Source organism: Pristis pectinata, chromosome 3 (assembly GCF_009764475.1).
Source record: "Pristis pectinata isolate sPriPec2 chromosome 3, sPriPec2.1.pri, whole genome shotgun sequence".
Taxonomy (NCBI): domain Eukaryota; kingdom Metazoa; phylum Chordata; class Chondrichthyes; order Rhinopristiformes; family Pristidae; genus Pristis; species Pristis pectinata.
This window is the reverse complement of record NC_067407.1, coordinates 141,848,358-141,992,536: the sequence shown is the minus strand read 5'-3', so window position 1 is coordinate 141,992,536 and position 144,179 is coordinate 141,848,358. Positions and strand designations below refer to the sequence as shown.

The window sequence follows — 144,179 nt, the reverse complement described above, 5'->3', positions numbered from 1 at the left end:
GCTCCGTGCAGTGCTGAGGGAATAGCCCACATTCAGGGAACCATGTGTGGAAATACGTGTCTGTGTGCTCCTCTCTGTGGGTCCATGTGTGTGCGCATGTGAGTGGCTGCATCTCTGTGTATGCACACTCAAACCGTGAAGGGAACTTGGCTACAGATAAGCCTGAAATCTTTCCTTCACGTGGTGTCTTCCCTCACTAATCCTCTCCGTAAACTCCTCCAAACCCACTGGAAGGGTAAGTGACCTGGCACAAAGCACCTGGTGCACGGGGCAGCAGTGAGCCCTGCCCTCCCATACACTTCCGAGTCCTGGACTACCTACAGCTGGCACCTCAAGTCTCCAGAAAAAATGCCATGAACAGTCTCCACAAAATCCTCCAAATTCACTGGGAAAAAATATCAGCAAGCCTCTGTCAGTGCCCACTCCCAGACCAACATTCCCATTGCCAAGGTTATACCCAGCACTCTGTAAAAAAAAAACTTACCCCTGACATCCCCCTTATACCTTCAATCACCTTAAAATTATGTCCCCTCGTGTTAGCCATTGTCACCCTGGGAAAAAGTCTGACTATCCACTCGATCTATGCCTCTTATCATCTTGTACACCTCTATCAAGTCATCTCTCATCCTTCTTCTCTCCAAAGAGAAAAGCCCTAGCTCATTCAACCCATCCTCATAAGACATGCACTCCAATACAGGCAACATCCTGGTAAATCTCCTCTGCACCCTCTCTAAAGCTTCCACATCCTTTCTATAATGAGGTGACCAGAACTGAACACAATACTCCAGGTGTGATTTAAACAGAGTTCTACAGAGCTGCAACATCACCTCACGGCTCTTGAACTCAATACCCTGACTAATGAAGGCCAACACTCCATACGCTGTAGCGACTCACCGCACCAACATCGAACCGGCTCCCGACGTCATCGGAGGCCCCAATCCAAGATAGCGCGGGGCCCTCCTTCTTCCCCAGCATTGGACTGGGAACGCCCGCATGCAGGAAGGTCAGGTGACCGGTGCGTGACGTCAGCGCGGGAACTGTAGTGCGGGAAGTTTTCGGCTATTAAAGGCGCACTGCGCCCCGGGTCGGCATTCGACCTCTGATTTCAAAACCAGCGACTCTGTGTCTTCATTTCGTGGTGTGTAGCTAGCCACTACAATGCCTTCTTAACAACCCTATCGACCTGCGTGGCAACCTTGAGGGATCTATGGACATGGATCCCAAGATCCCTCTGTTCCTCCACACTGCTAAGAGTCCTGCCATTAACCTTGTATTCTGCCTTCGAATTTGATCTCCTGAAGTGTATCACTTCACACTTATCTGGGTTGAATTCCATCTGCCACTTCTCAGCCCAGCTCTGCATTCTATCAATGTCCTGTTGAGTTTAGTTCAGCACTGTGTTCAGCACAGACATGGTGTGCCAAATGGCCTGTTCTTGTGCTGTACTGTTCCACATTCCCTGAATGTCAGAGCAAAAGAAAGAGACGAGGATTTGTGGAAACATGTAACGTCTGAATTACCTCCCATCCACACTTAAAGATTGGTTTAGATAGGTTAGTATTGGTATTGGTTTATTATTGTCACTTGTACCGAGGTACAGTGAAAAACTTGTCTTAAAAACTGATCGTACAGGTCAATTCATCACACAGTGCAGTTACACTGAGTAATATGTGGGAAACAGGTAATACATGATTGAACTGATGGGGGGGGGGGGGGGGGGGGGTGGGGGTCAGAGCTGGTGGAACCAATTCTGGAATTGGGGAATAGAAATTCCAATACACTCCTGGCTTAGGATCCTTTTGCATCTTGCTGTAATCGTAACATTAGTTGTGCTTGTAGTGGAAGTTATTTTAGTTTACTGCCATAAGCAGAGAGCTTTGGTGACTGCAGCCCCATGCCTCTCCTGTGTTGTACGATTTATTACCCGTGTGGAACCTTCATTATGGTAATCCCGCTGTTTAAACATCTATGGTATAATCGATTTGCAGGGTTTTATTTTCTTTTTGTTGTTATAACGTACTAATGAGGAATCAAGGGATGGAGTGTAAGGAGAGAATTAAATTTTACAGAAGTGATATTTGATTCCTCCTTGGTGTGTGCAGCGTGTAACACAACACAGGGTCAGCTCACAATGTGGGAATATTTTGAGAACCGACCAGAGTCCTGGCACACAGCCTTGGGAGCAGATAACGGTGAAACACATGGTTTTCTGCAAAACCTGATGTCTCTGTCTCTGGGTTATGTGCCTAGGCCCAAGGTCACAAGAGAAAATACCATGTACAATGGAAAGGTACTCGGGTAGAGGTTTTGAAGGTATTAAAAAAAGGGGTGCTACTCTATGCAAAACTGGAATCTCGCTTTAGGCTGGAGTAGTGACCAGTGCAAAGAGATAGGTCGATGCGGGAGAGCCAGAAAGAAAAAAAAACAGTAGAGGAGGCTGTCGGACACCTGGGGTTCCCTCTGGCGTTGGATTAGATCGGTTCATTGATCGATTGGTTGATAAGTATTCTGTATTTCAGTGAAGTGAGTAGTCTTTCTATAACCCCAATAAAGTCATTTTATTATAACTTTCAACAGTGCCTCCGTTGTTTGCAAATACCTCGCTGCTGAATCAGGAAAGGACAAGGAACGAATTTTAAAATATCTTCGTTGCACTCCCCCGGTGCCAGTGCTCCCTGGGGGGGCGGGGGTCAGCCCCCACCCCGCCGGCACTCCCACCTGTGAGATGGCGATGCTGTCATCGATCTGGGACAGAGCCTCCAGCCGCACTTTCTCCTGTCTCAGCTCCGTCCACTTCTGCTCCAGCTCCTTCCTGACTCGCTCGGCCCGGTTCAGCTCGGCCTGCCGCTCCCGCTCGATGAGCCCCACCACCTCCCTCTGCGCCGCCTCCACTGCGCCGATCAACTCGCTGAACTTGGCCAAGGTGTCGCCCTTCACCCGCTGGGTGGACTCCTGTAAGGAGAGGCACCGTCAACGTGCGCTGCCGTGGACGAGCCCAAGGTCCACACTGGGCCGGGCAGGACAGACCTGCGGAGATCTCCAGCAGTTTCAGGCGACGGCCTTTCCCTGGTTGCTGGGAGGTCTGGGACTCGGTGTTCCCCAGGGTCACTCCTCCGCCCACACTTCCCCCGGCACCATCACTCTCCCCTCCCTCCACAACCCCAACGCAGGCAATACCCGTATTACGGCAGTTCGAGTAACAGAAATTCGCCCTTAGCAAATTCACAAATCACCACCAAAAAACTCGAGGCAGGGAATAAAAATTCGCTTTCACGGAATTTGCGTGTCATTTTTATTTAAGCTCGCAGATGATGTGACTTCACGTTACGGAAAAATGGTGATACAGTTTTTTTAAATTTTACTTACAGTATGGTAACAGGCCCTTCCGGCCCAACGAGTCTGCACCGCCTATTTTAAACCCAAATTAACCTACCCGTACGTCTTTGGAATGTGGGAAGAAACCGGAGCACCCGGAGGAAACCCACGCAGACACGGGGAGAACGTACAAACTCCTTACAGACAGCGATGGGAATCGAACCCAGATTGCTGGTGCTGTAATAGCGTCGCTCTAACTGCCACGCTGCCATGCTGTGCATGCTAGGAAGACAACATCCCCTTCCCATAACACATGCCGTTTATCGCTCTCCACCACCCCCCATCCTCAACCACCCCAAACTTTCCAACTCCCCTCATGAACACAAGAGAACGCTGGAAACACTCGGCAGGTCGGGCAGCGTCTGCGCAGAGAGGAACAGTTACCGTCTTCAGCCAGAGACCCTCCCATGACAGAGACTCCAGCAGCACCTTCTCCTGATCTGGCTCAGCTCAGGCACCTATTCCCACCCGACAAACCTCACCACCTCCGAATCTTCGGCCTGAAGCATTAACTCTGTATGTTTCTCTCTTTCCCCTCAGACGCTGTCTGACCCACTGAGCATTTCCAGCTTTTGTCTCTATTTCTGGTAGTTTTGGATTTTTATTACTATTTCCCACCCCCTCACCACCATTGTCAGTCACTCACCCTCTCTCATCACCAGTAGGTTCATCATCTCCCCAGTCACCACTACCCCTCCAACTGACTGCTGACTTGCTTCTGGTTAGTATCACTCAACCAGTGACCAGTCAGTTACCCCCAGCCAGGTTTAATTCCACCTGGTCATCAACGAACATACCTCCCATACGGTAAGATGGACTCTTAACCTCACAATCTACCTCATCATGGCTCTTGCACCTTATTGTCTGCCTGCACTGCACTGTCCAAGTGACTGTAACATTTTATCCTGCACTCCATTACTGTTTTCCTTCTGGAGCACTACGATGTATTTATGCATGAAATAATTTGTCTGGATGGCTTGCAAACTAAAGCTTCTCAGTGGTGATCCGTCTCTGGGGCGAGCTGCCGGAGGTGGTGGTTGAGGCAGGTACATTAACATTTCAAAGGTACTTGGACAGGTCCATGGATTGGAAAGGCGTGGAGGGATATGGGCCAAACGCAGGCAAACGGGACCAGCTTAGATGGGAATCTTGGTCAGCATGGACCAGTTGGGCCGAAGGGCCCGTTTCCATGCCACCAGACAACAATAAACCAATTACCAATCAGTTTCACTCCTCTCAGTTACACTTACATCTGACACTCACTCCACGGTCAGTGTTGTATGCTCGTAACCGATTACTCCCACTCACTATCATCTCACTCCCTGGGATGGGTCAGTTTACCGTGGCTAGCTTTGCTCCTTCTGTGGGACCAGTTGAAGAAGTTACTGATGGCGGTTGCACCAGACACTCACCTTAATGCAGTCGATGTTTTGAATCCACTTTCCAATCTCATTGGCTGTGCTTTGTAAATGTTCCTCCAGTTCCCTCTTCCGTTGCATGATCAGCTTCTGCACAGAATTAAGAGTGAGCACCGTCTGCACACCAGCTGACCACATCCCCATTCAACCATGCTCCACGCATTAAAACCAAGTCACACCGCACCAGTAAAAAATCTTCCCAACCGCGCCCCCCCCCCCCGCACATACGGGAAGGTATCTCACTCCTTCCTGCTGAGATGTTCTGCCCGAGTTGAAGCCAAGTTACCTTTGTTTTTGAAATGATCACGCGAGGTACTACATCTATTTGAAAGGGTCTGATTACCAGTGCACGCACAACAATAACTTGCATTTATACTGTGGTCACAGGATTAGATGTACAATTCTTCACAAACCTCTCAGGGTTGAGCTTAACTATTGCCCAAACCAAAAATTACTTCCTTGAAAAATAACTGCTACTAATCTTTACCTAGATCTCACACCCATACCTCATCTCTGATCCTGACCCAAATTCTAACAGCTCTCCAATCCCAATACTGTGCTGTACGTGAACTGACCACCACCCCAACCCAACCTTTCAATGGTGCCCCCACCTTAAAATACAAGTCGCTCCACACCTTTCTGCTAGTTTTCCAGTGCTCAGCCTCATCCCCTCTCTGCTTGGAGGTCTTCTCCCATACTACAGCCCACCCACTCAGCACCCGCCCTACTCCAGCCCTGCTCCCTCAGGACTCTCCCCACCCCCCCCCACCAAAACTCCAGGCTCTGTCTCCGAGCCCCTCACCTGTCTGGGTCCCTACCTGACTCCCTCCTTACTAATCCCAACCATTTCCCTCCAGAGCACCCCCACCAGACCTAGACCCTGCTCATTCCCACATCTGACAACTCATCTATAAACCACCCCTACCCCCCCACAACTGGGATCTGCAGCCCCCTCTCACCTTCGCAGACCCTGCCTACACCCATTCCCAGGATTACTCCTTGCCCCAGGGACAGCCCTTCTCTTCCATCCCCTCCCCACACGGGGGCACCCCAGACACCCTCGACCTCAGACCCCACACCCCGAGGCCCTGTCATCACCCCGGGACACACCCCAGACCCTCCACCCTTACACCCCCACCCCCTCAGACCTCACACCCCGAGGCCCTGTCACCACCCCAGGACACACCCCAGACCCTCCACCCTTACACCCCCACAGACCCCACACCGTGAGACTTTCTCACACCCAAGGACACACAAACCCCAGACCCTCTCCCTCCACCCTTACACCCCCACCCCCTGAGACCCCACACCACCCCGGGACACACAGACCCCAGACCCTCCTCCTTACACCCCCCACCCCCTCAGACCCCATACCCTGAGACCCTCTCACCACCCTGGGACTCGCACCCCCCAGACTCCCCCCCCCCACACCCCTCCCGCTCAGAACCCCCAGAGATGCTCCCCCCAATCCCCACTATTTACACCCTCTGCTCTCCCCCCAACACCCTCAGACCCTCCCCCTCCTCAGACCCTCCTCTCTCCAGCCTCACAGCCCCTCTCCCTTCAGACCGCAGACCCTCCCCTCACCTGTCTGCGGGCCGCCTCCTCCTCCACCGTGCTGACCTGGTGGTCGCGGTGGTCGCGCAGGGCGCACACCCAGCACAGGCAGCGGCGCTCGGTGCGGCAGTAGCTCTCCAGCGGCTTGCCGTGGGCGGGGCAGCGGCGCAGCCCCAGGTCGCGGAGCGGCGGCGCCAGGCGGTGGTGGCGGAAAGCCGGGCTCTGGCGGTGCGGCTGCAGGTGGCCCCGGCAGTAGGAGGCCAGGCACTGCAGGCAGGAGCGCTCGGCCTTCAGCGGCTGCTGGCGGGGGCACGAGTCGCAGGGCACGTCCCCGGGCCCGGCGGCGGCGGCCGGCGGCGAGCCCTGCGCCAGGCCGCGCACGATCTGCGCCAGCAGCGTGCTGGTGCCGAGCCACGGCCGCGGCTCGAAGCTGCGCCGGCAGCTCGGGCAGCTGCAGCCGCCGGCGCCGCGCTGCTGCACCTCCCAGTGGCGGCCGATGCACGGCCGGCAGAAGCTGTGGCCGCACGGCAGCGTCACCGGCTCGCTCAGCAGCTCCAGGCAGATGGGGCAGGTCAGGCTGTCCCGGGCCAGCGACACGGTGGCCGTGGCCATCACTGCCTCCCTGCTCCGAGCCCAGCGGCAGGCGAAAGTGAAAGCGGGGCGGGCGGCTCACAGCTTCTCCCCTCCCCCACCCTTATCTCCTCCCCCCCTCCCCCCCCCCACCCTTATCTCCTCCCCCCCTCCCCCCCCACCCTTATCTCCTCCCCCTCCCCACCCCTCATCTCCTCCCCCACCCCTCCTCCCACATCTCCTCCCCCCTCCCCTCCCCCACATCACCTCCCCCCCCACATCTCCCTCCCCTCCCCCACATCTCCCCCTCCCCTCCCCCACATCTCCTCCCCCTCCCCTCCTCCCACATCTCCCCCTCCCCTCCCCCTCATCTCCTCCCCCTCCCCTCCCCCACATCTCCTCCCCCTCCCCCACATCTCCTCCCCCTCCCTCCTCCCACATCTCCTCCCCCCTCCCCCACCTCTCCTCCCCCCTCCCCCACATCTCCTCCCCCTCCCCTCCTCCCACATCTCCTCCTCCCCTCCCCCACATCTCCCCCCTCCCTCCCCCCCCACATCTCCCCCCTCCCTCCCTCCCCCCCCCACATCTCCCCCCTCCCTCCCTCCCCCCCCCACATCTCCCCCCCACCTCTCCCCCCCTCGCCCCACATCTCCTCCCCTCCCCCCACATCTCCTCCCCCCTCCCCACATCTCCTCCCCCCTCCCCTCCCCCCACATCTCCTCCCCCCTCCCCTCCCCCCACATCTCCTCCCCCTCCCCTCCCCCCACATCTCCTCCTCCCCTCCCCCACATCTCCTCCCCCTCCCCTCCCCCCACATCTCTTCCCCCTCCCCTCCCCCCACATCTCCTCCCCCTCCCCTCCCCCCACATCTCCTCCCCCTCCCCTCCCCCCACATCTCCTCCCCCTCCCTCCCCCCACATCTCCTCCCCCTCCCCTCCCCCCACATCTCCTCCCCCTCCCTCCCCCCACATCTCCTCCCCCTCCCTCCCCCCACATCTCCTCCCCCTCCCTCCCCCCACATCTCCTCCCCCTCCCTCCCCCCACATCTCCTCCTCCCCCCCCACATCTCCTCCCCCCTCCCCTCCCCCCACATCTCCTCCTCCCCTCCCCCCACATCTCCTCCTCCCCTCCCCCCACATCTCCTCCTCCCCTCCCCTCCCCCCACATCTCCTCCCCCCTCCCCTCCCCAGCTTATTTTTGTCATGGACCCGCGCTGGGTGGAACGGCCACGACAACCGGCGCTTAGCAGCGGAGACTTAATTTAACAGAAAATATACAAAACTTCCCCACCCCATCTCCTCCCCTCACTCCCTCCCTACCCCCATCTCCTCCCCTCCTTCCCTCCCCACCCCCTTCCGTCCCTCCATCATCTCTTCCCTCCCTCCTCCCTCCATCCACCCCATCTCCTCCCCCCTCCCTCTACCGTCCCTCCATCTCCTCCCCTCCCTCCCTCCATCCACCCCATCTCCTCCCCACCCATCTCCCTCCTCACCCCCATCTCCTCCCCCTCCCTCCCTACCCCCATCTCCTCCCCTCCTTCCCTCCACACCCCCTTCCGTCCCTCCATCATCTCCTCCCACCCTCCTCCTCCCCTCCCTCCCCATCTCCTCCCCTCCCTCCCCCCCCCACTCGCTGCCCTCCCACATCTACCAACCCCGTCAATTCGCAGCACTCCCATCACCCCCACCCACCCACTGCACCTCACCCTCCCCCACCTCCCGTCACACTCAATTACAATGCTAACCTCTCCCCCCACCTCCTCCCCCCCCATGCATCTGCGCTCACTGCAGCCCCAAACAACCCCCCCCCCTCCCTCCCTCCCTCCCTCCCTCCCTCCCTCCCTCCCTGCACCCCCCCCCCCCCCCCCTCACTCACACACTCCTCTCCCTGCATCTATCCCGTTCACTGCTCCCCGCCGGGTTACTCGTGCGGATGTGGTCACCAGTTCTTGCTCCTCGTTTACTGGGCCATTGAATCAACCAAATTTCAGACACCCCGTGTATCGGCCCAGACACGTCAACTTCCGCCGCTGCAGAGCATCGGTGATCGGGCGATTGATTTGTATAAGGACTTTATCACTGTGGGGCTGATGTGTGTGATTTCAGATTACCGGTGTGTTTACATTTGAACCCCAGGGTGGGAATGTCCGGTAGTTTAACCACTTTACCACCGCAGTAGTTGGGGGTTGCAGGGCGAGCAATCAGATGACCATCTGACAGTCATCTGGATGTGCCAGATGTGTGCACTTCGCCCAGCTGGGAGCCGAGGTGACCGCCCGCTCTCTCCAGCTCCCGTCCAAGTGTAACGCGCGCAGGCAGTTTCAACCGGTTGCGGCTGAGATCTCACCTCAAAAGAGCTGAGTGTTCAAAATCCAGAAGGCTGTTCACCCTCCGCCGCCGACTAAACGTTCATTGCACAGGTCTCTGTTCGGAGCGGACGCGGATTCTCGCTGCGTTTCGTCACGGTGTACTTCAGGATTATGCGCTGTGGTTCTGTGAACGTCTGAAGCTGGCGGCCGCTCATGGGACAAAATAAAATTATAAGGGGCCGTCCAGTGGCGTCTGAAGTTCTGGCGGCAGCAGCTGAAATGGAAAATGAAAGAACTGAGATGTGTTGTGGGAACGTTTAAGAGAAGGAACGAGTTCTGATGGTTCAACAGCTGTCCATGAGTTTATTGGAACTGCTGTCTAAACACCTTGTTGTCACCTTGCACCTTGCTGCACTGCACTTCCTCTGTAGCTGTGACACTTTACTCTGTACTGTTATTGTTTTTACCTGTACTACATCAATGCACTCTGTACTAACTCAGTGTAACTGCACTGTGTAATGAATTGACCTGTACGATCAGATGCAAGACAAGTTTTTCACTGGACCTCGGTACAAGTGACAATAATAAACCAATCCCAATACCAATCCACTCTGTACTTTTTCCAGTGCAACCACAAGTCTACCGTAATATTTGTGATCAGAACTGTTCAAAATATTCAAGTTGTGACCCACCTAAGTGTTGAACTAATTCTAGATTAGTCTCTCTGTTCTTACATGATGTGCCATGTTTAATCAAAGAAAGCATGTTGCTATGTCTTTTTACCCACCTCGTGATAGTTCTTTAACCTTTACAGATCTGTGGATATACATTCCAAACTGCCTCTGTCACTCCACATCTGACTTGGTAATTGTATGTCTCTGCACTGTGTTGCTGCCGCAGAACAACACATTTCATGACATACAAGTCAGTGATAATAAACCTGATTCTGATTTTGATTCTTGTTATAATCTCTGAATGCATCACCTCCCACTTTTCTGAGCTGCATTTTTGCCATCTGATGTCTATGGTTTCCTGCATAACAGGAAGACTGGAGGGTGGCTAACGTTGTGCCTTTATTTGAGAAGGGCTGCAAGGACGAGCCAGGGAACGACAGAGAGGTGATGAGAAAGTTGCTGGAGGGGATTCTGAGAGACAGCATCTATCTGCATTTGGAAAGGCAGGGACTGATTAGGGATGGTCAGCATGGCTTTGTGCATGAAAAATTGTGCATTGTGCACTTTCTCTGTAGCTGTGACACTTTACTCTGTACTGTTATTGTTTTTACCCGTACTACCTCAATGCACTCTGTACTAACCCAATGTAACTGCACTGTGTAATGAATTGACTTGTATGATTGGTATGCAAGACAAGTTTTTCACTGTACCTTGGTACAAGTGACAATAATGAACCAATACCAATACATGTGAAATGTCCCATGAATTTAATCACATTTTTGAGGAGGTGACCAAGAAGATGGATGGGGGGGGGGGGGTGTAGATGCTGGACTTTAGCAAGGCTGGGACTGTCTTCCCTGGAGCAAAGGAGGCTGAGGGATGAACTTGTGAAGTTTCATAAAATCATGAGGAGCATAGATAAGGTGAATGGTTGTGATCTTTTTCCCAGGGTCAAGGAGTCTAAAACTAGAGGGCATAGGTTTAAGGTGAAAGGGGCTAGATTTAAAGAGGATTTGAGGGGCAAGTTTTTACAGAGGGTGGTGGGTATTGTTACGGACTCAGTGAATGTCCCTTTAAGATAGAGAGTGTGTGTGTATTTGTGTGTGTGGCGTGCTTACATCAATAGAAGATAAAGGACATAATGACGTTGTAGAAGAAGAGAGAGAGAAGGGAGAGAGACACCAGCCTGCTAGTTTTCTCTATCGATGGATGAGAAACTATAACTGTGTCTGCCACTGAAATCCATGTATGGAAGTTGGAAGTAATCCGGTGGAGTTCACTTTGTTGCTGACCTGTAGAAGGAAACAGGTATTTGTGTGGACGACCACGATTTGGATGCTGTTCGGGGTGATGAAGTCACTACCGAGTAAACACTGAAGTGTCGTTTGGGTTCCATCGTGGAACATTTGGATTTCGTAATCATTCTCCCTATGTTTCTCTACGTCTACGTCTTCAGACAACGGTGGTTGTTGAAGAAGCCCTTGCTCATGTTTCACCTTATGGCTTGCGGAACTGAACTTTAAGAACCATTCTTGAACTTGGAGTTTGGGACTTTGTCACACACACACACAAAGAGTTTAGTTTTGGGGTTAACGTTCAAGGTTTAACATTTTTGAATTCTAACATACTAACATTTTTACTTTTATTTTACATATTATCATAAGTAGTGATTAATAAAATAGTTTTTAACACTGAATCATGCTCAGTGTGTTTCTTTTGTTGCTGGTTCGTGACAGTATATGGAGCGAGCTGCCAGAGGAAGTGGCAGAGGCAGATATACTTACAATGTTTAAAAGACGCTTGGACAAGTACATGGCTAGCAAAGGTTTAGAGGGACATGGGTCAAATGCGGGTAAATGGGATTGGCTCGGGAACACACATTGGTCAGCATGGATGAGTTGGGCCAAAGGGCCTGTTCCTGTGTTGCATGACTCCATGACTCTCTCATCCTGGTAGGTTTCTGCTGGACTTTACAAAGACCAGCACCTAATCTTCTGTCTGGGCTCAGTATCGAATTGTCCAGCTTTAGGTAACTAACTCTTTAGTGTCACCCTCTGTAGCACAGAAACAGGTCCTTTGGCCCATCTAGTCCATGCCGACCTGATCTACTGCCCAGTCCCATCCACCTGCACCCGGATCATATCCCTCCAAACCCCTCCCATCCATGTACCTACCCAAAATTAAATCCCTCTTAAATGTTACAATTGAACCCCCATCCACCACTTCCACTGGCAGCTTGTTCCACACTCACACCACCCTCTGAGTGAAGAAGTTTCCCCTCAGATATCCCTTAAATATTTCACCTTTCACCATAAACTTATGCCCTCTAGGTCTAGTCTCACCCAACCTTGGGGGAAAAAGCCTGCATGCATTCACCCTATCTATCTTGTATAATTTTGTATACCTCCATAAGTTATCCCCTCATTCTCCTGCACTCCAGGGAATAAAGTCCTAACCATTTCCACCTTTCCCTATAACTCAGGTGCTCAAGTCCCAGCAACATCCTTGTAAATTTTCTCTGCACTTTTTCAAGCTTATTGATATCTTTCCTGTAGGTAGGTGACCAGAACTGCACACAATGCTCCAAATTCAGCCTCACCAACATCTGGTACAATTTCAACATAACTTCCCAACTCCTAACCTCAATGCCCTGACTTATGAAGGCCAAAGTGCCTGAAACCCTCTTTACAACCCTATCTACCTGTGATGCCACTTTCAAGGAACTATGGATCTGTATTCCCAGGTCCCTCTGTTCTACCGCACACCTCAGAACCCTACCATTCACTGTGTAAGTCTTACCCTGGTTTATCCTCCCAAAGTACATCACCTCACACTTGTCTGCATTAAATTCCATCTGCCATTTCTCAGCCCATGTTCCTAGCTGGTCCAGATCACGCTGCAAGCTTTGATAGTCTTCCTCGCTGTCCACTACGCCCCCAATCTTGGTGTCATCTGCAAATTTGCTGATCCAGTTTACCACATCATCATCTAAATCATTAATATAGATGATAAACAACAACAGATCCAGCACTGATCCCTGCGGCACACCACAGGTCTACAGCGGATGCCATCTCCCTGGCCCTACACTCAGCTCTGGAGCATCTGGACAGTAAAGGCACCTACGTTGGACTATTGTTTATTGACTACGTATCTGCCTTCAATACAATAATCACAAGCAAGCTTGTCACCAAACTCTGAGACCTAGGACTCAACACCTCCCCCTGTAACTGGATCCTTGACTTTCTAACAAACAGACCACAATCAGTGAGGATAGGCAGCAATACCTCCGGCACGATTATTCTCAACACTGGTGCCCCACAAGGCTGCATCTTCAGCCCTCTACTCTACTCCCTATACACTCACGACTGTGTGGCCAGATTCTGCTCTAACTCCATCTACAAGTTTGCAGATGATACCACCGTTGTAGGCCGTATCTCAAACAGCGATGAGTCGGAGTACAGGAAGGAGATAGAGAGCTTAGTGGAATGGTGTCATGACAACAACCTTTCCCTCAGTGTCAACAAAACAAAGAGCTGGTCATTGACTTCAGGAAAGGGGGCGGTGTACATGCACCTGTTTACATCAATGGTGCTGAGGTCAAGAGGGTTGAGAGCTTCAAGTTCCTGGGTGTGAACATCACCAGTAGCCTGTCCTGGTCAAATCACGTAGATGCCACAACCAAGAAAGCTCACCAGTGCCTCTACTTCCTCAGAAGACTAAAGAAATTTGGTTTGTCCCCTTTGACTCTCACCAACTTTTACCAAAGCATCATAGAAAGCATCCTATCTGGATGTATCATGGCTTGGTACAGTAACTGCTTTGTCCAAGATCGCAAGAAGCTGCAGAGAGTTGTGGACACAGCCCAGCGCATCACGGACACCAGTCTCCCCTCCTTGGACTCTGTCTTTACCTCTCGTTGTCTTGGTGAAGCAGCCAGCATAATCAAAGACCCCACCCACCCGGGACATTCTCTCTTCTCTGCTCTTCCATTGGGTAGGAGATACAGGAGCCTGAGGGCACGTACCACCAGACTTAAGGACAGCTTCTACCCCACTGTGATAAGATGATTGAACGGTTCCCTTATACAATGAGATGGACTATGACCTCACGATCTACCTTGTTGTGACCTTGCACCTTACTGCACTGCACTTTCTCTGTAGCTGTGACACTTTACTCTGTACTGTTATTGTTTTTACCTGTACTACATCAATGCACTCTGTACTAACCCAATGTAACTGCACTGTGTAATGAATTGACCTGTACGATCGGTTTGTAAGACAAGTTTTTCACTGTACCTCAGTACAAGTGTCAATAATAAACCAATACCAATACCAATACCACTAGTCACAGGCCTCCAGTTTGAGAGACAACCATCTACTACCACTCTCTGGCTTCTCCCGCTACGCCAACGTTGAATCCAATTGGCTACTTCATCCTGAATGCCAAGCGACTTCACCTTCTAGAGCAGCCTCCCATGTGGGACCTTGTCAAAGGCCTTGCTAAAGTCCATGTAGACAACGTCCACCGCCTTTCCCTCATTGACCCACATCCACCGCCTTTCCCTCACTGACCCACACCCACCGCCTTTCCCTCACTGACCCACACCCACCGCCTTTCCCTCACTGACCCACACCCACCGCCTTTCCCTCACTGACCCACACCCACCGCCTTTCCCTCACTGACCCACGTCCGCCGCCTTTCCCGCATTGACCCATGTCCACTGCCTTTCTTTCTGTCTGAATAAGAACCAGCCATTTCTTCCGCCATCCTTTCTTCCCTTTTTTTTTCTATATGCTGGGTTTAGTAGGCCAGACTACTCCAATCAACCTTCACCAGCTCCTGTCTCATACCGTCATAATTTGCCTTGCCCGAGTTTAGAACCTGAACCTGTGGACCAGTTCTGTCCATTTCCATTACTATCTTAAAACAAATAGAACTATGGTCACTGGTCCCAAAGTGCTCCCCTAGTGTCACCTCAGTCACTTGCCCTCCCGCCGTTACCCGAGTAGGTTGAGCTTTGCCCTCTCCCTAGTAGGGCCCTCTACATATTGCCCAAGGAAACTTTCCTGAATGCACTCAACAAATTCCACCCCCTCTAAGCCCTCAACAGTCTGGCAGTCCCTGTCTACGTCAGGAAAGTTAAAATTCCCTACTATGACAACCCTATTGCTTTCATAACTCTGCACAATCTCCCTGCATATTTGTTCCTCTAATTCCCGTTGACTTTTAGGGGGCCTATAGTACAATCCCAACGAGGTGATCATCCCCTTCTTATTTCTCAGCACCACTCATGATCCTTCAATAATTTAATCTCTGACTACTGCTGTGACGCTCCCCTTAATCAAAACTGCAACTCCCCCTCCTCTCTTTTCACCACCTCTATCCCGCCTAAAGCACCTGTACCCTGGAGCATTAAGCTGCCAGTCCTGTCCCTCCCTGAGCCACATTTCCATAATGACTATAATGTCCCAGTCCCACGTCGCTATCCAAGCCCGAAATTCATCTGCCTTACCTGTCAGACCTTTGCAGTGAAATAAGTGTAATTTAATCCAACAGGCTTTCCTCGCTCCTGGCCATTCTCCTGCCTGTCATTCCTATTCAACTTGCTGTCACTGACTTTTGCATCATTTTCCAGTCTCTTGTTTGCCTCCCTGATGCTGGGGATAAGACAAGATATCTTTATTAGTCACACGTGCATCAAAACACACAGTGAAATGCATCTTTTGCGTTCAGTGTTCTGGGGGCAGCCCGCAAGTGTCGCCACACTTCCAGCACCAACATAGCATGTCCACAACTTCCTAACCTATACGTCTTTGGAATGTGGGAGGAAACCGGAGCACCCGGAGGAAACCCACGCAGTCACGGGGAGATCATACAAACTCCTTACAGGCAGCGGCCGGAATCGAACCCAGGTCACTGGCGCTGTAAGCGTTACGCTAACCGCTACACTACCGTGCCTGCCCATCTCAACTCCCCCCCCCCCCCCGCCAATCCAGTTTAAACCCACCCTAGTCGCACTAGCAAATCTGCCTGCAGGGTGTGGCCCAAGTGGACCCAAAAGGTTGGTGCCCTGGTCGACCATGGAGGGTGAACCAGGACCAGGGATGGACAGAGCGAAGGTGCAACTAAGCAAGGAATAAGCAACAGCAATCAGGGTGATTGGAATGTGAAAAGGGTGCTGACGGCAGGGTGCAACACAAATTGATGCAGGTAAGTGTGATTAGTGTAGAAAGGTTCAAGGGCTGCATAGACATGGTGGGCCGAAGGGCCTGTTTCTGTGCTGTATCATGCTATAACATTTCACTTCATCAGAGAAATTCCCTTTGTTCCAGCCATTGCCCTCCCCATCTTCTCTCCTGCTAAGACCAACGTTTCTCTCTCCCAGTTCTGATGAAGGGTTCTGGACCTGAAATACTAACTGGTTTCTCTGTCCACAGATGCCGCCTGACCTGCTGAGTTGTTGCAGGATTTTCTGGACTCATATTGGGACAGGAGATGGTACTTGAAGCTGAATCAAGTGCATCATGTGGGAGTATTTATGGAGGTATAGTGCAGGGAGCATTCTTGTACGCGAGGGAATGCATTTCCAAGGTGCCTTTCAGACAAACACTTCATATTTAAAAATGGGTATAGTTATTGTTGTAACACAACAGTCAATGTGTGTACAGCAAGCTCCCTTGGACAGGGATATGTCAGTGAGCAGTCATCTGTCTGTACTGGTGCTGGTTCCTTGGCTAGGAAATGAGAATGAGAAAGTACTGTCGTACTTTCACAGTGATACAACCCCTTATAGTCTGTTCAAGGCACAACTGGACAAAAATGTACGCCAGAGACACAAGAGACTGCAGATGCTGGAATCCGGAGCAACACACAATCTGCTGAAGGAACTCAGCGGGTCGAGCAGCATCTGTGGGGGGAAAGGAATTGCCGATGTTTCGGGTCGAAGCCCTGCATCAGGACTGAGAGTGGAGAAGTTCCAAGAATTCCTTTCCTCCCACAGACGCAGCTCGACCCGCTGAGTTCCTCCAGAAGATTGTTTGTTGCTCCAAAAACTTATGCCAGGTTAGAATCAAAACACTGCTGGTACTGGAAATCTTAAATAAAAACAGACAACACATTCCGCAGGTCAGGCTGTGCCTGTGGAAAGGAAACAGAATTGATATATAAGGACCCTTCATCAGAACATTATACTTTGTATACTCTGATGAAAGACTTCAAGCTGAAACCAACATTTTCTGTTTTTATTTCAGGTTTTAATTGTTCACAAGTACAGGTTGAGACTCGAGAACTGGCAAAAAAAAACAAAACAGAATTATGATGCAACTAAAACTATCCTTCAGTACTCTGCACAACCTCAGTCCAAAACACCTCCCTGATGCTGGGGCCAAGGGCCAATCACAACAATTGCTTTATGTACATAATCAGATGCAGAAATAATTTAATTTGATTTTTCTCACACTTAATATTCATCAGTTTTTTTTCTGATTCACATGTTTATATATCGAATTATCATTTTCAAAGAAAATAACACAAGGGCATTAAGAAGCTTTCTTAAAACTCAAATAGAAACAGAAAACGTGGAAACTCTCAGCAGGTCAGGAAGCATCTGCGGGAAGAGGAACAGTCAATGCTTCAGGTCGAAGACCCTTCATCAGATCAGAACTAAAACTCAACCTTCAGTAGTTTATTTCAAGACACAACAGATGATTGTTGAAGATGAAAGTGGTGTCACAGGTAGACAGGGTGGTGAAGAAGGCTCTTGGCATGCTGGCCTTCATTGGTCAAGGCACTGAGTATAGGGGTTGGGATGTTATGTTGCAAGTGTACAAGAAGTTGCTGAGGCTGTATTTGGAGTATTGTGTTCAATTTTGGTCACCCTACTCAATGAAAGATGCCATTAAGCTGAAAGAGTGCAGAAAAACTTCACGAGAATGTTGCCAGGGCTTGAGTGACTGAGTTATAGGGAGAGGTTGGGCAGGCTCGGACATTATTCCTTGGAGTGTAGGAGACTGAGGAGTGATCTTATAGAGGTGTATAATATCATGAGGGACATAGGGTGAACACGCACAGTCTTTTTCCCAGGGTTGGGGAATCAAGAGGGCATAGATTTAAGGTGAGAGGGGAGAGATTTAATAGGAACCTGAGGGGCAACTATTTTCACCCAGAGCGTGGTACATTTATGGAACGAGCTGCCAGAGGAAGTGGTAGAGGTGGGTACAATAACAACATTGAAAAGACATTTGGACAGGCACATGGATAGGAAAGGTTTAGAGGGATATGGGACAAACACTGGCAAATGGGACTGGCTTAGGTGGAAATCTTAGTCAGCATGAATGAATTGGCTGAAGGGCCTGTTTCCATGATGTCTGACTCTATGACTTTATAAGTGAGAGCAGGTGTCTGGTAAAAGCAGCCACAACAGCAGATTATAGTGCAAGGCTTGGAGCAGTGTCAAATCCTGGATTAATGGCATGCCAACACTAGAGCAAGACCTCTTCACAATCTTCTTGGTTCTGGCTTGGACCAACTCCAGGTTAAGACTTTGCAAACAGCCACATAGTTTCACCAGATCCTGACCATATGGTTATGTTGGCTTGGCCACCCCAGACATTCTCTCTTCTCCCCCTCCCATGGGGCAGAAGATATAAATGCCTGAAAGTACGTACCACCAGGCTCAAGGACAACTTCTATCCCACTGTTCTAAGACTATTGAACAGTCACCTAGTACAATAAAATGGACTCTTGACCTCACAATCTACCTCGTTATGACCTTGCACTTTATTGCCTGTCTGCACTGCACTTTCTCTGTGGCTGTGACACTTTATTCTGCATTCTGTTATTGTCTTCCCTTGTACTACCTCAATGTTGTCATGAAATGATCTGTAGGGATGGCAGGCAAACCGAAGTTTTTCACTGTACCTCGGTATAGGTGACAATAATAAACCAATTTACCAAACTGAAAATAGTTCTTGTTAGTTTGCACTTTCTACCCCTGACTTGCCACAGAAAAGCAGTTGCTGTTCAATGACTGAGGATGAGACCTTAAGGGAGCTTCAAGATTAACATTGGACTATACCTCTTAAAAATGTGTCAAAAACAGCAGAGGTGTCTCCTCGTTTGAAGTCCAAGCAGGTTCCCGCTGCAGAATTGGACGTTGGCAGAAGTGACCCAGAACCCAGTGTGTGACTGGGGCGTGGAGACAAGCCGAGGTTCCTCCCAAACCACTTCCAAAGTTCCACCTACACGGAGCCGGAGACTAATTTAAAGCACTGCAGGCATGGGAAATCCGAAATTAACACGGAAGTGCTGAGCGGATCAGACGGCATCTGAAGCACAGTTAACAGTTCTGGTGAGTGGCAGTCTGCTGAAAGGTCAGGCCTGAACCGCCAGCAGTGTTTCTCTTGCCACAGATGCTGTCTGACTTGTCGAGTATTTCCGATATTTTCTGCTTTATGTCGGAGATTTTGCAATGATCTCAACACACCGTCTGTGGTAATGCTGAAGATTTCTTCAACTGGAAGATCCACGTTTGCAACACTTGGTCCTCCCTGTGTGACCAATGGGATGATGTGACCGTCCCATCATTACTCCGGGACCGGGGCTGGGACAGTGTTAACACGGGGGTGGGGGTTAATTCAACATTCTGTGAGCACCCACAGGACAAGGTGTCACGCAGTATGGGGGGGGGGGGCTGAATTGTTTCACTGTGTCGGACATTAAGCTCAGCACCATTGCAACTGTACAGAGCACAGGATACTGCCTAACGCATCTGGAGAGACAATCACGTTCAACCGAAATAAACCAGCACTGACGCATCGACACGTCACCGGACAAGCTGCAGTCCACAGCAATAACCCATTGAAGATGCCGAGAAACTCCGGATTCGCTCAAGCAACAGCAGCAACACCAGAGGGGGCTGCAGAGCTGGGTTCCCAGGGCTCGGCAGCCGACACAATCTCTGCTCCCTTTCAACCTGCTCCCGGGAGAGGACGGCGAGGGAGAGACGCCGGTGTAAAGAATCCTTGTTCCTCAGTGAGGGAAGTACAGCAGTGTTCCCCTAGCCTACACTGAGTCGCATCGAGTGAAACACAAAATGCTGCAATAAAGTGGGTCAAGAGAAAGGGAATTGTTGGGGAAGGGAATTGTCGACCGTGTGGAAATCGCTGCTCCTGTAACCCTACAGTAAGACAGACATAGAACAGTACAGCACAGGAACAGGCTCTTCGACCCACCATGTCTGTGCCGACCATGACGCCAAATTAAACTAATTCCATCTGCCTGCACATGGTCCGTATCCCTCCACTCCCTGCCTGTTCATGTGTCTGTCTAAATGCCCCTTAAACGCCTCTATTGTATCTGCCTCCACCACCACCCCTGGCAGACCGCTCCAGGCACCCACCGCTCTCTGTGTAAAAAAACTTTCCTCGCACATTTCCTTTAAACTTTCTCACTTTAAAGATCCGCCCTCTAGTATTTGACATTTATACTCTGGGAAAATGACTCTGACTTTGCGTCCTATCTGTGCCTCTTATAATTTTATAAACCTCTATCAGGTCTCCCTTCAGGCGCCAGTGCTGCAGAGAAAACACTCCAAATTTGTCCAACCTTATTGATAATAATCTCTAAACCAGGCAGCATCCTGGTAAAATGAGATAAAATATCTTTATTAGTCACATGTACATCGAAACACACAGTGAAATGCATCTTTTGCGTAGTGTTCTGGGGCAGCCCGCAAGTGTTGCCACGCTGCCGGCACCAACATAGCACACTCACAACTTCCTAACCCGTACGTCTTTGGAATGTGGGAGGAAACCGGAGCACCTGGAGGAAACCCACGCAGACACGGGGAGAACGTACAAACTCCTTACAGAAGTGAACCTGGTGAACCTCCTCTGCACCCTCTGCAAGGCCTCTACATCCTTCCTGTAATGGGGCGACCAGAACTACACACTATACTCCAAACACCAGTGTATGGGAATCCCTGCAGGAGGAACTCGGTGGGTCAGGCGGGATCTGTGGAGGGAGAGGGATGAGTGACATTTGGGGTCAAGACCCTGCATCAGGACTGAGCTTGTAAAGGAGAGATAGGCGGTATGAAGAGGTGAGGGGGGAGGGCTGAGGCAGGGGCTGGCAGGTGATAGGTAGAACCAGGTGAGGAGGGAGCTGATGGACAGATGGACCCAGATGGGAGAAAGGACAGGAAGGGGTGCAGTTGGGAGACGGTGGCGGGTGGGTGACAGTAGAATCAGATATATAGAGAAAAAAGGGCTGATTTAGGCAGATGGGGGGAGGTGGAGACAGAGGCTGGAAGGTGATGTGGAGACACAAGAGGCTGCAGATGCTGGATCTGATTAGTAAGGTGATGAGTGGAACCAGATGAGGGAGGGGTGATGGGCAGATGGAGCCAGCAGGGGGAGGGAGATTGGAGACCCAGAAGGTAAAGTCTGTGGGTGATTGGTGTATGTGGGAATCCCTGCCAAGAGACAAACACAGAAGTGTACGCAAAGACGGCAATTCAGTAAGGTTACCTACAATAAATGAGAAATTTTAAGTTTGCAGACGACACAAAGGTTGGTGGTGTTGTGGATTGCCAAATGATAAAGCAGGATACAGATCAGGTTGCAGATGTGGGTGGAAATGGAGAAATGCAGGTGGAGTTTAATCTGGGCAAGTGTGAGGTGCTGCACTTTGGGAAATCCAACATAAAGGGAGAGTACACAGTTAATGGCAGGGCCCTTAACAGTGTTGATCTTGGGGTCCAGGTAGATGACTCCCTCAAAGAGGCTGCACATATTGATAGGGTGGTAAAGAAGGTGTATGGCATGCTTGCCTTCATTATAGAAGGCATTGAATTCAAGACCCAGGAAGTTATGTTACAGCTTTATAAAACTCTGGTTAGGCCACAATGAGTCATACAGCAGGGAAACAGGCCCTTCAGTCCAACTCGTCCCTGCTGACCATGTTGCCTAGCAGACTTGTCCCATCTGCTTGCGTTTGGCCCAGAGAGTATTGCATTCAATTCTGGTCACCTCATTATATAAGGATGTGGAGGTTTTGGAGAGGGTGCAAAGGAGGTTTACCAGGATGCTGCCTAGTTTGGAGAACATGTACTATCAGGAGAAGTTGTTCAAGCTGGGGCTGTTTTCTACAGAGCAGCGGAGGCTGAGGGGATATTTGATAGAAGTTTATAAAATTTTGTGAGGCACAGCTGGTATCTTTTCCCCAGGATTGAAATGTCTTGTACTAGACTGCATGCATTTAAAGGTGAGAGGGGGTAAATAGAAAGGAGATGTGCGAGGCAAGTTTTTTTTGCAGAGAGTGGCGAGAGTGGTGGTGGAGACAGGTAGCATAGGAGGATTTAGGAGAGAGAGATTCATGAATATACAGAGAAGGGAGGGATATGGTCAATGTGTGGGGAAGAGGGATTTGATTAATTGGGAGTCATTGGTTTAATTAGTTTGGTGCAACATCGTGGCCAAAGGGCCCATCCTGTGCTGTACTGTTCTATGTTCTTGTTCCTCACAGATGGACTTTCTGCACAATTACTTTGTCATTTTAGAGTACACACTGCAACCTGGAAAAGATCACAGTCCTATCTTTAATTTCATGATTTGCATGCTAAGACAGAGCTGTGTAATCAGTCAAAATCTAATAAACTGAAAATTTGTAAATTCTGGATCTGGATTTGAGGGAACAATTCAACGGAAGATGTTAATTAAATGGGAAAATACAAACCCAACAGCTCTGCGTGGCAGCAGAGGGGGAGTGCATGAAGGAATGTCAGGAAAGTCTCCAAAAACAGCATCAGATCCCAGATGGACAAAACTAACTGGATCTTGGGATAGAACACAAAATCCAAAAGATGGCAAGCACTAATGGATGGTTTTATACATACCCAGTACAATATTAAGACATGGTTGAACTGGAGGCCGGGCAACATCTGCTACTGTGAAGTCTTCGACCATTAACACAGTGATGGGATCCTCTCCATTTGCCTGGTTGAGTGAAGCTTCAACACCACCCAGAGTTTGACATCATCCTGGTCGAAGCAACTTGCCCGATTGATACCCCATCTACCACCCCAGGTCTGCAGCTGGTGTATTTCAACTACAAAATGTCCTCCTCAATTCTTCTCACCTTCCAAAACATGGGCTCTACCACTGAATGGAAGACGGCAGCAGGCACACAGGAACACCACTCCCAGGTCACTGCACCCTGACTTGCAAGTATTTTATTACTCCTTCATCATTCTTGGAGCTGGATCTGGATCCTCTGTCCAAAAGAACATTCACCACAAGGTGTGGACAGTTCAAGGCGTTGGCTCCTCACTATCTTGTCAAGGGCAACAAGTGTCAGTGTTCCAGCAATGCTCACACCCCGAGATAAATACATTGGAAGAAAATGACTAAGCTTTAAGATAATAGATAAACCTAGGATCATTTATGCCTAAGGTTCTGGGGTAGGGGAAACATTAGTTTAACATAATAATGTTAACTCGATATATTTGAGTGGTAAACCACACAGGGGAAAATGACCTTGATCCTCAGAGACAGGACATGTACACACCGTTCAATGTGTTGATGGATCGAGCAGTGAATGCACAGAGACGTCTGTGTAGCAATCAGCAGAGGAGCTGTGTGGATCTGCAGGCTGCTCAGGTTTTAATTACTTGCTCTGACTACACATCACCACCTGCATTCTAATGATCCTCACAACAAAATAAAGTCTAATGCCAGCCAAATTACTTATAAGAGCATACTGTGGGCTACAGACAAGCAGGAGAAAAGGAGAAGAAATTAAGGTAGTGATTGGAAATGAAAGGTGGGTTAGGAATATTTTACTTTATCCAGCAGGTCACCTCATAAATGTCTTAAGAGAAATAGCAAGGTCAAGACTAACATGGAACATACAGGTTAAATAACTCTATCACTACAGATAGAGGAAAATGGTGATTAGGAATGGAAACGATATGAAGCATGAACACTACTTAATATAGCACCTTGCATATCCATGGTAGTGTAGAGGGCAGGCACAGTAGTGTAGAGGGCAGGCAGGCACGGTAGTGTAGCGGATAGTGTAACACTTTACAGCACCAACGACTCGGGTTCAATTCCGGCCGCTGTCTGTAAGGAGTTTGTACGTTCTCCCCGTGCCTGCGTGGGTTTCCTCCGGGTGCTCCGGTTTCCTCACACATTCCAAAGATGTATGGGTTAGGAAGTTGTGGGCATGCTATGTTGGCGCCGGAAGCGTGGCAACACTTGCGGGCTGCCCCCAGAACACTCTGCGCAAAAGATGCATTTCACTGTGTGTTTCATGGTACATGTGACTAATAAAGAAATTTTATATCCTAAGCATGTGTCACATGGCTCAGTGCATTATGAAATCTAATGAACTGCAGTGGTATGGTCACAATGGTATGGTCCCCACAATCACTAATACAATAGCACTTCACAACACATAACCATCAATCTTGTTTCAATGGTGAGGAACATATATTATCCAGGGCTCTGAGGAAAACTCTTTGCTCCTCTCTGAAACAGGGCAATGGGGTGATTATTTGAAATCATCCATTTCACAGGGCATGAAGTATGGCATCTTTGGCACTGAAGTTTCAATCTTCATCAATTAAAAGAAAGGCAAAGTATTTTTTGAATAGTGAAGGACTGAAAGGTGTTGAAATTCCGAGGGACTTGGGTGTCCTTGTACATGAAATCACTGAAAGTTAACATGCAGTACAGTAAGCAATTATGGAGGGCAATGGCGTGATGGCCTTCATTGCACGAAGATTAGAGCACCACAGTGGAGGGGTCTTGCTGGAACGATATGAGAGCCTGGGTGAAGCCACACTTGGAATATTTTGCACAGGTCTTACCCGAGGATGTACTCGAGATAGAGGACATGCTCTGGAGTTCCAACAGATTGATTTGTGAGATGGTGGGTTTGTCATGAGGAGAGGTTAAGCAGACTGAGTCTAGAGTTTAAAATGTACAAAAAGGCCTCAAAATAAAGGCAGGACAGAGATAAAAGGCAGGTGAATCTTTTGAATTTTCTTGCCAAGAGGGTGGAGCACCAGCTGTTCAGTACACTTAAGACAGAGGGTCTGGACCAGGAAAGTGGCACTGAGGTAAAAAGACCAGCTGCAATGTTGTTGAATGGACTAGTCCCGCTTCTGTTTCCTATTTTCTTATGTTCTGATGTCTCCCCTCCACTTCACCCCATTTACTTAACCCTTTCTCAGACAGACACCCTTGTATGTGGGGCTACACTGACTGAACCCTTCTCTAAGTCGACTCCAATGCAACTACCATAAAAAGGACCAAGTCTGTTCTGTTCCAGCTGAGGTCTCACCAATGGAGACACAAGAGACTGCCAATTCTGGAATCTGGAACAACAGACAAATAAACAGCTCCAGCTTTTTGTGTCTCACTAACACCCTCTACAGTTGTGACAGAGCATACCTGTTGTTCTTCAACCTTTGTGAATAATGGTCAATATTTGATTCCTGCTTATTGATCATACAGTGTATGATGTTCTAGGTATTACTGAAGGATCTAAAAAGGTGGCGAGGAGGAAATGCTTTAATATACAGGTCACAACAGTGTTTGTCCAAAACAAAAGTCATGACATTAACTAGGCCCCATGGCCTGAGATATCAGAGCCTGCAACCACCTGTTCTGGATCACCCTTTCCATCTCCTCTCTACTTCCTCCTGTGATCCCCACCTTCAACGGCAGACAGTCTTCAGCCACTTCAATTCACTCCACGTCATATCAGGATCCAGCTGGGACCACTGGATACAGAAAAGGCTACAGGACCAGACAACATCCCCACTGTAGTATTGAGCACCTGCACTCCAGAGCTGGCTGTGACTCCAGCCAATTTGTTTCTGTTGCATCCTTTATTGAGAGCCAGCCCCGGATAGTTTTAGTGTTTTACAAGAAGATTGTAAAATGTTAAAGAATCCTGTTTTAGGAGGTTAATTTTAATTTGTTTATAGGACCACATGTTTTGGAAGTTTATTTAAATTCAGTTAGAAGGCGAGGTGTTAATGCGGAGAGCAACGCAATTGGCTTGGGGCAGAGCCTTTCAGTGTTCAGAATGAAATGGGTCATTTTCCACTAAGATCAGCTTGGGTCAGGGCAAGAGCCACGTGCACCCAGTTATTAGACATTTAAAATGAGGAGCTTTGTTAAATTTAGATTCTTTTTGGATGAAGGATGGTTAGTAAGCTCCTGGAATTTTAATGTTCTAATTGCCAAAGAGCTTGGTTCAAAGACCAATAAACAGGACTTGAATAAATGCCAGGGGGCTGAGTTTATTGGGAGATCTAGGATTCTGAAGGAGTGTCCTGCTCCAGATAATGAGACTGATACCTGACAATAAGGAAGATAGCCCAGGTATGTCCTGTTCACATAAAGCTGGACAGATCCAATCCGGCTAATCAATGCCCAAGGTGTCTACTCTTTGAACGTGATGGAAGATGCTATTGACAGAGTTGAGAGTGACACTTATTGACCTGCTCACCAATGCCCAGTCTGAGGTTTGCTAGCAGTTCCTGGCTCCAGACCTTGCCAGAGCCTTGGTCCAACCCTGGACTAATAAGCTGAATTTAAGAGAGGAGGTGAGAATGACTGTCCTTAACACCAAGGCAATGTATGACTAGGTGTGCCATCAAGGAGCCCCGGTAAGACGAGATCAGTGGACATCAAAGGGAGAACACTAATGGTTTGATCCATACTTCACATAAGGGAAGATGGTTGTGTTATCGGAATTCAACCATCCCAGCCCCAGGAGTTCCACAGGGCAGTGTCCTGGGCCAAACTATCTTCAGCTCCTTCATCAATAACCTTCCTTCCATTGTAAGAAATGGGGATGTTCACTGCTGACTGCACACGGTGCAATCTCATTTACAACTCCTCAGCAAATGAAGCAGCCCCATTGCCTGAATGCAGCAAGTCCTGGACGATGGTCAGGGGCTACTTCAAGGCAAGTAACATTCATGCTACACAATGCCAGGCAAAGACATGGCTAATCACATATCCTTAAAATTCAACGATATTGCAATTGCTGAAGCCTCCACCATCAAATCTTAGGAGTCACTAACTCAACTGAACCAGCCACAGAAATACAGTGGCTACAAGAGGTCAGAGGCTGGGTATCCTGCAGTAAGCGACTCACTCCTAATACCCCATGCCCTTTCCATATCAGGAGTGTGAAGGAATGCTTACCACTTACCGAGATGAGTGCACCTCCAACAACTCCCAGGAAATTCAACACCATCCAGGACAAAGCTTGATTGGCACTCCAACCACTGCCCCAAATATTCATTCCCTCCACTACTCGTGCAGTGGGTACAGTGTGAACCATCTCCAAAATGCATTACACACCTCTTGCTTAGGCTACTCACTCAGTACCTCCCAAACCTGCTACCACCACCAAAGGCAGCAGGTCCAGGTGAACACCTTCACCTGCAGGTTCCCCTCCAAGTCACACACCACCCTGACTGGGAAATATACTGGTGGTCCTTCACTGATGCTGGGTCTAAATCCTGGAACTTCACCCCCAACAGTACCATGGGAACACCTCAGTGATGGTAACAGGTCACCATTATTTCGTGCTGCCATCCCTGTTCCGCTGTAAGTGGCAACTCCTGGATTATCTGGAGGTCAAATGGAAGGAGAAAGTGTACAGTTAATGGTCGACCCCTTCATAACAGTGAGGTACAGAAGGATCTTGAGCTCCAGGACTATGGTTCACTGAAAGAGGCTATGCAAGTGGATAAGATGGTAAAGAAGACGTGTGGTATGTTTGCCTTCATTGGCAGGGATGCTGAGTACAAGAGTAAGGAAATCATGCTGCAGCTGTATAAAACTTTAGTCAGACTGCACTTTGAAGTATTGTGTGCAGTTCTGGTCGCCCCATTACAGGAAGGATGTGGAGACTGCGGACAGGGTGCAGAAGAGTTTTATCAGGATGCTGCCTGGATTAGAGGGCATGAGCTATAAGGACAAACTTGTGTTGTTCTCCCTAGAGTGTCGGAGGCTGAGGGGAGACTTGATAGAGATTTTTAAAATTATGAGAGGCATAGATAGGGTAGAGAGTCAGAATCTTTTCCCCAGGGTGGAAATGTCAAACACCAGAGGACGTGCGTTTAAGGTTAGAGGGTGGAAGTTTAAAGGTGACGAGAGGGGCAAGGTTTTTACGCAGAGAGTGGTCAGTGCCTGGAATGGGTCACCGGGGTAGCAATGGAAGCAGGCAGTCTGGAGTTTAAGAGGCTTTTAGACAGACACATGAATATGAAGGGAATGAAGGGATAGAGATGATACACAGGAGGAGGACATTTAGTATAAATTGGCATCAAGATCAGCACAACATCATGGGCCGAATGGCCTGTTCAGTGCTGTACTGTTCTGTGTTCTATCCTAGCAGGCAAGCTCCGGATGGCATTTAACTTGAAAGAAGAGGCAGTAACTTCCTGGAATTAAATAACAAAACCACTACAGGAAATTGGAGAGAGGTGTGTGTGATTGATACAATCATTCACTGCAAGTTTCCAATGAGACAGCCAATCAGTTCCTGGAATGCATCAAATAGAGCTACCTAGAATTCAATGCTAAATTTAATGTTTTTTAAGTGCTTTTTAGAAAAATTGTGTGATTCATATTTTCAGAGGGACACTGGCGAATTGATGAAGATTCTCGATAATTCTGAGAGTTCAATCTTTAAAGAAAGGACCTCATTTTCAAAGGTCTGGACAGAACATGAAGGTACACAGTTTTCAGATAAAGCAGCTCAACCAGAAACTCAATCATATAACTTCCAGAGAAAGCTGCCCTACTATGTAAGTTTGACTGAACGAGGAAAAAAATTGCTGCACATTGCTGGCATGGTAGTATATGTCAGAAATTTATCTCCTCATTTATCGGCAGGATTTACATTCTCGATAACCTAAGACTCCATTCAAATGACATCACAAGAGAGACTGCAGATGCTGGAAACTTGGAGTAGCACACAAAATGCTGGGGAATTCAGCAGATCAGGCAGCACTTACGGAGGGAGATGGACGATCGATCTTAGATTGACAATCTTAGGTGCTGCCTGACCTGCTGAGTTCCTCCAGCATTTTGGGTGTTGCTCCAAATGATGTCGACAGGAGAAGAACAACAGGATTAATCTGCAATGAGATTTTCAACCTCCTTCGTCTGAAAAACAACAGTTTACATTTACTCACAGAATAACCAGGCTTTCCCCTGAAACAGTGTTGATTGAAGAGCGAGCACTGAGATGGCATTCTTGAAATTGCTTGATCCCAAATACATTCTCAAATGGGGATCACTCTCTCCCATCTTCCAACCCACCACACAACCCCTCCCTGTCACTGCAGCATCCACTCGTTCTGTGGCAATACTGCCCAGAAGCTGGAAGACTTGCTTGTATTGTGGTATGTTGGCTGCAGTGATCGCACCCTCTGTGGCACATACTGAGAACAGTGAGAGCTTGTAACACAAGAATACAATAAATCGTGCTGAATCCAACAAATGATTTCAGCCTGGAATCACACGAACCATGCAGTTGAAGATCTCGATCTTTCAGAAACAGTGTGTGGCCACTATGGTGTTTTAGTGATTAAAAAAAAGACTGGAGCAACTTCTTTAGATTACTGTACAACCGGGTATGAAGACATGGATAAGAAAATTCATGATCCTCCACGGCTACTGCTTCCAAACTATTGAGAAGGAAGGATTAAAAAAAACCTGCTAGATGAACTGGGAAGAAATATGTCCTTTGTTTGAGGAGCCATTTAGTAAAACGACTACCAGGAAAGGAGAGAGGTGACAGGGAACAGCATCTTTGTGCAGGGTTGCTGCAATGTGCCATCTTTTTGGGTGGGGAAATGCTTTGGAGATTATTACACCTTCCTGAGTAACGTTGGTTGAAATGAGGAAGCCCAAGGGATTCAGCAGGAAATGAGAATAGTTTTGGATTAGTTAAGCATAGAGTGGCTTCTTTCTGTGCAAAAACCTGAAGGATTACATTCCTACAGCACAATTGCCGAAGATAATCTAAAACTTGGAGAGTGAAGCACACAGGTCTTGGGGCAATAGGAAATTGAAATGTCTAGGATCAAAGTCTGGGCCTCTGTCCTTAAGATTGGCAGCATAATCTGGGGTGAAGAGAATTTCCTCTCCTATGTCATTGCATTAAAGCTCTCTTCCCCTCTCATGAGATAGAACAAGTTGGACTGGAGATCTCTCAGAACAGTAACAAAACGCTAAGGCATCCGGTCCCCAATCAGCATGTTAGTTCTAAAGCAGAAAGTTTCCAGTTGGCATGTCACATTTTGTGAGCCGCAGAATCTGCCACTGTAGAGTGAGTTTGGTCTGAGAGTTCACCATTAGGTAGGTTCTGTATCTAAGCTCTTCCACAGAGCTGAGACCACATCGAGATGTGCAAATTAAGTTCACTAAATAACCAGCAATGGATCCTGTGCAGAGCAGCTCTCGGGAAGGCAGCACGCCAGCTCAATTGGCTCTGATGTTACAAAGGGGAAGGAGAACGAGTCCTTGTGTAGAGAGTGGAGCCAAGTCTTTTCACCCCCCTCAAATCCATCCTGTCTGCACCAGAGGCATCCCTTAAACCAGAGTCTTCAGTGATGTAGACTGTCACACAGGGGGAACCTGTCAACAAGAGAAGGGGTTAATACTCACTTGCTTCATGAACGCATAACACAGATGAGTAGGCAGAGTCTTGTTGTGGGAATCAGGATAAGGATAATGTATGGCCAGAGGTGTAAGGGTTCACCTTTATTCAAACTCCCTCACAAGAGGTTTAATGAATTAAAATGAGATTCCTTATGGAGGGAATCCACAGAAACAACCAAGAGCTGTAGAATTAGGAATGAAAATACTGTGTGGATCAGGCTAGAGTGGACTCAGTTCCACTCACACTCCCTCTGCCAGAACTCCTGAGTAGCCAGAGGGTGACTGCTCAGGAATAGAACTCATTAAATACCTTTTGGGGAACTACATTCAGTTCTGGCCAACTCAGCAAGGATATACCAAGTTTGGAGATAGTCCTGGTGCACTAAAAGTGCACTAGGCTACAGCAGGGTTTAAGTTATGGGGATAGACTACACAGTCCTTCCTTACATTCCCTGCCATTTAGAAAACTGTGGTTAAAAGGTTTTCCAAAGGATGGACAGAAAAAACACCAATTCTTCTGAGCCTAGAGGGTACGACTTCGGAGTCAGGGCTGATGTCAGGAACCACAGAGTCATAATGTTATACAGCACGAAACAGGCCCTTTGGCTCGGCTGGTCCAGGATGACCAAGATGCCTCATCCAAGCTAGTGCCACTTACCAGCGTTTGGCCCATATCCCTCTAAACCTTTCCAATCCATGTAACTGTCCAACTGTCTTTTAAAAGTTGTGATTGTACCTGCCTCAGCCACTTCCTCTGGCAGCTCATTCCACATAGATAACACCCTTTGTGTAAAAAAAAAGTTGCCCCTCAAATTCCTATTAAATCTCTCCCCTCTTTTTTTTTGTAAACTTTATTTATAATAAAAAATATATACAAAGGAAGAAAACAGTGCAAAATACAAAACCTTAACATTCATGATTGTTACCTTCTGTGGTGTAAAACTTAAAGAGGAAAAAGCATAACCAAACACAGCACTACTGCCGCTGATGTGGCCCCCTGAGGTTATACCCCTTTCATTGTTCGAGGGGCTTCCCCACCCAACTCTGTGGTAGCGGAAAGAGCCTGGAAGGTGCCAGTCGGCAGCATTCCCTTACGGACATCTCACTGTGCTGGAAGACCAACAAGTTTTGGGCAGACCAGATGGCATCTTTCACTGAGTTGATGACCTTCCAGCAGCACTTGATGTCTGCCTTGGTGTATGCCCCTGGGAACAGCCCATAGATCTGAGAGTCCTCTGTCATACATCTGCTGGGTATGAACTGAAACGTGGACCCTTGCATCCGTCTCCACACCCTCTTTGCAAATCCACGGTCTGTAAAGAGGTGCATGACCGTTTCCTGCCCCCACCCCCACCCCGACCCCCCCCACCCACAGCATTCCCAAGGGCAGCCTGCATTGGGGGTGATGTGTCATATGTAGAGGTAGGCCTGAGTGCGAGGGCACCACTTGCTGCCAACCAAGTGAGGTCTTGGTGTTAGTTGGACAGATCTGATAATGAGGCATTCTGCCAGATGGTTTGGACTGTTTGCTCCAGGAACAAACCCACAGAATCCATAGTGTCCTTATCCAATAGTGTCTGCAGTACTTTCCACACTGACCACTGTCTGATGCACATGGTCAAAGGTGTTCACTTGGAAGAACTCTTCCACACAGGACAGGTGGTGCAGCAGCATCCAGCTGACTGGGACATTGGGCGGTAGAGGGACCAGGCCCATCCTCCGTAACCCCAGGGACAGGTAGAACCTCAGCACGTAGTGACACTTGGTGCCCACGTACTTTGGGTCCACACACTGACTGATACAGCCACAGACGAAGGTGGTCTTCAGGATGAGGGCGACAGTGGGTTCACTTTGCCTCCATTCTCAGGGGACGTGCATTGTGACTCATTGGACTCGCTCCATCTTGGACCCCCAGATAAACTGGAAGGTGTCCCGGGTGATTGCCGAGGCACAGGAGAAAGGAACAGGCCACACCTGTGCCAGGTAAAGCATCCCTGAGAGCACATCCCACCTGATGACCAAGTTCCTCCCAGTTATTGACGGAGAACGCTGTTTCCATAAACCTTCCCAATCTGCTCCAGCCAATTCTTGTTACATGCCTCAGCCCATCCGATCCAAACCCCAGCACCTTCAGGTAGTCGGACTCAACAGTGAAGGGGACACTGGATCGGTCGGCCAGTTACCGAAGAGCATGGCCTCACTCTTCCTGCGGTTGACTTTGGCCCCTGAATTGGTCACAGGTGCTGATCAATCTGCGAACTGACCGTGGGTCCGAGCAGAAGATGGTGACGTCATCCATGCACAGGGAGATTTTAACTTGTGTGCCTCCACTGACTGGCAACGTCACCCCTCTTATGCTCTTGTCCTTCCTGATGGATTCGGCAAAGAGCTCAATGCAGCACACAAGACGGTGCGTGTGGATAACCCTGCCTGACTCCAGACTTGATGGGGAAGTTATCTGTCTCCCTCCCTAGATTTGGACTACACTACAGATATCTGTAAACAGCAGTTGGATCCAATTTCTGACTCCCTCCCCAAAACCCATTTTGGAGAGCACATCCAACATGTACATGTGCGATATCCTGTCGAAGGCCTTCTCCTGGTCCAAGATGACCAGGCAGGTGTCCACCCTTCTGTCCTGCACAGAGGTGTTAGTATCTCTGAGCAGCGCAAGGCTGTCAGAGATTTTCCTGCCAGGCACAGCAGAGGTTTGGTCTGGGTGGATCGCCTGTCTCAGAGCAGACTTGACCTGGTTGGTGATGGCCTTGGACAGGATCTTATAGTCCACATTCAATAGTGAAATGGGTCTCCAATTCCTGATGTCCTCTTTCTCTCCCTTCTGCTTGTTGATGAGCGCAATGATGCCCTTCCTCATGGAGTCGACATTCTGCAGCCAGAAGCATAGTGTTGTACACTTTCAACAGGTCCGGGCCCATCCAGTCCCACAGAGCCGAGTACAACTCTGCCGGTAAGCCGTCACTTCCGAGAGGTTTACTCATATCAAGGAAACGGATGGAGTCAGTCAGCTCCTCCAGGAACAGTGGTGATCCAGGCTCTCCTGCTTACTGTCGTTTAGCACCTCCATGATAAAGGACAGGAAATTTTGGGAGGCTGTGCTGTCTGTGGTCATACTAACATACAGACTGGCATAAAAGGATCTGCAGATCCTCAGTATGTCCATCTGTGAGGATGTTACTGAGCCATCCTCTTCCTTAAGACAGTGGATCACAGAGCTCCCCCTGTGAACCTTTCAGAAGAAGCGTGAGCACATCTCATCCTGGTCCACAAAGTGGACCCTGGATCTGAAGATGATATTCGAGGATTCAGAGGCAAAGAATACAGCTTGCTGGCTCTTCACCTCTCGGAATTCCTCTCTCACATCCACCCCCCTCGAATGCAGAAGGAGAAGTTGCTGCAAGTCTGTCTGGAGTTGGCGCAGTTCCCTCTGACTCTGTCTAGCTTTCTGAACACCTTTGAGGATGAAAAACCTTTTGTTCTCCTTGGTTGCTTCCCACTGGTGAATCGGGAAGTCAAAGAGGGACTTCATAGTTCTCCAACCTGTGTAATCCCTCTTTAGTTCCTCAGTGTTCTGTGGGGTCAGCAGCTTGACATTCAACTTCCACGTCCCCATGCCTGCCTTCAGTTCCTCCTGTAGGAGGCAGTAGTCAGAGAAGAACACTGGCGCGACATCGGTGGATCTGACCGTGACTGCCTTCGACGTGAAGAGGAAGTCTGTCTGGGACCACACTGAGCTGTCCATTCTGGTCCAAGTGTATTGTGGCTGTGCTCTGTCTGCAGGGGTGCTGAAGGTGTCGCACAACTTTGCATCTTTAACTGTTTCCATCAGGAGTCTGGAGCTGCTGTCCAGTCTCCTGTCGGCACTGCCATATGTCCAGCTGCATCAATGATGCAGTTGAAGTCACCAGCCAGAACGACTGGCAGGGACTTTGCCAGCAGTGGCGGGAGCTGCTTGAGGGCAGCCAGCCGCTCGCTCAGCATGGGCGAGGCGTAAACATTAATTAACCGGAGCGGATTGTTACAGTACTTTACGTCAGCCACAAGGAGCCACCCCCACACCACCACCTTGAATTATTAAATCTCTCCTCTCTCATCTTAAACCTATGCCCTCTAGTTTTTGATCTAAACGAACGACAGAATGGGGGTGAGGTGCGAATGTTTCAAAGAGTAATTCATGAGGAATTTAATATTCACTGCACACATACCTTGCTCATCTCGTTACCAGCTCCAGTAAATTGCAACAGTTAAGATGACAGAGCAGATAATAGTCCCCGCCACACCCGCTGCGATATGCCAAGGTGATCCTGGAACTGGGAGGGGTGGGGAAAGAGTGTAATAATATTACATGACTATGAAGCACAGAAGTTGTTGAGCACTGCAGCAGTTAAACCATTTGTAAACAACAGATGCACTCACATTAAAACCAGGCCGGAACTGGGGAGCTGCCTTGGACAGAGTCACACTCCTGGGTTGACTACCACTGTTGCCATGGCAATAGGTGCAGGCCCTTCAATTGGTGGTCCAATACCAGAGGAAAGCTCTTGACATTAGCCAAGTGACTGTCAGCCACTCTCAAATTCCACCTCAGTCAAGTAGGCATAGCAATACAGAGTCTGCCGAGTTCAAGTTCCCAACCATCAACAATCAGGAGGGTGCCAATGGCTAGAGCAACTGGACCAGCCACATAAATACTGCGGCTACAAGAGAAGCTCAGACGCTCGTGTGAGCAACTCACCTCCTGATGTCCTTCCATCAGCTCCAAGGCACAACTCAGGAGAGTGATGGAATCTTCTCCATTTGTCAGTGGTCAGTGCAGCTCCCAACAAGTCTCTAGAAATTCCACACCATGCAGGACAGGACAGTTTGCTTGATTGTCACCCCATCAACCACCCTGAACATTCATTCCATTCACCAGCAGTACACTGTGGCTGCAGTGTGTAATATCTACAGAGCGCACCGCAGATATTCGCCCAGGCAACTCCCAGACCCATGACCTCTACCACCAGGGAGGACAAGGGCAGCAGGTGCATGGGAGCACCCATTGCAGCTCCCCTTTCAAGTTGCATACAGACCCAACTTGGCGATATATCACTGGTCCTTGATTGTCACTGGGTATAAATTCTGGAACCCCCTCCCCAACAGCACTGCGGGAGCACCATCACCAGAAGGACTGTGCAAGGTGGCAGCTCAGCATCACCTTCTCAAGGGCAGTGAGGGATGGGCAATAAATGCTGGCCTTACCAGCGATGTGGAAATTAATATGTTAAAAAATTGCCCCAGTCAGAAAGATTAGTTTCAATACAAGTGTCTCTGTCAGTCCTGGCAATTTCTTTGTACAAAACTGAAGCAGTTGCCCGGTTAACAGCAGATGCACCCAACGCAACAGCCTCCTGGTGGCATTACTGAAAAAAAAAGGCAACTTTATTTATTCACTCTTTTCAAGCAGATCCTGTGTTACTTTCCTCTTCACACTCTCACTGCACTTTAGTCAATACTGGTTTATGCACAGCAGTATGCGAATAGGGTGGCTGAAGCTGCCTCCTCAAAGTTATACAGCACAGAACAGGTAACAATCTGCTGCAGGTCAAGCAGTCTCTGTGGGAGGAAAGGGATTGTTGACACAATCCTGATACAGGATTTTGACCCAAAATGTCAACAATCCCTTTTATATAGCACGGAAACAGGCCCTTTAACCCAACTCATGCATGCCAACCAAGTTGTCTACTTGAGAAAGTCCCATTTGCCCGCGTTTGGCCCTTATCCCTCTAAACCTTTCCTATCGGTGTACCTGTCCAAATGTCTTTCAACCATTGTAATTGTACCTGCCTCTACTACTTCCTCTGGCAGCTCGTTCCACACACCCACCACCCTCTGTGTGAAAGTTTTGCCCCTCAGATCCCTTTTGGAAAGCTGCCAATGTTAAGTTACTTTCTTGCACAGTCAGAAGCTGTTATTTCAGTTTCTAATGCTCATCTTAAAGCATTTACAATTATGCTGCCCATAACTTGCTCCAAGAGCTCTGTCCATCCCCACTGTGTTTGCTGAGCTGCACATTTGGGCAAACCTCAGTTTGGAAATTTTCATCCTTTCCTTCGGATCTCCACTGTTGGATTAGCGTCCAGATTGTTGCTTTCCTTTGTTTTTCTTGTTGTTTTATCTTGTAGTTTTAGCTTTCTTTATGCTTGGTTATGATTGTATAATCACCTGTTTGTCTGTAAACTTTTAGTTCTTATCTTATCTTAGTACCACCAGGCTCAAGGACAGCTTCTATCCCGCTGTTGTAAGACTATTGAACAGTTTTTGGCACGGTAGTGTACCAGTTAGTGTAACGCTATTGCAGCGCCAGCGACCTGGGTTCAATTCCTGCTGCTGTCTGTAAGGAGTTTGTACGTTCTCCCCGTGTCTGCGTAGGTTTCCTCCAGGTGCTCCGGTTTCCTCCCACATTGCAAAGACGTACGGGTTAGGAAGTTGTGGGCATGCTATGTTGGTGCCGGAAGTGTGGCGACACTTGCGGGCTGCCCCCAGAACACTCTACACAAACATGCATTTCACTGTGTGTTTCCATGTACATGTGACTAATAGAGATACCTTATCTTATTTTAGTACGATAAGAAGGACTCTTGACCTCACAATCTACCTCGTTATGACCTTGCACCTTATTGTCTGCCTGCACTGCACTTCCTCTGTAACTGTGACACTTTATTCTGCATTCTGTATTGTTTTACCTTGAACTACCTCAGTGCACTGTGTAATGAATTGATCTGCGTGATCGGTATGCAAGACAAGTTTTTCACTGGACCTCGGTACATGTGACAATAATAAAGTAATTTATGATATTTATTTCTTTATATTGGCTCTATACTTGCGTTGTTTCTTTGTCTGCAAAACTGAAGTGTAACTCAGACGGCACCTTTTTGCAGGCTGTTATCAGATTCCCTTCTTTAATCAGTTCAGACCGGTTTGCAGTATAAAGTGAGAGCATTAGGCCAAGTTCTTTGTTACTTCGTTTTATTTGCCTCGCCTGCTGGTACAAGCTGACACTGTCTGACCTATACTTTGATGAACATCTAATAAAGTGGCTGTAACCATAAGATTTGCACCTCATTCTCGACTTCTGAAGAACATTCTAGACAACATCATCTCCAGATCCAACACCACCCTCTAACTTCCTCCAGCCTTTTCACCTGGTGATCTGCGCTTGTCCAACTCTGGAGCTGTGCACTTCTCCAGTTTCTTTTGCCAACCAGCAATCCAGATCTCAATCTCTTCCCCAGGGTAAGGGAGTCTAAAACTAGAGGGTACAGGTTTAAGGTGAGAGAGGAAAGATTTTAAAGCAGATCTGAGGGGCAAGTTTTTCCACACAGAGGGTGGCAGGGATAATGGAAGGAGCTACCAGAGGAGGTGATACAGGTGGGTACAGTTACAACGATGAAGAGACATTTGGACAGGCACATGGATAAGAAAGAAAAAAACTGCTTCAGGAATTGAACAGGTCAGGCAGTATCTGTGGAGGCAGAGGGATGGCGAGGTTTCAGGTCAAGACTTTCAGTGGTCCTGATGCAGGGTCTTGACCCGAAACGTCGACCATCCTTCTGCCTACACAGATGCTGCCTGACTTGCTGAGTTCCTCCAGCAGTTTGTTTTTTGCTCTGGATTACAGCTTCTGCAGTCGCTTGTGTCTCTATGGATACAAACCGTTTAGAAGGATATGGGCTAAATGCAGGCAAATGAGATTAGCGTAGGTATGCATCTTGGTCAGAATGGATGAGCTGGGCCGAAGGGCCTGTTTCCGTGTGGTATCACTCTGTGAAACACTAATCTGCTCCCTAAACTTTTGCACTTCTGCCATCTCAAGACTCTAGGCGAAACTTCTGCTCTCTTCTTACTGACTTCCTGAATGAGACACTCCTGTGAAGCTGTCCACAGAAATTACTCCAACTCTTCCTCAATGCTCTCATGCTCTCCTCAATGAAGTTTGGCTGTCAGCTGCTGCTCCTAATACGTCTCTTCTCCCCATCCTCTGCCAACGCAGTCTGAAGCTACAACCGAACAAAAGCCTGGAGTAAATTCTCTGCCTGACTACACAGTCCCTCCTCTCCTTTTCCCTGCTGAATCATTCCCAAACAAACTCAGTAACAAATTGCAGGGGTGAGACGGAGCCCTTGAGAAGGTGTGGGGGTTAGCTGCCTTCTTGAACCGCAGCAGTCCTTCTGGTGAAGGTGCTCCCGCAGTTCAGGATGATGTGACTTGGAGGGGAACCTGAGATGAGAGGAAAGTAAACATTACACCTTGCCAATGGTAAAAATATGCTTGTTCCTGTCTTTAAGTCCACATCCATGCCCCTCCAATAGGAGGCTATTCAGCTCCTCGAGTTTGCTCTGCCTCTCAGAAACCTCAACTAATCCTGCATCCCAGCTAGTATAATACACACAAAATGCTGGAGGAACTCAGGAGGTCAGGCAGCAAATATGGAGGGGAATAAACAGTCAACGTTTCATGTCAAGACCCTTCACCAGTCTTGATGAAGTTTCTTGACCTGAAACGTCAACTGTTTATTTCCCTCCATGGATGCTGCCTGACCTGAGTTCCTCCAGCATTTTGTGTGTATTGCTCCAGTTTCCAGCATCTGCAGAACCTCTTGTGTCCCAGCTAGTTTAGGCCCCTTTGGATCCCTTGGTCTTTGCATCTTAGCCTCAGATTTCCCTGCAGAGAACTCCATCACTAAACCATCTGTCCACTTACTTATCCCTTCATATCCCATGGCAACGTATTTGTCTACCTGCACTGCACTTTCTCTGTAACTGTAACACTATTCTGCATTCTATTTCCCCTTGTACTACCTCGATGTGCTAATGTATGGAATGATCTGTCTGGATGGCACACAAACAAAAGCTTTTCACTGTATTTCAGTACATATGACAATAATAAACCAATTACCTGCACCCATCTGCACCACTCCAGAGGAAGTGGTTGAGACAGGTACCTTAACAACATTTAAAAGACACTTGGACAGGTACAAGAGTGAAAAGGTTTAAGATAAGATATCCTTGTTAGTCACATGTACATCGAAACACACAGTGAAATGCATCTTTTGCGTAGAGTGTTCTGGGGTCAGCTTGCAAGTGTCGCCACGCTTCCGGCACCAACATAGCATGCCCACTTCCTAACGCGTAATACTTTGGAATGTGGGAGGAAACGAGCACGCGGAGAAAACCCACGCAGACACAGGGAGAACATACAAACTCCTTACAGACAGTAGCTGGAATTGAACCAGGGTCGCTGGCGCCGTAATAGCGTTGCGCTAACCACTACTTTTTTTTAGAGGGAGATGGGCCAAACCCGAGCAATTGTGACTAGCTTAGATGGGAATCTTGGTCGTCATGGACCAGTTGGGCTGAAGGGCCTGTTTTTATGGAGGGCTGTATGAGTCTATTCACAATGTCTCTGAACTAATCAGCAAGCAGACAGAATGTACCAGCTCCTGCTCCTGGGCGTGTGTACCTGAGCATTAAACAGGAGGCTCCTCTTTCACTCATAATGATGGTACTTTGAAGCGACCTTCACTGAACTGGCTGAAGCTGCAGAAGGAGGCATAGCACAGAAAGCAGACACTTCTCGGTTACACCATTTCAGGTGGCGTTAAAGACCTTGCTTCCATACTCACACAGAACAACAAACACAAAGGACACCGTCTCGTTCAAATGCCGGTCCCTCATGGTGCACGTGTAATTGCTGATGGGCCTCTGGCCCAGGCTGAGCACGCTCCGCATGTGAATGCTGCCATCTGTGCTGTGCAGGTTCTCCGTGTGGGCATACTCGGTCAGCTGCATTCCCAGCCCATTTTCCCAGGTCACTGTAGGCTCTGGGAACCACCCAGATGATTCACAGACCAGCACAGAGAGGCCCTGGTTGGTGACGTGGGAGCGGATGACTGGCTGTTCACCAATGGCTGGAATAGAAGAGAAAACATCTGTAACAGAACCTGCACCGAGAGACTCCAGTCTGACCACTCTGGGTATGCAGTAACACCAGCACTGCGAGTAGGACCCTGAAGGTCAGTTCCCATTTTCACCTGGGATACCTGAAAGAGGGCAAGCACCACCTGGAACCCTTTTAATACTCCACTGTGTATACAGGCTAGCACACAGCACAGTGGTGCAGCTCGTAGAGCTGCTACCTCACAGCACCAGTGATCCAGGTTCAATCCTGACCTCTGGTGCTGTCTGTGTGGAGTTTGCACGTTCTCCCTGTGACTGTGTGGGTTTCCCTTGGGCGCTGTGGTCTCCTCCCATTTCCCAAAGACAGCAGATTGAAGGATAATTGCTCCTGGTGTGTGGTCGAGGGAATTGATGGGAACTTGAGGAGAAAAGGTTGCAGGGGAATGGGGTTGTCCTGTGAACCGGCACAGACTTGATGGGCTGAATGAGCTCCTTCTAATATGGTGAGGAAATATGGAATGACGTCCAGCATCACAGGACAAGTACTGGAGATGACCTGTTATAATCCAAACCCGACCTCTGAGGCAACAAAGAATGCTTGGACAGTGAAGTGGACACATCGTTATGGGATGTATCCAGAGCCCTCACGGATAGAGACGATGTCTTCAACCACCCATTTTTCAGAATTTATTGCCCTCAAGAAGGTGGTGTGAGCAACAACTTAATGATGTGACTGAACCACTTCGGAGGGAGGTTAGGAGCCACTAACACTGGGGTCACACGTATTCCCAACCCTGGCAACCTCCTCCCCTGCAGCACGCGAGTGTGGTGAGTAGTACAATGGAGACAATTTCTTAAAGCTATTTTGGATTACTTAATTAACTAAATTTAGAAGACACAGCTACCTCAAACTCATGTCCCTGGATTACTTGACCTGCTCTGGATTGTTCTAGCATACCCAACACACTAATAAGCCCTTGCTGGCTAAACAACAGCATTATATCATGCAATGAGTATAAATTTCATTCTGGAAGTTTGGAACCTTAAATTACAGCATTTGGGGGTGGGAGTTTCAGCATAATGAGAGGTTACTGAGTCAAACTGCTTGTTACAGGAGATATTCACAGCCTCCATTTATACGCATTTAAAGGGCTGGTGCCGAGAAGGTTCCCTGGAATGGCTCGTGTGGTGAGGGGCTCCTGTGGCAAAATTAGACTGGAGTTGTTCTTGGAGTAAAGGCTGGAAGGAGATTCAACAGAAGTGCACAAGATCATTTCTAGATTACGCTTGGTAAATCAGGTTAGTCAGACGTAACATTTCCCTTAATAAATCCACGTTGATAGTCCCTGATTAATCTGTGCCTTTCCGAATGAAAGTTTATCCTGTCCTTCAGAATCAACTGCAATAAATTCCTCACCACTGGAGTCAATTGTCTTGTAATTAGGGTTAGGGACGTTTGGCAGGGAAGACAGCTGAGGTGCATAAAGTTATGAAGGATGCAGGTAGTCTAAATAGGACCTGCTGCCAAAAAACAGGGGTGAAAGATTTAACATATTAGGAGGATAAACAGGGTGGGGAGAAATCTCTTTTCACCCAGCGGGTGGTGGGAATCTCAGACTCGTTGCCTGAAAAGATGGTGGAGACAGAAACACATCACATTTAAACAAAACTCAGGAGTGTGTACTGGAAGAGCTGCAACCTGCATGGCTTCAGCTCAAGAGCTAGGAGGTGGGATAACGTCTCCCACTGGCACTGAAGTGACAGACTGATCTGCCTCCTTCTGCACTGTTTGATATGATGCTGTGATTTAAAGTCAAAGCATGGGCACTGCTCTAGTTCACAACATTTAAGTAGCAGTGTGTTAATAACTTTATTTTTTTTTAAATGCTATTGATTAAAGATATACATCAGTCCCATGGCATCAGGAAAAGCTCCTACATGCTTTCAGATGGTGGCTGTGAATCCTTAACATCCTTAACACAAAGAAGGCCTGAACAACACCTCATTCAAAAGACAAATCCTCCAGCAGTGCAGCACTCCCTCAACACTGCACTGGAGTGTCAAGTACTTGAAGTGGAATCCAGAGTCTCCTGACTCAAAGGTTTGAGTGACACAAAGCCACGTGACAGTACAAGTTAACTAGTGACTAGTTAAAGTTCACAGTGTTGGTTATTGTGTTCCTGTGTAATAAAGTGGTTCATAGCCACTTATAGAACAGAAATGACAGAAGAAATTTGCTGCTCCTACCTCTTACTCCTAACACAATGTGGGTTTCGTTACTTTGGGATTGACTGGAGACGCGAAGTCTGTAGATTCCAGAGTCCAATAGAGTCATGTTCCTCAATCTGAGGGACACATTCCCTTCAGGGATCTCACTCACAAAAACCTCAGCTCTGCCGTGATAGCTGGGGTCTTGCTCTATTTGACTGATCGAATAATTATAGATTACTTTCTTGGTATCCAACTTTGTCCAACTGAAGGTGGTGGAGTTGGCTTCACCTGGGGAAGAGTAATGGCACAGGACAACAAGATCTTCTCCAACCTTCACAGCCATGTGGTGCTCCACACATTTCACCCCCACCTGACCTGCAACAAATGATACAGACAGTCAATGTATCCACCCAAGCCATTGCTAAATCCTAACCAGTACCCAGACAGAAACCAGATTGAGGGAGCGGGATTAAGATCAGTGCAGACGCTGTCCATGACATGGTACTGGGGGAACAAGGGACACTGTGACAGTACGAGTGCTCTCATAGAAAAAGGCAGGAGGATTTATTTTGGGAACAAGGAAAAGACTGAAACATTAAACAAATTTTCATCTCCCTTCATGATAGAAGATGCCACAGGTGTACCCAGAAACAGAGTGGCACCAAAGGAAAAACAGATGCTAACAGAATTGTCAGAGTTAAATACCATCAGAACGAGAAGATTTCAGACAAAACCAGATTAAAAAGAGCAAAAGAAGCTCGAAGTTAGTTTAACATGCTAGTATGCAAATTCAATGTAAACAAGGTTGGCAAACTAAAGAGGCAATTAACCATGTGGGATTACATGTGGTAATAACAGAGATCTGGCTAAGAATGGGGATCTGAATGGATTCTACACATTCCAGGAGACCAAGGACAGGAGTAGATTTAAAGGAGACAATACAGGCAGGTGGAGAGGGTGGATGGGTGGCGGGTGAAATTACTTTTTGTAGGATGAAAAGAGGTAATATGAACCGGAGAGTGCAATTCTAAAAGAGGTGCCAGAACAGAGAAAACTTGGGATGCATGTGCATTGCTTGTTGAAACTGCACACCAGGTTGAGAAAGCATATGGGATCCTGCACTTCATAAAGAAGGGGAATTGAGTGCAAGAGCAAGGAAGTCACGATGAACCCTGAAAAAAACAACATGGCTTCAGCCATAACTGGAGAATTATGTCCAGTTCTGGGCACCACACACTTCCTGTGAAATCTTCAGAGGAGATGCAGAAGAGATTTACCCAAGTAATTCCACAGAGGAGGAAACGTCTTGTGGATGGATGGGAGAAGCTGGGATTGTTCTCCTTCGAACAGAGGAGGGTGCAAGGAGATCATTAGACAGTCAAGCGAAATCGCACCCATTAAGGGGAGGGATCAAGGACATGGGACAAAAAGTTAAAGTAATTAGCACAAGAACCAAAAGTAAGTTGAGGAACATATTTTGTTTACGCTGTGGTCTAAGTAATAAAACGGACTTGTGAAGCTGTAAGAAATAGAATGGGTAGCTGGGCTTTTGTTCATAATCATTGAGATATAGTCAATATTACAGAGCACTGGGGGAGAGGCTTTAGTGAATACTGGTGTTAAGGTGTTGATAAATACATAGGCGTGCACACAGTAACGCACCTTTACCATCTGCAACACACTGCACAGTGGTCAGTAATATGACAAAGCCAACGAATGAAACGGAAAGATGAGACATTCTGCTGAAAGAAATGAATAGTTAGCAAAACAGAAAATCTTAGCCCAAAGTCAGCAATGATCCATGTTCTAATCTGTGTTCAAATATTCCTTCCCCATCCGCAGTAAATAGAAGACTGCTCAGTTCACCGCTTAATTAAGCTGAGGGGTTAAGAGCAAAACACCGCAAGAACCATTCAACCAATAAGGAGAAGTAGGTGAACACCAAAGGGAACTAAAAGGGCATGAATGGCAGTGGGTTTTGTCCAAGAGGTTATTCCTAATATTAAAAAAGACCAAAGTCATTACCTCTGCTCTGCCTAGTCCTCGAATTCTTCCTGCCTCCCAATCACTGTGAGGTCAATGGGCTACTGTCAATTGCCCCCAGTGTAGGTGGGTGGTGGTGGGGATGGGGAAATTTGTAGAGTTACACAGCACAGAGACAGGCCCTTTGGCCCATCACGTCCATGCTGATCTTTTTGTCCAACTACATTAATCTCATTTGCCCCCATTAAGACCGTATCCTTCTAGTGCCTTAATGGGGATGAGTAAGACAAAAAGCAAAGGTTTAACATAGGTGGATGCTTGATGGCTGGTGCAGATATAATGTTCATGTTCTGTACTGTATAATTCTGTGGCTCATTCCCATTCCCTACCACCAACTACTAGAGAAAGCAACCTCTTAACTTTGTTTTACAGAACAGCCTCAATGTGATTGACTGCTAACTGTCCTGTAGAGTAACTACTGGATTGAGTCAACCCCTGATGTGTCATAGAGCAATACAGCACAGATATAGGCCCTTCATCCCAACCACTCTATGGCAATCACTGTACCCACCTGGTTGTCCCAATATCCTGCATTCGGCCCATATCCCTCCAAGCCCCGCCCCTCCATGTACCTATCCAAGTGCTTCTTAAATGATACTGTTGTACCTGCCTCACCCACTTCCTCTGGCAGCTCGTTCCATATACTCACCACCCTCTGTGTGAAAAAGTTGCCCCTCAGGTCCCTTTTAAATCTTTAGCCTCTCACCATAAATCTATGCCCCCTAGTTTTGGACTCCCCTACCCTGGGGAAAAGACTGTTACCATCCACCTTATCTATGCCTCTCATAATTTTAAAAATTTCTGTAAGGTCGCCCCTCATTCTCTTACGTAGCCAACCTCTCCCTATAACTCAGGCCCTCTAGTCCTGGCAACATCATCATAAATCTTTTCTGCACTCTTTCCAGTTGAATCACATTAAACTGAGTGGTCCAAGAATGAAACCTATCATCATCTTCAAGGGCAGTGAGTGGTGGCCCCATACAGGATACTGTGCATGGTTGTTAAGTTACTGAGACACCAGACAAAACATTGGAGGACTGGAACCAAAGACTTGTGTTTGAACTACACCAAGGCACCTGTGGAACTTCATTTCAACAAATCTAGAATTTTAAATGAGTTAGTTTCAGTAACGATAGAACTATTGGATTGTCATAAAAGCCCATCTGCCTTAAAGTTCTTCAGAGAAGGATCTCTACCGTTTTCACCAAGCTTGTTCTTGTTTAACTCCAGACCCACCAATCTGGTTGACTCTTACTTGCCCCCAAATACAAGGACACAATTAGGGATGGAGAATAAATGTAGGTGTTGCCAGTGACATCCACACCCTGTAAACAAATAAACTACATCCTCTCAAAAAAACAGAAGAAGTAGGAGACACAAGAGACTACAGATACTGGAATCTGGAGCAATAATCTGCTGCAGGAACTCAGCGGTTCGAGCAGCATCTGTGGGAGGAAAGGAACTGTCGACATTTTGGGTTGAAACCCTGCATCAGGACTGGGTTCTGATGCAGGGTTTTGACCTGAAATGCCAACAATGCTGCTCAACCCACTGAGTTCCTCCAGTAGATTGTTTGCCTTGAAAGAAATAGGGCCTCCACCTGTGGTTGGTGCTGGGCTTGGAACCACTTCTGGGGACAGTATCCATGCCTGTGTAGTGTTCAGAATGCTGAGAGAACTTGGTACAGTTGCTGAAGATGCCATACAAGACAACTGGCTGCTTGACCTCTGTAACCAAGTTATACTTTCAGAAGGCGGCTGGGAAGAGACCTGTTGCATGGGAGCTGAGTGCGCAAGTTGTAGCCTGCACTGAGAAAACTGGGTCAGCAACAGGACTTGTTTATTGCAAACAGAACGTTGCTCCTGAGCAATGATCAGCAGTCATTGACAAACAGAACTGCAGAGGGCAGCTCTAATGAGGAGTTATACGCAAACTATGCAAGAGGATCACACAGCAGAGGGAAAAAGCATTATTGAACAGCTGATGTTACCCAAGAACGGGGGTGGGGGGTTGGGTGGAGGAGGGTGGCTGGCAAAGGAGAGAGAAAGAGAGAGAAAGGGAGAAAGAGAAAGAGAGAGGGAGATTGAGAGGGAGAAAGAGAGAGATAGAGATACAGAGATAGATAAAGAGAGGTAGATATAGAGAGAGATATAGGTAGAGATAGAGGGAGAGAGAGAGACAGATAAAAGGGGGGAAGAGAGAGCGAGAGAGAAAAGAGCAAGAGAGAGGGAGAGAGAAAAAGGCGCGCACACACACACACACACACACACACACACACACACACACACACACACACACACACACACACTTTGCCTTACCATTTGGGACACATTGGGAGCTTGGAGAATTCTGCACAGAACAGTCCCAAAGTTTTTAAAGCTGGTTCACAGATTCACAGTCCACCAGTCAATTTTTGGCCTGGATGTCAGTATTCCATGTACGTATGAAATGCAGAAGGTTGCAGCCTCTCTCTGAGTTTCTGAAGGGGCTGTTCCTCAAGTTCTGGCTGTACATCAGCCCTATTTTTCTGCTATTTCAGCACTCAGTACAGAGGGTTGGGGCTGGAAGGCACGAGTCAGCCAGGAGTTTGCTCCTGGGCCTGCTGAATGCGTCCATTCACAAGTCCAAGCAGTGGGCCATCGAGGGGTCTGTCTGAACTGACTGTGTTCCCCTCTTCTGTCCAGATGCCCCCTGGAGAGAGCACACAGAGTTGTCTGGCTGTCTGCAGACCATCTGGGACCAGTGGACATTGGAGGGACCAGAGTGCGCCATTGACTCTGACAACGTTTCAATATGAGTGGTTTTGGAGCTGGAATGAACTTATCTTAAAACAATGGAAGAGAGCAAAACAAATCACAAAATGGTGGCCTGGGGATAAAGAAAAAATAAAGTCCGAGGTCAAACCTGTCCAGCCTTTGGCAGGGTGATCAGAAATCAAGTAAACAACTCGAAACAGAATTACATTAGCAGCGTTGTAAATAGCTGTGCAGAAAATAGAAACTAGGCTGCTTAATGTGCGGGATTAGGCTATTTAGTCCCTCGAGCATTCTCTTCATTAAATTAGACTTTTACCTGATCTCCTTGCCTTTGTTTCCTTAATAACCTCATCAAAAATCCAGTGATCACAGTTTTGCAATGTTCAAACAAACCTTGACACCCAGTGTCTTTTAGGTGGGGAGTGTGTTCCAGACTTCTGCCAGCCTTTGCGTGAGAAAGTGCTTCAAACATTTCTCTTCAAGAAGCGCTCTAATTTCAAGGTTATGCTCTCCTTGACAATTGTAAAGAACAAGAGAAACATGTCGCAGTGCAAATCAGGCTCTACAAGCCTGCTTCAGCTCTTAGTAAACACACCACGGTTGGCAGACACAGCAAGGGCTTTCTGGCAAAGTCAACTCTGCCAGAAAAGCAGCCTGGGAATTAGTCCGACAAATACCGACTCAGCACAACGGTCTGATTCTGTTTCCAAAGTTCACTCACTGGTTGCACAACAACTGATATCCATCAACCTCGCAGGTCAAAACCCAACAAACCAAATGCCATGAAAATTAAACAAAGACTGCATGAGATTTCTCCTGGAATGAATTAAAATGGGACTACAGTGTGTAGACATCAAACTCCCACACACATAACAGAACAAGTAGACTAATTGCCTGATCTTGTTCTTTGGCAGCTGCTTGGAGTTGGGGTTGACTTGCTTCCACTGCTGTTGAGGTGGCTGGTGAGGGACACACGCAGATTGCCAGAGATCGGGTAGGAGTCGCTCGATGGTGCAGCTACGGCCATTTGGGAACTAATCTACTCCTGTTTTTCAGCGCAGAGCAACCTTCCCCTGTAAGTCACACGCAGACAGCTGACAAATTGCCAAATGCTTTCTGCAAAAGACCAGCGGTGATAGACAAGTGGGGTTGGGAGATGTAAACTGATCACCAAAGCTCTGGTCTCAAATGATCTTTGAGCAGACAGTCCCGTCTGACGGCCATCTAGGGCTCAAGTCGGAGGTGTAATCCTGCTCCCTCCCGCATGCCTGAGGAGCCCCTCTGCTCAATCCACACAGGGAAGGGGTTGGAAAGGAAGCCCTAAACTTCGACCCATCTCACTGATTCCCAGGTGGGCAACCTACCCCAACTGCAGTCTGGAACAAAAGATAAACTTTGCCACCTACCTGCAATGTTCAAACTGTGAGGCATAGTGTAAATAGACATCGACCCAGAGGAAGGACAGTGATAGGATCATGACAACTTGCACAGGACAACATTGGCATCACCACATTCAACAAGACAAGGTGTGGCGATGAAGGGCAAGCTGGTGAAAGGGGCAGAGGCTACACTTTCCACTGGAAAGGAAAACCAACATGAAAAGCATAGTTGAAAAGAACAACATCCTTGATCAGAGTTTGGAACTACTAGCTAGGTTTAATGCATGCCTTATGACTCAGACTTGAGCTGATTGATCAACAGTCTGTAAAGGTTGGCAGTGCTTGGGCTGCAACTCTTTCCTGAGGAAGAAGTTCAAGTTTCTCTGCCAGTCTCAATGAAGTATATATCACCATTCTTAGGGGAGGCACAATCATTGTCCTTGGAGACTTCAGCATAAGAGCTAATAAGGATACATCAGGACAGGCACTGTTGGAAAGACGAATTCTAATCGCCTCCTCATCTTCCAATGCACGATTACCAACACAATTTTTTCAACAATATGGCAAATGCAAGACTACATGAAAGCAAGCATGGTCAGAAACACTTGCAACCCCCTGGAAAACACCATGAGAAGTTGGAGCTGAAGGGTTTTATCATCTTATCATAAAGGATGATACAAGAGACTGCAGATGCTGGAAATCTGAAGCAACACACAAAGGCACCGGACGAACTCAGCAGGTCAGGCAGCATCTATGGGGGGAAATGGTTGAGGCCCTTCATCTAAACCAGAACGAGGGTCTCAACCTGAAACGTCAACTGCCCATTTCACCCCACAGATGCTGCCTGACCCACTGAGTTCCTGCAGCGCCTTTGTGTGTTATCATAAAGGGTGCTCGATTGTTGGCCTGGAGTCAGTACAGCAGAGAGGAACAGGCCCTTCAGCCCACAATAAGTTGATAACCTGAAGGGCTTGTTTTTGTGCTGCGTGACTCTATGACCTGATGATGTACATCCCAGAGTTTTGAAAGTGGCAGCTTTTGGGATAGTGGGTGCTCTGGCCATCATCTTCCAAGGTTCTGGAGACCCTGGAATTGATAAATGTGGCCCTTACTATTTGTGAAAGGAGTGAGGGATAACATAGGGATCTACCAAACTGTTAGCCTAACATCAGTAGTAGGGAAAGTGCTGGGATCTATAATAAAGGATGTAATAACAGAACAGCTTTAAAATAATAATGGGATTGAGCAGAGTCTGCATGGATTTATGAAGGAAAAGTCACATTTGACTTGCCTGTAGAAATTTTTGAAGCAGTGACAAGTAGAATAGATAAAGGGGAAACCAGCGGGCGAAATGTATTTTGATAGACTTTCAATAAGATCTCATACAGGTTGGTTAAAGTTAGGGACATGGTATGGGGGTGATGGAATGAGAATTGGTTTATTGGAGAGAAAACAAAGACTAGGAATAAGGCTGATATAGAGCTTAAATTGGACAGAGCCCTTCAGGAATATAAAGGAACAGGAATGAACTCAAACAGGGAATCAGAAGAGCTGAAAGGGGCCATGAGATGTCGTTGGTGAGTAGGATTGTGAATAAGGGCTATTTAGGACTGAGATGAAGATAAATTTCTTCACGCAGAGGATGGTGAACATTTACCTCATGAGGCTGCGGGAGCTCAGTCATGTTCATGCACAACAGGAATGGATAGATTTCTAGATATTAAGGGAATAGGGGGATATGGAGATAATGCAGGAGATCTGCTGAGGTAGAAGATCAGTTGTGATCATGGTGAATGGTGGAGCAGGGTTGAAAGGTTGGATACCTACTCCTGCTCCTATTTCTTATCTTCTGTTGTTCTATTCCTTGTCCTTGTACATGATCTTGTCTATTGATATCCCGGACACCCTGACAAATCCTGCCTCAACATTTTGTAAGGCATTTGATGGCCACTTGTAACACTGCTGAATACTTCTAGATCAGCGCTGTCCCAAAGAAATGAGTGGAAACTTTTCAAGCCACATTTCAAGATGAAACAGTGATATGGTTATCTCGTCACCTGTTTGACTTGTTGAACACAAGGCATGCAGGATCAGCTTCCCATTCAGACCATCTTGTGTATTTCAAACATGCCAGAGAGAACTTGTAATGGGAAATGGTTTTAAATGTTCTCCCTTAACATATACAGTATGCAGTTTACCAAGAAATATTTTTGCACTTGAGAAAGCTTAGACAAATTCAAAATGTGTCACATTTCCAAATTCGTGACAGGGAGTTTTGCTCTCAGATTGGGTTCAGCTTTGCATCTGACTTTTTAAAAAAATTTTTTTGAGATTTATTGCCCCTCCCTAATCATGTGATTTGTGAGGTCCTATCACCTCATTACAGGAAGAATGTGGAGGCTTGCAGAGGGTGAAGATGAGGTTCATCAGGATGTTAAAAAGATTTGAGAGTATTAGCTATAAGGACAACACAAGAGACTGCAGATGCTGGAGTCTGGAGCAACACACAAGATGCTGGAGGAACTCAGTGGGTCAGACAGCATCTATGGAGGAAAATGGATAGTCGATGTTTTGGGTCGAGACCCTTCATCTAGACTGAAAGATAGAGGGGAGATATCCAGTATAAAGAGGTGAGAGGAAGGGGAGGAGCAAGAGCTGGCAGGTGATAGCTGGACCCAGGGTGAGGGGGGCAAATAGGGGAGAGTGGGCCTCCTTACCTGGACCCACCTATCACCTGCCAGCTCTTACTCCACCGCTTCCGTCCACCTTTTTTATACTGGTCATCTCCCCTCTACCTTTCAGTCCAGATGAAGGGTCTTGACCCGAATTGTCAATTTTCTCCATAGATGCTGCCTGACTCACTGAATTCCTCCAGTATCTCATATGTAGCTATAAGGAAGGTTGGACAAACTTGGATTGTTTTTGCTGGAGTGTAGGAGGCTGATGGGTGATCTGTTAGAAGTATATATAATAAGCTCAGGTAGGCAACTTGGTTGGCATATATGAGCTGAGACGAAGGGCCTGTTTCTGTGCTGTATAACTCTGGGCCATTTCAAAGGGCACTTAAAAGTCTACCACATTGGTATTGGTTTATTATTGTCACTTGTACAGTGAAAAACTTGTCTTGCATACCGATCGTACAGGTCAATTCATTACACAGTGCAGTGACATTGAGTTAGTACAGAGTGCATTGATGTAGTACAGGTAAAAACAATAACAGTACAGAGTAAAGTGTCACAGCTACAGAGAAAGTGCAGTGCAATAATGTGCAAGGTCACAACAAGGTAGATTGTAAGGTCAGAGTCCATCTTATCATATAAGGGAACCGTTCAAGAGTCTTATCACAGTGGGGTAGAAGCTGTCCTTAAGCCTGGTGGTACGTGCCCTCAGGCTCCTGCATCTTCTACCTGAGGAGAGAAGAGAGAATGCTGGGTTTGGGGTCAGATATAGGCCAGACTGGGTGAGGACAGCAGGTTTCCTGAAGAATATTAGTGAAACAGATTGATTTTTATGGTCATCATTGAAAATGTTGACTTTGCATGCTGGCTGCCCCCAGAACACTCTACGCAAAAGATGCATTTCACTGTGTGTTTCGATGTACATGTGACTAATAAAGAAATCTTATCTTATTTTTAATTAATTAAATATAAATTCCACAGCTGCCAAAGAGAGCTTCAACCATCCAACAGAACCCTAATCACTACAGTTTAGCAACACTATGACCACTTTGATTACTTTGCACTAAAATTGACTTTGTTCATCTTTGTTCTAATTGTGTTCTTTATTGTAAAAATTGTGTATAATTTATGGTTATGTTTTTGTGAATGACAATAAACTCGACTTTGACTTTGAGATATGAATATTGTAAATTCAGACCTCTGGATTACTAGGCCAGCAAATTAGCCGCTCTGTCACCACCATAACTCTCGATGGTAATCTCATTTTAAAAGAATGTTGACATAGCACTCACGAGTATGGTCTAATGTCACAATGCAGGTTGCACAGAATAGTTTTCTCCAGCAGCAAGTGTGTCCTTGGGAAGTTGTCTCATGTGATCTAAAGCTTTGATAATTTTACAAAACATTGGTCAGACCTTGGCTGGAGAAACACATCCCGTTCTAGTCACCACGCTACAGAAAGGATGTGATAGCGCTGGAGAGGGTGCAGAGGAGTTCATTTGGATTTTGCCTGCGATGGAGCGTTTCAGTAATGAGGAGAGACTGGAGAGGCTCACCAGCACCTCTACTTCCTCAGGAAGCTAAAGAAATTTGGTATGTCCCTTTTGACACCCACCAACTTTTATCGATGCACCATAGAAAACATTCTATCTGGATATATCATGCCTTGGTACAGCAACTGCTCTGCCCAGGACCACAAGAAACTGCAAAGTTGTGGACATAGCCCAGCACGTCATGGACACCAGCCTCCCCTCCTTGGACTCTGTTGTCCATGCCTCTCACTGCCTTGGTGAAGCAGCCAGCATAATCAAAGACACCACTCACCTGGGTCATTCTCTCTTCTCTTCTATCAGGTAGAAAATACAGGAGCCTGAGGGCACGTACCACCAGACTCAAGGACAGCTTCTACCCCACTGTGATAAGACCATTCAATGGTTCCCTTATACGGTGAGACCTCTCACGATCTGACCTCACGATCTACCTTGTTGTGACCTTGCACCTTATTGCACTGCACTTTCTCTGTAATTGTGACACTTTACTCTGTACTGTTATTGTTTTTACCTGAACTACGTCAATGCACTCTGTACTAACTCAATGTAACTGCACTGTGTAATGAATTGATCTGTACGATCAGTTTGTAAAACAAGCTTTTCACTGTACCTCGGTACAAGTGACAATAATAAACCAATACCAATACTTCCCCCGGAGCAGAAGAGGTTCAGAGAGGACGTGACTGAGTTATTTAAAATCAAGAAGGGTACAGATGGAATCTTTAGCAGGAATCTTTTCCTCTTATCAGAGGTGAATAATACTAGAGGACATCGATTTCAGGAAAGGAGCAAGGGAGTTAGAGGGGACCTGAGTGTGACCTTTTTCCCACTGCGGAAGTGGTGAGTACCTGGAACACACTGCGAGAGAGCAAGATGGAAGCAGAGTCATTGAGATCATCTAAACATTGAAGATAATGGGCAAAGTTCTGGAAAATAGGATTAATACGGGTGGGTTCCCACTGGTTGGTATGGATGTTGTGGGCCAAATGGCCTGTTTCCATGCTCCATGGCTCTATTTAGCAGTTGATGACATTTCATTACAATATATCTGTTAAAGTACCATGTGTAGACAGAAACAAACAGGAGCAGGCCCTTCAAGCCTGCTCTGCTATTGAACATGATCATGGCTGATCTATGCTAGCCTCAACTCCTCTTCTGTGACTGGTCCCCACAACCCTCAATCTTACAAATATTTACCTAGCTCCACCTTAAATATATCTAACGATTTGGCCTCCACCAGATCGGGGGGTAAAGAATTCCAGAGATTCACCACCCTCAGAGAAGAAATTTCTAAGCACCTTAGTTTCAAATGACTGGCCCCTTATTTTGTATCTGTGTCCCCTTGTTTGTGACTCCACTTCCTGTGAAAGGATCTAAGTTGTCCAGCCCCCTTAGGATCTTGTATATTTGAATAAGCTCACTTCTTATTCTCCGACACCTCAAGGAATACAGACCCAAATTGTCCAGTCTCTCTTGGTAGGACAACCCTCTTATCCCAGGAATCAGCCTTGTGAATCTTCTTTGGATTGCCTCTGATGGTACTATATCCTTTAGGTCAGGTGACCAAAACTGTGCACAGTATTGCAGGTGTAGACTCACCAACACCCTGTATAATTGCAACATAATCTCCCTATTCTTAACCTCCAATCCCTTTGCAATAAAGGCCAACGTGATGTTTGCCTTCTTAACTAGTTTTTGTACCTGTCTGTTATTTTTTGTGATTCTTGCACCAGAACACCTAGATCACTCTGAACTTCATTCATTTTCAGTCTGGCTCCACTTTGATAATAATCCACCTTTTGATTTCTCTTAATGAAGTGCATGCCCTTGCATTTGCCCACATTAACTCCATTTGCCAGGTATACACCCTATCACTCTATACATCTCCATCCTGTTGCAGAATCACAATATCTTCATCACAACATACCATTCCACTTATTTTCATATCATTAGCAAATCTGGAAACCTTACATTTTATTCCCTCCTCCAGGTCACTGACGCAAATAGTGAATAACTGAGGGCCAAGAACCAATCCCTGGGATACTCCGCTAGTCACATCCCACCAGCATGAAAAGGGTCCATTTATTCCACCTCTTTGATTACTATGTGACGGCATGTTTTCAATCCATGCAAGCATACTTCCTTTAATCCCTTAGGCACTTAGTTTATGCACTAGTCTCTTATGTGGCAGCTTTCAAATTCCTTTTGGAACTCCAAATATACTACATCTACTGGTTCCGCTCTATCAACTCTCCCTGTCACATCCTCAAAGAACTTGAGCAAATTTGTCAAAGGTGATTTACCTTTCATAAAATCAGTGTCCCTTTTTCTCCATATTCCGTGATTCCTATAGCCCCAAGATCAATATCCAACTCATCCTTGAATTTATTTAATGATTTGGGCTCAGCTGTCTCCTGTGGGAAAGAATTCCATCAGTTCCCCATACTCTAAGAGAAGATATTTCTTCTCATCACAGTCCTAAATGGCTTACTCCCATATCCTTAGGTTGTGACCCCTTTTTCTGGATTTCCCATCACTGGTAACATCCTCCTGTGTCAAGTCTATGCAGACCCATCAGGATTTTAATGAGCTTTTCCTCTCATTCTTCTAAACTCTTGGGAATACAAGCCCAATCATCCCAATCTCTCTTCACACATCCCAATAATGCAGAAAATATATTGCAACTTTTAAAATGATTCAAAGCTGTTGCCTTTTAAATCTTTAAAGCAAGGCCATGGTGCATTTTAAGTCAGGAATAATCAGGGCAAACCGTGCCAATGGCTCGCTGGTGGCTCCATAGAGAACAACTGTCCAGTCCAGTGCATGTATCAGTACATTCCAGCCTGCTGCACCTGTGCAATCCAACTAAGGAGGATGGAAGGTGCTGGTAGTCACATATGACATGTCTAATCTCCTACTTCATCCCTGGACTCAGCACCAAGTCTAGAGCTGGGTTCCTTGGGTACTCAGCTGAGGAGCCAATATACTTTGCTACTCAGCTTTATGCCTGCACCAGGAACAGCTCCACTCGACTGAATGAACAACCCTCACTAAAAAGGCAACTTAAGCTCAGCAGTTTGTTCCTTTTAAAACTTTATTTTAATTATCAATTTACATGAGCTGGATATGTTTTTCAGTATTTCATTTCAATTATTAAAAAATACTTTCAACTGTTCCTAAATGTCACTGGTCATTCTCATAAACAGTGGAAAATGACTTCCTTATAGGGAAGTGCAGATGGTAATAACATCTCTTCCTCACTGACGATCAACACAGGTGCACCTCAAGGATGCGTGCTTAGCGCACTGCTCTACTCTCTCTACACTCGTGACTGTGTGACTAAGCACAGCTCAAACTCCATCTATAAATTCGCCAATGACACCACTGTTGTTGGTAGGATCTCAGATGGTGACAAGGAGGCATACAGGGGTGAGATAGATCAGCTGGTTGAGTGGTGTTGCAACAATAACCTCATACTCAATGTCAGCAAGACTGAGGAATTGACTGTGGACTTCAGGAAGGGGAAGTCGGGAGAGTACACACTGCTCCTCATTGAGGGGTCAGCAGTGGAAAGAGTGAGCAGGTTCAAGTTCCTGGGTGTCAACATCTAGAGGATCTATCCTGGGCCCAACACATTGATCACGAAGAAGGCACGTCAGCAGCTCTACTTCGTTAGGAGATTCTCCACAATCAATTAGAGCATTCTATAGATGTACAGTGAAGAGCATTCTGACTGGTTGCATCACTGCCTGGAATGAAGGCTCCAATGTACAGGATCGCAAGAGGCTGCAGAGGGTTGTAGACTCAGCCAGCTCCATCACAGGCACAACCCTCCCACTTGCACAGCAGTCCACTCTGTATTGTGGGGTGGCTGCTACAGTGAGGCCAGATCTCTCAGTGGGGCTGTGGGAATCCCGTGAGAATGTTTAACATACTGGCTCTGGGCCTACTTGATGGAGTTCAGAAGGATGAGGGCGGATCTCATTGAAACCTACTGAATACTGAAAGGCCTGGATAGAGTGGACATAGAGAGGATGTTTCCATTAGTAGGAGAGTCTAGGATTTGAGGGCACAGCCTCAGAATAAAGAGACGTCCCTTTAGAACTGACAATAAAGAGGGATTTCTTCAGCCAGACGGTGGTGAATCTGTGGCATTCATTGCCATAGAGGGCTGTGGAGGCCAAGTTATTGGGTGTATTTAAGGCAGAGATTGATAGGTTAACTGGTAAGAGAGTTAAGGGTTTCAGGGAGAAGGCAGGAGAATGGGGTTGAAAAAAACAGCCCTGATTGAATGGCAGAGCAGACTCGATGGGCTAAATGGCCTAATTCTGCTCCTAAATCTTATGGTCTTACTGTGGCACACGGCGGTCTGGGGTCTGGGATTGGGTGGGAGCGCCACAAGCCCTGGGAGCAACTAAGCAAGGTCAGAGGTCCTGGAAGTAGCTCTGATAGTGCCTTGTAGGTGGAATGATCAAGAGAGCAGGTCTGTAATGGGTATAGGAGTTAAGGGAGCACAACATCTGTGTGAAACGGTAACTCAGTATTTGCAGAATGCACCAAAGCAGTGCCATAAACACAACAGACAGTCACTAATTGTACAGGCTGGGGATGACAACAGAGTCAGAGATGTACAACACAGAAACAGGACCTTTGGCCCACCTTGTCCATGCCACCCATTATACCTACCTGCACTAATCCCATTTACCCACGTTAGGTCTGTAGCCATATAAACATAGATATGGAATATTACATGCAGAATATAGAATATACAATGGAACAAGTAACAAAATATACCCAGCCAGCAAAATAAAACGTTGATATTCTGCCCAAATAGCAGACTTGGATAATGACAAGTAATTAAATCACCAGTCACTGCACAGTCGTTGCTACGTTTTAATTACAGATGGACTGCTTAACAGTCGATCAAACAAAGTACCCATTGAGAACACAGTGCAAAGTGTAAATCACACATGCAGTGTGAAGAGATTATCTTACAAATCTTTCAATGCGCAATTGACTATGTCAGCATTTTTTTCAAAAGCAAACACATTCCTTCAAATTCCATTATGTTGTATTACTAGGAAGGTAGGGAGTGAACTCGACGGATCATCTAACAATCCCGATGGTTGGAATACTGCTTTGCTTCACGTTCTGCGCGTGCCTCCTATCTCCAGTATCAAACCACACCCAAGTGCAAGCAAACTATATTTACTTGCATCAAACTGAGTGTAGCAAAGGACTAACAGTCCATCTAGACGTACAGAAAAATGACTTCAGCCTGTAAACAATGCAATCAACAGCAAACATTATCCTTCCAACTATAATCTCATGTGATACTAGTACTTACACAGCTGATCTTTGACCTTCATGCAAAATAAAGAATCTTACACAATGTTTTGCCCTTCAGCATCAGGCGCACGGTACAAGGTCTGCAGAATGCCTGCTATCTAGTGTCTTTGTTTTTGAAAGGGGGCTAAAGTACTTGGTTTGGTCTTGACAGAAATACTTTAATGCTCCACAAAATAATGCTACTAAGATATCCTTGGGCCTTATGAATGAAATGCTATAGGTATTGATTAGCAACAGCATGGTGGTTACGGTCTTCCTGAAAGAAACATGACTCCTGCTTTCCTCTAATAACACAGGGAAAAGCTCTGCTGCAGCTTTTAGTGAGGAGCTATAAAATTTGGGCCAGAAATTGCCCAGTTTTATGCTCAAACTGTTAATTCAGGTGTCTGATAGGAGTTTGCTCTCCTATCATGATGTTAGGGAAAGTACATTCTGGTCACCTGGCATTGTCCACAGCATACAGTTGTGGATAGTTGATTACTTTTGTGAAAACTGCATGGAGAATTAGAACAATACAATGGAGGTTGGCAATTATTCTGATGAGCTGTATACTAATCCCATGCACACTTTTGGTTCCCATATCTTTTTACCTCCAATCATTGATCTGATGCATTGATCTGGTCTTGGTGTCCAATCCTACCTCCAGTAAATTCCACTGCCTCCACCTCTCTGGCATAAACACACATCTCCTGTCCTGGAAAACAGATTGTATAGAATGTGAAATTATGCACCCTATTTCAGCTGGATCTTCCATGGATTCAACATTGTATCTGGATTCTTATCTGATACATCAGTATTTCAATAGCCTTTTGTGACTCCCTTCATTCAGTTGAGATGCTACTTTCTGAGAAGTTTCTAAGAGCTTAAGTCCTTCAACTTTACCCTAATGTTCAGCCTTTCCCAGAATATGTTAATCTATTTTTTAAAAATGGCCATTTCATTGTCCACTACAAACATATAATTTTTTGAAGTCTCCTATTTCTTCCCCATTTCCTTAAAGATCATGCAGCGAAAAAAAAACTTCTAGAAGAATTCAATGGTTCAGACAGCATCTGTAGAGGCAGAAGTGGTCAATGTTTTGTACGGAGACCCTGCATCAAGACCGAGAATGTAGAGGGGAAATAGCCTGTATAAAGAGGTGAGAGGGAAGGGTGAGGCAGGGCCTGGCAGGTGATGGATGAAACCAGGTGAAGAGGGGGATGATGAGCAGATGGAGCCAGGTGGGGCAGGGGTGTAGTTGGAGACAATGGCTGGTGGGTGATATGGCCTTTGGCCTGCTTCAGTATTCGATAATATTGTGGCTGATTCAACTCGATTCACTTTTCTGTCCTCGCACCATAACCCTTAATTCTCTTACAGATTAAAAATCTATTACAGCTTTGAACATATTCACAAGTTCAGCCTCCATGGCTTTCTGCATCAAGGAATTCCAAGGACTCACAACCCAGAGTGGAGAAATCCTTCCATCTCATCCTTAAAATGACACCCTCTTATTCTGAGACAATGCTCTCTGGTCCTGGAATTTCCCACGAGGGGAAATAGCCTCCCAGTATTAACTGTGAAGTCCTCCAAGGACCTTATGCCTCAATAAGATCACCTTCTCATCCTTCTAAATCCCAATGTGCACAACCAAACTTGTTCAACTTTTCCTGAGGAGGCACTCCATATCTTCTCTGAACCATCTCCAATGATGAGGCATCTTTCCTTTAATAAAGAGACCAAAATGGTTCTTGGAACTCCAAATGTGGTCTCATTAGTGCCTTGTACAGCTGCAGTAAGACTTTCCTACTTTCATACTCCAAACCCCTTGGTGAAAGTCAGCATTCTATTATCCTTCTGGATTTCCCGCCACATGAAGACCGCCAAATCCCTTTGTGCTGCAGCGCTTCAGCCTTACTCCATAAAAATAAACATGCTTTATCATTCTTCCTTCCAAAATGAACAACATACTTGCCCACATTATATTCCATCTGCCAACTTTTTGCCCACTCACTTAACCTATCGCTATCTCTCTGTAAACTATCTGCATCCTTCTCATAGCTTGCCTTCCCAACTATTTTTGTACCATCTACAAATCTGGCTACTGTACATTCACTTCCTTTCTATAAATCATTAATATATATCATACACAGCTGCAGTGCCAGCACTGATCCCTGTTGCGCTCCACTAGTTGCCAACATGAAAGTGACCCTCGATCCCTCATCACTGCTTCCTACTAGTTAGCTGATACTGTATTTCACATCAGTAAATTATCTCCAACATCATTAGCTATTATCTGGCAGACTAACTTTTTGTATGGCCCCTTGTCAAATATCTTTTGAAAATACAAATATTACATATACTGCGTTCCCTGTATCCGCTTTGGCTTACACCTCCTCAAAGAATTCTTAATAAACTTGTCAGACATTACTTCCTCTTCATGAAGCCATGCTGATTCTGCTTGATCAGATTATGACTTTCCAGGTGTTCTATTACTATTTCTTTAATAACTGATTCTAGAATTTTTTCCAACAAGAGATGTTGGGCTAATTGACCTACAGTTAATTGTTTTTGTCCCCAACCTCTCTTGAATAAGGGTATTACTTTGACAGTTTCCTATCCCTTCAGTACTTCTCCATAATCTATAGATTTTTAGAATTGGCCGACTCATGCATGTTTTTTTAAAATAAGAATCGAGAGAACACACACCAGTCCTCATTGAGGGATCAGCAGTGGAAAGAATGAGCAGCTTTAAGTTCCTGGGCGTCAACATCTAGGAGAATCTATCTTGGATCCAACACATTGATGCAATCACAAAGAAGCACGCCAGTGGCTCTACTTCGTTAGGAGCTTGAGGAGATTTCGGATGTCACCAAAGACTCTTGCAACTTTCTACAGATGTATGGTGGAGAGCATTCTGACTGGTTGCATCACCGCCTGGTATGGAGGCTCCAATGCACAGGATGGCAAGAGGCTGCAGAGGGTTGTAGACTCAGCCAGCTCCATCATAGAACCATAGAACAATATAGCACAATACAGGCCTTTCAGCCCACCATGTTCTGCCGACCTTTAAACCACACCTAAGGCTATCTAACCCCTTCCTTCCACATATCCCCCTATTTTAATTCCTCCATATGCTTATCTATCAAGCTCTTAACCTCAACCAACATGGGCACAACCCTCCCCACCATCGAAAACATCTTCAAGAGGTGGTGCCTCAAGAAGGCAGCATCCATCACTAAGGACCTTCACCATCTGGGACATGCCCTCTTCTCTTTACTACGATCAGGGGAGGTGGTACATGAGCCTGAAGACCCACACTCAACAATTCAGGAACAGCTTCTTCCCCTCCGCCATCAGATTTCTGAATGGTCCATGAACCCATGAACGCTATTTCGTAATTAATTTTTGTAGTATTTATTATTTTGTAATTTATAGTAATGTTACAAGTCAGTGATAAATCTGATTCTGCTATGCACTTGTTTAAAACTGTTCTTGTAGATGCTTTCTGTTACAGATGTCAATATTAGCATGATATGTTTGTTCCTTAGTAAGTTCACACTTTGTTTCAAATCAATCACTACTTTTCCTTATCCCTCTGAAGCTTCCCTGACTTGCTCCCAGTTCATTGAGCGTACAATCTTTAATTTTAGTTGGCTTTAAATCCTTTGGACAGCCTTTTTCACATCTCTTTCAGGATGCCCAAAGGCACTTTACAGCCAATGAAATAGTTTTTACATGGTTATGATGAGGGAAACATCCCACAAACAGCAACTAAATAAGAATCAGATCATTTATTTGTCATTGTTGAACGATAAAATTTGTTGTTTTATGACAGTAGTCTGTAAACTATACTGGTTGTGGAAATTAACAACCAGAAGAGTTTACAGGGCCCTGGTTTAAATGTTTTGTCTTGAAGACTGTACCTTTGACAGTGCAGTACTGCCTCTACATTACACTGGGTGCATCAGCCTAGATTACTTTACTTTGGGTGAGTGTTTAGGACTGGACTTAGTCCAGAGTTTAGTCAAAGCATTTGAATACTTGAGCAATCTGCTCTTTTACAAAAAGGCACACATTTCAAAACAATGCAGTTTTCCTTTTACAAATCCCATAGCCTCACTTACCCTGTGAGTCAATTACTCTTTCCAGCTCAGTGACTTCAACTTGCCTTTCCAGATCTGCCCACTTCTCTCCCGTGTTCTTGCGCAAACTATATCTTTCTCTACTTGGAATTTGAGTCCCATAGCAAAGGTCACCTCCACGCAAGGTCCCGATTACTCATCATGAGATTGACCTGGAGCCTGATATAGGGAAAACTGAAACTGAGGTAGGCAAATTACCTTTGCAGGAGGAATAGGTTTGAGTCATTGTGGCTGAGAAATAAGAGGAAATTCCCATATTGAGTCAGGCTGCTCAGCCAGTTTTTGGCTAGTTTAATCTCATTCAGAGGTAATCAGGGATATTAGCGTATATTTTGGACCTATTCCAAAATGGTCTTGCAACACGAGTAAGTCTGTTTCTAATTGTCGTCTTTTAAAACAGTAACATATCACTGTGCTGTGAGTCAATGCCCTAGAGACTGTTCAGAAGAGTTGGCTATATATCCAGTGTACAGATGTACTGCCCTTCACTCATCTGAGCTGGTAGTAGGGATTAATCTCCAAAGGTGGACAGGGTTTACAGGGGGCTCTTGCTGGTAGATACCTAGACATTTACACACATTTGCTTGGGGAAGGAGTCCTGCACATATTTAATGACTCATTCTCACTTCCCTACATATACCTAACTCATTCCAATCAGGGAGTTGGGAAGTAACTTTCCTAGAATTTTACTCTTCTTAGTTGAGTTTCACCTTCACAATTTCCTTCTCCAATTCATTCCCCCAATTAGCGGGATCTCAGTATGAGCCCATTGGTGTATTTCTTCCACTAATATTGCCAGAAATCAGGAACTTACAACAGTACAGAAAATAAACAACCCCTTCGGTCCACGATGTCTGTGCTGTCCGTGATGCCAGTTTAAACTGTACATGATCTATATCCCTCCATTCCCTGCTTGATCATGTGTCTGCCTAAATGCCTCTTAAATGTTGCTGTTGTATCTGCTGCAACCACCTCCCCTGGCAGCACCGACCACTCTCCTTGTAAAAAAAAGTCTCTTAAATCTCCATTCAACTCCCCCGCCCCCCTCACCTTAAAGCTATTGCCGTCTAGTGTTTGACATTTCCACCCTGGGAAAAAGACACTGAGTATCTACCCCATCTATGCTTCTCATAATTTTAAATACTTCTGTCAGGTCTCCCCTCAGCCTCTGATGCTCCAGAGAAAACAATCCAAGTTTTTCCAACCTCTCCTTATAGCCAACACTCTGTAATCCAGACAGCATTCTGGTGAACCTCTTCTACACCTGCTCCAAAGCCTTCTCATCCTTCCTGTAATGTGGTGAATAGAACTTGCACACAATACTCCAAATGTGGCCTAACCAAAGATAAGTACAGCTGCAACATGACTTCCTGACTGTTATACTCAATGCCCTGAGCATACACCTTCTTTATTAACTTATCCACTTGTGTTGCCACTTTCAGGGAGCTATGGACTTGCACCCCAAGATCTCCCTGTACATCAATGCTCCTAAGGGTCCTGTCATTTACTGTGTACTTTTCTCTTACATTCGACATCTCAAAGTGAAATGCCCCACATTTATCCAGATTAAACTCTATCTGCCATTTCTTGCCCACATTTCCAACTGATCTACACCTGCCGTATCCTTTGACGACCTTACTTACAATCCACAACTCCACCGATTTTTGTGCCATTTGAAAACTTACGAATCATTCCACTTACATTTCCATCCAAATTGTTTGCATATATCGCAAACAATGGAGGTCTCAGCAATGATCTTTGTGAAACACCACTGGTCACAGATATCCAGTCAGAAATCAAACCTCTACCACTACCCTGACTTCTATGGCAAGCCAATTTTGAATTGACCCTATCTATCACACCTGTCTCTGTGGATCCCATATGCCTTAGTCTTTGGATCAGGCTAACATTAAGCTTCAGTTAGGTCCTTGTAGACAACATCCACAGGTGTACCCTCACCAATCATCTTCGTCACCTCCTCAAAAAACTCAATCAAGTTTATAAGACATGATCTGTCCCGCACAAATCCAAGCTGACTACAAGATACAGAAGCCATTCGGCCCACTGAATCTGCTCCACGATTCAATCATGGCTGATTTTTTTTCAACCCCATTCAACCCCATTCTCCTGCCTTTTTCCCATAACCCTTAACCCCCTTACCAGTCAAGAGCCTATTGACCTGTGCCTCAAATACACCCAATGACTTGGCCTCCACAGCCCTCTGTGGCAACGAAGTCCACAGATTCACCACCCTCTGGATGAAGAAGTTCTTCCTTATCGCTGTTTTAAAGGGATGTCCCTTTATTCTGAGGCTGTGCCCTTGGATCCTAAACTCTTTAAAGCCATCAAACGATCCTCATACATTAAGCCCTTCATTCCCACGATCATTCCTGGGAACCTCTTCTGGACCCTCTCGAGGGCCAGCACATCTTTCCTTTGATACATGGCTGAAAATTGCTCACAATATTCCAAATGCAGTCTGACCAATGCTTTATAAAGCCTCAGCAATATCCTTGCTTTCATATTCTAGTCCTCTCGAAATGAATGCTAACATCTCAAATAAAGACAAGTACAGGAAGGAGACAGAGAGCTAAGAGGAATGGTGTCATGACAACAAATTTTCCCTCAGTGTCAGCAAAACAAAAGAGCTGGTCATTGACTTCAGGAAGTGGGGCGGAGCACATGCTCCAGTTTACATCAATGTTGAGGTGGAGGTAGCTGAGAGCTTCACGTTCTAAGTGCCGACATCACCAATATCTTGTCCTTGTCCAACCACGTAGATGTCATGGCCAAAAAATCACACCAGCGGCTCTACTTCAACAGGAGGCTAAGGAAATTCTGTATGCCCCCGTTGTCCCTCACTAACTTTTATAAGCTTCCTAACCAGATGCATTGTGCCTTGGTAGGCAACTGCTCCGCCCAAGATTGCAAGAAATTGCAGAGGGCTGTGGATGAAGCTTAGCACATCATGAAAATCAGCCTCCCCTCCACGGACTCCCCTCTACACTTCTCGCTGCCTCGGCAAAGCACCCAACAAAATCAAAAACCCTCCCACCCTGGACATTCTCTCTTCTTTCCCCCCTCCCTTTGGGCATAAGATACAAAGGCCTGAAAGCAGGTACCACCAAGCTCAAGGACAGCTTTTATCCTGCTGTTACAAGACTACTGAACAGTCCTCTTTAATGATAAGATGGATTCTTGACCTCACAATCTACCTCATCATGGCCTTGCACCTCCTTGTCTGCATGCACTGCACTTTCTCTGTAACTGTAATACTATAGTTCACTGAAAGTGGCTACGCAAGTGGATAAGGTGGTAAAGAAGGCGTATGGCACGCTTGCCTTCATTAAGTAAAGAGGTCACGCTGCAGCTATATAAAACTTTAGTCAGACCGTACTTGGAGTATTGTGTGCAGTTCTGGTATATTATATTAGCCATTATAGGAAGGATGTGGAGACTGTGGAGATGGTGCAGAAGAGGTTCACCAGGATGCTGCCTGGATTGGACGGCATGAGCTATGAGGAAAGGTTGGACAAACTTGGGTTGTTCTCCCTAGGGTGTCGGAGGCTGAGTGGAGACCTGATAGAGGTGTTTAAAATTATGAGAGGCAGAGATAGGGTAGACAGTCAGAATCTTCTCCCCAGGGTAGAAATGTCAAACACCACAGCACATGCGTTTATGGTTGGGGGGTGGGTGTGTGGGGGGGTGGGAGTTTAAAGGCGACGTGAGGGGCAGTTTTTTTTAAAGCAGAGAGTGGTAGGTGCCTGGAAGAGGTTACGAAGGGAGTAGTAGAAGCAGGCAGTTTGGTGGAGTTTTGGATAGACACATGAAGGGAATGGAGGGATGCGGATGATACACAGGAGGAGGACATTTAGTATAAATTGGCATCAGATCAGCACAACACTGTGGGCTGAATGGCCTGTCTAGTGCTGTACTAGAACCATAGAAACTATAGAAAACTACAGCACAGAAAACAGGCCATTTGGCCCTTCTAGTCTGTGCTGAAACATTATTCTGCTAGTCCCATTTACCTGCCCCCAGCCCATATCCCTCCAGACCTCTCTCGTCCATGTATCTATTCAATTTACTCTTAAAAGTTAAGAGCGAGCCCGCATTTACCACATCAGATGGCAGCCCATTCCACACTCCCACCACTCTTTGAGTGAAGAAGTTCCCTCTAATGTTCCTCCTAAACCTTTCCCCTTTCACCCTAAAGCCATGTCCTCTCATACTTATCTCTCCTAATCTAGGTGGAAAGAGCCTACTTGCATTAACTCTGTCTATGCCCCTCATCATTTTGTAAACCTCTTATCAAATCTCCCCTCATTCTTCTCCGCTCCAAGGAATAAAGTCCTAACATGCTCAATCTTTCCCTGTAACTCAACTCCTGAAGACCCACCAACACTCTTGTAAATCTCCTCTGCACTCTTTCAATCTTACTGACATCCTTCCTGTAGTTCAGCGACCAGAACTGCACACAATATCTAAATTTGGTCTCACCAATGACTTATACAACCTCACCAAAACATTCCAACTCCTATACTCAATACTTTGATTTACAAATGCCAGGATGCCAAAAGCCTTTTTTTTTACAGCCCTGTCTACCTGTGACTCTACTTTCAGGGAATTATGTATCTGAACTCCCAGATCCCTTTGTTCCTCCGCACTCCTCGGTGCCCTACCATTTACTGTGTATGTACTCCCCTGATATATCCTTCCAAAATGCAACACCTCACACTTGTCTGCATTAAATTCCATCTGCCATTTTCTGGACCATTTTTCCATTTGGTCCAGATCCCTCTGCAAGCTCTGAAAGCCTTCTTCACTGTCCACTACACCTCCAATCTTAGTGTCATCTGCAAATTTACTAATCCAATTTACCACATTATCTTCTAGATCATTGATATATACAACAAACAACAATGGCCCCAGCACAGATCCCTGAGGCACACCACTAGTCACAGGCCTCCAATCTGAGAAACAACCATCCACAACCACTCTCTGTCTTCTCCCACTCAGCCAATTTCGAATCCAGTTTACAACCTCTCCATGGATACCCATTGACTGAACCTTCTGAACTAATCTCCCATGTGGGACCTTGTCAAAGGCCTTACTAAAGTCCATGTAGACAACATCCACAGCCTTACCTTCATCTACTTTCTTAGTGACCTCCTCAAAAAACTCCACAAGATTCGTTAAACACGATCTACCACGCACAAAGCCATGCTGACTATCCTTAATCAACCCTTGACTGTCCAAATACTTATATGTCCTATCTCTCAGAACACCTTCCAATAATTTACCCACTACTGATGTCAGGCTCACTGGCCTGTAATTACCCGGTTTACTCTTCGAGCCTTTCTTAAACAATGGAACAACATGAGCTATCCTCCAGTCCTCTGGCACCGCACCCATGACTAAGGACATTTTAAGTATATCTGCCAGGGCCCCTGTAATTTCTACACTAGTCTCTCTCAAGGTCCAAGGAAATATCTTGTCAGGCCCTAGGGAATTATCTACCTTTATTCGCTGTAAAGCATCAAGCACCTCCTCCTTTTTAATCTCTATATGTTCCATGACACTTCTGCTTGTTTCCCTTCCTTCCATATCCACAATGCCAGTTTCCTGAGTAAATACTGATGCAAAAAAACTGTTTAAGACCTCCCCCATCTCCTGAGGCCCCACACATATACAACCAGTCTGATCTTCCAGGGGACCAATTCTGTCTCTTACTATCCTTTTGCTCTTAATATACCTGTAGAAACCCTTTGGGTTTACCTTCACATTATCTGCCAAAGCAGCTTCATGTCTTCTTTTTGCCTTCCTGATTTCCTTTTTTAGTATTTTCTTATATTTCCATTACTCTTCAAGAACCTCATCCATTCCTAGTTGCCTATACCTGCTATACACCCCTCTCTTTTTCTTAACCAGCTCACCTGTTCTATGTATATACTGTTCTATGTACATTCCCCAATCTTTATGCTTTTCCCTTGTACTATCCCAATGTACTGATGTTGTGAAATGATCTGTACGGATGGCAAGCAACACAGTTCTTCACTATACCCCGGTACACATGACAATAACAAAACAATTACATTGCATTTGCCTTCCTTACTACTGATTCACCTGCAAGTTGACCTTAAGGAAATCCTGAACTAGGACTTCCAAGTCCCTTTGCACCTCCAATTTCTGAATTCTCTCCCCATTTAGAAAACAGTTTCCACCTTTATTCTTCCTACCAAAGCACATGACTGTGTTACATCTGCCACTTCTTTGCCCACTCTCCCAATCTGTTCAAGTCCTTCTGCAGATTTCCTGCTTATGCAACACTACCTGTCCCTCCACCTATCTTTGTATCATCTGAAAACTTGACCACAATACCATCAGTTCCTTCATCCAGATCATTAATGTATAACGTGAAAAGTTGCAGTCCCAACAATGATCCCCTACGGAACTCCACTAGTCACCAGCAGCCATCCTGAAAAGGGCCCCGTTATCCCCACTCTCCGACTCCTGCCAGTCAGCCAATCTTCCGTCCGTGCTAGTACCTTGCCTCGTTTTGTTTAGCAGCCTCGTGTGCAGCACCTTCTCAAAGGCCCTCTGAAAATCGAAGTTAACGACATCCACTGACTCTCCTTTGTCGAACCTGCTTGTTACCTCCTCAAAGAATTGTAACAGGACTCCAATGCACAGGAATGCAAGAGGCTACAGAGGGTGGTGGACTCAGCCAGTTCTAACACAGGTATAGCTGTCCCCACCATCGAGAACATCTACAAGAGGTGATGTCTCAGGAAGGCGACATCCATCATTAGAGAACCCCACCATCTGGGCCATGCCCTCTTCTCAATGTTGCCAACAGACAGGAGGTACAGTTGACCTGAAGATGCACACTTCAAGGTTTAACAACAGATTCTTCCGCACTGCTCTCAGGTTCTTGAACCAACCTGAAAAACTCTAACACTACCTTGGACTATAATTATTTTGTCTCTCTCTCTCAACTTGCACTAATGCCATTATGTTTATTTTGTTATGCAAGATATTATAATTTATGTATTTAGGTTTATGTCAACTCATGTTTGTCATGCTTGTAATGTATTGTACTGCTGCTGCAAAAAGGTAACTTTCACGGTGCCTGTGACAATAAACTTGAATCAGTCCGATGCACGTGTACCTGCTTACCTAGTTAAACAATCTCTCTTACTCTCACTTCCAATTCCTCTGTGGTCTCACACCTGTGTTGCAACCTCCTACAGCCCTACAGTAGTGACTACACCATTGAATGACATTTCCATTCAAATTCTCTCCAATTCCTTTACTCGCTCCTTAATCCATCTTTTGATCAATATCTTGGTCATTTGTCCAATATCAACTTCTGTGGCAGTATTAAAGTTTATTTGATTGTGTCCTCGGGCAGCGTCTTCAGCTATTTCTATGGTACTGTTTAACTATGTGTAAACATATTTAATTTTAATGGTACTATTCTATGGTACTACTTAAATATGTGTATACATGCCCACACAATTTTTGTGCCTCACTGGATTTTCTATTTAATTTGTCCATTAATCCATCTCTTCTACTGCACACTAGCCTTTGTTAATTTATTTGCATTAATACATACTCCATCTCCTTCTACTCTCTCTATTTGATTGATTTTATTCTTATGCCTGATCATTCCTCTTTTAAAGTCCCTTCACTTCCTCTTTAATCTGCATTCTCATCAAATTTCCTGATCAGATTCTGACAGAACATCTTCCAGAGAAGTCTTGCCTAAAAAAACATGCACTTCCTGAGAGTGTCCCTTCAGACATTAATTAAACTGTCTAATTATATCCAATGTTGTAAGCATAATCCAGACACTTCCAGCCTTGTAGAACTGCTGAAAAGATGGTTTCCTACCCCCTCTTGCAGGCAAACCTACCTTTTCTTAAATCATTGGTTCCCACACACATGAAAAGCTCTCCCACCCTTTCTACAAGTTTCCAGTTTTTCTGAATCAAGCCATTTGTATTTCTTGGTCTGGGCTCTTAAAGGAGAGCATGCACTTTTCTAAACGTCAGGTCTCCTCTCATTATCTTCGAGCACCCCAGCCCAATGATAACATCCCTATTGTTGCCATTGGAGGCTTCCAGCAGAGCAGTCAATGTTCTAAGAGAATCTAATTTGCTCCAAATATTTTGCCTCGAACATATGATACTTCATTTTCTGAAATTTCCTCAAACATAGCCAGACCCTCAATTACTAAGGAGACCAGCCTCCAGAAACCCCTCACTCTCCCTGTCTGTCATATACTTTCCAACTCTCCCATAAACCAGAGTACTTTTGTTGTGCTGGGAGTTAAAAGGACTCTGAACCAACTGCTACCTCGACCACAGCTCCTAGCACAGTCACCTAGTTTGACAACTCCACACAGCAAAGTATCTGGTATGCAGGGAACAACACATAAAAAGCAAAGCCAGCAGGTAACTGAAAACAACTTACCTTAAAATGCAGTCACCATCCTGAAAGGATCATACAAACCTAAAGCTGTACAGAACAAGTGTTGGTAGCACTGCTGTTTGACACTTACATAGGATGGTACAGCCACGTATATTTAAACAACAATCTCTGTGAATTCCCCATCCTCCAGTTCAGGAAACAACACCCACTAATGTGAGAATTAAGAGGCAGTCACTGAATCCCTTAAGAATCCCCCACTGTTCAGGAAGATAACGGCTGATCCGACGGTAACTTTGCATTCTACATTCCTATCTACCCCCAGTAACTTCTCACCCCCTCACACATTCCCGCCTACTCCAGTAACTTTTCACCCCCTCACTTCAAGAATCCATCTTCCTCTTGCCTCAAAAATATTCAAAGATTCTGCTTCCACCACCCCTCGGGGCAAGAGTTCCGAAGATTCACGACCTTCTGCGGGAAGAAAAATCACCTTATCTGTGCTTAAACACTGACTCCTTCCTCCAGGTTCTTCTACTAGAGGAAACATCTTCTCTATTAAGACCTCTCAGGATCCACATTTCAAATGTAGCAAATATAACCCAAAGCTCTCCTCAGAAGTAAAATCAAAAACAATCATCACCGAACAACACGGGATAAATGGGACAGGTGACGAGAGAAATTTGGTTTTAAGGAACGTCTTAAAGGTGGAAAGGCAGAAGGAGAAGTTTTAGGAGGTAGTTCTGGAGTTCAGGTCGTAGGCGGATGAAACATTCGAGCGAATAACGCGTTCAAAATGACGAGGTCTGGGAGAGTTGCAGAGTACAGAGATAAGAGAGACCAACGGAGAGATCTGGAGTTTGAAAAAAAATAAATGAGCACGGTGCTTGAAGGAGGGGACCAAGTGATGACAGCTGAGCTGGAGCGAGTACAAGTTGGGACAGAGTTTGGCTGAGTTGGCGGTCCGGGACAGAAGTTCATTGCTAGTCACTGACATCCTGCAGGAACTGAGCTCTAGCGAAACCCTTTAGCAGAAACGCAGCCCCCACCCGTCCCTTCCTTCACTGGTTCCCTGCGCACACATCTGATGCATCTGTCAGCCCTGCTGCTGCCCTGCCCAGCGCCCAGCCCACACCGTGCCCCCTTCGGACAGCACCCGCGTCCGCTGATGCCTGAAGGCAGGAAGCCACACTGAGCAATGCAACTCCCCCACCCCGCCCAACGTGGGCTTTAAAGGAACGGTGGGCGAGAGCGGCCGCTGAGACGGAGGTGCCCGACGCCCCAACGTGGGTAACGGACGCCCCACACTCACCCGACCCGGCCTCACACCTGCACCACACACCGCAGCGCCGCTCCCCGCCGGCCAGCCAATCAGCCGGCGCGGCGGTCCTGATTTGCATATCACGCCTTGCCGTTGGTATTCAAAACTCGCGGCCCGATAGGCGGCGCGGGCTGTCAATCCGAGGTGCCGGCAGCCCGATAGGCGGCAGGGGCTGTCAATCAGAGGGGCGGGCTGCCCACTCGCGGGCCGCCTATCCAGTCCGCAAGCTCCGCCCCTTCCCTTGCCCGAATCTCTGCTGCAAACCGGCGCGGCGGCCGCTTCTTGCCTTCGGATGCCGGCTTCCCTCGTCCGCGGCTTCAGGTAAGCGGCGGGCGGCTGCTCGCTCGGTCGTGTGCGTGGGGGACGGCGTGCTGCTCGGTGTGGCTGGAGGGCGCGGTGGCGCCGCGCAGGCTGTGGAAAGGCGCCGCGTGTGTGTGAGCGCCTGAAGGCCAACCGGTTCCAGCCTGTTCTGGCCGGCTGAGGGGAGCCGGCCCTGGGCGGGAGCCGGCCCGCAGCCCCACGTCTGGCTGCACAGCCCGCTCTCCCGCCGGCTCTGAAGCTGCCCGTCGTGGCTGATATCTTCGTCCTTTTTCTTTTGTCCTTGTGGCTTCCACTCGAGCGGTTCCCGGTCTCGTACCCGTGCCTCACCGGACAATAAACGTGTGCCGGCAGCCCGGTGAAGTCCCCCTCCAGCCGAGCTTCCTGCTGAGGGGTTTTCAGATGCCCCCTCCCCCGGTGTGGGCGGAGTGCCCTCCGACCAACAACTGTGCGTCATTGGAGGCTGGGGGTCTGCAAACAAAAATAGGTTTCTGGGGCAACTCAGCGGGTCGAGCAGTATCTGTGGAGGCAGAGGCTGGAGCACAGGCAGCGCGGGAACAGACCCTTCTGTCTGCACCTACTAGAGTGCCAACAAACTAATCCCAGGAGACACAAGTGACTGCAGATGCTGGAATAACAAACAATCTGCTGGAGGAATCGGTGGGTCCAGCAGCATCTGCAGAGGGCAGGAACTGTCGCAGCCCTGCATTATGGCCAATCACCCGTGCCCTGATACAGGGTTTCGACCCGAAACGTCAACAATTCCTTCACCCCCCCACACACTCACCCCCACACACACCCCGAGTTTCCAGCAGATTATTTGTTAGACTAATCCCATCTACCTGCATATGATCGAAATCCCTCCATTCCCTGTCTGTTCATGTGCCTGCCTAAATGCCTCTTAAACATTGCTACCCTATGGTCAACTTGAGTCCTGATGCGTCCACTATCCCTTTGCCTCCACAGATGCTGCCTGACCTGCTGAGTTCCTCCAGCAGTGTTTTTTTTGCATCATGTGTGATTTCTTTTGATTGTAGTTCAGAGGTTGATGTTGGCTGAGACACAAGTCAGCTCGTTGAAAGAATGTCACGGGGTGGTCAAAACGGGGGTTGATAAATTTTTTAAGTGTTAAAAGAATCGAGGACTTGAGGTCAAAGCAGAGAAGTGTAACTGAGACAAAAGATTAATATGATCTTTGAGTCGCAGAGGAGGGGTGGATGAAGATTGGCCTACTTGTATTTCTTATGTTTAACATCTCAAATAACAACATTGTTAATCTAGACTGTTGTAGTACTCAGCAGAATGTAAGGAAAAGGAGCAAGAGTTGGCCTTTTGGCCTCTTGAGCCTGCTTTACCATTTAACAAGATCATGGTTGATCTTCTCCCTTAAAGCCATTTCCAGCCATATCTCCTTGCTCAAATATCTGAAACTACATCAATCTGTCTTTTTTTTAAACAGTCAACAATTTAGCCCCATGGCCCCCAAAAAGGAGAGTTTGGAAGAGTCATCGCCCTTTGAAGACATTCCTCATCATGCGTTCAATGGCCTACCCCTTTGAGAGTGTGCTCCCTAATTCTAGAGACCTCTGCCTGGGGAACTGTCCGCCCAGATCAATCCACCCGGTCAAGTCCTCAGAGTTTTGTATATTAATGCAGTAGGACATCATTCTACTAAACTTTGGAGAATATAGGGTTATAGAGTCATAGAGCACCACAGCACAGAAACAGGCCCTCTGGCCCATCTCGTCCATGCCGACCTGATCTTCTCCCTAGTCCCATCCACCTGCACCCGAACCATATCCCTCCAAGCCTCTCCCATCCATGTACCTATCCAAACCTCTCTTCAATGTTACAATGGAACCCACATCTACCACTTCCGCTGGCAGCTAGTTCCACACTTGCGCCACCCTCTGAGTGAAGAAATTCCCCCTCAGATTCCCCTTATACATTTCACCTTTCTTCCTAAGCCTATGTCTTCTAGTTCTAGTCTCACCCAATCTTTGGGGGAGGGAGGGGGAAGACCTCATAACTTTGTATACCTCTATAAGATCTCTCATTCTCCTGCGCTCCAGGGAATCAAGTCCTAACCTATTCAATCTTTCCCTATAACTCAGGTCCTCAAGTACCAGCAACATCCTTGTAAACTTTCTCTGCACTCTTTCAAGCTTATTGATATCTTTTCTGTAGGTAGGGGACCAGAATTGCACACAGTACTCCAAATTCAGCTTCACCAATGTCTTGTACTACTTCAACATAACGTCCCAACTCCTGTACTCAGTGCCCTGATTTATGAAGGCCAAAGTGCCAAAAGCCCTCCTTATGGCCTTATCTACCCGTGACACCACTTTCAAGGAACTGTATTCCCAGGTCCCCTGTAACATAACAGACTTATAACAGATGGTTATAACCCGCTTTTATGTAGGGTTATATGAGAGTGAGTTATACTCACTCTTATAACAGATCTGCCATCCCAAACTACAAAGGTTGGCACCACCACTTGCAAAAAAAACATTTAATCAGATAGAAACATTCAAAAATAGCAGATCCATTGAGTTGGGATGGACGGTTGATGTGGAAATAGACTGCAAAAAAGGTCTAAGGCAACAAACCTGCAGAATAATTAAGAATAAGAAGGTCTTGTACAATTTAGAAAAGGTGTTTAAGTGGAGTGTTGATGTAGACTTCCATTTAGAAGAGTTGGAGGAGGCTTGTATGCGGCACAAATGCTGATCAGGAACAGAATGGTCTGTTTCTGAGCTGTGGTTATGTTGCATATTTAGATCCTTTAACAAAATTAAATGTTCCAAGGTGCTGAGAAAAGCATTACAAAGTAAAATTTCATGCAGAGCCAATTAGGCTATTCATTTGTGGGATATGGGCATTTATTACTAATCCCTATCTGGCATTTAGAAGGTAGTGGTGAGTCACTGCATGCATTCTGATGAAGTTTATCCCATAGTATTGATGGGTAAGGAGTTCCAAGATGTAGACCCAGCAGTCTATTTCCAAGTCAGAATGGTGTGTGATCTATGTTCCCATACACCTGCTGACTTGGTTTTTCTAGGTAGTAGAGGAAGCAAGTGTTGGGTGTTTTTTAAAACAAAAACTGCTGGAGGAACTCGGCAGGTCAAGCAGCATCTGCGGAAGCAAAGGAATGGTGACTTTTTCAGGCTGAGACTCTGCACAGGGAGAAACCCTGATGCAGGGTTTCGATCTGAATCGTTGACTGTCCCTTTGTTTCCACAGATGCCACCTGACCCATGAGTTCTTACAGCAGCTTGTTTTACGCTCCAGGTTCCAGCACCTGCAGTCTGCTGTCTTTGTGTTAGAGGTGCAATGGGAGTAGTCAAACTGAGTAACTGGTGAATCGTGTACCAGTCAAGCATATTGTGGTTTGGTGAAGTGATCTCTACATCAAAGGCTTGAATGTAAGCTCCCAGGTACCACCTACCTCCCACCGGATTATGACCAAACCAAAAGTATGAGGACATTGTTTTTCAGATATTCATACTCCTAATTCTATTGGAAAATCTTTGTTTCGTAGCCTTCAGTCATGTAGTCCTGCCACCTTGCACAATCTGGTTCTACTTCCTTCCCAAGATCCACAAGTAGGACTGTCCTAATAGACTCATTTTTTCAGCCTATTTCTTGCCCCAAGGACTACTTTCATCTTACTTTATTCTTTTTCTTTATCCTGCCCATTCCCACTTACATGCATGATCCTCTGATGCCATCTGCTATTTTGAGCTTCTTGCTTCCAAATGGCTCATCTTCAGCAGGGAAAACCAAACTCTTTACACCATACTACACCCAAATGACCTAGGGACCCTTGAACAGAAGTTCAACCAGTCCCCTTCCACTGCTCCCCTCATTTGTCTGGCTGAACTTGTTCATATGTTGAACAGTTTCTCCCTTAGCTCCACTTATTTTCTCCAATCATAGGTGTATCTATGGGAACTCACATGGGTCCAAATTAGGCCTGTTCCTTTGTGGGAAATGTGGAACTATCCTTGTTTCACTCCACTTGGAATCCCTCTCTTGCCTCTTTTTTTTCTAGTACGTTGATGACTGTACTCATTTTAAAAAAAAATCAAATTTCAATACCTTTGCCAATGTTTGCCTTTCACTTTCTCATGACAAGGGTATTGGGAGAGGAAATTTTGTGCTGAAGACCAGGAAGTTTGTAAATTAAACATTCAGTGCAGTTAAAGATGATTCATGGTTCTCATCTTCTCAAAAGATTGAACTTTTGGGTAATTAATATATTGGGTCTGCTTTTACTGGCTAGCAGAGGCATAGAATTGCGAACTTCTCCAGTAGTAAGTTATTCCCTGAGATAATTTAATCTATCTTTTAGTTGATCTCTTACTGGTTTTGATCACTGGTTGAGACAACAATCAAGTTCTGATGCTTTTGGATTTTGTTCACTACTGTACCTCTTGGAATTACGTTGGCGAAGACAAAACAAGCAAGTGAATTGGCAAGGATGGGGCTAATGGAATATAAAATTGAAAAAGTGGTAATCTACTTTTGGTAGAAAACATGAAAAGATATATCTTTATTAGTCACATGTACATCAAAACACACAGTTAAATGCATCTTCTGCATAGTCCTGTTCTCAGGACAGCCTGCAAGTGTCACCCACGCTTCTGGCACCAACATAGCATGTCCACAACTTCCTAACCCGTATGTCTTTGGAATGTGGGAGGAAACCCACACAGACACGGGGAGAACGTACAAACTCCTTACAGATAGCGGCCAGAAGAGAACCCGGCTTGCTGATGCTGTAATGGCGCTACGCTAACTGCTACTATTTTCAATATGGTGAATGATTAAAAGGCATTGAGTTTTCAGCTGGGGCTCAACGTACTTGTAGCAAATAACTAAAAATTAGCATGTAGATAAAGCAAGCATTTATGAAGGCAAACTGTTTGCTGGTCTTTATTGCAGCAGGATTTGAGTCTGTGAGTAAAAATCTCTTAGTGAATTAATCGGGCACAGGAAAGACCCCATCTGAAACATTGCAAGTCTGATCATCATACCCAGGAATATATTTGTGATTAGAGGAGTGCAACAAAGATTCACCAGATTGATTCCTAAAGTGTGGGGATTGTCCTATGAGAACAGATGAGGCAAATTGGGCCTCTACTTTCCTGAAATTAGAAGAATGAAAGTTGATCTCATGGAAACATACAACACCCTTGCAGAGCTGGGGTGTTTAACATAGAACATTACAGCACAGTACAGGCTCTTTGGCCCATAATGTTGTGCCGACATTTTATCCTGCTCTAAGACCTATCTAACCCTTCTCTCCCACATAGCCCCCCATTTCTCTATCATTCATGTGTCTATCTAAGAGTCTCTTAAATGTCCCTAATGTATCTGCCCCCACAACCTCTGCTGGCAGTGCGTTCCACACACTGACTGCTCTCTGTGGGGGGGGGAAAAATAAACTTAGCCCTGACGTCCCCTTCCTTTAATCACCTTAAAATTATACCCCCTTGTGTTAGCCATTGTCACCCTGGGAAAAAGTATCTGACTGTCCACTCGATAACTCCAAGTTATCCTGTCCACTCCAGATAACTGTTTCAAAACAAAGGGCTGACTGAAGTAAGAATTTTTTTCACTCTTGTGCGTAGTGACTATTTAGTATTATGTATTTAAGCTGTACAGTCCATTCGTGGGTTAATGCAAGACAGAGTGATAGATTTTAAGATAGAAAGGGAATTGAGGGATAAAAGAGTACAGAAAAGTGGTGCTGAACAGCCATGATTGAATGATGGCAAAGGGAGCCAAATGGTCCACCCCTATATTTTGTTGTTCCTTCTTTGCCACATTCTATCCCCGCTGTGTTTCTGCCCTTTCGCTGGCTCTTTCCCTCTCCCTGGCACGTGGTTTGTTCTCCTGCGCACCCCCTAGCATTCCCAATCCCTTTACTCACGTGCCTCTCTGCCCACACCTTGTTTGTTGTTTCTGCCCCACAGTGGCTTCCATTTGAGTAACAGCTCAATCGTGGAACCAACTGGTATTCATCTGAAGCATCTAGTATTAAAGTGACAGCATTACATCTATTGATGTACATCAGTTTTAGAATTGTGATATTCAAAAAATTAATCATGCTGAAAAAGAATAATTCTTTGCCATTCTATTCATCAGATTAATTCTGTGGAAGATCTTGCACTCAGGTAATTGATCATATACTAAATCTAGTGCCATGTTACCCGAGAAAATAGAGGTTTGATACAGATGCAGACCAATAAAACAATTAGATATTTACATGTAGTAAAATTAAAATATTCCCAAATGCTGGGTGTCTAAATAAACAGAGCAGTTGAGTGCCTCTCTGTTTGAAAAATGAAATGGGTTGTTGAAGTTTTTTTGAACGCTGTAATTATAACTTCAAACTGAAGAACAAAGCACTCATATTAAAGTCACGTGGCTCAAATTGTATTCTTTGCAATTTTGGTGGAAATATTCAGAAAAGGTTGGAGATGTTTGGGAAAGTTGGTCTGTCAATTGAATGTGATAGTAGCTTGATGCTCATTCCCTCTTGCGGAAGGAAACCTGTTCTTATTTTGTCTTGCTGCTTCAGTGTCAGAAAAAGTATGGCTGACTCTTGACTTCCTTCTGAGGCTGTCATTTATAGCAAAACCTGTTACGAGTGGTTCACCAGCTTCTTAGAACAACCCTGGGATGGGCAATAATAGCCTTGTCTGTGCATGCAGTTTCATAATTAATTTTAATAATGATGTCAGTAGTATCATCAACATTAGTCAGCTCACATGAAGGTTCTCTTGCTGTGATCATGCCTGCTGAAGGCAGTAGGATCAACCATGTGTTTGGAACTGTAGCAATTGTCCTTTTTACTGGTTTGTTATATGTGATAGCTACTGTGACAGCTGATTCTGAAGACTAAATTAGAAATTAGCTAGTCCTTCTCTGGTGTTTGCTCCGTGAAGTATTCTCTTTCACTCACTAACCTTCCAGGGTGTACTCATCCACCCAAATTGTTGAAATTTCGAGGAGGGGCCTAGCTTACTGCCTGGCGTTCATTCTCACAGTACGAAAGGCTGATTGCTCTTTTTTTTCCCCAAAGAAGAGGGAAGACTGAAGGGTAGTCTCAGAGAACTTTAAAATTACAAAGGATTTGAAAAAGTGAGTAAATGTTGATCAACAGTTCTGTTGCACTGATACGGAGATTAATACACCAGGCAACAGCAGTAGGTATCAGGCAGGTATTTAAAATCTTGATCCAGACAAAATTATAAAGAGGCAACTAATTTTTGGATGGGAATTGCAGAGCTTTGGACCTTGGTAGCTGAAGAAATGCCTGCCTATGGTAAAGCAATTAAATTCAGGAATGAACATGAGATTAATATTTCAGGAGTGCTGAGATCCTGGAAAGTTCTAGAGTGAGCTGGCTTTGGAGAAGCAATGATTCTAAATTAGAAGACAGACAATGTTCAGAATGCAACAAGTGGTAAAATTGGCATGTTGCTTAAATGGAAGCCAGTGTGGATCAAACACCACAAAGGTGAAGGATGAATGAGTAAGGAATAACCTCAAATTTGCTGAGGGAATGAGGATCACATTAGGAGGGTCTTGAAGTACCCAAGTTTGGAGTTTAGAAGAGCACGAGTGGATTTAATTAAAACATTCAGAGTTGTCTTGGATATGGAAGGCGTGGTTCCTCTTACGGTCACTATTCAAAATAAATGGCTGCCCACTTAAAGCAGGTGAGGTGAAATTTTTCTTCTTTTCCCTCAAAGGACGGTATATATGAATATTTTTAAGACTGAGGTTGATAGACTCTTGATTGAGAAGTCGCTGAAAATTACTGCAAGTAGAAGGAATGTTGAGGTTACAAATGGAACAACCATGATCGTATTGAATGGTGAAGCAGGCTCGATCCTGCTTTCTGCTTCTAATTCATCTGTTCATATGTAATAAATTTGTGGTTGAGGATCTTAGTGGCAGGTGAGCAGAGTTGGGATGGGGTTTGATGGTATGGGTATATGTCCTGAAGCTCCTCCTTCTGTCAAACACCAAGATTGTGAAGCATGCTACATGCCTCCTTCACTACCTGGTCTACCTATGTCACCGCTTTCAGGGAACTATGTATTTGTACTCCTGTGTCTCTGTTCTACAACACTCCCCAGGGCGCTGTCACTCTGTACCTCCTGCTCTGGTTTAACTTTCAAAAATGCATCACTTTGCACTTGTCTGAGTTAAATTCCATCTGTCATTCCTTGGCCCATTTTCCCAGTTGATATAGATCCTGTTGTAACCTTAAGCAACCTTCATTGTCCACCATGCCTCCATTTTTGGTGTCATTAGCAAACTTACTAATTATGCCACCTACATTTTCATCCAGATCATTAATATTAATGACAATGGTGGTGAATCTTCAGAAAACTTTACCCTGGAAGACCTGACGGCTCAGTCATTGAGTTAATTCCAAACAGATGATTAGATTTCTGAATATTACAGGATAGTGCAGAAAAATGACTGAGGCAGAAGATCAGCAGGAATGGCCCACTTTTATTTCTTGTGTTTTTTTAATATTCTTTCACTATCCCCAAATCCTTTGCTTCCTTTCGTGCCCAGAATTCTGAAGCCTCATCACCCCTTTAATGAGGAACTTGCTTTTCATTTTACTTCTAGATGCCAACTCTTAATCTGAAACTCTGACCGCTGTTTCTGGATTCTTTAGCTCATGGAAAATCCACCTTGTTCAGTTCTATAAAGACCTGAAACATTAACTCTTTCCCTTTCCATAGATACTGCTTGCCCTGCTGAGTGTTCCAACATTTTTGTTTTTATTTCAAACTTCTTCAGTTCTTTTGCTTAATGTTCTCCTGAAACTCCCCTGCACACTCTTTACTGCTATCACATCCTTCCTGTGGTCTGCACGCTGTGTCTAGTTGTGGCCCTGTGAGTGTTTTATGCTGTTCTAGCATGATCTCCCTTCTTTTATTCTGTAGCTGCCTCCCTTGTTTTTCTTAACAGCCTAGGATACATTTCACCTGGGCTTGGGAATGTGTTCACTTCTTAAGATGCTATGCCCTTTAATATCTACTCTCTGTTCCATTTATCTTGTCGATATTTCATTCTCTATCCTTATTATCAATGTTCATATTGATGTCCTCATTTGGAATCTTGCTATGTCTTTTGTCTTCAGATACAAACTGCATCATTGATCTCTGATACTGTTTGTAATTACTATTATGCCTTTTGTGTGTTTAAAGTATATCTCTGGCTTGTGCATGACTACCTGCACATTCTATACTCCAATAAGTATTCTGCAGTGTTGAGATTGTGATAATTGACGTAGCTTCCTTTTATTGTTTTGCTTTATTATGTACCACTTCAATGTCAAGAGGTATCTTGATTTGTATCTATTTCTCTCTGTACTAGCTACTCATCCCCAACCCAAGCACCGCTTTCATTATATGAAACCGTATTTGGTCTGAACCTTCACCCTTTCCTCTTCAAGTACCCCTTGTTGCTCCGATCCATTTCCTGAGACAAACCTCTACGTGGTTGGACCAGGACAGGCTATTGGTGATGTTCACTTCTAGGAACTTGAATCTCTCAGCCTCAGCACCATTGATGTGGACAGGTGCATATACACCATCCCCTTTCCCGAAGTCAGTGACCAGTTCTTTTGGTTTACTGACATTGAGGGAAAGGTTGCTGTCATGACACCATGTCACTAAGCTCTCTACCTCCTTCCTCATCGTTATTTGAGATACGGCCCATTACAGTGGTATCATCTGCAAATGTGTAGATGGAGTTAGAGCAGAATCTGGCCATGCAGTATATAGGAAGTGAGTAGAAGGCTGAGGATGCAGCTTTGTGGGGCACCAGTGTTGAGAATAATCATGATGGAGGTGTGGCTGCCTATCCTCACTGACTTCAGTCTGTTGGTCGGAAAATCAAGGATCAAGTTGCAGAGGGAGGTGTTGAGTCCCAGGTCTTGAGAGTTTGATGATGAGTTTGCTTGGAATTATACTATTGAAGGCAGAGCTGTAGTCATTAAACAATAGACTAACGTAGGTGTCTTTACTATCCAGATACTCCAGTGATGAGTGTAGGGCCAGAGAGATGGCATCCATTGTAGATGTGTTTCAGTGGGTAGGTGAATTGCAGTGGCCGAGGTTTTCCTGGAGGCTGGAGTTAATGCGTGTCATGACTAGCCTCTTGAAGCACTTCATGATGGTGGATGTCAGAGCTGTCGGTTGGTAGCCATTAAGGCATGTTGCCTTGTTTTTCTTTGGTACCGGGATGATAGTTGTCTTAAAACAGGTGGGAACCTCTGAGAGATTAAATATGTCTGCAAATACCCCTGCCAGCTGATCAGCACAATATCTGAGGACACAGCCAGGGACACCATCCGGGCCAGATGCTTTCCTCAGGTTCACTCTCTGGAAGACTGATCTTGCGTCCTTGACGGTGACTGTGGATTCATTTGCATTGGAGGCTATCAGGGCGGGTGATGACAAACCAATCCCTTTCTGTTCAAAATGTGCATAAAAGTCATTAAGCTCATGAGGAAGGGATGCGCCGTTGTTGACTATACTGCCGACTTCATTTTGTAGCCCATTATAGTGTGTAAGCCCTGCCACAACAGACGGCTGGTCTCGGACTCAATTTTGAACTGGTGTTGTCTCTTGGCATAAGGGCAGGTGGCAAAATAATGGGCCTGTTGTAGATGTGTGGTAACTTGGGACCGATGATGACTTAGTTCCACTGCAGTTTTGTGTTCTGGGGTGACTAATGAGGCAATGTAGGAAACAGACATTTCCACAGATGGGACTAGTGATGGCCAACAAAGCAGCTGAGTAGGTGGTTGGTCTGCTTCTGCCACTTAGGCAAGGCCTCTCTGCTCTAGAAGAATGGCCTGTCATTCTGAATACTATCATGAATACTCCTTTTCCACTTTGAGCAGTTGTGGGCCAGAGATTCTCAGCAGTTAGTAGGGATGTTGCTTTTCTTCAAAGTGGTTTTGAAGCTATCCTTGAATGTTTTCCTCTGTCCACCTGGGCCTCTTTCCCCATGAGAGAGAGTTGAGAATGGTGTCTGCTTTGGGAATCTGGTGTCAGGATTGTGCGAAATATGGCCAGCCCAATGTAACAGACTGAGCCCAAGTGGAGCTTGTAACTGAGTTGACCTGGAAGAGGATGCAGACATAACTCATCCTTCCAGTGAATGGTTAGATGTGTGACTGGAGCCAAAGACCAGTGCAGTTTGGATATTCTACCACACATGTGGCCCAAAGCATCCTGTGCAGTAAAACAGCCCTTTCTTCCACCAGTTCCTAGCATTTCTGGAAGGAGAAAAGTGTGTGTGGAAAGTGAGTTGGTGAGTGGCTTGTGTGACTGAGGGCTTCAGTGATGATTTGGTTGAATATAAAATGTCTCCTGATAAGATAAACTCCTTGGAACTTTAGATGGCTTCATGAGTGGTTTGTTTGGTTAAACTGCCTACTATGTGTATGTTTATCTAGAATTACTTTCAGTTGAATCAGTGTTTGTAAAGTGATGCCCTCAGTTATTAATATTTTTGGTGTGACCCTTCAACTGAAGTGGTATGCAACATTATTGTTTCTTATTGTAAGTTTAGTTCATTCAGTGACCCTTCCAGTCCTTTTCCATATTCTATTCCAATCACAGTGTGGGAGTAAGATGGTGGAGTTACCTGCAAAATGCTCAGTAGAATATAAAACTGTCAGGGCATAAATGCTCAACCATGGCCCATGGCTCAGTGCAAAGCACTTTTCTCAGCTGGATGCATTGCAGGAATGTTTTCCGTATTGTCCTCAATATTCGTTCTTCATCGAACATCATCAGAACATTTGGTAAATATCTTATTTATTGGAAGCTCACTGTGCACAGTTAGCTGCTGCATTTTCTATGTATTGGTTTATTATTGTCACGTACCGAGGTACTGTGGAAAAACTTGCCTTGCATACCGATTGTACAGGTCAATTCATTACACAGTGCAGTTACATTGAGTTAGTACAGAATGCATTTGAGTGCCCACACTTCTAAGGTACTTAATTGGTGGAAAAGCACTTTGGGATGTCCTAAGGAGTGAATGATGTTTTTGTTTTACTTAAATCGATTCTCAGAAAGTTGATGCAAAAATAAGATTTACGTTTATATTGACTTTTGAACATCTCAAAATGCTTTGCAGCCTTAGTGATTACTGTTGTGATATAGGAGAAAGTATCAGTTTAGATACAAAGTTCCATTTACAACTTGAAAATGCCAAGAATAATTTGGTTTTAATGATGTTCAGAGAAAAATATTGGGGACCATTCACCCTGTAGTCCAGGAGTCAGTCAAATCTTTCGTGAAACAATGCCATTGATTCTTTTATGTTCACGTGAGAAAACAACACCTCCAAAAGAATGCACCTCCTGAGGTGCTGTGCTTCCTCAGCACAATGCTGAAGTGTGCCTGGGTTTTTGTGGTGGGGTCTTGGAATTAAACCCACAATCTTCAATTTTGAGTGGTACAGTAGCAAAACTGGCCACTCTGCCCAGATTCAGTAGATCACTGACTATTTGGACGAGCTATCCATGAGTAATGAAAGGAAATCAACTATAATATTCCCATTTTTAACAATTACCTCAGTTTTGGAAGTAGATGTTTGTTTTCACATTGAGTAGAGAGGAAAGCTCAAACTAGTGCATTACCAGTAAGATTGGGTTTAGCCCAGTCTAGAGGGCAAAAGTACATACTTACTGGTGCATTAAGCGTATCGAATATGACCTGGGTTGCCTTGTGATCTTAGTTTCCAGATAATGGAAAAATAAACACTTTGCAGAACAAGTTTATTAAAAGCAACAGATAAGCAGCAACCAAATAAAGTACAGAAGGTCATGGTATTATGGATGGACTCTACTCGAACTCGTACCATCAAATACCATTCTTCACTAAGTCTGCTGATGACTCTAGGGCCAAGCAATGGTAGTAACACTTCTTTTCCAGTCCTCTTCTGGTTATACTTCCATCTTTCATAAACCTAAGCTAACCTTATATGTTGCTACCCTGTATTCCTGACATTCACTCTTCACTCTGATTTGCTTTGGCTGCTAATCCAGCAATGCCTGGATTTCAAATAAGGACAGAAAATGCTGGAAGTACTCAGCAAGTCAGACAGTATCTGTGGAGAGAAAAGCAGTGTTGGTTTCATGTCCACGAATTTCAACACTTAATTCAAGAATTTAAGATTACCAACCATTTCAGTTTGTGTCAGAACTGGCTAGTTCAGATGAAAGATCATCAACCTGTAACGTTAAATGGATTTTTCTCTCTCCATTGGTGCTATCTGACATACTGAGTATTTCTACCATTACCTTTAATTTATTCTAAGCAGTTGCTGTGTTTTGTACCTCAGTTCCAGTACTGCTTTCTTTCTCCTCTGTTCTCATTCATTTCCTGTTTATATCTCTTCCATATATCAGCAATGACTTAAGTCTTCATCATCCTCCCTCAGCCAGCACCACCACCACTTGTGTCATTCATTTTCTAATTGTCTCTGCACATCATAGACATTTACTCACTTCTATCCAACCCTCTCCCTTTACTGCAACTTGCTTCAATTTCTAACTTCTCAGTTCTGGTGAAAGGTCAATCACCTGAAGCATTAACTCTCTCCAGAGGTACTACCTGATCTGTTGAATATTTCCAGCATTTTGTTTTTTATTTATCTACACTGAGGGCAAAGGTTTGCGGTAAGAGTCAGAGATTTCAATGAATTTTTTTCACCCAGAGGATGGCTCTGATTTGGAATGCATAGCCTGAAGTGGTGAAGGCAGGTGCTCTCGTAAGAAGTATGTAGATGAGCACTTACAATGCAGTAGCCTAGAAGACTACAGGCCAAGTGGTATAAAATTCTGCTAGCATAGAACAGTGCGGCACAATACAGGCCCTTTGGCCCATGATGTTATGCTGGCCTATATGAACACCTACTCCACGATCAATCTAACCCCCCCCCCCCCCCCTTGCCACGCAGCCCATAACCTTCCTTTTTTTTCCATGTGGTTATCTAAGAGTAGTTTAAATGTCCTTATTGTATCAGCCTCTACCACTACCACTGGCAGTGCATTCCATGCACCCACCACTCTCTCCACTCTGTTTTTTTTAAAAAAAGGCTACCTTTGACATTTCTCCTAAACTTTCCTCCTCTGACTGTAAATGGATATCCTCTGCTATTGCCACCCTGAGGGAAAAAGGTTCTGGCTGTCCACTGTATCTATACCCCTCATGATCTTATACACCTCTATCAAGTATCCTCTCATCCTGCTTTGCTCCAAAGAGAAAAGCCCTAGCTCGTTCAACCTTTCCTCATAAGACATATTCTCTAATCCAGGCAGCATCCTGGTAAATCTCCTCTGCAACCTCTCTAAAGCTTTCACATCCTTCCTATAATGAGGTGACCAGAACTCAACACAATACTCCCTAAGTGTGGTCTAACCAGAGTTTTATAGAGTTGCAACATCACCTCATGGCTCTTCAACTCTATCCCCTGACTAATGAAGGCCAGCACACCATACACCTTCTTGAGCACCCTATCAACTTGCAAGGCAACTTTGAGGGATCTATGGACTTGGACTCCAAGATCCCTCTGTTCCTCCACACTGCTAAGAATCCTGCCATTAACCTTGTATTCTGCCTTCATGTTTGATCTTCCTCTCGCTTTTCTGGATTGAACTCCATCTGCCACTTCTCCACCCAATTCTGCATCCTGTCTATATCCTGTTGTAACCTACGAGAACCTTCTACACCATCCACAGTCCCTCTAACCTTTGTGTCATCCACAAACTTACTAACCAATGCCCCCCACTTCCTCATCCAAGTCATTTATAAAAATCACAAAGAGCAGGGGTCCCAGAACAGATCCCTGTGGAACACCACTAGTCACCGACCTCCAGGCAGAATGTTCTCCATCTACTACCACCCTCTTGCCTTCGGTGGGCAAACCAATTCTGAATCCACGCAGCCAACTCTCCATGGATCCCATGCCTCATGATTTTGTGGATGAGCCTCCCATGGGGAACCTTGTCAGGTGCCTTATACACCACATCCACCACTCTACCTTCATCTATCTGTTTTGTCAACTCCTCGAAAAACTCAATTAGTCTTGTGAGGCATGACCTGTTCCTCTCAAAGCCATGCTGACTATCCCTAATAAGACAATGCTTCTCCAAATACTCGTAAATCCTGTCCCTAAGAATCCTCTCCAATAGCTTGCCCACCACTGACATAAGACTCACTGGTCTATAATTCTCAGGATTATCCCTATTACCTTCCTTGAACAAGGGAACATTTGCCGTCCTCCAATCCTCTGGTACCACTCCTGTGTCCAGGGAGGACATAAATATCATTGTCAACGCTCAGCAATCTCTTCCCTCGCCTCTTCTAGTAACCTGGGGTATATCCCGTCTGGTCCCAGGGTCTTATCTATGCTTGTATCTATAGACGTGCACTCAAAGGCCATTGTGGACATGATTCTATGACTCTGTTCAGATTTCCAGCATTTGCAGCTTTTGCATGATAAATTATAAAGTTGTCCTTGTGTTCATATCCCTCTTTGGCTTTAACCCTCCCATCCCCGTAACATTCTTTAAGAGATCCACAGTCCTCACATTCTGCAGTACCTAAACATCTCTCCGTTTTCACTTTTCAGTTCATTTTAGGATCCTCCTCTTTGACCAAGCAAGGACAGCAATCCTGATCAGCTTCACTAGCTCAGGATAAATTTTTTTAAATACAACTGTAAAGGACATTGGGAGATCATAACCTCAAAAGTTCTCTGTAAATAAGTTGTTCTTTGACATGGGAATTTGTAATAGCCCTGTCACCACCTTCACATAAGAGCTGTGACACAGATGCTGAAACCCAGTCTGGCCTCTTTGATCATGGAAGGCCAGAGAGTAAATGTCAAACCATATTGAAGACGTGTATCCAGCAGGAAGTAAACTAAATGTAGCACTGTCTGTGCAGATGGCTCAGCAGATTATAAGCTTTGCAGTGAGAATATATTAATAAATAAATGCTCTTTAGTCTCCTGGTTCAATCGATCAGTTACACAGGAAACTAGTAAACAAGGGTGAAAATAGCTCCTCACCACAGCTGGTTTCTGAGTAAGCATCAGCTCCACTGAGGTGCATTTAAAGTAACCAGGCATTCAAAATGCAAAGAAGTTCTAATTCAAAATACAAGGCGACTGACTGTAGCTCCAGCTGATGCTACTAATTCACAACATGCAGAGAGGTTTGCAACAGACAATGCAAAAAGTTGTAGAATCGTAAAATTCAGCAGTTTGGCAGGAATCCATTCAGCTGATTGTGCCCACCCCTGCCAAAAATGAAGTTGGATTACGTCCACTTCCTAGCTCTTGATCCATAGCCCAACAGGTCACAGCACTTTGGTTGCTCACTGAGGTTTTTTTTTAAATTTGTGAGGGTTGTGCTTTTTTCACTCTTTCAGATACTGAGTTCCAAACACTAGCCACTTAGTGAGTGAAATTTTTTTTTCTTGACTCTCCTTTTTGTTGCCAGTTAACTTAAATCAATAACCCTTATTTACTGACCTCTCAGTTAAGGGAAATTAGTCCTTGGTGTACCAAGTCTAGGCCTTGAATAATTTTGTATACCTCAATTAAATCTCCCCTTAGTCATTTTTCAAAGGATTACAAGCTTGGCTAAGATGGTCTGGCCTTGTAACTATAGTTCTCTAGCCATGGCAACATCCTCATAGGTCTCCTCTGTGCTGTCATGAGTGTAATCACATCCTTCCTATAGTATGGTAAACAGAATTGTATTCAGTGCTCCAGTGACCATAGGTTTATATAGTTCCTGCATTAAATTCCTGTTCTTGTATCCCATGATTCCTGGGGAAGAAGGAATGTATCAATACAGTTTAAAGGACAGAGTTGGTATTTTTGTTTTGTACTTTTGGAGGAAAAAATGATAACTTTATACAATGTATTTTATAATGTCAGGATGTCTGGAAGCACCTTTGAAATATGGTGACTGTTGTAACATTGGAAACACAACAGCCTGCATATAGCAAGGTCCTGTGTAGCAGTAAGATAATCTGCACTGATATTGGTGGAGATCCTGGCTGCCTTTCCATAAAGCAATTCCACAAGATCTTTTATTTCCATCTGAAAATGCACTCCCCAATACTGCCCTACTCTCTCAGTACTGCACTGCAGATGCAGTCTAAAATTTTTGTGTTCAAGTTTGTGGAGTGGGACTTGAATCCACTCAATAGAAAGAATGCTGCCACAAGGACGAGCTTTCGGCAAGTAAAGCACTTCTGAAATGTATCACGGCAGTAATGAAGGAAATGAGGCAGCTAAATTGTGCATAGCAAGATCCCACAGTTGCCAAGTAGTATTTTTCAGTGACATTAGTTGTGGGATGAATGTTGTCCTGGGAACTGATGTGAACTTCTACAGTGCTGCATCAGAATTCCCAATCTTGGTAAACAATATGGTAAATAGAACAAACCTAAAACAGTGGAACACAGGAATAGACCCATTGGCCCGTAATGTCCGTGCCAACCATTTTACCAATTTAAACTGCACCTCTGTCTGTCTAAATGCCTCTTAAACGTTTCTATCATATCTGCTTCTACCACTTCCCCTGGCAGTGTGTTCCAGGCACCCACCACTATATATTTAAAAAAAACTTGCCACATGAATTTTCTTTAAACTTCGACCACCCCCCCACCCCTTGCATTATAGCTCTGCACTCTAGTATTTGACATTTCAACCCTGGGAAAAAGACGCTATCTACCTGGTCTGTGCCTTGTATCTTTAATACTTCCTCAGGTTGCCCCTCAGCCTTCTGAAGCTCCAGAGAAAACAACCCAAGTTTGTCCAATTTCTCCTTATGGTTAATACTCTCTAGTCCAGCAACATCCTGGTTGAACCTCTTCTGTATCCTCTCCAAAGCCTCCACATCCTTCCTGTAATGTGGCAATCAGAATTGCACACAATACTACAAATGTGGCCTAATCAACTTTTATACGTTGCAGTATATTTGGATTTGTTCCCTCTTTGGGATAATGATCAATCCTTGCTCTCAGAAATGTAGTTGCTAACTGTGTTAAATCTGAGTCCAGCATATTGTTTGGTGTTGCAGAGATTGTTTCATGAAACAAATCAATACAATGATTTAAAAATAAACTAGAATACTGGAAATACTGAGAATAAGATGGCATCTGTAGAAAAGTTAGATAACAAGCATGTTTTTATTTGCAGAGAAAAGGGAGGTATGGAGAGAACAGAAGGGAATGTCTGAGATAATATAAAAATTGTGTTTGTACTGGCCGAGTGGCAGTTTTGAAGGTATTTATTTAACTGCAGCTCATGGGTCTGGAGGAAATGTAAATAAGGTGAGATGAATGAAATAGACGAAATGCTGGAACTGTGAGATGCAGAACACTGCAGTTGTTGGAAATATGAAATAAAGGGATTTGGGAAATACCCAATGGATCCAGCAGCATTTGTTAAGACAGAAAAACTGAATTGATGTTAAAGGTTAGTTCTGACACATACTGTAAAGGCTGAAATGGTGAAATTTAGTGCGAGTCCTGGGGGCTGTCACGTGGGCATTTAGACAGGCACATGAGCATGCAGGAAATGGAAGGATATGGATCATGTGCGTGCAGATAGGGTTAGTTTAATTTGGCATCATGGTCAGCACAGACATTGTTGGCTAGAGGACCTGTTCCTGTGCTGTACTGTTCTGTGTGCCTAATTGGAAATAGTGTGCTGATCTTCAAGCTTGGGTTGTGCTTTGGAACAGTGCAAGAGACCAAAGCCAGAGAGTTCAGAGTGGGTGAAAATAAAATAAAAACAGAAAATGCTGGAAATATTTAGCAGGTCGAGCTGCATCTGTGAGAAAAGAAGCAGAACTAATATTTCAAGTCAAAGATGAAGGGTCTTCAACCTGAAACGTTAATTCTGCTTCTCTTCACAGGGATGTGGCCTGACCTAAGTATTTTGAGCATTGAGTGGGAATGGGACGGAGAATTAAAAGTGACAAGTAATTGAGAACTTGAGGTTTGCCCTTCTGGGCTGTACAGTGATGCACTGTTAAATGGTCCCAGGCATGGGTTTTATTTCCCCCCCAATGTAGAAGAGACAACATTGTGAGCATGGAATATAATACACTAAATTGTAAGAAGTGCAAGTGAATTGCTGCTTCATCTGGAAGTGGGTTTGGGTTACCAGATAGTTGGAAAGGTAAATGACAGGTGTTATACCTTCTGTATTTGCGTGGGAAGGTACTGTGTGAAGGGGAAGAGGTATTGGTGGAGATGGAGGAGTAAATCCAGGGAGTTGCAGAAGGAACAGTCTTAAGAATGCTGAGGGGAAGATACGTCTGGTGTTGGCATCTCATTGACACGAGGAAAAATAATCCGTTGAATGTGAAGAGTGGTGTTGGAAGATGAGAAGGGAAACCCTATCTTTGTTCCGGTTTGGAGGAGAAGTGGCGAGAGCAGAACTATAGGAAATGGAACTGACGCGGTGGGGAACAACGCAGTGACCTTCCATGTCCTTGGTATAAATCGTGGAATCGTCGTCGTGGAGGAAGTAATTGGGGTCATCGAATCCAGAATCTTTTCCTTTATTTCTGTTGTCCTCTTTGTATGAGAAATGTTGTATTTGTCTTTTAAGGGTGTCACTATGGCTCAGTGAATAATCGTCGTTTGATTCAAAAGTTGAGTTCAAGTCTGACCTCTGCGGTGGTACTTCGATACAAGCAGGGTCCGAAAATATCCCGGTTCTCCGGGGCAGTCTGCTGAGCGAATGGATTATCCAGATACATTTTGTTTTTTTAATTAATGGATAAATTTAGGGCGAGTTATTCAAAGACTGTTGGTAGCAATGTTGCTGTTGATAAATATAATTTTAAATAAACATCCATCCAACAGCCTAAAAAGGCAGCTAATACTACACTGGCAAGCAGCCAGCGCGTTGTTACATTCTTGGTAAATGTCACATTAGATATTCTGTCAAATTTTAAAATATATACGAATTCAACACTTTTTCATTAAGCCTACAGAAGTTTTTGTACATCTTTTTGAACGAATAAATTGGGCAGAGGGACGTTGCAAGTCCCGCCTCTTCTGTTCCGGGAGGGGTGGAGATGTGGGAAGGAGGTTGAATGACATCTCGGATGACCACTGAGGGCTGCGGACGGCAACTGCATGACAATTGGAGGAAAGAGCGACTTACGATCGCAACTTGCCTCTTCCGTGCCCGGGATTGGCTATAGTGCCGGGAGATCGGATGCAGTGTAATTGGGAGGGACTGCAGTCGCTACAGTGTAGTCGTTGCTCGAGAGTGGATGCACTGTAATCGGGAGGGGCGGCAGTTGCTACAGCATAATCGGTATCGGGAAACGGATACACTGCAGCCAAGAAGAGTTGTAGCCCCTAGAGTGTAATCGGTATCGGGAAACGGATACACTGTACCGAGAGGACTCGAGGCCGCAGCAGTCCAGTCAGTGTCGGGAAACGGATACACTGCACCGAGAGGACTCGAAGCCGCAGCAGTCCAGTCAGTGTCGGGGAGCGGATACACTGCACCGAGAGGAGTCGAGGCCGCTACAGTGTAATCGGTGTTGGGGAGTGGATCTTCTGTAATCGGGAGGGGTCGCAGCCGCTCAGTGTAACCGGTACTGCCTACTGCAGCGGGTGAGTCCTGTGAGGACGTCGACCCAGCTTCGTTGATGAGTTAGCTGGTTTGCTGGCTACAGATTTGCTTTCAAGCTGCGTTCCCCGGCATTTGCGTGGTTGGCAGGGTGTGTCTGAACTGATGATTCATTTCGCTCTCCCCCCCCCCCCCCCCCCCCCCGCCCACCGCCGCCACACCAGTAAACAACACCAGCTGGTTTTCGAATTGTCTTTGAACGTGTCTCGTGTGTTTTTTGTCAGTTGGAGCCTGCCGTTGCGTTGTCTGCTTCGCACGCCCAGCCAAGTTTAGACGCCCCTATCTGCACCCCATCTTCTCCAGGTATTTGAAACGATGGCAGGGCTCAAAGGGTAGATCGACCAATACATCTTCCAAGGAATTCCAGGGCAAGCGAGAAGTCAGGTTGCACAATAATTCACGCAATGTGAACATCAGGAATTCTCTTCCTCTCTACCTTCTAAGGGATGCTGAGAGTTAGTTGGACTTTTGGGCCACTGGTAGGTTTCTGGTCATAGTCATAGACCCATACAGCACGAAAACAGGCCCTTTGGCCCAATGGAGTCTCCACATATTTGCATTATTCCCATATAGATCTCATTTAAAAAAAAATCCTCCCCATATTCCCATCACCCACACTTGATTCTACCACTCAATTGCACACTAGGAGCAATTTACAGCAGCCAATGAACCTACCAACCTGCATGTCTATGGGATGTGGGAGGAAACTGGAGCACCTGGAGAAAACCCACATCGTCACAGGGAGAATGCGCAAACCCCATGCAGATGGGACAGGAGGTCAGTGTTAACCCCAGATCTTTGGCACTGAGAGGCTCCACGTTCCTAGCCCGAAACATTGACCACCTGCTTTTCTCCACGGATGCTGCCTGACCTGAGTTTCTCCAGCATCATCGTGTTTTTCTGCTAGATTCCTGCACCTGCAGTCCTTTGTTTCTCCAGCGGCTCTACTAGCTGGGTAAGGATTAAGGCGAGGTTAAGGTGCAAATATGGTCTCTGGCATCAAGTATTTTTCCATTTGTTATCTTTGAGCACAAAAAAATCCCATGATAAATTGGGGGTAAATGCACTATGGAGAATTCCTCCAATCTTTTTAGGTAGTTAAAACCCGTCTAGGAGAACACGTGTATAGTCTGTTCCTGAACTAAGATCTGGGAATGACTTGCTTTCCACCTGCAGAATCTTCTGTAAGTAAGTTAGGATCTTAATTTCAGATGAAAAGTGACTTGAATTGTGGGGAAAGCAGTTGAGTCTTGGATGGGCACAAGTGAGTGCAAGCATATTGGTTGTTTGAAGTGACCAACTGCCCTCCAGCAGAGAAGGGTTTTATGTCATGACTGGTGGACAAGCTCTAGATGATTACTTATTAGTAACTGAAGAAAATCAATATGTTGCTATTTTCTGTTTTTCTTAGAATGAATTGCCTGCTCCACTTGCTCGTTTTCCTGGTAGCTGCTGTTGAAATGACCGTGGCAGGTAAGTTATTATTACACTGTTTTCGAAATTTTACCTCCTCATATCTTGGCTACCTTGTGATTGACAGTAAGCACTTAGATAGATGTCATATTCAGTGTTGTATATTCGTGCTCATTGGACACCTTACCAGGTTATCTAAAGTCAGTCGAATTTATTGTCATGTGCACAGGTGCAATGAAAAACTTGCAGCAGCACCACAGGCACATAACATCATGTAAGCAGCATTCACAAGAGAAACAAATTGTACACAATTTTTACAAGAAAGAACACAACTGGAACAATAAAAATAATGTCCATCTTGGTGCAAAGTAATCAGTGGTCATAATATTGTTAAACTGGACAAAATAAATTTCCAGGCCCAATTTTTGTTTTCTGTTGTTGCTGTCCAGACAAACAATTAATACTTTTAGTATACTGTAATACAAATAATTTTTTGAGCACTTACAGGGCTATGGAGTGTGAACAGGGAGTGTCTAGAATCATTAATCTTGATGGTACAGAATGATGCCATTCAGCCCATCAATTGAGGCTCGACTCCATGTCAAGCAATTCTGTCACCTCTGCGCTCTCCTCAAATGGCTATCCAGTTCGGACAGTTCTTTCAGAGACCTGGTACATTATGGGCAGATTGAATGCCATCTGTGCGTATAATTGTAGAATTTTGCCACAGTGAATGCTGTCCATTTGCTCATTTGAACTACATTGGTAAATGTCTTGCTTTATTCAATACTATTGGTAGATTTGGAAAGCAAAAAAAAATGCAGATGCTAATTTGAAATGAAAATAATGCTAAAACTGCGATGTGTCAGAAACCTTCTGGGAGTGAGAAATCAAATTAATATTTGTACCTTAACTCCCTTAATCCTTAACCAGCGAGTAGAGCTGCTGCCTTGCAGCACTGGAGATCCAGGTTCAACCCCAACCTTGGGTGCTGTCTATGGGGATTTTGCATGTTCTCTGTGCTCACATGGGTTTCCTTCAGACTGATAACCTTTCATCAGGACTGAGAAATTCAATATCACATGTAGAGGAGAGGAGAAATCAAAGTTCTGTGATGCGTGGAGGTCAAGAGAGATGGAATGACACAGGTGGTGGTGGGTGACTGCTGAGAGAGCTTGCTGAAGATCTGGTGGTTGCTGATTATCTGCCTTCTGGAGATGTAAATAGGAGATAAATGAAGGAACAAAAGACAGAGGCGGAAATAATGCAGAATCTGTGCAGTACAAATGGCTGGAAAACCAAAACATTGAACAGGTTAGGCAACATCTGTGAAGAGAGGGAAAACTGAGTTAATATCGTAAATTAATTCATCAGAACCTTGATTCTACAGTTCAATTTTACTCTGACATCTGTCTTTGACCTCTTGCACTGTTGTGACAAAGTCTAGCTTAAACTTGAGGAACAGCAACATTTTCCAGCTTCGCACATTCTGACTCATACTTTCAGATTTCTCACCCATCCAGTATATCAGGAACTGGCTCATTTGATGTAAGGTCATCAACCTGAAGTATTAATTCTGTTTTTGTTCCTGCATGCACTGTCTGATCTACAGTATCAACTGAACTTTGTTTCAGTAATAATATATTGTCTGTTTTATTTCTCCTTTACATACGCTCAATTCTGAAGTTTTCTGTTGCATTTGTTCCCATAACATTGGTTCTTATAAGGGATTTCTTTTTCCTTCCCTGTTTTGTTTAATTACTTTTCTATCCCTTGCTGCAGCACCTTGCTGTCAGGATTTTGTTTACCTGTTTGAAACTGATTCATGCTATTCATCCTTCATGTTACAGCCAGTTGATATGAAGTCATAGTCCAGAGTTGATAAAGCTTGATAAATATCGTGCTCTGTTCTGGTCTGTGCCAGGCTCACCTGTTTGACTACCAGACAAGCATACAAACATAGCAACACTGGTTCCATCAAACAGCAGATATCTTTAACTAATATTTTTAGTCAAGGCTTGGATCATTAGATCAATCTGTGAATAACAATGGAAGGCTAATGACCGATCCCACTTAGTCACTATGCCAAGGTAATTTCATCTACAGCATGATAATGGAACTTCCTGATCTTTCTTCCTGCAGAAGGGTCCTGACCCAAAATGTTGACAGCCTGCTTTTCTCCCATGGATGTTGCCTGGCCTGCTGAGTTCCTCAAGCATTGTGTTTTTCATCCAGATTCCAGCATCTGCAGTCCTTTTGTTTCTCTAGAACTTCTTGATCTTCTTGACACAACATGGTGCAATGTGCTGTACCATATATTACAAAATGGAAACACTTGGGAGTTTGAGTCAGGTTCACTGATGTCTGACTGAGTTGAAACTTCAGCCCTTCCATTTCTTGCCAGGGATCTCCAGTTTACTTGTGCTTTTCTTTTATTCTCTGGTTTGTTTTTCTATTTGGGTATTAGAGGTTTGGAATAGTTCTGAAAGAAGTGTCCTCTTTGGAGGGGTGATCTTCATTTGCATCTGCTGGGGCCAACCATATGAGGTACATAAAGGGGTTCATGAATTAAATGAACCTGTCTGTGGAAAGCTTTGAAATTGGGTCTGTCTAAATCTAGGAAGGGGGGGGGGGGGGGAGGGATGATGAACAAAGGTTCCTGTCCATGATTGATTTTGGACATTGCATTGCACAAGCTGCGTATAAGTCAGGGGATTGAGTTTAAGAGCCGCAAAGTGATGATGCAGCTTTACAAAACTCTAGTTAGGCCACACTTGGAGTACTGTGTGCAGTTCTGGTCGCCTCATTATAGGAAGGATGTGGAGGCTTTGGAAAGGGTGCAGAGGAGATTTACCAGGATGCGGCCTGGATTAGAGAGTATAGATTATGAGGAGAGACTAAAGGAGCTGGAGCTGTTCTCATTGGAGAGAAGGAGGATGAGGGGAGACATGATAGAGGTATACAAGATATTGAGAGGAATAGATAGTTGACAGCCAGCGCCTCTTTCCCAGGGTACCAATGCTCAAAACAAGGGGACGGCTTTCAGGTATTGGGTGGGAAGTTCAAGGGTGATGTCGGAGGGAGGTTCTTCACCCAGAGAGTGGTTGGCGCATGGAATGCACTGCCTGGGGTGGTGGTGGTGGCTGATACATTGGACAAGTTCAAGAGATTGTTAGATAAGCATATGGAGGAATTCAAGTTAGAGGGATATGTGGGAGGAAGGGGTTCAATAGTCTTAGGTGTTGTTTGAAGGGTGGCACAACATGATGGGCTGAAGGGCCTGCATTGTGCTGTATTGTTCTATGGTCCTATGGTATAGGTTAGAGGCCAAATTTGAGAATTACCCTGTTGAATAATCTTTTGGTGTTTCCTTTTTGGTCAGGAAAATTAGGGCTGGGCAGAGGCTGTGTTTTGCAGCAAGTAACTTGCCTCTTGACACCCCAAAACATTTTAAGCATCCATCAGCCCAAAGTGACATGTATCCGAAGAAATGCTCTCCACTTGCTTTGAGTGAAGCTCCAATATTCAAGAAGCTTGTTGCCTTCCAGAACAAACCAACCTGCTTGATTAGCTTACTATCCTCACACTAAATATCTACTTTCTCCACCACTGTCTCAATGTGACTACAAAATGTGCCTTTTACAAAATGCAATGCAGTTATTCACCCAGACCTCTCCTACAGCACCCCCAAAACCTACAACCTCCTATCACCTAGAAGGAAAAAGGCAGCTGGGAACACCATTTCTATGTTCCCCTCCACAACTTCTGCTCCTATGTTTTATGGTCTTGGAATTGTTTCTTCATTGCTTGGCCTAAACCTTGGAATTTCTGGTCCAGCATCACTGTGGGAGTACCTTCAACAGCAGGCCGCAGCAAATCAGTACAACTTACCTCCACTTTCTGGAGGGCCATTGGGAATGTGCAATAAATGCTGGCCTTGCTAGTGATGCCCACAATCCATAATACAATTTTTTGAAAAACAAAATGAACAAGAATCTCCCCCAAATGAGAAATTCATATAGATAGCATTTATAGTTTATCCAAGCAGTTCAAGCTTGGACCCTAGGGTGGTTGAGGTTCTGAGAGCATTGTATGTACAGCTGTGTCACCAGATGTATGAAATGTGGTAGTTCGGGATGGCAGACTCCCAAAGTTCTCTGCCATCAGACCTTGTCTGCTTCTTGCTGGGACTGTTCTTTGTAATTGGTCAGATTTGCCCTTTGAGGGTCATCTTGGTTTAGCCTCATCTTTTTCCGCAAACATTTTCAATGTTGCATGGTAGTGTGTTCATCTAATGGTGACTTGGAGAGTACACAAATGATTAGAAAAAAATTGACTGGATCTGCTTTACTTAGTCATGTGATTTCCAAATCTACAGTGGATGTGTTTCAGGCCTCAGTCACAAACTAATGTACTTCCCAATGTGGTCTTCTGTCTCCAGCAGGAAGGTGGTTAGTAGTTCATCAGAAGACCCAGTTTTGTTCTTGATCTTACTGGGGCATCATTTCTATGGGCCCCTGTGGCCAGTTGATAAAACACAGACTGCAGATGCTGTAATCTGGAGCAAAAAACCAAACTGCTGGAGGAACCTGGTGGGTCAGACCTGTTTTTTGGTTGGGGGGTGGGGGGAAGATGGTTGGCGTTTTGGCTTGAGACCCTATGTCAGGACACAGTGTAGAGGGGAGATAGCTTATATAAAGGGGGAAGGGTGATGCAGGGGCTGGCAGGTGATAGATCCAGGTGATGATGGGCAGATGGAGCCAGATTGGGGAAGGGGTGGCGAGTTGTTATTTGTTGGGAGTTCTTGGTGCTGTGGACATGGGAGAAATAGCTTCACAGGAGCACTGGAGGTGTGTTGTCATCATGCCCACTGTAAATTCAAGAAACCCTTGAGCCACCATGACCACAACTAATCAATGGCGCTACACAACATCATTTAACAATGAGGCCCAATGGAAGGAGTATTGGGACAAGCAAGTCTATGACAATCACATGTAAATGCTACCTGGTTCAGACCTCCTTTGGAGAAGGTGGCCTGTTACCAACTGATGCTGGGCTATCTGTGGGAAAGACAGCCATTCCCACTAAAGGAAGATCAGATTAAATCAAATCCACCCACACCTAACTATATTTTGAAAACCAGATAATTGACTAACTCAAGAAAAACATTACTGCGCATTGGTATTGGTTTATTATTGTCACTTGTACCGAGGTACAGTGAAAAACTTGTCTTGCATACCGATCATACAGGTCAGTTCATTACTATATATTTCCTTACCCTTTCAAATAAGTGTTTAACACAAATTCTATATTTAAGGCTAAACAGTATGAATGTAAAATACAGCAAAATTAAATCAATTGAATGACTCCATGAGGTGCCAAATTTTCAGCGGATGGTGATGTTAATCAGCATACAACTGCACTGCACTTGTGTGTAAATGTAAATAAACTGTCTTCTCACAGTTGCATAATGGAGATATGAGAGACTTCAGATGCTGGAGGTTTAATGCAGGGTCTCCACCTGAAATGTCAACAATTTCTCCATGTGCACACGCAGTTTTTTGCTCCTTATTTTGCATATCACTAAAATTCATTTTGAGTTTATCGTTTAATATTCTTAGAAATTTTTGCCAGTTGAATGAGGATTCCAGATGCATAAATACTGGGTAAAGGAGAGTTTGCTGTGCTTGACTTTGCAGTATTTCTATCAATTATTCTGGCCAAGTAACATATCAGAGGAACAAAAGACTGCAGATGCTGGAATCTAGATGAAAAACACCATGATGCTGAAGGAACTCAGCAGGCCAGGCAGCATCTGTGGAGAAAAAGGGTTCTGACCTGAAACGTTGACCACCTGCTTTTCTCCACGGATGCTGCCTGGCCTGTTGAGTTCCTCCAGCATCACAGTTTTTCTTCAAGTAACATATCAGTCCCAGGGAAGGCTTTACATTACTGAGAAGAGGGAGGAGTGGGGCGAACGATGGGAATGTTTTGGAAGAGACTGAATGACACGCATGATCTTGGTACTAGCCAAGAGAGGAGGATTGAACATAAAACAGTACAGTGCAGGAATTGGCCCTTCGTCCCATAATGTCTCTGCTAACCATGATGTCAAGTTAAACTTATCCCATCTGCCTGCACATTGTCTATATCCTTCTATTCCCTGCCTGTTCTTGTCTGTCTAAATACCCCCTAATCTGCTTCTATCACTTCCCTAGGTGGCATATTCCAGGCACCTACCACTCTTTCTGGAAAAAAAAATTGTTTTGTAAATCTCCTTTAAACTTCCCCTCTGTCAGTTTAGAGCTATGCCCTCCTGTATTTGACATTTCCAACTTGGGGAAAAAGAATGGCTATCTACTCTGTCTATGCCTCTCATAACTTTATATATTTTTATCAGGTCTCCCCTCGGCCTCTGACGCTCCAGAGGTAACAACACAAATTTGTTCAACTTCTCCTTATACCTGATACTCTCTTCTGCACCCCCTCCAAATCCTTGCTATAATGTGGCGACCAGAATTACATACAATTCAGATACTTCCCTAAAGTCCATTTATACATCCACTGCCCTGCCCTCGTTATTCATCTTCATCACTTCCTCACTGACCTATAATTTGGTGAATTATCTGTATTCCCCTTCTTGATCAACGGAAAAACATTTACTACTCTCCAGTCCTCTGGGACCTCGCTGGTGACTAGAGAGGATACAAGGATCTCTGTCAAGACCCCAGTAATCTCCTCTCTTGCCTCTCTCAATAACCAGGGATAGATTCTGTCAGGTCCTGGGGACATCGACCTTAATGCCCTTCAAGAGACCCAACACCACCACCATCTTGATCTGAAAATGCTCTAGCATATTAGTATACCTCACCCCTACATCCTCTGACTCCAAGCATAAATTCCCTCCTTTATCCTTGAATGGTCCTACCCACTTCTGAGTTATCCCCTTGTTTTTATGTATGTATAAAAGCCCCAGGGTTTTTCTTTAATGCTACTTGCCAAGGTCATTTAATGGCCTTCCTAATTCTCTGCTTGTTCTTTCTTGCTTTCTTTATATTCCTCAGAGGACCTGTCCAATTTCAGTCTCCTTAACCTTGTGTCTGCTTCCTTTTTCTTTTTGACTTAATTTACAACTTCTCTTGTCATCCAAGGTTCCCCTGTCTTACTGTCCTTGTCCTTCCTCCTTACTGGAACATGCCAGTCCTGAGCTCTGATCAGCTGGTCTTTAAGCAGCCTCCACATGTCAGATGTGGAAATGCCCAATAACATTTCCTCCCAATTTATTCTCCCTAGCTTCTGCCTAATGTTTTAATTTGCCCTGCCCCAATTTAATACTTCTTTCTACATCCAGACTTGGTCTTTTTCATTGCTATCTTAAAACATAAGGAGTTGTGATCACTGTTCCCAAAATGCTCTCCCACTGAAATGCAAGTCACCTGGCCAGGCTTGTTTCCCAGTAGTCCTGTATGGTCCCTCCTCTAGTTGGACAATCCACATACTGTTTCAAGAAACCCTCTTGGATGCGCCTATCAAATTCTGCCTGTCTAAGCCTCTTGCACTAAGGAAGTCACAGTTAATACTGGGGAAGATAAAGTCACCCACTACAACAACACTGCTGCTTTTACATCTTTCCATGATCTACCTACATATCTGTTTCTGTATCTCCTGCTGGTTGTTGGGAGGTCTACAGTATAACCTGCCATAGCGACAGCACCTCTTATTTTTAATCTCTATCCATATTGCCTCAGTGGATGAGCCTTCCCGTTGTGTCCTCTGAGTGCAGCTGTAATGTTCCCCCTGATCTGTGGTGCAACTCCCCAACTTCTTTGGAATCCCTGTCTATCATGTCTGGAACACTGAGCTGCCAGTCCTGCTCCTCTCTCAAGCAAGTCTTTATATAATGGCCACAACATCACAGTTCCATGCACTATCCAGGCTCTGAGTTCATCTGCCTTACCTGTAATACTCATTGCACTGAAATAAAGTTTTGATCCCATCAATCCCACCGTGTTCATTAACTTGGCCATGCCAGTCTTTCCTATCAAGTTTACTTGAACTAAGCCTTCCCCCTCAGTCTCTCCACTAGTTGACCTGCTGTGGTCCCCAGCCATGTGCCAGGTTAGGTTAGACCCTCCTGAGTGGTACCAGCAGACCTCCCTGCAAGGATATTGGTGCCCCTCCTGTTTAGGTGCAACCTGTACTACTTGTACAGATTCTACCTGCCCTGGAAGAGAGCCCAATGATCCATGTACCTGAAACAACTCCTCCTTGAAACAACTCCTAAGCCACACATTCAACTGTACTATCTTTCTATTCCTTGCCTGGCTAGCTCTTAGCTGGCACTGCCACCATTTGTTTCCTTTAGTCCCTCTTGCTCACCACCTTGATCACAAGCATTCGCTTTGTTCTCTTTCACCCTTCCTCTGTCTCTGAATTGAAGATTCTTTGCTCCCTAACTTTCTCCAATTTTAATGAATGGTCATCGACATGAAATGATAACTCAGATTTTCTTTCTACATTGGCTGGGTATTTCCAGCATTTTTTTTATATTTCAGATTTCCAACATTTGTAGTTCTTTGCGTTTCAACATATCAGTTCACTGTTATTAAATGGCAGTGTAGGTTAGGTTTCATTTCTCTTGAATGTGCTGTGGCATTCAATTAGATAGCTGATCTTGTGCCTCTGTTCTGCCATATATCTTGCATGAACAATCTTTGGAAAATTAAGACTAATACATCAATAATTTCCTTAACTTTTCTTGAAACCATTTTAACCTTTCCATGCGTTTATTTAAGCTTTTTCTTTCTCAGTCTAAATGCCTCTGACCTACTTGGTTGCCCATAGTTGCTTTCATGCAGAAGGGACACTTTTGCATTTTTTCATGCACCTTTCATATTTTTCACAATGATAGTTTACTGATTCTGGTATCAGGTTTTAAAACCTAATGGTGCAACTAGTCACTAATAAATCTCTCAAACAGAAAATTCTGGAAACGCTCAACAGGTTGGGCAGTATCTGAGAAACTGAGTTGATGTTTAAGATCAAAGCCCTTCGTAAGAACTGGGAAATGAACCTTTAATTGTGTAGGATCCTGTCAGGTCTATATCTGTGTTTGTGTCTCAGCCGTGTCATGTTTCCTTTGAATTACCTATCTGTAGCCAAAGTGCAATTGGCACCCACAATACATTTTCAAAAGTGAAATGCATAGATTCTTGGAAAATAAATATTTCAGACACTTCTGGGGAATCCATGTGAAGTGGATGGATCTTTGAGAATCAACACTGAGACAGTGGTGAAATGTTAACTAGGATCTGCCCTGATTTCATTGATGGAGGAATCTTGAAGCGAGCAGCAATAGTCCTTCAGTCTGAGCTGTTCCAACTTTTTTGCCAAAACTTGAAAGGACACCTGTACATCATCCAGTTTTCCGAGAGTGAAAAGGCGGTGAACATCAGTGACAAAATGGTAGAGCTCTTCCAGGGTTCTGATCATGTTATGGGATGAAGTGTATTATAACCTAACAGGGGGTATTGTGTAGAGCTTTCCATTCGTGATGGTGATCAATTTAACCTGCTCTTGGATATTACATTTATAGGTCGCTTCAAGGTGAAGTGCAAGGAGGAGAAAGTCACAGCCAAGGCTGGAGATGATGATGTCATCCAGTGCCGATTTTACTCTGGGAATAAGGTTGGCAGTGTGGCTTTTGTTTGGAAGAAGGCAGATACTATGGGGATTGTCTACAATTACTCGAGGAGCCAAGGCAACCAGACAGAGCAAGATCCCAGCTACCGCAACCGTGCGGAGGTCTTCGCCAACGAGATCCCTGAAGGGAACTTGTCCCTGAGACTGAGGAACATGTCTCTGTCGGACACAGGAATCTATAAACTCCACGTCTCCAGCCGATCTCAAAGCACTGATGCACAAGTCTTCCTCAGTATCCGAGGTAAGGAAGGGAGACTCTTGTTTCACTGTCTAAAAGAAAATGAATTAATTGCTTCTTTCAAAAACTCTTGTACAGGTGTCAGTCTGATCATGATTGGAGCAAAGCTGTGTTTAAACTTGGATACTAAACTGAAAGCTTTTTTTTAGATATATCTATATATGTATATAAAATCAAAATTAAATCCTGTCCTGGGCTTTGTTTGTGTTCCTTCCCTCAATCTGCGCCCAGTATCTTTCCACAGTGGCCCAGCAAGTCCAGAAAATCGTGTGTGGGATTGGGATCATGGCCTGAGACTCTTTGCTATTACTTGTGGTCGTATGTCAGAGCCCTAACACAATGTGCCACATTGCTGACTTCTTATTCATCAGTGCTTTATAAAAGCAGAAGGGATCTGGAGATGAGTACTTTCACCTGGAAGTACTGCTTCTCCCATCTGGACAAGGTAATTTAAAACCTATGCCATGCCTTGTGCCTCGGAATGCGTTGTGTCTGTCGTCTGGTTGAGCTGATTAAAAGTATGATCCGTACCCTCTTGTTGATTAACGTAAGGTACAGATTTGATCAACGAAAAATAAAATGGTCCCTGTTTAACACCGGAAGTGAGAGCATGGTTGCTCTCTGAGTAAAATGGTTTGTATTATTGCCTCTGTTCCTCAGATTTGGTTATCGTTGGCAGGGTAAGCATCCAAGTCCATTGCCCTGGTTGCCCAGAGACGGGGTGATAACTGGGATGCTTCAGAGGCAGAAACAAATGGGTCATGTTGTAGAGGGTCTGGGGTCATGTACTGTCCCAGGACAAGTAAGAAAGCAAAGTTTCCAGTACTTATCACCAGTGGGCCAGTTGGGATTTTATGGAAATCTGGTACCTTTGTAGCCACTTTCTATTGGTGCAAGCTTTTGTATCTGAACTTACAAAAATAATTCTGTTTGCTCAACAGAGGCAAGGGCAGATATATGGTGATATGACTGAGGTGGTCTTGGATGATGGGGCTTCTGGTTGAGGTTCAGCTTGGGGTTGAAGCTGCGTAGCTTTTTTACATCCTTAACTGCATAGCACAGAAAGCAAATGGGTTCAGTGCTTTTTTCAAATGGCCTAATGTTTCCACTCTTGGGGGTGTAGAAAAGAAGCTGCTGTGTTCAGGGTTATTAGAGGCTTCAAGCTTTGTACCAGGTAGTTACCAGGCAGCCTTTGCATTTTCCTGTCAGCATGTAGAGCCAGAAGGAGTGTGGAGTTGAGATGCACTCCGGTTCTCAGTGAATGTTAGCAGAGCAGTCCAGCGCCCCAGCCAGAGGGAGTATTTAGAGCTTCTGCAGAGCCTTGTCAGAGGGGTTTTGTGTGGAGTTCTACTGAACAACTAATAAGGCAACTCCTGTGTAATGGCAGTTTGGGTAATGGAAATTTGCAAATCACTACTAAAAGAAAATTTGAGATACAAAATAAAAATTTGCTCTTATGTAATTCATGTGATTTTTCTTTTCCCCCGCTCATTTGTTGATGCATGTGCAGTTGATACAACTTCGCATTCAGAAAATGTTGACGTGGGCCATTTGCTAGGAGCACAACCCTTCCCATCCCACTCACCAACTCCCCACCCCATGACCCTGTAATGTAGCTTTGAAATGGACGCAACATAGCAGCTAATTTGCACACGAGATTCTATAAAAGGCACTGTTTTACTCACATGGTCATCTGTTCTGGTGAATTGAGTTGTAGAATTGGCCCACGACATGGAAGACTTTCTGAACCCTTCACAAACTAGATCTTTGTAAACTCCTTGCCCTTAAGAGAACAGGCAGAACACGTTTAAAATTACAAACAAAAGATGGCACCTCAGATGTTGCAGCATTCCTTCAGTGGGGTGGCTGCCTGGATTTTGTGCTCAAATCTCTGGATTGGGGGCTTGGAGACGAGTGCTGCCCTCCGAGCCGTAGCTGGATCATCCCTTCCATAATGGGTGCCTTCCTCGCACTTTCAACCAAATTGGGTGAAGGGAGTAGGAGGAACAAGAGAGCTAGATATTGGAAGTTACTGATTTCAGGAGAAGGGGATAAGGCATTGTTGAGTGGACTGGGTTGTTCAGAGGTGGGTGGGGTTAGGGACAGGTGCTGGTTGTTGGCAGCCTTTTGGCAAATGCAAACAGGCTGCGTGGACAAATTGTAGCAATAGCAGGATGTAGCTGAAAGATTTGGTTTCCCTTTCAATTGTTAATGTGTGACAGATCAATGACTTGAAAATGAATTGAAAGTAGTTGTATGTCCTTCATATTGTGGAGTGCAAGGGTACTGAGTTTGTTTTCTGTGCCAGCTCCTGTCCTGCACTGGCTCTGGGGCAAGGGCTGGTCCCCAGCCAAGGCTGATATCCCGAACGATGTACACAGGAGGCTGGGAGAGCGGCAAGAGAGCAGGATTGAGCAAGGAACGGAAGTCTGAATACATAACAAGATTCTTTTGCCAGGGGCGACGATGGAAGATCCAGCAGGCTGGTCTCTTGGTTAGCCTTCGATCTGCTGCTTCAGACTGCCATGTTTTAACATCTCTTGGAATTTAACCTGACCAGAAAATCTCTGGCATGTGACGTCCTTTATCAGAACAAAGAAAGAAATGACTTGAAGAATATTCAATCTGAATTAACATATTTATCAGTGCCACTTACATGCACATCAGTTAATTAAAATGATACAACAGATTAGGCCACCATTTAGCTCATTGTGCCCCTTAATCAGTGCCCTGTAGTCCCACTTCTCCATTATAATCCACTTCCTTAGATTTGTAAATTTTCTCCTTATCAAGATTTTATCCAATTCCCGATAAATTCTTGCTAAATCTGTTTCTATGGCCCCTTGAGGAAACACATTCAAGATCACCTCAATTTGTTACATTTCTCTATTTCTGCTCTTTTGAAACATCTCAATTTTGAATGCCCCAATTAAATCTTTGTCTTTCTATGCTCCAAGGAGAATAACCCCTTAAGTTTCTCTGCATAGCTGTACCTTCAAACAATAAATCTTCTCTGCATCTTCCTCCCAGGCCTTGACCCCCTTCCTGAAATGTGGAGCCCGGAGTTAGATTAAGTTGTAAGCATTCAACAACGTTATCCAATGCCACTGTTTACAAAGTCCATTCATGAACCCCATTCAACCTCAACAAGACCTGCTGCATCACTTTTCAATCCCTTCACCATCCTCTCTCCTCTACAAGCCTAAAATTGGTCGATGATTCACAAGCTGATCCAGATGGACAATCTTGCCAATGTTACAAGGAGATCCAATGAGGTAAGATTTCTTCTGTCGTGTTGGCTCAGTTCAAACTGTTTACTTTTGCCTTGCAGCTCTCGGCACACAGCCAGTCATTCATTCGTCTGGTGATGACCTGGGCCTGTTGGTGCTGGTCTGCGAGTCCTCCGGGTGGTACCCAGCTCCCAGCGTCACCTGGGAAAATGGACTAGGGGAGAATCTGACCAGGCACTCGCACACAGAGCTTTTTAACTGCACAGGTGGCAGTGTCTGTGTGAAGAGCACGCTAGAACTGATGAACTGGCCCACCGGCAACTACACGTGCACAATGTGGGACCAGCAATTGGATGAGGGATTATCGTCGACTTTTTCCTTGAGTGAGTATGGTCTGCTCTGTTCCATTTGAGGTGTATGGAACAGAACATCAGCTGCACTGACTAGTGGTGCCTGTACACAACAAATCTGGCCTTTGTTAGATGGGGTTCTGTATTTCGGTTTAAACTCTGGTTTGGGCATCATTTTCTGTAAATTTAATATTTGTCAAATAAAACAAGTTGTTGCAATCTGGAATGCACTTCCTGAAAGACAGTGGCAGAAGATTCAATAATTTGTTTCAGAAGAGAATTGGATAAACAGTAGAAAGGAACAAAAAATAAAGAGCTATTCAATCAGTATGGTATGGTACTAATGCAGAGCTCTTTAAAATAAAACATTGGCTTATAGGCTGAATGGCTCTTCACTGTCCTACGATTCTGTGAAATGTCATTAGTTTTGTCATCTGCTGGGCAACAGCTTTAGATATGTATCTTTGAGTGAAGTGTTTGCAGAACTGTTGCCAACTTCCAGCATGAACTGTGGTATCATTCCATTTTAGTGAAGTTGATTTAAATGTGTGCTACATTGGATCTTGCAGTTTGTGGAGCTGCAATTGGCTAGATGAGCACAAGCTCAGAGAACTGATCCTGGGAAGTGTACAGGTGAAATGCTTCTCCACAATCCCTGTGTGTGCAGTGGCTGCTCTCTGCTGACTGGCAGTGTCCTGCAGCTTCTCCCCTGTGGTACAGGAATAACATTCCTGAGATAGTTGGAGTTCTTTGCTCATCTCTTCCTTGAAGTTTGGAATTTTGCAACATTGCAAGGAAATGAGGAAGAATGTGCTGCCACCTCAGTTCCACCAACCCAGGCTGGATCCTGGTCTCAGGTGCTCTCTATATGGAGTTTGTATGTTTTCCCTATGACTGCATGGGCTTTCCCTGGTGCTCCTGTTTCCAACCACATCACAAAAGATGAGCTGGTCATTAGAACGTAGAACACTGCAGCACAGTACAGGCCCTTCAGCCCACGATGTTGTGCTGACATTTTATCCTGCTCTAAGATCTATCTAACCCCTTCCCTCCCACATAGACACATGAATGATAGAAAAATAGGGGGCTATCTCAGAGTCTCTTAAATGTCCGTAATGTATGCCCCCACAATCTCTGCAGGCAATGCATTCCACGTACCCACCACTCTGTGTAAAAGAAAACGTACCCCTGACATCCCCCTTACAGCTTCCTCCAATCATCTTAAAATGTCCCCTTGTGTTAGCCATTGTTGCCCTGGGGGAAAAAGTCTCTGACTGTCCACTCGATCTATGCCTCTTATCATCTTGTACACCTCTATCGTCACCTCTCATCCTCCTCCTCTCCAAAAAGAAAAGCCCTAGCTCACTCAACCTATAGTCATAAGACATGCTCTCTTCCACATCCCTCCTAAAATGAGGTGACCAGAACTGAACACAATACTCCAAGTATGGTCTAACCAGGGTCCTACAGAGCTGCAACATCACTTGGCGGCTGTTGAACTCGATACCCTGACTAATGAAGGCCAATACTCCATACCCCTCCTTAACAACCCTATCGACCTGCGTGGCAACCTTGCGGGATCTATGGATGTGGACCCCAAGATCCCTCTGTTCTTCCATGCTGCTAAGAGTCCTGCCAATAACCTTGTATTCTGCCTTCAAATTGGATTTCCTGAAGTGTATCACTTCACACTTATCCGGGTTGAACTCCATCTGCCACTTCTCAGCCCAGCTCTGCATTCTATCAATATCCTGTTGTAATCTACAGCAACCTTCTACACTACCCACTACACCAACCTTTGTATCATCAGCAAACTTACTAACCCACCCTTCCACATCCTCATGCAAATCATTTTTAAAAATCACAAAGAGCAGGGGCCCCAGTACAGATCCCTGCAGAACACCACTGGTCACCGACCTCCAGGCAGAATATGCTCCATCTACCACCACCCTCTGTCTTCTGTGGGTGAGCCAATTCTGAATCTACACAGCCATGTTTCCCTGGATCCCATGACTTTCTGAATGAGCCTTCCTTGAGGAACCTTATCAAACGCCTTACTAAAATCCATGTACACCACATCCACTGCTCTACCTTCATCACTGTGCTTCGTCACATCCTGAAAGAACTTAATCAGGCTCGTGAGGCACGACCTGCCCCTCACAAAGCCATGCTGACTGTCCATAATCAGCCTATTCTTCTCCAAATGCCCATAAATCCTGTCTATGAACCTTCTCCAGTAATTTGCCCACCACTGAAGTAAGACTCGCTGGTCTGTAATTCCCAGGGTTATCCCTACTCCCTTCAACAAAGGAACAACATTTGCCACCCTCCAATCATCTGGCACTACTCCTGTGGCCAGTGAGGATGCAAAGATCATCGCCAATGGTGCAGCAATCTGTTCCCTAGCTTCCCGTAATAACCTTGGATATATCCCATCCAGCCCTGGTGACTTATCTATCCTAATGTTTTTAATAGTTCCAGCACATCCCCTTTCCTCACATCGACATGCCCTAGCATATCAGACTGTTGTACGCCATCCTCACAAATGTCAATGTCTCTCTCTGTGGTGAATACTGAAGCAAAGTATTCATTCAGGACCTCCCCTACCTCTTCCGACTCCAGGCACGTTTCCCCTTTTATCCCTGATAGGTCCTACCCTCACTCTAGTCATCCTCTTATTCTTCACATACATGTAGAACGTGTTGGGGATTTCTACTCACCAAGGCCTTCTGATGCCCCCTTCTAGCTCTCCTAAGTCCATTCTTAAGCTCCCTCCTGGCTATCATAACTCTCCAGAGCCCTGTCTGATCCATGCTTTCTAAACCTCAGGTAAGCTTCTTTCTTCCTCTTGACAAGATATTCTACATCTCGTGTCAACCACGGTTCCTTCACTCTACCATCCTTACCCTGCCTCAGTGGGACAAACCTATCCAGAGCCCCATGCAAGTATTCCTTAAACAACCTCCACATTTTCCCTGTGCACTTCCCCAAGAACATCTTTTCCCAATTTACGGTCCCAAATTCATGCCTAATAGTATCATAATTCCCCCTCCCCCAGTTAAATACTTTCCCATATCGTCTGCTCCTATCCCTCTCCAAAGCTATGGTAAAGGTCAAGGAGTTATGGTCACTGTCTCCAAAATGCTCTCCCACAGAGATCTGATCAGGCTCATTACCTAGCACCAGGTCCAGTATGGCCTCTCCTCTAGTTGGCCTATCCACATACTGTGTCAGGAATCCTTCCTGTACACACCGAACAAACTCTGTCCCATCTATCCCCTTTACACTAAGGAGATGCCAATCAATATTAGGGAAGTTGAAATCACCTATGATAAAACCATGTTATTTTTGCACCTCTCCAAAATCTGCCTCCTGATCTGCTCCTCAGCGTCTCTGCTGCTATTGGGGGGAATCTGTAGGATACTCCCAATAGAGTGATTGCTCCCTTCCTTTTCCTGACACAGTGGATGATTCCTCCAGGACATCTTCCCTTTCTACAGTTGTGACATTGTCCCTGATCAGCAAAGCCACTCCCCCACCTCTTTTACCTCCATCCCTGTCCCTTTTGAAACATCTAAACCACGGAATATCCAGTAGCCGTTCTTACCCTTGCAACAGCCAAGTCTCTGTAATGGTCACTTTAATTTACCCCAGTGTAGGTGCCAGGAGAATTAGGGTGGGGTTGATGGAAGTGTGAGAGAAAAGTAGGTTGCAGGGAGCTAAATGGGGAAATGAGATTGATGGGACTGCACTGAAACCACTGGCACAGGCTCAAAAGTTTGAATTGCCTTCTATGTCACAAAGAATATGACGGTGAATTTTTATTAATCTTTCTGATGCTCAAAGTAAGATGCTGGAGTACTCAGCAAGTCAGGCAGCATCTGAAGTGGAAAAAACATAGTTGACATGTCAGGTGCAACAGAGTGCTGGAGGAACTCAGCCGGTCAGGCAGCATCGATGGAGGGAAATACAGTTGACATTTCGAGTCTAGACTGTCTAGATGAAGGGTCTCAACCCGAAACGTCGACTGTCCATTTCCCTCCATGGATGCTGCTTGACCCACTCTTTTGCTCCAGATTTCAGCATCTGCAGTTTCCTGTCTTCACTTCAGATAGGTGACTAGTTCTAATGAAAGATCATGTGTTTGAAGCATTAAACATTTGTCTTTCTCCATAGCTGCTGCCTGACCGACAGTGTGTTTCCACCACTTTGTTTTTACTTCACATAACCAACATCCATAGTTTTTGTTTTTTCTTTGCTTTCTGATGCCCAATGTTAATTTGTGGAGTAAAATTTTCTAAGTTGGTGCATTTGAAACTCTGCCATTTCAAGATTTCTGCACAGGTAGCAAGAAGCTTGGTCGGTGCTCTACTTTAGAGCAGAAGGAAGTAAGGAAACAGGATTAGATCAAAGAATTCCATGGTCTAAGGCCTTGACAGCTGAAGGCACAGACATAGTGATTAAAATTGGAATATGAAGACATAGTTGAAGAGAGATTCTGAAGGAGTTTAGACATTGAGGGTATAGAAGGATCAAAAACAGGATGAGTATCCTTGGTACCAAAATTCCTGGGAAATGAAATTATTGCTGTTGCTGAAACAGGTAAACATATAAAGTTGATGTGTGTATTGTACTGCAAGGTGTGGAGGACAAGTATACTGGTAAGCAATGTCTGAATGTTTTACAGTTCACAGGCTACCGTTGGGAACGGTGATTGGTGCAACTGGTGCCAGCGTCTGTGCATTTGTCCTGATTGTGGCTGTTTGTTGGAGTTGGTGGTAACAAGTGGGCAAAGCGACTGGGGTCCTGTGGTGAGTATCAGACCATCCAGGAATGCTGTCTGAGCAGATCATGGTTTCTTTCACAAACCCAGGTGTACAATTATAAGACCATAAGAGAGGAATCCTGTCAGCCCATCTTGCCAACTCTGCCATGATGGCTGATCTTTTACCAGAATGTCACTTTCCTGCATTAACCCCATATCACTTGATTCCTGTGATATCCAAAAATTTGTCAATGTGCCTTGAATATGCTCCATCAGAGTCTATTCAAGCCTCACAGCTGACTGGGTATAATTCCAAAGATTCACTTTGGTCAAAGAAATTTAAATCTGCCCTGAAGAGCTAAACTTATTTTGACCCTGTGACCCCTAGTTGTAGGCAGTCCTGCTAGGCCAAGTATGAACATCCACCATTTTCAAGCCCAAGACCATCTCTTAGGAAAAATAAGCTTAAGACTATTAGTTCCATCTGTTTAATCCTTCCTGTTACAACAAACATGCCATCCCAGGAATTAATCAGGTGAACCTTCGCTGTCCTCCCTCTATTGTGAGAGAAACCAGATTGGTACACATTTCAGTTGTATTACATCAGGGCCCTGTATAATTGGAGCAAGATGTCTCTATTAGTGGACTGAAATCCTCAGACAATAAAGGCCAATGTACCCATTCACCACCTTAATTGCATACTGAACCTTCAAATTTAACTTTGTCTGCAAAACATCTAAGACTCTGAAATAGATCATGAAAAGCTGGGCCTTGACACACATCCCAGCAGCATCCCAGTGGTCACAGATTCCCAATTTGAAAATGATCTGTTTATTCTTCAATCCAATCCTCAGCCCAGACCAATAAGCAGCACTCTAATGCTATTTAATAATCTCCAGTGTGGCATCTTACTGAAGTCTTCTGAAAGTCCAAATAAACAATGCAAACTACTTTCCCCTTGTTACAACATCAAAAAACTATCAATAAATTAGTTCAAACATGACTTTCATAAACTCACATCGACTCTGTGCAATTCTGTTATTATTTTGTAAGTACACTATTTATCAGATCCTTCAATAATTCCAACATTTTCCCTTCTACTGATGTCAAACTAATTATTTGCTCTCTCCCTCCTTCCTTGGTAGAGTTAAATTTGCTACCCCTCTATCTGTTCTGCAGTCTGGAATTCTGGTGCTGGCACCACCAGAATGCCTGCACAGTGGTCCACAGTGTTCTACCATGCACAAAGTGGACTGCAGTTACTTGCCTCCAGCACCTTCCAAATACTCTACCACCAAGGCAGACAAGGGCAACAGGAGCATGGGAACACCACTGCCTGCAGATTCCCCTCCAAGTCGCACACCATCCTGACTTGGAAAGTATGACTGGTTTTATTGCTGGGTGTAACTCAGGAATTTGCTATCCGACAGCATTGCAGGAGCACCTTCACTAGAAGGACTACAGCGGCTCACCACTGCCTTCTCAGGATGATTAGAGATCAGCAATAAGTGCTGGCCTTGGCAGCAACATAGACTCCATAAAATAAAGCTGCTCATTCTCTCTGGAATTATAGTCTTCTACTACATCTGGAAAACTTTCTATGTCATCTTCTGTCAAAGAAGACTCAATACTTGTTAAATTGCTCCCCTTTTCTGTTTATCCACCAATATAGCTTCCTCTGCTGCAGTCTGTAAAGCACCGCATTAGCTCTCTAATCTTTTCCCTTTTGCATATCTAAAAACTTTTGCAGCCTGTTTTTGTTCCTGGTTCTCCCTTTCTTTATCAATATCTTAATTGAATTCTGAAATTTTCCAAATCCTCACACTTAGTTTTTTCCTTTGCTCTAATGCCATCCTTAACATCTTTTGATGGCCATGGCTGCGCTACTTTTCCTTTTGGCTGTTTACTTTGCATTAAAGGGATATTTATAACTTCCTCGCTGTATATCAATTATAAGCCATTGCTTCTTTATTACTCTTTAAATATGTTTTAGCCAACTCTCTCTTCCTGTACCTCTAATTTGCTTTATTTAGATTTGAGACTCTGGTTTCAGATGAAACTAAATAATTTTCTAGACTAAAGCCCACCATGATCATTGTATTATCCTGATTACATGCACCTCTAATTTCCAGATTTCTTCAATGTGCTGCATACAGTTCTGACCAATAATTTTGTCCCTTGCTGTTTCTCAGCTCCCTCTGAACTAATTCTACTACTTGAAAATCAAAAAACAAAACTGCAGATGCTGGAAATCTGAAATAAAATAGAAAATGCTGGAAACACTCAGCAGGTCGGGCAGCATTGTGGAAAAAGATATAATTAACATTTGGGTTCATGCCCCTTTCAGAACAGAGCAAAAACAAGTTAATTTTCAGTCACAAGTTTGTGGAGGGATGGGTAGAACAAAGAATCTCTGTGATAAGGTGAGCCCAAATGGGTTAAGGAGGGCACTTACAACCACATTATGCTGCTTTGTCTGTTTAATATGTTGTTAATAGTGAGGCCGTGGAACATTGCAGCAGGCCAGACTATAGGAATACGATTTTAAAAAAAAAACTGAACCAAACTGACAGAAATGAAGAATGAGTTAGCTAAAGTCGGAGAATTTGATATCATATCCTGGAGGCTGCTAGTGCCCAGGCGAAAGGTGAGCTGTTCTGCAAGCTTGCGTTGGGGATTGCTGTAACAGTGCAAGAGGCCACAGACAGAAAAGTCAGTGGGAATGTGATAGAATTAAAACAGGTAACTGGAAGCTCAGGGTCACTCCTGCAGACTGAACACTGGTACTCCGCAATCACCCAGTGTGTGTTCGGTTCCTCCAGTGTAGCGATCACATTGTGAACACTGAACACTAGATTAGAATAAGTGTAAGTGAATCGCTGTTTCGGGTGGAAGGACTGTGTGGGTCCCCAGATAGTGGGAAAGGAAGGGGTGAAATGACAGGTGTTGAATTTTCTGTTATATGGGAAAGTGCCATATGATAGGGAATGATTGGGATTGGAAAGATGAACCAGGGAACTCTGAAGGGAGAATGCTGAAAGGAAAAGGAATGTGTTTACTGGTTGAATCTTGGAGCTGGCAGAAGTTGCAAAAGATGACTAGTTGGATGTGGACGCTGATGGAATGGAAGGTAAGGAGCAGGTGAACTCTGCTCTTGCTCTTCATGGTGGAGAGGGAATGAGAGCAGAGGTGCAGGAAATTGATGAGGTTCAGTCGGGGCTCTGACCACATTGTAGGGGGGAAGCTACAGTTCGGCGGGGGGAAGAAAAGAGGAAGACCTGTGCGCAACAATCTGGTTCCTCTGTCTCTTTTGCATTTGCAACAGGTATCTCTGAAATGTCTTCCTCCCTCCTTTCTGAACCATGGCTTCCCCTCAACCATAATGGGGAGAGCCCTTAACTGCACTTCATTGATTGCCACATCCCTGCTCTCTCCTCCACCGCTACTGGACAGAGTTTTCCATGGTTCGTCCATCCCACCAAACTCCCGATTCCCACAGCTCATCCTTCATTATTTCTCCAACAGGATTCCACCATCAGACACACATTCTCCTGAGCATTTCAAAGGGATGACTCCCTGATCCACTCTTGTACCTCTACCAACCACTCCCCAACCTATGGAACTTCCCCATGCATCCGTAGGAGATGCCACAGCTGTTCTTTCACATCTTCCCATCCCATCATAAACAGTCTGTCCAGGTGAAGCAGTGATTTGCCCTCACTTCCTCCAACCTTGTGTACTACAATGTGGCTGCCTCTGCACTGCAGAGACCAAACACAGATTGGGTGATTCGCTTTAGGGAGCACCTGCGATCAGTCTGTGGGTCTGCTCCTGAGCTTCTGGTTGCCTGCCATTTTAATGATCATCCCATTGCTACTCTGAGCTTTCAGTCTCTGACCTCCTGCACTGTTACAAGCCCAGTCCAAGCTTGGGCAGCAACAGCTCCAGTTCTGTCTAGGCACATTGCAGCCTCCTGGTCTCTGTGATGCTGCTGCAAGTAAGTTTTTCATTGCACCTGTGCACACGTACTTGTGCATATGAAAATAAATGACTTTGACAGTATCAAATTTTACAATGTTAGATAACTTGCTCTTTCTGTCTCTGTACCAGAACTGACCACTTCTGCCTGTTACCAACTTGGTTCAGTTTTTTTGTATTTGTATAGTCTGACCTGCTGGGCATGTCCCACAGCCTTGCTATTAACAAATTACACAGCCCAAGAAGCAAGACATACATGTAACTGTTCCCCCTTAACCCATCTGGACTCACCTTATCAGAGATATTCCCTTTGTTCTATCCAATGTAGGCAAGCATGCCACTGCCCTATCCACCTGCATTGCACTTTCAGTGAGCTATGGACTTGGACCCCAAGGTCCCTCTGTACATCAGTGCTGTTAAGGGTCCTGCCATTAACTGTATGTACTTTGTCCTTACGTTGGACCACCTAAAGTGTCACACCTCACACTTGCTTGGATTAAACTGCAAAGGGTGGAGAGTTGAGGATTTCAGATCCCACTACCCTTTGTGGATTCCCCAATGAAGTGCCAGATTACAATGGCCCCTTATTGTGAATCCCTCACCTCGGCCCCATCAGATAAGAGGTGGAAAGCATTCAACCATTCCGGAGACACGAGACTGCAGATGCTGGAATCTGGTTCCGTTCACCCACAGGCTGCCCACCCCCTCTCCTCTGGTTCTGGTGCCATCTGCTATTCGCTTCTCCTCTAATGGTTCCTATTATCACCACCTTTGCATAGCCCTTTGTTCCTGCTTATCTCCCTCCAGCACCTTTCTCCTAACACTCCTCTGTAGTCCACCAATCACCTCATACTCCTGTCTCACCGCTCCCCTCTATATACTGGCCACCTCGCCTTTCAATTCTCAGTCCTCATACTGGGCTTCAACCTGAAACATCAACAATTCCTTTCCTCCCACAGATGCAGCTTGACCCACTCAGTTCCTCCAGCAGCTTGTTTGTAGATTCAACTGTTGTATCCTTGAGCTGAACTTGGGGCTGGTCTCGCCTGCCTGAAGTGGTGCTGTCACTCTAGCTGGGTCTGACCAATGTCTACACAGAAATATCCGGTTGGAATCTTTGTATTCCAGCCCCTTGAAACTATAACAACAGCTAGCATTTATCTTATTCTTCCAATTTCCCAACCTCCTCTTGCATCAGCATGGTATTAACCCCTGCTCTTGTTGACAGGTTCCCCCTGTGTGACTGTCTGTATCACTGAAGATTCTGCTGGTTAACGGATACCTCTGGTGCGGATGTAGGACGAACTTGAGGGGGGTGAAAAGGACTTGGCTCCACTCTGTACACAACAAGGACTCGTTCTTCCCTTTTGACACCAGAGCCAACTGAGTTCCAGCACTCAACCTTCCTGAGAGCAGCAATTCCTGTATTAAACTCTGCACAGGCAATGATGCTGTCGGCAAAGAGACAAAAACATAAAAGACTGGTGCTATGTTAATGGGTTTGTTTTTGCACTTTACAGTGTGGTCCTAGCACTGTGTGTCAAGTGTTCCAATGGTAAACCTGTGTATCACTGCAAAAACTGACTTTTACAATCAGGGACACTGCAAATCGATTTCTGGCAACTGTTGAATTCTCAATTTATAACCAGCCTGTAGTTTTAGCAGTGACATTACTGTTCCCTTTGAAACAATAATCGTAGATTCACTCAGTCTATTTATACCATTGAATCACTCACTTCAAGGGGCCATACATGGCTTGCAATGGATTCGGACATCTTATCACCCAGCGAGACAAAGATTAAACTGGTCTAATCACAATTCTTAAGAGAAGTACAGCATAACTCCTTAAAGATGTTGCTGTAACAGAGAATCTATTGTCGGGGCGGATGGATCCCAAGGTCCCAGAAGTATTGTAATGGAGAAGGAGTTTATCTCTGTGTACAGTTGTCACACTTTCCTTTGTAACTTTCAGCCCTTTGGTTTGGGAGCAACGTTTCCAAACAATCCAGTGTTCTAACTAGTTTCTCTACCTCGTATTTCTTTTACCTTCTGGGAATTGGAAGCATTTGTATACCAGATTTCCTGTTCGCAAACTCAGATCATGACACACAAGATACTACATCAGTCAGGCTGTCAGATTGATGAGTTAGATTACAGGGGAATGCAGAGATTTTGAACACATGAGGCCATTAATACCGTTCCACTCAATGTCTTATCCATTTCTCTTTACAAAGTGCCCCAGTCGATCTGGAGGTAAAGCTTTCTGTTCTCCAACAGCTAACCTTTCTCGGTGATCATTGTAGCTGATTGATGAGGGTCCAATCTTTTAACAAGATTACATTTATTATAATTCTCTTAATAGTTCAAAATTTTTTGTTAGAGCCTCCTTTTGGCATGCAGTATTCCAGAAAAAGCAGTACAGGAACAGGGTATAACTCCATTCCCATTCTGTCAGTGGGATCATGGCTGCTGTAACCACTAATTGAGCCCCTTTTGCCCCGTACCATTGATACCTCTTGTTAGCAAGTAAATATTTTTACATTTATAGTGTCTGAAGGCTACCATTATCAGTGGCTTCACGTCACCAGCTACCATCCTGGTGAATCTACACTGGCGGCTCTATCCCATTATGAAGTTTGCCATATTTCAAGCTGTGGTCTTTTGCTTAGTACGAGTTTATCAATGATGTAAAATAAATTACTCACTCTTGGGATTTAGCTGTTGCTGGTAAGGCCACCGTTTGTTAGCATTATGGGAGAGGGTCCACTGCCTTTGTGCTTTGATACAGCAGAGGGATTGGCTGGGGAACTTAAGAGAGCAGTTAGCTGCATTGGATGTTTGACTTCTGTTGTATTTGGGCCCATAGTAGAAGACAGTGTTTCTTTCTCTGAAGCTACAAGTGAGCTAATGAGGTTTCTCTGACACTTTGACAGATAAATTACTGATGCCAGATCTTTTTACTTAAAATGTAGGTAAACTCTGGAATCAGATTCCTGTGGTGAGATTTGAAACTTCTGTGGGTTGCTGGTCCTGCAACATAATCTCTACACACTTTAACCTTCCAACTATAATCCCCTACAACCTGCATGTTTTTTTATTCCTTAACCACCATTGCATTCAGTCTCAGGAGTTTATGGTGTTGAACCTCTGAGTGAACCTTTCAAGGTCGATCTTTAATGCCCGTCCTCCCATTTTTGCTTTTCCACTCGTAGACTGCATTCTCTCTCACTTCACCATACTGAGTTGCTATGTAAATGCAAGTTCTTGACAGTTGCTGGTGGACTCAGCACAGAATTCCACCTAGTGATTTCTGTGGCTCCCTTAATACTGGAATCGTGTTTATAACTTTGGACAGTCCAATTTATTTGATATCTTGAAGGGAAAAAGGTTAATATCTGTGTGTGATCTTGTTGCATAAATGTGCATCTCCAAAAGGTGCAGCCAGTGGAAGATTTTGACTGCCTTGAATGGTGTGCATTGACCTTTCCATATGGAGTTGCTACTTCCAGAACGTAAGATTGCGGGGACTGGTTCCTTGTGTTCACAGCCTCTTATTGCTACAGACCTGAACCCAATTAATATTGTTTAAAGGCAACATTCTTTCCTTCCTGACTTCTGCACGTTGGGCTTGTGATAACTGCATGGGGTTAGTTTTAGTCATTGATGTCTCAATTTGCAAAGGTTTGAGACAATTGGCAGCAATTAAGTCTCATGCTGTCAGTTTAGAGATCTTGGTTGCCTGCTCATTTGGGTGTATGGCTCAGATGAAGCCAACTGGTAATGTCCACAATCAACTCTCACTCTCATAGATACCCCACTGTAACTCATAGATACCCCACTGTAACTCATAGATACCCCACTGTAACTCATAGATACCCCACTGTAACTCATAGATACCCCACTGTAACTCATAGATACCCCACTGTAACTCATAGATACCCACTGTAACCCATAGATACCCCACTGTAACTCATAGATACCCCACTGTAACTCATAGATACCCACTGTAACTCATAGATACCCCACTGTAACTCATAGATACCCACTGTAACCCATAGATACCCCACTGTAACTCATAGATACCCCACTGTAACTCATAGATACCCCACTGTAACTCATAGATACCCACTGTAACCCATAGATACCCCACTGTAACCCATAGATACCCCACTGTAACTCATAGATACCCCACTGTAACTCATAGATACCCCACTGTAACTCATAGATACCCACTGTAACTCATAGATACCCCACTGTAACTCATAGATACCCCACTGTAACCCATAGATACCCACTGTAACCCATAGATACCCACTGTAACCCATAGATACCCCACTGTAACCCATAGATACCCACTGTAACCCATAGATACCCCACTGTAACCCATAGATACCCACTGTAACTCATAGATACCCCACTGTAACCCATAGATACCCCACTGTAACCCATAGATACCCCACTGTAACCCATAGATACCCCACTGTAACACCAACATAAATAAGAATGTCTGCAAGCTTTGTAACTGTGCCACTGTGATTGGTTCCTGTATGCTGGTACGGTTGCCAACTCTAGTCAAGTGTACAGCAGGAAGTCAACGCAAATGTTGGGCCATTGAATGGACCTGTGCTAATCATGAGCTCAGACACAGGAATGCCAGATTCAGCAAAGAGAGTACACCAGAGCCTATTGGAGTAATTCCAATTCTGTTCTGCAAGGTTTGGCTATATTAACATTTGTATGGCTTTTAACTTCTGTATAATTTCATAAAGCAGAATAAGTGGCTAAGCCTGTGTGCAATGGCTCCCGTTCACTACTTGCAGGTGTCAGGTTACAGACTGGACTGCCCGACACTAAGAGGAGAGAGAGTTGACTCAGCCTTTTGACCCTGACCTGTCACACAATTACATCAAGTGTGTATTTTTACTTCATTGATTGCTCTTAGTTGTGTAACCCCTAATACCCTTGCCAAACAAAAATCTATCATGAGGAGCTTATTATCCTTGTTTGTTGTTTAAAAAAAAATCCCACCTGATTCAGGGGTTTTGAAATTTAAATACATTAATTATTTAATTTCTGCATGTGTTTCATTAATTTCTTCCCATGCAATGATTCTCCAAGTTCCATCGAAGTACATCAAATGAGGAAGCATTGAATGCCCTAGATCTGTCAGTGTTTGACTTGGATAATGGTTGGTTTGTTGCTCAACTCCACACCTACCCCGCAACCCCCCCCCCCCCCATTCACCAAATTCCTTGGTGCTGCTACATAATAAGATACCTTTATTAGTCACATGTACATCGAGCCACAGTGAAATGTACCTTTGTGTAGGATGTGCTGGGGGCAGCCTGCAAGTGTCACCACGCTTCCGGTGCCAACAAAGCATAGAACAATACAGGCTCTTTGGCCCACCATGTTGTGCTGACCTTCAAACCACACCTAAGACTATCTAACCCCTTCCTCCCACATATCCCTCATATTTAAGATAAATTCCTCCACATGCTTACCTAACAATCTCTTGAACTTGACCAACATATCAGCCTCCACCACCACCCCAGGCAGTGTATTCTGTGCACCAACCACTCTCTGGGTGAAAAACCTCTGACGTCTCCCTTGAACTCCCCCCCCCCCCCCCCCCACCCATTACTTTAAAGCCATGCCCTCTTGTATTGAGCATTAGTGCCCTGGGAAAGAGGCATTGGCTGTCCACTCTATTCCTCTTAATAATTTGTATATATCATGTCTCCCCTCATTTTCCTGCTCTCCAGTGAGTAAAGCCCGAGCTCCTTTCGTCTCTTCTCATAATCCATACTCTAATCCATGCAGCATCCTGGTAAATCTCTGCAGCCTTTCCAATGCCTCCACATCCTTCCTATAATGAGGTACAACTTCAACATGCCCACAACTTTCTAACCTGTATGTCTTTGGAATGTGGGAGGGAACTGGAGCACCCAGAAGAAACCCACACGATCACGGGGAGAACTGACAAACTCGTGAAACATCACCGTCAGTCCTGGGAGCTGCAGTTCAGCCTGTGTGCAGTGGCTCCAGTTTGCAATGTTTGCTGTTGAGAAGATCAGTGAGATTCAAAACACTGCAGATGAAGGAGGTCTGAAAAGGTTATTGACCTTCAATGTTGACTCCGCTTCTCTCTCCACAGACACTGCCTGACCTGCTGTGCATTTCCAGCATTTTCTGTTTTTATTTGAGAAGGTTTCTGGCTGGATTACCTGAAATTGCTGAATCTTGGGGAGGGGCAGTTCAGGTCCTTGGATGTGATCTGTTGCAGAATTACATCTTGCATGTTACTGTCATTGACCTGCCTTGTTTTTGTAAAAGAATCTGTAACCATCGGGGGGAGAGAATTCCATGTTTGATTTGGTTTTGTTTTTAAAGTGCTTCCTGCTTTATTCCTGAATGATTGTCTCTGATGTTAAGACTGCTCAGCTTAAGCCTCACCATCCTCATCCAGCTGTGTGACACCATGCTCTCCTTTATCGATTCACGCCCATCTGTTTACAGCTGGAGACTCAACCCATCGTTGACCTTGACCTTCATTTCTGACCCTCTGCAACTTTGTCCAGAAAATATTGAATCAATTCCATCAGCACCCAGCTCTCTCAACCCACTGTTGTCACTAAATTGTCAGTGTGTATGATATCCAGTATGGGGGTAAGTGGGAATTTTCTCCAAAACGTTGGATGATTGAATCCATTGGCTTTGGCCCCTGGTACAAGCTCTGTTGTGCAGCCACTGATTCCATTCTCTGTCTGTTTCCTCCCCAACTCTTGGTGTTGCTGACATTGTATCTGTGCCTCTTCACTAAACTTGATTGTTCCACCACATTCTTGGATGACCTTTCTTGTTTCGTCATGTGTAAACTGGATGTACATCAAAACCCTGATACCTTGCTCTAACTCTCAGTACTGTAGTTGCTGACCTACACCAGTTCCCAGCTAAGTGAATGTTTGTGATATTTTACCCCTTCCCTGGTTTTGCTCTTCACTATCTACTTAATCTGCTTCTGTCCTGAGACTTTCTGAGATTACTGCACTCCGGTTCTGGCATCCTGATTATGCCGTATTTTTAATTCTCACCGTCATTGGTGGATGGCAAGTCCTCGACCTCTGGAACTCCCTCAATCCTCCTTCTGTTGTGGTTAAGATGCTCCCTGGAACCTACCACTTTGACATTTAGCCCATGGTCTGTTCCAATGCCTCCTTTTGTGTCTCGGTCTCAATTTCTGTTTGATAAGTTCTGTGAACTACCGTGGGAAGTTTCACTGTGTTAGAGGTGCTGTATGTGGTGGTTATCGGAGGAATTGATGAGTGAGTGAACCATCTGGCATCACCCGACTTGCCTCCACTGCACAGCCACAGGCTGAGTGAAGGAAGTAAATCTTTCTCTCAATGAGTAATGAAGTCCAACAACAAATCATGCACTTATTCACATTTAATAACAAGCGTAGTGATACATTGACATTCAGATCAGCATGCAAACACTTTAGTATGGTGAATATAGGAAATTGGTTAATATGGTAGTCATGGCCAGCCAGCAACTTTACGAGGCACTGCACAGAGAGTGCTTTGTATTATTCTCAATTCACTGGGAGTGACTGGTTTAGATCAGGGTCCAAAATCACTGTAAATTGTGGGATTCATTTACAAATAACTCTGGGCCAAATCTCCCAATGTCAAAGTTCATGTTCACCTACCCTGATAAATACATTTGGAAGTTACTTATATGGGTGTAATAACCTAAACATCTCTGTGTCCTTTGAAAAATGTACTTTATATGTACCAGGTTCAATCCGACTTGCATTTCTCCAGTTTGCATGTTCTCCCTGTGACCCTATGGGTTTCCCCTGGGTGCTCAGGTTTCCTCCCATATCTGAAAGACATGAGGGTTAGTAGGATAACTGAGTGTTGTAAATTGCCCTGAATGTGTAGGTGAGTGGTAGGATCTGGGGAGGAATGAGGGGAGATTTAAAAAAAAATGAGATTTCTGCAGGATTAATGTAACTGGGTGGTTGATGGTTGGCCTAAGGGCCTGTTCCCAAACTAAATACTCTGACTTGCGAATATAACTCGGCATCAGGGACAGAATGGGAGGGAGGGAGGAAGAAGAAAGCTTGAAGCTCAGTTGCCTGTAGTGACACAGTGCCATGTGGCAGTGTCTGATGCACACAGTTACTCTGCTCATCGTCATTAGCACCACTCATAGAGATCTGAACCTGACCATTCAATTGCTTTAAGTTGATCACTGAGAGTTGTCAGCATTTCAACAGTGAACGCCTCCAGACGCAGCAGCTTCCCACCTCGCAGGTGGGGCAGCTTTAATACGTGGGCAATTATGTCATTGACAACAATGATCAGTGCATCCAAGTTCAAAAATTTCTCACTGCGTAACTTCAGCACACCCACTTTACCAAGCAATTCATTGACGTTGACTGTCCCATGTTTCAGCTGGCAATCTATTGCAAAGAGATCTGTCACCAGCTCATGCAGGATTTCTAGTTCATCCTCAACGTCTTGTATACTTTGTTCAGTCTGGTTGATCTCTTCCCTTTTCTCCTCTATGCGTGAGATACAGGATTCCAGATCCCTTGAACATTTTGAAACTTGCTCCTGCCGTCTCTCCACTTGATCGTTGGCCTGTCGACAATTCTCCTCTGCCTGCTGTCTACTGATTTCACAGACAGCAACAGTTATAGCTCCTGGAGGCAGAAATGTTTTCAGTGAATTATATACTTCTGTATTACCTGTTGTAATGCTCAATCACAACCTCGTAGGACTATCCCTGTGAATCTTGCACACACTTTTTGCACTTTCTGCCAACACGTCCTTAATAGACATTGAGATCAGAAGTGTAGCCAAATCGAGATTCCGAGCTAATTAGTATCTGCACATTAATTAGAAGTGGGCGATTGGGAACTGTGATGAGTTGCTGAAAATGAGACTTCAATCGGTGATCACTCAATATGTGTGTGTGTAAAACGGTATTTGAATCTAAGGTTGTATCAAAGGGTAGGTACGATATAGGATGGGGGAGACTTGACAGGTCAGCATCACCAGCACCCGTCTTGATGAAGTGTCTCGACCCGAAACGTTGACTGTTTATTTCCTTCCATAGATGCTGCTCGACCTGCTGAGTTCCTCCAGCATTTTGTGTGTGTGTATCACCAGCATAGACCTGTTGGACTGATGTCCTGTAATGTGAGCTGTTTCCTGTGCACCTTGTGGGCTGTGAAATATGCAAATGATCAGAGTGTCCGTCACACAGTAGTGTGTGGAAGTAATGGCTGTCTCAGCGTGAATATTAGATAAATCTTCAATATTTCAATTATGCCAAATGTTTGGAGCCACAATTAACTTTTATTGAACAGTAAAACTTGTTCTTCTTCACCAGGTTAACTTGAAGACAATGAATCAGACATGCAGCTAGTCAAAAGCCTTGTGCTTCACATTACAGGAAGGTAGGTCAGTGAGGTGAGCACTGCAGGGCAAACTGTTTCTGCTAAAGTTATGGTGAATCAGCCTGACCGTGGTAAAATGTCAAGCTGTTACCTAGTACCACATTAAGGAAGAAAATTTAGTTATTTCTTGGTCTGGGCCCATTCGTGACTAGTCCCACTGGAACATAGTTGGCTGCTAATGAGCCTGGAGGTAGCAAAGGCACCACGGAACGCCACTGAAAGGCACAATATCTAAATGCGCACTGCATCTACAAGGTGGATGAATGAACAACACAAAGCACTGTAAAAGTAAGTTGTAACTCCAATTACCATTACACAAACATGGCTGCAGTGACCAAAACTGGGAACTAGATATTTCCCAGGGTATTCAATATTTCTGAAACATTGGGGTGGGCTAAAGGAAAGGAGGTTGGACAGCATTTTGTGTAGGGAATGAGATCAGGATAGCATCTAGGGATGGTTTATATGTGGTGTAGATTTAGGATTTCTTTGTACGGAGCTGAAAAGTAGTGGGCAAAAAACAAGTGGAGTTTTTCTCAGCCTCCTGATAAGTGATGTAAGGGATAGTGTCAATAAGGAAACTGGAGGCTTACATCAAGGAATAGTCAGTCATATGCCATTACACCCTGGTAACCCATTCCAGGCACCTATCACTCTGTGTATATATAAAAAAAAACTTGCCCCTCACATTGCCTTTAAACTTCCTCCCCTCTAACCTTAAAAACATGTCCTCTGGTGTTTGACATTTCTATCCTGGGGAAAAGATTCTGAATGTCTACCACATCCTTCCTGCAGTGGGACAACCAGAACTGCACACAATACTTCAAGTGCAGGCTGACCAAAGTTTTAGATGACTGCAGCATGACTTCCTTACCCTTCTACTCAATACCACTAGCAATGAAGGCAAGCATGTCATACACCTTCTTTACCACCATATCCACTTGTATAGCCACTTTCAGTGAACTATGGACCTGGACCCAAATATCCCTCTGTACCTTAATGCTATTAAAGGGTCTGCCATTAACTGTATACTTTCTCCTTTCATTTGACCTCCCACAGTGCAACACCTCACATTAGCCTGGATTAAACTCTATCTGCCACTTCTCTGCCCATATCTGTAACTCATCTATATCCTGCTGTGTTCTTTGATAGTCCTTTATATTGTCCAACTCCACCAATCTTGGTGTCATCCTCAAACTTGTTAATCCACTCATCTACATTTTCATCCAGGTCATTGATATACATGACAAACTACAGAGGTCCCAGCACCAATCCCTGTGGAACACCACTGGACATGGACTTCCAGCCAGAATAACTGCCTTCTACCCTTTTATAGGCGAGCCAGTTCTGAATCCAAACTTGCAATTCCCCCTGGATCCCATGTATCTCTATCTTCTGAATCAACCAACCATGAAGGACTTTATCAAACCTCTTACTAAAGTCCATGTAGCTAATGTCCACTGCCTTACCCTCATGAAGCACCTTTGTCACGTCCTCAGAAAAAAAAACTCAATAGTTTGCAAGCCATGACTTGCCCGGCACAAAGCCATGCTGCCCGTGCCTAAGCAGTCCATGCCTTTCCAAATGCACATTAATCCTGTCCTTAAATATCCTCTCCAATAGCATCTGTACCACCATTGTGAGGCTCACTGCCCTATAATTACCTGGATTATTCCTATTTCCCTTCTCGAACAAAGGCACAATATTTGCTACTCTGCAGTCCTCTGGGACCTTGCCTGTTGTTTGTGAGGACAAAGATCTTTGTCAAAGCTCCAGTAATCTCCTCACTTGCATCTTCTAATATTCTGGGATATCTGCCATCAGGCCCTGGGGACTCATCCTCCTTCATGCTTTTCAGAAGACCCAGCACTACCTCCTCCTTATCTCAAAATGGTCCAGCACACTTAGCATGCCCCCCTCTGTTTTCACTACACTCCAAATCCTTCTCCTCGGTAAATACCAGCGGAAAGTACTCGTTTAGTACCTCAGCCACTTGCTCTGACTCCAAGCATGAATTCCCTCCTTTATCCTTGAGTGGACCTACCCTCTCCTTAGTTATCCTCTTTTTCTTAATATATATAAAATGCCTTGGGATTCTCCTGGATTCTGCTTGTCAAGGACATTTCCTGGCCCCATTTGGCCTGTTTGAGCACTTTCCTGTTGTCTTTATATTCCACAAGGGCCCAGTCTGGTGTCAGCTTCCTCGGCCTTGTGTATGCTTCCTTTTTCTTCCTGACCAAATTTAGGACCTCTTGGGTCATCCAAGGTTCCCTTACCTTCCCATCCTTGTCCTTACTCCTTACCGGAACATGCCGATCCTGAACTCTGATCAGCTGGTCCTTAAACAACTCCCACACGTCAGACGTGGACTTGTCCGACAGCAGCTGCTCCCAGTCAATACCCCTTAGCTCCTGTCTTATCCTGTCGTAATTTGCCCTCCCCCAACATTGTATCTTCCCGCAAGATTCAATTTTATCCTTGCTCATAACTATTTTAAAATGTAATGAGTTGTGGTCACTATTCCCAAAATGATCACCCAGTATCAGGTCTGTCACCTGGCCTGGCTCATTTCCAAAAACCAAGTCCAGTATGTTCTTTCCTCTGGTTGGACTCTCCACATACCATTTCAAGAATCCCTCTTGAATGCACTGAAGAAATCCCAGCCCACCTAACCATCTTGTATCAAGGAAGTTCCAATCAATATTGGGGAAGTTAAAGTCCCCTACTATGACAAACCTATTGTTTCTGCACCTTTTCATAATCTGTTCCTCCACCTCTTGGTGGCTACTGGGGGCATATAGTATAATCCCATCAGCGTAATTGTGCCTTTCTTATTTCTGAGCCTTGATGACCCCTCCAGTATGTCCTCCCTGTGTACTGCTGTGACATTCTCCCTTATCAGTAGTGCAAACCCTCCACCTCTTTTTACCCTTGTTTCTATCAAGTCTAAAACAACGAAACCCAGGAAATTTGAGCTCCCAGTCCTGTTCCTCATGCAACCAGGTCTCCGTAATGGCAACAACATCATAATTCCATGTACTGATCCAAGCTCCAAGTTCATCCTCCTTACCTATAATACTCCTGGTGTTGAAATTAACACATTTCAGCCCATCAGTCCCACCATGTTTATTAGCCTGTCCCCTGCTGTCTGTCCTTTCGGTCTGACTTGTCATACTTGTCATTTCACCTCTTCCTCCCATCATTAATATCGATGGTAACTAATGGAGGACCATGAACTGATCTGTGGGGTACACAGAGTCACAGAGGACTAATGTTTTCCATCTACATTTGGAGCAGCAGTTTGCAGTGACTCACCTGCGATTGTGCCAATAATGGGAAGAAACATAAGCCCAATGCCAACATCTCGTCCTACTGTCATCGACCTCTCATGTTCCCTTTGTCTCTCCAATGCTTCCTCCGCCACTCTCAGTGATTCTCTTGCATCACGCAGGCAATTTTCGTGCCCTTCCTTCTCCTTTCTGATGTTAAATAACTGGGCTTGTAAATTGCTCAGTTGCTGTTCCTTCTCTTTCATCTCTTCTTGCAATCTGCCTTTCTCTTCCGTGAACATCTCACATCCTGACTGAACCTTTTTCAGGTAGTCAGAAGCCATGTCATAAGCCCCCTGTGCTCCCCAGTGTGCTTCCTGAACCGGCATCTGGATCATGTCAGTATCCGCCTCGCTCAAGGCTCTGTTCCCAATTCTGCTCAGGTTGCTGGCCAGCGACTCCACAGCTTTGATCTCTCTTGAAAGGCACTCTCCGATCTTGCTGGCAGCTGCTTCATTCATGAAAAAGTGTGCAACTGCCATGGTCCCTTTAGAAATAGAGATCAGATATTACTCACTGCCACTGTCAGAGGCTCCATGAGTCACACTCTCTCCCCTGTCAGAAGGTAGTAGGTTCAGGTCTGTGATCTAGTCTGATCACATGACTGCACAGAACAGTTACGTGACTCACACAAATACGGGCGTGGCTGCACCGGAGACGGAGCAGGGAATCACCAGGATGTTGCCGGGGATGGAACGTTTCAGTTATGAGGAGCGACTGGATCGGCTGGGTGTGTTTTCCTTGGAGTAGAGGAGGCTGAGGGGGACCTGTTCGAGGTGTACAAATGAAGAGCAGAGATAGGGTAAATAATATAGAACATATCCCTGTGGCAGAGGTGTTGAGCAGAGTCATAGGTTTGGAGGGGACCTGGGAGTGAATTTTTTTCACCTAAAAAGATGGTTGCAATCTGCAAATCATTGCCTGAGGAGATGGTGGAGGCAAGTACTCTCACAGCATTTAAGAAGCATCTGAATTGCGAAGGCATAGTAGGCTATGAACCAAGTGCTGGTAAATGGGAATAGAGTAGATAGGTTCTTGATGGTCAGCAGTTCTGAAGGTCCTGTGTCTATGACTATGGGGCCATGAGGGAGGAGCTGGCTGAAGTTGACTGGGCGGCATCCTAGCAGAATTGTCAGTGGAACAGCAATGGCAGGTATTCTTGGGAATAATGCACAAGGTGCAGGATCAGTTTATTCCCCAGAGAAGGAAAGACTCAAAGAGGGGAAAGGGGCCACCGTGGCTGAAAAAGGAAGTCAGAGATAGCATTGTGTTAAAAAGGAAGAAGTATGGCAGAGCCAAGCCGAGTGGGAAGATAGAAGATTGGCAAATTTTTAAGGTGCAGCAGAATTTAACTAAAAAGGTAATTCGGGAAGAAAAAAATGAGGTACGAAGGCAAGCTAGCCAGGAATATTAAGGAGGATAGCAAAAGCTTTTTTAGGTATGTGAAGGGAAAGAAGTTAGTTAGGAACAATGTTGGGCCCTTGAAGACCGAATCGGGTGAAATTATTACGGGAAACAGGGAGATGGCAGTCGAATTTAATAAGTACTTTGGATCTGTCTTCACCGGGGAAGACGTAAGAAATCTCCCAGAAGTAAGGATGGACAAAAGGCAGAGGGTGACAGAGGAACTGAAGTGGATTGACATTAGGAAAGAAATGGTGATGGGTAGACTAATGGGGCTGAAGACTGACAAATCCCCAGGTCCAGATGGTCTGCATCCCAGGGTACTAAAGGAGGTGGCTCTAGAAATTGTGGATGCATTGGTGATCATTTTCCGATGTTCCTTAGATTCGGGGACAGTTCCTGACGATTGGAGAATGGCTAATGTTATCCCACTTTTTAAGAAAGGAGGGAGGGAAGAAACAGGGAACTATCATCCAGTTAGCCTAACATCTGTGGTGGGGAAGATGCTAAAGAGTCCATTATTAAGGATGAAATAGTGGCATCTTTGGATAGCAATGATAGGATTGGGTCGAGTCAACATGGATTTACCAAGGGCAAATCATGCTTGACTAATCTACTGGAGTTTTCTGAGGATGTAACCAGGAAAATAGACGAGGGAGATTCAGTGGATGTTGTATACCTCGACTTTCATAAGGCATTTGATAAAGTGCCGCACGGGAGATTGGTGGGTAAAATTAGGGCTCATGGAATTGGGGGGCGGGTATTAACATGGATAGAAAACTGGTTGGCGGATAGGAAACAAAGGGTAGGGGTGAATGGATGTTTCTCAGAATGGCAGGCCGTGACTAGTGGGGTGCCACAGGGCTCGGTGCTGGGACTGCAGCTGTTTACGATCTATGTTGATGATTTAGATGAAGGCATGGTGAATAACATTAGCAAGTTTGCTGATGATACAAAGTTGGGTGGCAGTGCGACATGTGTAGAGGAAGTTAGGAGAATTCAAGGTGATTTGGATAGGTTGGGTAAGTGGGCAGATACTTTGCAGATGAAGTTTAATGTGGATAAGTGTGAGGTTATCCACTTTGGGAGCAGGAATAGGAAGGCAGATTATTATCTGAATGGTGTGGGGTTAGGTAAGGGGGAAATACAAAGGGATCTAGGAGTCCTTGTTCATCAGTCACTTTCAGTGACTGAGCAAGTGCAGCAGGCAGTGATGAAGGCTAATGGAATGTTGGCCTGTATTACAAGGGGAATTGAGTACAAAAGCAAAGAGATTCTTTTGCATTTGTACAGGGCCCTGGTGAGACCACTCCTGGAGTATTGTGTACAGTTTTGGTCTCCAGGGTTAAGGAAGGATATCCTGGCTATAGAGGGTGTGCAGCGTAGGTTTACGAGGTTAATTCCGGGGATGTCGGGACTGTCTTATGCTGAGAGGTTGGAGAGACTGGGATTGTACACGCTGGAATTGAGAAGAGTGAGAGGGGATCTGATTGAAACATTAAGGGATTGGACAAGATAGAGACAGGAAGTATGTTCCAGATGTTGGGGAAGTCCAGGACCAGGGGGCATGATTTAAGAATAAGGGCTAGGCCATTTAGGACAGAGGTGAGGAAAAACTTCTTCTCCTAGGTTGTGAATTTGTGGAATGCACTGCCTCAGAGGGCAGTGGAGGCCAGTTCTCTGGGCACTTTCAAGAAGGAGCTAGATAGGTTTCTTATAGATAGGGGAATCAAGGGATATGGGGACAAGGCAGGAACAGGATATTGATTGTTGAGGATCAGCCATGATCTCAAAATGGCAGTGCAGACTCGAAGGGCGGAATGGTCTACTTCTGCTCCTATTGTCTATGTACTGTGTGGCTCTGAAGATTGAAAACAGAGACAGGCAGAAGGCTGGGATCTCCAGACCAGTTAGTTTAACAGTTAGTACTGGCAAGATGCTGGAGTCAATAATCAAAGAGGAAATAGTATTAATTTAGGAAAACTGAACATAATTTAACCTCATCAATATGGTTTTATGAAAGGCAAATTATCTTTAATAAATTTACTCAAATTTGCAGGGCAAATTTTTTTAAGAATCAGAATCAGTTTTATTATTACTGACTTGGGACATGGCATTTGTTGTTTTGAGGCAGCAGTACAGTGCAAGACATAAAATTACTAAATTACAAAAATAGTGCAAAAAGTAATAACAAGGTAGTGTTCATGAGTTCATAGACTGTTCAGAAATCTGATGGCAGAGGGAAAGAAGCTGTTCCAAAATCTGAGTGTGGGTTTTCAGGCTCTTGTTACTACTATTAGGGAGGAGGAACAAGAAGAGGGCAGTTCCTGGGTGGTGAGCGTTCTTAGTGATGCATGCTGCCTTCTTGATGCACCGCCTCTTGAAGATGCCCTTAATGGTGGGAAGGGTTGTGCCCATGATGGAGCTGGTTGAGTCTGCAGCCTCTTATGATTCTGTGCATTGGAGTCTCGACACCAGGCTGTGATGCAGCCAGTCAGAATGCTTTCCACCATACATGTATAGAAATTTGCAGGAGTCTTTGACATACCAAATCTCCTCAAACTTCTAATACAGTGGTGTGGCTGGAATGCACTGCCGGGGTGGTAGTGGAGGCAGATATGTTTAAGAGGCTCTTAGATAGGTACATGAATATGCAGAGAATGGAGGGATATGGACAATGTGCAGGCAGAAAGGATTCGTTTAAGTAAGTGTCATTAGCTTAATTAGTTTGGCACAGCATCGTGGGCTGAAGGGCCTGTTCCTGTGCTGCACTGTTCTATGTTCTTTGAGAATGTGAGGGGGAGAGTTGATAGAATCAGATTTATTATCACTGACTTGTATGACATGAAATGTATTGTTTTTGCTGCAGCAGTACAGTACAAGGACATCAAATTACTGAATTGCTAAAATAGTGCAAACAGAAAAGGAATAACAAGGCAGTGCTCATGCACCGTTAAGAAATCTGATGGCGGAGGGGAAGAATCTGTTTCTGAATCGGTGAAGTGGGTCTTCAGGCTCCTGTATCACCTCCCTGATGGTATAAACCTGTAGATGTTGCATATTAGGGTTTCCTGAAGACATTTGACAAGGTTCCGCAGGAGGCCGGTGCACAAGTTAAAAGTGCATGGGATTGATGGACTAACTGGACTGGGGGCGATGCAGTGTTGAAGGCAGCTTCAGTCAGGTTAAGTCGACTTGATACAAGTGAAAAAGTGTCTTTTAAGGCACGTTAGTGATTTTATAAAAATCATCCATGAGCATGGTCTGAGAAAATTCAAGGATTAGGTCAAACACTTTATCAAGTTCCAAACAAAGCCAGTTTATTGAAAAGCAGACACAGTATCTTTAATATATGCTGGATTATTTTAAGCAAAATACAATCAAGCTTCACCTAAGACAAGGGTGGCCCTGGGTCACATGGCCTTGATTAAAGAAATCCTTCAAGACCAGTCCCATTGTTGTAAACTACTCCTAAATCAGAAGCACAAGGTCTTTCACTGAATCATCCAATTGGTAATGGCACAGGAGGGGTCCACTGAGTTTATGTTGGGTGTCTGTCAAGAAAATCTTTTCCATCCATTCTCCCACACTTCACACAGAGCCCTGCAAGTTATTTTCTCTCATGGGCCTGCCCTATTCCCTTTTGAAAGCCACAATTGATTTTGAAACTTGTGGTGTTGTGGATGGTGAGGAGCATTGTCTGAATCTACAGCACGATACTGATCAGCTGTAAAGTTTGCAGAGGAATGGGAGGTGGAAGTTAAACTTGACAAGTGTGAAGTGATGCATTTTGGAAGGTAAAATAAGTGCAGAGTGTGGACAGTAAATGGTAGGGCTCTAAGGAGTGTTGGTGAACAGAGCGTTCCTGGGGTACAAGTCCATAGATCTTTGAAAGTGGCAGCACAGGTAGATAGGGTGATGAAGAAGGCATATGAGATGCTTGCTTTCATTAGCCATGGCATAGATTATACGAGCAAGGACATTATGTATACAACTTTATAAGACATTGGTTTGGGCACACCTGGAGTATTGTGTGCAGTTCTGATCTCCACACTGCAGGAAGGGTGTGATTGCAGTGGAGAGGTTGTAGAGGAGATTCATCTGGCTTGGAGCATTTTAGTTACAAGGAGACCATTGCTCCATAATCTTTAGAATTGTCATGGACAGGGATAGGAGCAAAGAGGACGGGAAGATATTTAATTGGGGAAAGGCAAATTATGAGGCTATAAGGCGAGAACTTGGGAGTGTAAATTGGGATGACATTTTTGAAGGGAAATGTACTATGGAGATGTGGTCGATGTTCAGGGATCTTTTGCAGGATGTTCGGGGTAAATTTGACCCCATGAGGCAGAAGGAATGGTAGGGTGAAGGAACTCTGGGTGACGAGAGAGGTGGAACAACTAGTTAGGAAGAAGAGGGCAGCATACATAAGGTGTAAGCAGCAAGGATCGGACAGGGCTCATGAGGAATATAGAGTAGCAAGGAAGGAACTTAAGAAAGGGCTGGGGAGAGTGAGAAGAGGACATGAAAAGGCTTTGGCGAGTAGGGTTAAGGAGAATCCCAAGGCTTTTTTCTCGTATGTAAAGAGCAGAAGGATGGCTAGGGTAAAGGTAGGTCCGATTAAAGACAAAGGTGCGAGGATGTTCCTGGAAGCTGTGGAAGTGGGTGAGATTCTCAATGAATACTTCTCTTCAGTATTCACCAAGGAGAAGGGTCTTGATGATGCTGTGAACAGTGGAGGTGAGGGTAATGTTCTAGAGTATGTAGATATTAAGAGGGAGAATGTGTTGGAGTTGTTAGAATATATTAGGACAGATAAGTCCCCGGGGCCTGACGGAATATTCCCCAGGCTGCTTCATGAGGTGAGGGAGGAGATTGCTGAACTGTTGGTTATGATCTTTGTGTCCTTGTTGTCAATGGGGATGGTACCGGAGGATTGGAGGGTGGCGAATGTAAGGTTAGATTCTGACATTTTGTTCCCTACCCTGGTTTTGCAACTCGCTTTGCTTCAGTTCTGGAACCTTCTGAGATAACTGCACTCCTTCAGTTCTTGTATCTTGATCGTGCCTTATTTTATCTCTTACCACCAATGATGGATGCCAAGCCCCCAAGCTCTGGAACCACATCAACAATCTCCCCCTACCCTCCCCCCTGCTTTTTTGTGCCTTTAAAGATGCTCCCTTGAACCTGCTGCTTTGACACTGCCCATGGACATCCATTCCAATGCCTCTTCTTGTGTCTTAGTCTCAATTTCTGTTTTATCACAGTTCTGTGGAATACCTTGTGTTAGAGGTGCTGTATGTGTTGTCGGGGGAATTGAGTGAGTGAACCATCTGGCATTACCCGACTTGCCTCCACTGCACAGCCACATGGTGAGTGAATGAAGTAAATGATAACGAGTTGTAGCCTTGTACAGTAGAGAAACAGACCCATCGGCCCAACTCGTCCATGCCAATCACAGTACCTTTCTAAGGTAGTCCCTTTAGCTTATGTTTGGCCCGTATCCTTCTAAACCTTTCCTATTCATGTACCTGTCCAAATATCTTTGAAAACATAATTGTACCTGCCTCTCCCACCTCCTGTGGTAGCTCGTTCCATATACCCATCATTCTCTGTGTGGAAAAAGCTGCCATTCAGCCCATTCACTGTTACGTTACGCCCTGGTTTAACTTGCCAAAGTGCATCACTTTGATTTTTAATTATTCATTCAAGAGATGTGGACTTCACAGGCTGAGCCAACATCTAATTGCCAACCCCTCATTGCTTTTGAGAAGGAGTTGTTGAGCTGCCTTCTTGAACTGCAGCAGTCCTTGAGGTGTGGGTATACTCACAATGTTGTTAGTGAGGGGGGTTCCAGGATTTTGACCCAGTGACTGTGAAGGAATGGTGATATTTTTCTCAGTCAGGGTGGTGTGTGGCTTGGAGGGCAACTTCCAGGGGCGGCATTCCCCGTACTTTTGCTGCCCTTGTCCTTCTAGCTGGTAGAGGTGATGGGTTTGGAAGGTGCTGTCTAAGAAGTCTTGGTGAGTTGCTGCAGTACATCCTGTGGATGGTACAAACTGCTGCTAGGGTGTCGGTGGTGGAGTGCGTGAATGGCTGTGGACGGGTGCCTGTCAAGTGGGCTGCTATGTCCTGTATAATGTCGAGCTTCTTCAGTGTTGTTGAAGCTGCACTCGTTCAGGCAAGTGGAGAGCGTTGCAGCACACTGCTGGCTTGAGCCATGCAGATAGTGTAGGCTGTAGGAGTGAGGAGGTGAGTTACTTGCTGCAGGATCCCTAGCCACTGAGGTGATCTTGTAACTACATTGTGCATAAATTTGTCTGAGTTCAATTCCATCTGCCGTTCCTTTGCCCCCTTTCCCAGTTAATTTAGATCCTGTTGCAACCTGAGACAACCCTCTTCACTGTTCACTATACCACCAATGTCGGTTTCAGCTGCAAACTTACTAATCATGTCAACTACATTCTCATCCAAATCACTAATACATGTGACAAACAAATGGCTGCGTACTTTTGCCATCTAATATTAAATATCACAGTGTCAGGGAGAAAGCAACTTCCTTTAATTGCTTTCAAGGAAGTTGGTGTTTTGGGACTGAGAAAGGGTGAACTGGATACTATCAGAATGAAACTTGAGTCACCAGCTAAGTAGTCAGAAGTAGAGCAATTCCTCAGGAGGCAGAAGAAATTTGTCATGTCTCCTTTGACCCTTCCTAGTTTTTATAGGTGCACCATAGAAAGCATCCTATCTGGATGCATCACAGCTTGGTACGGCAATTGCTGTGCCCAAGACTGCAAGAAACTGCAGAGAGTTGTGGACACAGCTCAGCACATCACAGAAACCAGCCTCCCCTCCATGCACTGTCAAGATGCTCCCTAGAACCTATTGCTTTGACACAGCCCATGGACATCCATTCAAATGCCTCTTCTTGTGTCTCAGTCTCAATTTTGATTTGATCACAGTTCTGTGAAATACCTTGGTCTGTTTCACTGTGTGAGAGGTGCTGTACGTGGTGGTTGTTGTTGTCAGAGGAATTGATGAGTGAGTGAACCATCTGGCATCACCCGACACCTCCACTGCACAGCCACAGGCTGAGTGAAGGAAGTAAACCTTTCTCTCATAATCAGCAATGAAGTCCAACAGCAAATCATGCACTTATTCATATTTAATAGCAAGCGTAGCAATACATTGACATTCAGATCAGCGTACAAACACTTCAGTATTGTGAAGAGAGGAAATTGGTTAATATGGTAGTCACAACTTAACAAGGCTGAACAGAGAGTGCTGTGCATCCTACCCAATTCACTGGCAGTGACTGGTTTCGATCAGAGTCTGAAATCATTGTACATTTTGGGATTCATTTAGAAATAACTCTGGGCCAAATTTCCCAATGTCCATGTTCACCTACCCTGTTAAATACATTTGGAAATTATTTTTATGCCTGCAAAAACCTAACCATCTCCATGTCCTGTGAAAAATATTCTTTACATGTACCAGGGATCTGGGTTCAATCCTGACCTCGGATGCTGTCTGAGTGCAGTTTGCATGTTCTCCCTGTGACCCTATGGGTTTTCCCTGGGTGCTCAGGTTTCCTCCCATATCTGAAAGCCATGAGGGTTGGTCAGATAACTGGGTGTTGTAAATTGCCCCAAATGTGTAGGTGAGTGGTAGAATCTGGGGGGAATTGGTGGGAATGTGAGGAGATTCAAAACTCAGATCTCTGCAGGATTAGTGTAACTGGGTGGTTGATGGTTGGCCTGGACTTAGTAGGCTGTTCCTGTGTTGGCTAACTCTGATTTGTAAATATAACTCAATATCAGGGACAGAATTGGAGGCAGGAATAAGAAAGCTTAAAACTTTAATGACATCAATAACCTGCAGTAACACAGTGCCCCGTGGCACAGTCCGGTGCACACAGTTACTCTGCTCATCGTCATTAGCACCACTCATTGAGATCTGAACCTGACCATTCAATTGCTTTCAGTTGATCACTGAGAGTTGTCAGCATTTCAACAGTGGACGCCTCCAGATGCAGCAGCTTCCCACCTCGCAGGTGAGGCAGCTTTAATATGTGGGCAATTATGTCATTGACAACAATGATCAGTGCATCCAAAGTAAAGAATTTCTCACTGCGAAACTTCAGCACTTTCGATTTACCAAGCAGTTCACTCACGGCGACTGTCCCAAATTTCAGCTGGCAATCTATTGCAAAGAGATTTGTCAGCAATTCGTGCAGGCTGTCCAGTTCACTCTCAACGTCTTGTATTCTATTTTCAGTCTGGTTGATCTCTTCCCTTTTCTCCTCTATGCGTGAGATACAGGATTCCAGATTCCATGAACATTTTGAAACTTGCTCCTGCTGTCTCTGCACTTGTTCAATGAATAGTTGACAATTCTCCTCTGCCTGCTGTCTACTGGTTTCACAAACAGCAACAGTTATAGCTCCTGGAGGCAGAAATGTTTTCAGTGAATTAAATATTCCAGTATTAACTGTTACAATGCTCAATCACAAGCTTGCAGTGTTTTGGATTTTAATACTGATATATGGCCAGTGGACACGACTGTTCGTGAGAACTAATCCTGGTTAAAGTTCATCGAGTTAACTAATTTGTGCAGCATAGAATCAGGTCAGTCAGCCCAACCTTATTGTCTGCCTGCACTGCACTTTCTCTGCATTCTGTAACACTTTATTCTGCATTCTGTTATTGTTTACTCTTGGACTGTTGTAATGAAATGATCTGAATGAATGGCATGCAAAACAATATCATTGTACCTTGGTACCTGTGACAATAATATCCAATTTATGTGCTATATTTGAACCAGCTACTAACCTTCCTCATCTAACTCGTAACAGCAAAACTTTCTATCTTCTTTGCATGTTTATCCTGATTTTCCATGAAGGCCATGATACTGTTCACCTCAGTCACTGCTGTGGGACCTGGGTCCACATCTCTCTGTCTGGGGAAAGGTGGTTCTGTTGAATTCCCAATTGGATTGGTGACTGCTCTTGCCCACACGTGTGCTCTCTGTCTTCACTCAAAATCTTTCACAGTTTTAAACCTATCTACCTGGTCACACACTGGCTGTCTTTCTTCAAAACCCCAATCACACTTTCAGAGAAAATGCAACCTTGTAGGACTATCCCTGTGAATCTTCCTTACACACACTTTTTGCACATTCTGCCAACATGTCCTTGATACAAATCTATGATCAGAATTGTATGTGGCTTTTCTAAGTGTGGCTAATTGAGATTTAGAGCTAAATAGCATAATGTGTACATTAATCAGAAGGGAAATATGATGAACTTCTGGAAATGACAGTTAAATTGATGATTACTGCACTGTGTGTGTGTAAAACTGTTTGAAGTTAAGGTTATATTCAAAGGGAAGGTGAGATGTAGGATAGGGGAGACTTGACAGGTCAGCAAACCCAGCACAAAACTGTTGGACTGAGGGCCTGTGATGTGAGCTGTTCCCTGTGCACTTTACGGGCTGTGAAATGGGCAAATGCCAGGAGTGTAGTGTCCATCACAGAAGAGTGTGTGCAAGTAATGGCTGTCTCAACATGAATGTTAGATGTGTCCTCAATATTTGAGCAGTGCCAAATGTTTGGAGCCACAGTTAGTTTTAAACAGTAAAACTTATCTTTTTCACCAGGTTAAACTGAAGAAGTGAAGCAGACACACAGCCAGACAAAAGCTCTTAGAAACATAGAGATCCTACAGCTCAATTCAGGCCACAAAGCTGTGCCGAACATGTCCCTACCCTTGAAATTACTAGGCTTACCCATAGCCCTCTATTTTTCTCAGCTCCATGTACCTATTCAAAAGTCTCTTAAAAGACCCTATCGTATCCGCCTCCACCACTGTTGCCGGCAGCACATTCCATGCACTCACCACTCTCTGAGTAAAAAACTTACCCCTAACATCTCCTCTGTACCTACTCCCCAGCACCTTAAACCTATGTCCTCTTGTGGCCACCATTTCAGCCCTGGGGAAAAGCCTCTGACTATGTACCCGATCAATGCCTCTCATCATCTTGTATACCTCTATCAGCTCCCCCCTCATCCTCTGTCACTTCAAGGAGAAAAGGCCAAGTTCCCCCATCCTGCTTTCATAAGGCATGCTCTGCATTCCAGGCAGCATCCTTGTAAATCTCCTCTGAACCCTTTTTATGGCTTCCACATCCTTCTTGTAGTGAGGTGACCAGAACTGAGCACAGTACTCCAAGTGGGGTCTGACCAGGGTCCTATATAGCTGCAACAATACCTCTCGGCTCCTAAATTCAATTCCCTGATTGATGAAGGACAATACACTATGTGCCTTCTTAACTACAGAGTCAACCTGTGCAGCTGCTTTGAGCGTCCTATGGACTTGGACCCCATGATCCCTCTGATCCTCCACACTGCCAAGAGTCCTACCATTAATACTATATTCTGCCATCATATTTGACCTACCAAAATGAACCACTTCACACTAATCTGGGTTGAACTGCATCTGCCACTTCTCAGCCCAACTTTGCATCCTATCTATGTCCCGCTGTAACCTCTGACAGCCCTCTATACTATCCACAACACATCCAACCTTTGTGTCATCCATAAACTTACTAACCCTTCCCTCCACTTCCTCATCCAGGTCGTTTATAAAAATCACAAAGAGTAAGGGTCCTGGAATAGATCCCTGAGGGGTACACCACTGGTCACCGACCTCCATGCTGAATATGATCCTTCAACAACCACTCTTTGCCTTCTGTGGGCCAGCCTGTTCTGGATCCACATTGCAGTGTCCCCTTGGATCCCATGCCTCCTTACTTTCTCAATAAGCCTTGCATGGGGTACCTTATCAAATTCCTTGCTGAAATCCATGTACGCACCATCTACTGCTCTCCCTTCATCGATGTGTTTAGTCACATCCTCAAAATATTCAATCAGGCTCATAAGGCAGGACCTGAAGTTTTCCCTGAGAACATCTGTTCCCAATTTAAGCTTCCAATTTCCTGCCTGAGAGCCTCATAATTCCCTTTACACCAAGTAAACACCTTTCTAGTCTGTCTGTTCCTATCTCTCTCCAGTGTTATCGTAAAGGAGATAGAATTATGATCACTATCTCCAAAATGCTCTCCCACTGAGAGATCTGACATCTGACCAGGTTCATTTCCCAATATCAAATCAAGCAGATCCTTTCCTCTTGTAGCCTATCTACATATTGTGTCAAGAATCCTTCCTGAACACACTTAACAAACTCCACCCCCATCTAAACCCCTCACTGTCTGGAGATGCCAATCGATATTTGGGAAATTAAAATCTCCCATCACAACAACTCTGTTATTCTCACACCTTTCTAGGATCTGCTTCCCTATCTGTTCCTCAATATCCCTGTTACTATTGGGCGGCCTATAATAAAACACCCAGTAAAGTTATTGACCCCTTCCTGTTCCTAACCTCCACCCACAGAGACTCCGTAGACAATCCCTCCACGACGTCCACCTTTTCTGCAGCCGTGACACTATCTCTGATCAACAGTGCCACTCCCCCACCTCTCTTGCCTCCCTCCCTGTCCTTCCTGAAACACCTAAAACCCAGCACTTGAAGTAACCATTCCTGTCCCTGAGCCATCCAAGTCTCTGTAATGGCCACCACATTGTAGCTCCAAATATTGATCCAAGATCTAAGCTCATCCGCCTTGTTCACAATACTCCTTGCGTTAAAATAGACACATCTCAAACCAGTCTGAGCACGTCCCTTCTCTATCGCCTGCCTGTCCTCCCTCTCGTACCTACTATTAGCTTTCTCTATTTGAGAGCCAAACACCTCTTCCCCAGTCTCTCCAGTTCGGATCCCACCCCACAACAATTCTAGTTTAAACTCTCCCCGGTAGCCTTAGCAAACCTCCCCATCAGGATATTGGTCCCCCTGGGATTCAAGTGCAACCCATCCTCTTTGTACAGGTCATACCTGCCCTAAAAGAGTTCCCAATGATCCAGCTCTTGTGCTTGACAAGAAGGTAGGTCAGTGAGGTGAGCAACTACTATAGGGAAAACTGCTTCTGTAAAGTTGTGAATCAGCCTGATTGTGATAAAATGCCAAGCTGTTACCCAGCGCCACATTAAGGAAGAACATTTGATGTTACTTCCTGGTTTGGGCCTTTTTGTGAGGAGTCCCATTGGACCATGGTTGTCTCCTAACGAGCCTGGGCAGAGCAAAGGCACCACAGAACACCATGAAAAGTCACACTATCTAAATACGCACTGCATCTACAAGGTGGGTGAATGAACAGCACAATGCATTGTAAATGTCAGTTGTATATCCAGTCGTTATTACAGAAACATAGTTGCTGAGTGCCCATGTTCCTGTGATGGTAATTGGATTGGATCAGCAGAATGTGATGTAGATTTAGAACCTTTTTTCACGGAGCTAAGATGTAACAATGACATAACCAAAGGTTTATATAGCTGCAACGTGACTTCCTGACTCATATACTCAATGCCCCGACAATGAAGGCAAGCCATGCGCCTTCGTGACCATGCTATCTACTTGTGTGGCCACTTTCAGGGAGCTGTGGACTTGAGCCCAAAGATCCCTCTGCACATATTTTATTTTTTTTAAATTTTTATTTACAGCATGGTAACAGGCCCTTCCGGCCCAACAAGTCCGTGCCACCCATTTTAAACCCAAATTGACCTACCCATACGTCTTTGAGAATGTGGGAGGAAACCGGAGCACCCGGAGGAAACCCACGCAGACACGGGAGAAAGTACAAACTCCTTACAGACAGCGACGGGAATCGAACCCCGATCGCTGGCGCTGTAATAGCGTCGCGCTAACTGCTACGCT

General features: G+C 45.2%; 3 protein-coding genes across 5 annotated transcripts in view; 1 reads left to right on the top strand and 2 right to left on the bottom strand.

Moving 5' to 3' along the window:
- The window catches only part of LOC127568672 (tripartite motif-containing protein 16-like), a 17,195-nt gene extending 10,091 nt beyond the window's left edge, over positions 1–7,104 (bottom strand). For both annotated transcript variants that reach the window (XR_007956053.1, XM_052012687.1), the window contains exons 1-3: positions 6,381–7,104; positions 4,788–4,883; positions 2,719–2,952 (exon numbers count right to left, since the gene is read on the bottom strand). Coding sequence is in view for 1 of the 2 variants with exons in the window: in XM_052012687.1 (XP_051868647.1) it covers positions 2,719–2,952; positions 4,788–4,883; positions 6,381–6,962 (912 nt within the window). In the remaining variant the exon portion in view is untranslated. The remainder of the gene's footprint in view (positions 1–2,718; positions 2,953–4,787; positions 4,884–6,380) is intronic.
- A 21,685-nt stretch (positions 7,105–28,789) lies between these two features.
- On the bottom strand, positions 28,790–73,085 carry LOC127568700 (butyrophilin-like protein 8). Its single transcript, XM_052012756.1, has 6 exons — positions 72,691–73,085; positions 44,434–44,510; positions 42,808–43,146; positions 40,287–40,571; positions 34,828–34,932; positions 28,790–30,580 (listed from the first exon to the last, which is right to left on the bottom strand). The coding sequence occupies exons 2-5, from the start codon at positions 44,507–44,509 to the stop codon at positions 34,841–34,843; spliced, it is 792 nt and encodes a 263-aa protein (XP_051868716.1). The 5' UTR covers position 44,510; positions 72,691–73,085; the 3' UTR covers positions 28,790–30,580; positions 34,828–34,840.
- On the top strand, positions 72,402–118,639 carry LOC127568698 (V-set domain-containing T-cell activation inhibitor 1-like). 2 transcript variants are annotated; one of them, XM_052012753.1, is made up of 6 exons: positions 72,402–72,725; positions 94,879–94,940; positions 104,476–104,823; positions 108,152–108,433; positions 113,088–113,211; positions 118,372–118,639. In XM_052012753.1, the coding sequence occupies exons 1-5, from the start codon at positions 72,697–72,699 to the stop codon at positions 113,180–113,182; spliced, it is 816 nt and encodes a 271-aa protein (XP_051868713.1). In that variant the 5' UTR covers positions 72,402–72,696; the 3' UTR covers positions 113,183–113,211; positions 118,372–118,639. The 2 variants fall into 2 exon arrangements, with proteins under 2 accessions (XP_051868713.1, XP_051868714.1); XM_052012754.1 differs by lacking the exon at positions 72,402–72,725 and adding an exon at positions 93,038–93,451.
- Positions 118,640–144,179: the final 25,540 nt, after the last annotated feature.

Coding starts and splice junctions, on each gene's coding strand:
- LOC127568700 (XM_052012756.1), bottom strand. CDS start 44,509: ATGTCTCATCTTTCCGTTTCATTCGTTGGCTTTGTCATATTACTGACC. Junction 40,572..42,807: donor CATTGTGTTAGGAGTAAGAG/GTAGGAGCAGCA, acceptor CTTCTATTCCAG/CCATTGGTGAACAGCCAGTC. Junction 34,933..40,286: donor CTTTGTGTTTGTTGTTCTGT/GTGAGTATGGAA, acceptor CACCCCTCCCAG/TTCCAGGATCACCTTGGCAT.
- LOC127568698 (XM_052012753.1), top strand. CDS start 72,697: ATGCCGGCTTCCCTCGTCCGCGGCTTCAG. Junction 72,726..94,878: donor TCCCTCGTCCGCGGCTTCAG/GTAAGCGGCGGG, acceptor TGTTTTTCTTAG/AATGAATTGCCTGCTCCACT. Junction 108,434..113,087: donor ATCGTCGACTTTTTCCTTGA/GTGAGTATGGTC, acceptor AATGTTTTACAG/TTCACAGGCTACCGTTGGGA.